The sequence below is a fragment of the Leptonychotes weddellii genome, chromosome 1 (genome assembly GCF_054177405.1).
Source record: "Leptonychotes weddellii isolate Sample4059 chromosome 1, ASM5417740v2, whole genome shotgun sequence".
Taxonomy (NCBI): Eukaryota; Metazoa; Chordata; class Mammalia; order Carnivora; family Phocidae; genus Leptonychotes; species Leptonychotes weddellii.
Window position 1 is genome coordinate 141,338,645 of NC_138369.1, and position 118,054 is coordinate 141,456,698.

A 118,054-nucleotide genomic window follows, 5' to 3' on the forward strand; every position below is an offset into this window, starting at 1 on the left:
GCGCCCAGATATGAGGAATTCTTAATCTCAGGAAACAAACTGAGGGTTGCTGGAGTGGTGGGGGCTGGGAGGGATGGGGTGGCTGGGTGATAGACATTGGGGAGGGTATGTGCTATGGTGAGCGCTGTGAATTGTGCAAGACTGTTGAATCACAGATCTGTACCTCTGAAACAAATAATGCAATATATATTAAAAAAAAAAAAAGAAGAAGACAGCAGGAGGGGAAGAATGAAGGGGGGGAAATTGGAGGGGGAGACGAACCATGAGAGACGATGGACTCTGAAAAACAAATTGAGGGTTCAAGAAGGGAGGGGGATGGGAGGATGGGTTAGCCTGGTGATGGGTATTAAAGAGGGCACGTTCTGCATGGAGCACTGGGTGTTATACACAAACAATGAATCATGGAACATTACATCAAAAACTAATGATGTAATGTATGGTGATTAACATAATAATAAAAAAATGTTAAATACATCAAAAATCATACAGTCTCAGGCACTTATATAAGAAAACAAAATCCAGGAAATCTGGATTAAATACAGCAACTAAGGGCTTAACTCAGAAAACTGCTTTTCTTGGGATAACTTGAAAGCTAACCCAGGAGGAAACCCTGTCAGGTGAAAATGAAAAAGAAGCAAATGCCCAACTGTTCATTGTAATTTCTACCCTCATCCACAGCCTCAGAGCACTAGCTCACACAAAGGAACAAAATATTGTAAAAAGAGAACAGAATCCATTCTCAGGCCTTCCAGGAACATGAGGACAGAATTTAGACATACACTGTTTTGTGGACAGGGAAGAGAATGGCTCAGAAGACAACAGAAAGGAGACAAGAGGTCCCAATGCCTGTGGTCCTTCAGATTTTCATATTTAGATTCTTCTACACCATCTCAATTTGCTTTTGTTCATGTGCTTCATAAGTGTTTACACTTCGTGTGTGCTTTGCTTACCCAACCAGCTTATGAACACGAAGACCTCCAGGAATGTACAAGGGAAATGGCACAAGTGAGAGAAGTGAGTGAAGATCAAAGGAATACCGGGGAAAAGATGTGTCATTGGTGGGGATGTGACAGGGCTTTTGACTGGCAATTGCCTCATCTGAGTTAAGTGTCTACCCCTTCACTCTCTACCAGGCTTACACTTTTGGTCACTCTGTAATGACTTTGTACTCAGTACACAATATCAGAACTATTTCTTTAACATTGAGGCTATTTTTTTTTTTTTTTTCCAATCTGGTCCAGCTGACTGACAGCAAAGAAGACTGGGAAATTTCCAACCACAAAGCGTGTAGACATGGCTTCTGCCTCTACAGAGATTTGCAGTTTTTAGTAGCTACAAATTTGGCTTCTTTGAGTTGCCCTTTATTTTAAGAAATATGCTTTACTTAAAGGCAACACCACTCTCCTTTCAGGGTAACATACTACCGCTTCTCCAGTTCTGTCCTCATGTTGAGCTATCCCATATCCCTTATTTCCTATAGGGTACATCAATCCATGTTGCCAATTCTTGATGGGGTGGGCTTTAGATCCTCAGAGATGCAATAGTACAGTTTATAGATTTAGGCAGAAGGTACAAAATCTTTATCTAAAGCCAAGGTCAATGTGTACTTGTGCTAATGTATGTTCAATGTTCCATTGGGTTCTAAATTAGGCAAATATAAAAAGAGAGGGAGGAGAACCCATTTTAAATAAGAACTGATAAATAGAGTTCACTCATTATCGTTATTACTCTTCTTAATGAAAACTACCCTTTTCCAAACTCTGACTCTCTGGCAGGAACTATGCTAAGTGCTTTACACAAATTATCCCATTTAATCATCAAAATAATGGTACCTGTAAAGTCAGTACTATAATTATCCATATTTGTTATATAAGAAAACAAAGGCTTAGAGACTTGAAATAACTTGACAAAGATGATATATAGTAAACAACAGAGCCAACATTCAAATCCAGGCTACCTGACTCCAAAGTATGTGTAGCGAAGCATTGTTCTACACAGGTCTCCTCATTTCTGTTCGTTCAACCCCACCCCACGCCATCCCCAATTTGAACTCAAGTGTTTCTTTTTTCCTGGAAAACAGCAATGGGAATAGGGCATCGTAAAGTAGTGGTGGAGGAGCTCCTGGTTTCCAGGTGGACTGTTCCAACACCATGGTCTTATCTCTTGATAAGAAATGGAGATGAGGTAATAAATCCATCCCTGTTGCCTGTCCTGGGCAGTTCCGTGCTCAAGCCTCTTTTAGCACAGCCTTCATGAGTTAATTTTTGTTGTTTTTCCTCTTACATTACCAGGCCACTTTGCCCCTGCATTAAAGACATTTCATTTCCAGTGCATTTTCCATTTGTTGGCTTTCATTTTCATTCTTTTCCATTAGTATAAATGGAGATCATTTACTATAGGACCAACTAATTTAGGGTAGGCATTATTATCATCATTTTCCAGATGGGCTCAGAGAATGTACATGACAGGCCCTAGGTAAAATTTATTTCTGGCCAGAAAGGAGCTAGAACTTAAGCCTAGGATTCCTGCCTCCAAATGCAGCTCTCTAAGGCCCATATGTGTGAGTGCTACATGTCCAGCAGCCTCCTTGGTACCTTTGCCTGCCCAATACTAAATACGCCATATAACCAAAGCCACTTGCATATATCCCCCCATAAACCTGCTCTGCTCGCTCTGCCTTCAGTGAGTGGCACCTCCTCCCATGTCACCTTAAATTTTTTTCTCCCCTTCACTCATACTACCATTGTCCTATATCCATTCTATTAGCAAGTCACACCTATGTTATGCCCGAAGCATTCGATTTGTCGTTTCTTTCCATGTCTACCGAAACTACCACTCTGTCTCCTCTGGGCTACTGGAACTGTCTCCTAGCTCGCACCCACCTTTTCCTTCCTGCCCATTTTTGTTCCATTCTCCTACTGAAGCTGGCATGATCTTTTTCTGACACAAGTACAACTGGGCTATAAATGTCGTGCCATCCTTTTGTTGCGAACACTTCAATGTCTTCCTACGGCTCTTAGATAAAAAGCAAACCTTCAAATATGGCTGACAAGATCTGACACAATCTGGTCCTTGCCATGTCTCCCACCTCCTCCCTTCACCTCTGCACCACAGCCTGCTGGCATTGTCCCATGTCCTCAAACACGACTAAGCCCCTCTCACAAGCTCTTCCCTCTCCCTGGATCACTCACAAACCTCCCAGCTCCTAAATGGTGTTATTGTCTACCCCTTCTTCAGACCTCCGCTCAGGTGTTGCCTTCTCAGGGTCAGTTTCCCTGGCCTCTATTACATGCTCTTTCAAGACCATTACCACTTATCCTTACCACTTATCACTGTTGCACTTTTACATTTATTTGTGGAATTATTTGATTAATTTCTGTCTTTCTTTCCAGGCAATACCTCTTTCTGCTCAACCTCTGTGTACTTAGCACCATGTCTAGCACATGGTTGGCTCAAAATACGTATCTGTCAAATGACTGAGAGCTGAATGAAAGGGTGTGCTCCTTTCCCTCTACAGTTATGCTTACCATTTGTCTGAAGGAGTAGGTTGTAGATTTTAGTCCGAACACCCTCCGGATACAGAGTAAAGCCACACTCATACTTCCCAGTGAGTGAGGAGGACACGTTCTTTAAGTGCAGAATCCACGTTGACACATTTCTGGAAGTTTCTGTGAAGGTCACCAGTGACTCACAGGGACCGCCATTAGCACAGTGCAAGCCATACTGCGGATGATAAAGGGCAATCAGATCCAATTTATCAGTGACCTTGGACCATTGCATCTGCACCAAGAAGCCTTTCTTCCATGTTTGACAGGTTAGGTTGACATCAGAGCCAGGGAAAGCATAGATGTCTTCTGTATTGGATGTTTTTTCCCATACTCCTGAAAAGGAAGGACATGAGCCATTAGTTTACATGATTCATGTGGGATGACTCTTACTTAAAAACCTTGGTCACTTTGGTGAGGTGAGGGAGCAACTGAGGAACTTTCTCTCTGGCTGCCTTACGTGTAGGAGGGAGCCTGTGCACAGTCCCAATAGAGAAGCAGAGACTCAGTACAAATGAGGAGGCATTTGCTTAAGGACACTAGAGAGATATTCCTCTCTTTGTCTGTTGGGCTGTCCAAAGGATAACTACCTGTGAATCAAATTAAGCCTATCTAGAAACTGAAGCCCACCAGCAAACTTATTATGACAACTATTTTTACAATGAATATAACTGACTTTTTTTTTGGTTTTATGAACCGACAGCTGCATATAACACACCAGTAATATTTTCTGAAACAGAAAAAATAACTGATATGTGTATAGCTGTTTTTAAAAATCTATGTTCACAAGAGGCTTTTTTATAGACTATTTTATTTAATCCTCCTCACATACCACAGAATGATGTTGTTAACATTCTATCAAAGAGGAAACTGACGCACAGCATGATTAAATGACTAGCTGCAAGTCACACCTCAGTAAAAGAACATGTACTTGGTTGCCTAAAGTCTGTGCTCTTTCTCTAACCTTCATTAACATCCAAACTGCCTCCCAAATTGGTTGAGAAGAGTAAGAAATTTGACATTCACTATGGAGCTCAAAAAGACCTTCGTGTCCATGCAGTTAGGGCTCCTAAGGGGAGGACGGGAGAAAATACCTGAGGTAGACTTTCCACTAAAGAAAAACTATGGTCACCATCGTCTATCATCAACACTTTGAACTATGAGACACAAAAGAAGAAGATTCTCTCCCATCATCTCTCTGACCACATGGTACAAGGCACTTAAAATATGTTAAGCATTGAGCCTTTGACATGCCTTCAATAGTGGAGGCCTCAATTTTCGCTTTAATGGAACACTGTTCCAGGAATGATATATTATTATGACAAGTACCACCGAAGCTCACAAAGGAAAAAGATAAAAAGATGACAAGCAACGGAGAAGAAACAAGGCTCTCTAAGGTACTTGACAAATGGGAATTATTACACTTTTATGGATTCAAAAGTTTGGGTAGGCAGAGGTTAGTACAGTTTAATGTCTCTCCCTGTACGCTTTCCTTCGCCTGGTAATATGCCTCTGATTCTATCCACAGCATTGGGTTCCAAAGTCTCCTTTAATTTAGAAATTCTCCTTAAAACCTTTGTAGCTCTATCTGTAAAGCATAGTTAATTCTTCAGACACTCAGGCTTCCTATAATTCCCCCAGGCTATGGAATGCAGAACTAATCTTTCCTCCCGCTATTTTTAAATAGGCCCTGAAGGCCCCGGTTGTAAGACCCCTACTCTGTCTTCCAGGTCCATACCTACACATGCCTCATTAAAATTCAACATGTGTTCAACTCCCAAAGACATTCATATCTGGAGGAGTAATGCTTGTTATATACAAAAGAAAAAGGATGCTCGAGAGAGAAAAAGTTGAGCAAGGATCCCGCAGCACTGATGGGCTTTGTGATTTTTTTAGTATTCCGGAGTTGTTCTGACGACCATGTGGGGAGCATTTCATTTCCAAGAAGCACAATTTCCCAGTTACTCTAGAGATCCTCTTAGGAATGAAATGGGTGAAAATATCTCAGAGCAGTGGCACAAACCACTCATTCTCTTCTCGTTTTTAGTGTTCGTTAGTAATCATTTCTAGACTCTAACATCTCTCCGATAGCTGCCACTTAAATTTGTAACTGAAAACCTTAGCAACGATCTGCCTTCGGTGATCAATGTCAGCAGTAGTCACTCGCATTTTAAACGAACAGAGGCCCCCCCCGCCCCTAAAGCTGCCGATTTGACAAGAGAAGACAACTGGAAGCCTTACCCCTGATGAAATGTATCTGGATGATGGAACAGACAGCACAGTAGGTCCATTTTTTCTCCATTGTCTCCTGAAGGCCTTACACCAGCATATCCATAATCACGGAAGTCAACTGATGCCTTGAAGCAAACTCCAGCTACCCTATTTGTGCAGAAAAACCCCAAACCTACTGCACGCCTGGGTCTGTTTATCACTTGGCAAGACCCCAGGAAATGAAACGTAGACAGGAAAGTAATGTGGTTCAGAGCTAAGTATAACCTTCACCAGAGCGATGTTGAAATTGTTCTCTGAAATTTTGTATATCACCTTCGTTAAAAAACTTCTCAGGATCCAAAGATTCTCTCCTTCAGGATCTCTGTGTCAGTCATGCTGCTTCTAAAATCCAAACAAAGGGAATCATGCAGAGCGATTCATAATGTGCTTTTTATACATTTCTTTTCAAGAACACGAAGTCATTTAACAAATGTGAGCTTCGTGTCTTTCATAACAGTTTTTCTGTTCACTTCTAAAATACGTTTTCCTTCCAGAATGGCTCCCGGGTGAAAGAACAAAGAATTAACACATTTAATTTTAATAAAATCTGAAAAGTAACGGAGGGTAACATCAGCTATCAAACCGAATTTTATTGTCACCCCTAATGCAGGAAAGCCCACATTTCCTGGGCAGGGGTGGGGGCGGGGTGGTGTTGAGAAGGGAGGGCTCCTTTTTCACCCCCTGTCTGGGCTAGGCTGGAGGTCAGGCAGGGAAATCTCCCACCCTACCAGCCGGAGGATTTTTTTTTTTTCTGACACCAGAAGAACTTGCCTGTGCCCCAGCCAAAAACCAGACAGAGTAAGGCTGAAATAATCTGAATTCCAAAGGCAGAGAACCTCCTACTCCAGCCAGCTACCAGGCCTGTGATATCTGCCCCATTACTTCCATTTACAGAGGACTGAGACTGGGGTTTAGGGAAGCGACTCCTAGTATATGATGACTTCCCTGCCAGGTAAGATGTCACAAAGTGGTTTTCCAGCTTGAGATAAAATAACCTTCCAAACTTAAGAGAACAAGCATTAGGCTGAGGACTACAGCATAGGGTTGATGGACAAAGAATAAAACCAAATAAATAAATGTGTTTACAGGCAACCATATGAACAATTGGTGAAACATCCCATGACCCTAATTTTACTACTACCATCAAGGCAGCAGCCAGCAAGCCTGAAGACAAACAAGAAGGCTGAGCTGTATTCCTGAGGTGGTAGTTCTTTCGGGGTCACCGGGAGATAATTCTGGCCACGTTGTCATCACATATATTGTCATGACATCATGATATCCTGACCTATCATGCAGATACTGATCTGTCCCTGTACGAGGACTTGGGATTGGAATATGGATGATGCATAAGGCATCACCTTTGCCATTTAGAAGACCAGAATTGAGCTGGGGGAACAGAGATTTGCATGTGGTGAAACAGGGGTTCTATCCTGGATGTCCAGGCTACCCTCTACCCTCGACACCAGGCTACCCCCTGTGGCACCACTGTGAACACCTGCCATGACAACTGTCATACCAATTCCTCACTACAAAGCTCATGATGTTTCTTGCAAAGGCCAGAAGATGGAGTTACTTATTTCCTGGCTCAGGGCTCCCCAGACCTTTAGTCCCATCCCCATCCCTACTTCCACACTTAGTTTCAGATCCCTGGGGGTGTTGGGTCAGGTGGTGTTGACAGGGATGCTTTCAGGGAGGCTGGGGAGTGCGAAGACTTAGACTGAAAGGAGACCTCACTGCTCTGACTGCCTTCGTCTCTTCCCCTTTACCCCTGGAAATTCTAGTAAATCACAGTGATGGAGAATAGTGGCAAACGTAGGCTAAGAGATCCTGATCAGCAGGTTGGTGTTCCCATTCCGCTGGGACACATGACAAGCCTGGGAAAGGATTTCAGTCACCTCACTCCACCTGTTCTATTAAGAGGATTTACCTACATGAAATCCATAAAAATCTAAACTTACCGAATTCTCTAAGAACAATACCTCCTCTTGAAGCAGTTAGTGGTCTCCTGTCTCCTAGTGCTTTAAACTAAAACATCTTTTAAAAAAAAAAATCCCTTAAATTCAGAATAAGGGAAAACATCACTTATTTTCCAGAGCTACAGACACTTGGAATCCTTGCCTTCCATTGCGGTCGGGCTGCCCAAGGCACCCACTCAGGGGTTGCTGGGCAAACCTGCCCTCTCGGGGTGTGACTTAGAGCTTGGTTCGTGGGTTTTAGAGCTAGAAACCTCGGTGACCCGGAGTCGTCAGATTTTACTCGTTTTCCTTTGGGTTGCACCCAGGCTCCAAGAAAAGAAAACATTTCAGATGCCCACAGAATATTAATGGAGCGCACCTGGTGTCCTACGGCGCAACAAGCCCCACGCGACAGCCCCTCCATGGCCGCCTGCATGCAGCAGGTGGCAGCAACGCCCTGCGGACCGGCACTGCTCTCCCAGGTGATGGGACCTTCCCCCGCGGCTTTTCACTTCCAGTAACACTTTCTAAAGGCTCTTTGAGCGTGGGGATAGGCATTCTCTGTACTTAAAAATAACTCCTCTGTGGAAGTCTTGAAAATCTCTATTATCCTCCCTGCTCACCAAATCCCAATTGCACAGCATTTCTTCTGCCTCAGATTAGAGTCCGCTGCATATAAAGAAAAAACAGAAGCCGTCAGTTTCACACACAAAAAGAAATCTTGAACTTCTTGAACTTCAGAGGCAAATTCAATTATTTACAAAGAGAAGCAGGGGCACGCATGATTTCTGCTGGAGGCAAGCCGTAATTGTGTGTTTTGAGCAAACGTTTTAAATGCTTCATCTAAACACTGACCCTCAATGAGAAAAGGACATTTTCAGAAGTAGGAAGTTGAGCAAAAGGTAAACTTACTTTTGTGGTTTCCAGAGAGGTTAACTCAGGTACTGATTTGTGTTGGGTTTTATTCTTTAATTATTATATATAAAAATTCAAATGTGGAGTGTTATACCTTTGTACATGTTTCTCTCCCCAAATGCTTAGAAAACATGCTGTTTTAAAGAGGGCACGTACTGAATGGAGCACTGGGTGTTATGCGCAAACAATGAATCATGGAACACTACATCAAAAACTAATGATGTAATGTATGGTGATTAACGTAACATAAAATTAAAAAAAAGAAAAAATGCTGCTTAATGTTTCAATTAATCAAGAGATATTTATTGAGTGCCAACTCTTAAGGGATTACTGAAGAGGCGTAGTTTTAGGTGATTTTACTTATTTATTTTTGAGCAAGGGAGTGGGCATGCATACAAGCAGAGGGAGGGCCAGAGGGAGAGAAGAGAGAATCTCAAGCAGACCAGAGGCCAGTAAAGAGTCCTGTGCAGGGCTCGATCTCAGGACCCTGAGATCATGACCTGAGCTGAAATCAAGAGTCGGACCGACTAAGCCACTCAGGTGCACCAGTTTTAGGTGATTTTAAAATGCAAATGAGAAAACACAACTCTTGTTCTTATGGCACGTATTATTTTGCTCAAGAGAAACATCCATGCACACCATAAAGGAGTCAAGAAACATAAGGCACAGAACTAAATGAGTAGGTAGCCCAGGATTTTAGGAAAGGAGGAGGTGTAGGGATCAAGTCAGTGGGGAACCTAAACTTGGCTTCATATTGTAAAGGCGAGTCTGGTGGAAACCACAAGGTACGTCATTCCAGGCAGAGGAAACAGTAAGAGCCATCAGTTGGAACTGCTGAAGTTCAAGGCCAACTCAGTAAGTCAGTTGTTATCATGGAACAGAGGCTTTATGCAGGTGCTTGGAGCCAGACAAAGCTGTCCAAGGGGTGAGATTAGATTATGGAGGGCTTTGAATTCTGAGCTATAGATATTTTCTTCATGTCAGAGAGTTACAGGTTTTCAACAAAAGAGTAACATATATAAAATAACATCTTAGAAAGACAAATTGGGTGGACTTGTGAATAAAATAAGGTGGAGGAAAGAGAGGAGGAAGACCTGTTTGGGGTCTTATATGTCCTTAAGCAGCAGAGGACAAGAGTCCACTGACTGGTTATGGCTGAGGGTGACGGTGGCATGGACGTTACAAAGAAAGGGGAGGTAAGGCTTGGTGTCCAACTGGACATGGAGTCAAAATCTGCTGGAAAGTTTCATGCATCAGAATGAGGAGAAAAGAAAAACTGTAGTAGATGTAAGGGCTGTAAAACCACGAAGAAGTGTCATGGATTAAGTGTAATGAGTCCCTGCTGGAAGAACCGCCCTACCCAAGGAGCAGTTGGCAAGGGATCACTGGACTTTGGATGGAAAGGGAGGTTTAGCCTGTTAGGGTACAGGTAGAGGCCCTGCCTTCATGAGAATCAAGTTCCCCTTTTCGGTTTTCACTCAGATTTTATGAGATTTAAGAATTACCTTCTAATGGGAGAGAAAGAATTTCATGACACTTTCAGCAGATAGCAATCTATTTTATCACCATCATTTCCACCATGCTCAATGCCATCCATTAAAGACTGATTTTAAGGTAATACATTTTTCCAGTGACAACATCAATATCTGTTCATTACCAGAATGCATTTATAAAAGGTTAACAAAGAAAATAAAAATCAGCTGGAATCCTAACCACCCACAGACAACCAGTACTTCTATTTTGTCTTACGTCTCTTTGGACTTTTACATAAATATGTATGAATGAGGAAAATTGATTTTTACTGTGTTTACCACATGCGCTCCAGCCTGTCCCTTTTGTTTCACTTCATAATATATTGCAGACATATACACGTTATAAAACAAAGATAAACTTCCTTCTTTTGAAGTAGTTGCAAGGTATTTTGTTGTATAGATGTATAAAACATAATTTTTAAGTAAAATAATTATAAAATATCTACCTAATGTTTTACTTTAAGAAATAGGATTTAAAAATTCAATTGAATAATTATAGTTAGTAACCTTTGAACATCTTTCGGTGGCAAGCTAAAATAAGGAAAGAGAAAAAGAGCGACCGACAGGAGAGAGAGCTTGGTTTTGCCAAAGCCCTAGGAAGCTAATGCTAGCTCATTCATAATTAAATAATGTTGATTTTTGCAGGAATATATTTTAAAAACTATTAAGATTACTAGGATTAATATAGAATAAAAGAAATCTTCTAGAGTCTATATTTTACCCAGTTTCAAAACATTGAAATTTATGGGTGCCTGGGTGGCTCAGTTGGTTAAGCGACTGCCTTCGGCTCAGGTCATGATCCTGGAGTCCTGGGATCAAGTCCCACATCGGGCTCCCTGCTCGTCAGGGAGTCTGCTTCTCCCTCTGACCCTCCCCCCTCTCATGTACTCGCTCTCTCTCATTCTCTCTCTCTCAAATAAATAAAATCTTAAAAAAAAAAAACATTGAAATTTATTTAAAACATCTCTTCACATGCAATGGGGGAAAAAAAAGTACCACCTGAAAAACTGAGAAGTGTTCCAATTGATTTTAGAGCTTAAAACAAGATAGTATAGAGCCAAATCACATACTGTGATCCAAATATATTCTTAACCACATTGTGTTTTTACAACTATAGATTCACATACAGATGCTGTGTTTCTACACTTGGTGAAAACAATAGACTAAGTCACGTCAACCAAGGACTGGATCTGACCTTTTGCTAGTAATCCGTCCCACCAATGATTTCCTTTTAAATGGAGTTCTGAGTTTGAGAGGGAGAGCAAGAGCCAGAGCCAGTGAGTGAGAGAGAAAGGCAGACAGAGGATAGAGGCCACTTTGGTATTTGCTATTTTTTTGTAATGGTGTGTTTCAAAACAACCTCAGTTAGGTAATGTTATCAGGAAATAGGAGATTGTGATTAATAGCATTTCCTGGGTAACTGAGAGCTAAATCAAATTCTTTTCTTGGGGCAAGAAGAATTGTCATGGGAAGGTTAAGTGAGAAAGAAAGTCCTCATGCTGAACATCTCTTAAAAATGTATTATTTCACATTTCTGGCTCAATGAAAACCTTGTAATAAACATTACTTCAGCGTATGTGGTGATTGAGGATCTTACAGGGACCACAGACATTCTTTTGAACTTCAGACCCCAGACTGGTCTAAGAATATAGAGGATTGTTGTGAATAAAAACATGCTCCCCTTCTCCAAAAAAAGAGATCTAACTTTTGAAAAATTTGCCTTCTTTATGAAGAGTCAAAAACAGAGGCATGAGCATGCCCCAACACAAAGGTTGTCTGTTTTCTGCCCAAATCTTTAGAATGTTGGAGCTAGAAGGAACTGTACCAATTATCTAGTATAGACAGAGCTCTTCATTTTTCAGATGAAGAAACTGAGGCTCCAGAGGTAAGTGTCTTGCCCAAGATCAAAGAGTTTGTTGTAAAGAACCCTGTACTACTTGTTACACTGAGACACCGAGTCTTCTCTTACACTATTATTCAAAGTTCAGTATGCTCAACAGTTGAAACCAACCATTCTTCAAATTAAGGGGCAAACTGCCTCCAGTATCTTAACAAGTAAGAAACAATCTAGAAATCATTTGGTTTTCTTTATTCCCATTACATTTCTCTCCACTAACCTGCTCTAGTATGTCACAGAGGAAACAACAGTGAGCAATTTATGTCTGAATGTACAGATGTAGACACACACACACACACACACACACACATATTCGTCTGAGAAGTTTCTGTTTGTGTATTTGTTCACTTGCTTGCTTTTCGATTTAATTTCCTGGAGGAATTCTGACCAACTCCCTGGGTGATACCACACAGCCTATTTTTACATCGAAGGTATTGAGTTAACTTCACTTGGTGTTATGTAACTCAGCACTGATTTTATTTTATTGCCACTGTTCTTTCACCATTTATTAAGTATTTTTCTCTTTCATTTTGCTCAGAGAAGGCACAGTAAATCTCTTATTTACTTCTCCAAACACTTTGCTTTCTCTTTGTGGCCTCTCCTCTCTCCTCAATGCACACAGCCGTCCGATGGGGAAGCTGCTCTAATTACCCAACACCCAGCTGGGAAGGCCACATTTCTAGAACTAGATGATGATGCAAGCAAATGAACAACACAAAACACTGTGTGGAGAGTCCTCAGAAGCAAGCAGAAGATCCTCAAAGCTTTCTTTTCTAAAACAAAATCATGCCTTGTCACTTTTGAGAAAGTTAGAAAAGCTTTTCTTTTTTTTTTTCCCCTAAAACCAAATCATGCCTTGTTGCTTTTGAGAATGTTAGAATCTACTTGGAATTACCAGCATTTGTACCAGTTCCACACTCAACCATAGTTATAGAACCCTGGAACTTCAGAATAATCAACCCCTCATTTTATAAATAAGGCATCTGGTGCCCAGTGAAGGGAAACGGTAAACCTGAAGTCACAGAGTTATGTATACTATAAATATTGAACTCAAAGGCCTGGCTTTAACTTGGGCCACTTTTTCATACAGAAACAAAGGCTAATCATATCACAAATATTGCTATTTACAGGACCCTGAGAAAAGGATCACAAAACCAGGCTGGGTTGTCAACTGGACTCATGTCCCAGCAAAGCGATTCACCCCCACATACCAGCCTCACAGGACGTGTGACTCAAATGTGTGCCTTTGGGACATAAAATTGCACAGAACAATGTATCAGAGACCTGGCACCTACTTGTAAGAGGTGCAAACCTCGAATGCCAGCTTTGTAAATGTCTAAGCTCCTCTTTCCATACATCTCTAAGGCATACAGGTGCTTGAGAGGAACTCAACCCCTTATCGTGGCTGGCCAGGCTCTGTACAACCGACCGACCTCTAAGCCCCTGGTTCCGTCTCCTCCCTCCCAGCCTCAGAGACCCTCACTCACCACAGTCCCTCCCCCTTCTCCTTTCCGTCCCTCAGGCTCTCTGTGTTCTTTAAACCCCAGGGTCTCTGTGTGCACCATTTTCTCTGCTTAGTACTCTTCCACAGCCTTGTTACATGACTGGATTCTGTCATTCTGGGGTTATTCATATGCCCCTTCCTCTCCAAGGACTTTTCTGACCCCCATGACTGTATAAGGGAGCACGCCCCCTATCCCCTCTCCATGGGTCTCTTTCACATCAACAGCCGTATTTCCTCCATGGAGCTTATTGACTATGAGAAGTTAAGTTGCTTACTTTCTTGTTGGTGTATTGTCACTTTACTTTCCATTAGGATGTAAACTCTGCAGGGATAGGAATTTTGTGTATTATCACCTCTCACACCTCACCAAACATCCCCTCGACTCACCTTTTCGTTCCAGCTGTTGTGGAAGTAACCAGCCGCTTACATATACAACCTGAAAGCACCTCTCCTCAGCTGCTCTGAATGCCCCCTCACTTTCTGACCTGACTGTCTCTGGAGCAGAGACACAGTGCCTCATCCATTCTGATACATGAACAACCCTGAAAGTGCAAGGTAGTTAACGTCCCATGGGGTGACATGTGGCCAATGAGGAGCAAGAACTAGTGCATAAATCCCTCCTCTTCTGATGTTCAGGTGGCTGATTCTGAGGTGTGTTCTACAGGACTCCTTAGAAGGTGCCCAGAGGGACCTAGACACATCCACCCACAGTGTAAGCTGCTTAATAGTATGCCCTTGGATTGGTTGTTCCTCCTTCCCTGCTTGACTCTTTTTAGTCCCCCATTTCTGTTCCAGAGAATAACACTGTAAAGTAGCTGTAAACAGGCTCTTATCTCACGGTGTGCGTTTGGGGGGAATGCATGCCAAGGCCGTCTCCTTATTTACTGCTCTATCTCCAGCCCCCAGAATGGTTTTGGCCACATAACAGATACTACATGAATTTTCTTTTTTTTTTTTTTGGTAAAACTCTCTTTACTAAGTAGTACCATTTCCTGTCAATGGGAACAATATAGCCTACTCATCTCACAGTGTCTACAAAATTGCAATAAGCTAGTCAGATAGTCTTAAAAATAAGATATATCCTTTATTCTGATGAGTTTCTCAACAAATAGTGGGCTGGCAACTACAGGTCAGGCACTAGGACTATCTACAGAGACAAAGAAAAAGAACCTCTCCACTGACATCATTTTAACATTATCAAGGAGAGGGGTGACCACGGTAAGTATGAGCAGTTCAAGGACCCCCATTGGGTCCCCCACCAATTATGAACTTTAGGTCCATTTTAAAGTATAAAAGACTAAGGAAATCAGCAGCTCATTAAGGAGCAGACAATATATACCTTGACAAAGTCAATAGAAACTTAAAGACATTTCATGGCTGACTTGCCAAATGCTCAAATGAACTATAGAAAATAAAGAAAGTCTTGTCACATGAGCCATGGAATTCAATAGCAGTACTTAAGCTAGAAGTGACAAACCTACCTCTACCAATGACAAGATTCTTTCCTCTGATAGCCGGAAAGCTAAGGAGTATGATGCTGTAACTCTGGAGAAATGAATATGATAAAATGCAGGTCTCTTACATATAGGCAGGTAATATTTTAAAATATCAGAGAAGCCACAGCACAGCTTCTGCTGGCACCAGAGGCTTAGCTCCTACTGAAGTTATTGCTTCCTGGGAGCTGCATTACTCCAGAGTTGGTAAGCCAATCTCATCCCAGGAAAAAACAAAAGGTGTGCCCAAAAGTGATAATTGAGTTGAATTTAATATAGGGCTTATATATAAGGCATGGTAGGGCATAGGGGAAACAAGAAGGGATAGCATAGTCCTCAGGGTTAGCAACACTAGGGAGCCATTTCCTTTCCCAGGACTGAGGGGAGGGTCACCGGAGAGAGTAACTATAGGGAAAGAGTCTCCTGACAGGAACTGTGGCCTTCAGTATAGAAATGCAGGCAAGTCATGGCAACCCTTCGCATAGGGAGCTGGGGACATAAATATATCAACCTCACTTTCCATAGAGGGAGGAAGGAGAGTAAGATTGGAGACTTGCAGAACCAGGGGTCAAGAGAGCTCATTTACAGTCCACACAGCTTAGCCTCCTGGACCAATAAACATGGTAGATCTGGAGGGACAAAAAGGTACTATCCAGCATACCAGCTATGTGGTCCTCAGTTATTTTAACAGAAAAGGCTGTAGTAGACTTTCTTTGCTGGTGCACCTGTACCATGGCAGAACTCACTGTTGAGTGCCCAGCCTCAGAGGAGTCACCTCAGAAGCCACCAGTCAGAGAATTTGCAGCAGGGTGATGGATGAGAGCCAGTTGAGGATCCTTTCCCTTCCAAGAAAGACTTAAAAAGATGACACTTCTTTCAGTCCTGTGCAATAGGAGGTTCAGTCCTATCATAAGAAAGAGCTCCCCAATTGGCAATGCCTGCAAGAGGATCTCAGATCTCATGGAAGAAATAGTTGAAATCAGAAGAATGTGTCATTATGTTCTGCATATAGAATGACTAAGACATTGTTTGAGACTATGACCATTGTAGAGTAGGATTTAGTTCTTGATTTTATTTTTTTAAATTTTTTTTTTAAAGATTTTATTTATTTATTTGAGACAGAGAGAATGAGAGACAGAGAGCATGAGGGAGGAGGGTCAGAGGGAGAAGCAGACTCCCTGCCGAGCAGGGAGCCCGATGCGGGACTCAATCCCGGGACTCCAGGATCATGACCTGAGCCGAAGGCAGTCCCTTAACCAACTGAGCCACCCAGGTGCCCTAGTTCTTGATTTTAAAGATAAACAAATGATCAGCACCTTTCAACTTCAGTCCCATCACCTCTTGTCACCTCCTTGTATGTTAAGAGCATTCCCTGGGGAGACCAAATGTTACCACTTAATAGACCTCCTCTTTTCACTTGGTCTCAACATTCCAGGTAGGACCAAGGTTCCCCTGGAGGAAAAGCGTGTGCACAGGCAACAACTTGAAATCTTTATCTAGGAAAAGTCTTGGATTTTTCCAAGGAATTTTCTACCTCCATAATGTGGAAATGAAGCCTGTTATGCGGCATGAAATATTACAGATCAGGAAAATACCCCCATGACCCATTAGGAGGGGAAATGAATACTTGAGAAGAAGCAAACCAGAAATGGAGAGTTCAAAGTGGGTAGCAGGACCCAGCCACAAACTATGAACTAAGACGCTTTCTCATGAGTATCTGTCAAGACATTCTGCAGCACCATGTGATGTCCATGCAGTCCTGGATCCTGACACATTGTTGTCATGGTTTGCATTAAATCCATTGGACAGAGATATTGGAGATTATGGATTTTGAATAATCTCTTATGTAGGGATTAAATGGTATATTATATTTGTTTTCTTTTTTTTTATTATTATATTTGTTTTCTTAGGGCCACTGTAATAAATTACCGCAAAATTGGTGGCTAAAACAACAGAAATACATTCTCTCACAATTCTAGAAACAAGAAGTCCAGAATCAGGTGTCAGCAGGGTAGCTCTTCCTCTGAAGGCTCTACAGGACAATCTGTTCATTAATTCTTCAGCTTCTGGGACTGTTAGCATCACCCAGTCTGTTTCAGTCTTTACATGGCCTTCTCCCCCTCTCCCCATGTCATCTCCTCTTCTGTTTCTTATAAAGACATTAGTCACTGGATTTAGGGCCCACACTGTTAATCCAGGATGATCTCATCTTGAGATTTTTAACTTAATTACATCTGCGAAGACTCTTTTTTCAAATTAGGTCACATTTATAGGTACCGGAGGTTAGGACTTGCACATTTCTTTGGGGTGGGTCACCTTTCAAACCACTAAAGATATCTTGAAGCAAAATCATCCCAGATAATCAAGCATGCTCTCAGCACTGAGAAAACTGGCATCTTATAGTGGTTCCTGTGGTGTGCTGACAAACTCCCTCTTCCAAGACTGAATCATGCATTTTCCCTGCTGCTGAAAGTGTTGCCTGCTAATGGCTCATAACTGAGTCACTCTCCAAGAATTTTCTTCATCTGAAGAGAGCTGCCTCTGTCAAGTTTATGTTTCCTTCCTGGGAAAAGCCCACATGTAATGAGAAGATAATGAAGGGCAGGTACAAAGGCCTGGTCTTTGCCTCAATTCTGGACAACTCTGAAGGGTCATCCCAGCTCAAGAGCTCCCCTGTAGGACGGGCTGAGTAGTCCTCTGCTTTAACTTCAACTTCTCCTTCTGCCTTGTTTCCTCACTGCCTGATAGGTGTTGTTTCCAAGAGCAGCCCTCATTACACCTCCTGCAGGCAAATCTCACCACATATGTTTCCCAGAGACCCTGACCTAAGACACATCCTGACATGAGATAAACCATAGTTATTCTAAGTAGCTCAGAAGGAGTCTTTTTGGAGAACCATCTGCTCAATGGGCTGGGAGAGCCAATTGGAAGATCAAAGGAGAACTTGGGTGAAAGAAAACCTTATCCTCCATTGTGTGAGCTCGTTGCTCTATTATCATCCCTGTGATTAGAAACATGAAGTAAGAAGTTAAACACACAAAAAGGAAAAGGACAAAACATTTTTAAAAATATAACTAATATTTTTCAAAATTATGAGGCTAAATAGATGATTAGCAGGTACCGAGTATTAGTAAGACAAATCAAACCAAAATCTTGTCACATTAATAAGAATTAGAGGATACATTTTTTAAACAGAGAAGGAAAGCAAAAGGTCCTGGATGTTGAGAAGAGAGAATAAGAAAAAAAAAAAATCTAAGAATGGAAAGAGAAAAAGAATAAATGAGCTAGAAATTAAGAAGCCATTTGAGTTTATAGCAATCTTGGGATAAAACAAGTTTCCAACAGTGTTCAGTCCCCTGTTGTGACAGAGGGGTTCTGAGGGGTAGAGTCTTTCTCTCCAGTGGTTTATATCAAAAACAACCAACCTTTCCAAAGGTGTGGTTTCTTAATAGTGACCACTGTGGGGAAGACTATAAGTAACATCTAGCTTGGCCTCCAGAAACTTAAAGCCTACAATTCCAGTGGATGTATTTGATAGAAATGTAACAGAAATCTTTCCACTGGAGATTGGATTGCCATGTTAGAATCACAAACCACATGTGAAAACCACACCCAAACCTGTACACAAATATAAAGAAAAATATCTGTATTAATTTGGAGCATGTGCTGTATGGTTAGATCTGCTTCAGTTCTTGGTTTTGCCATTTCCTATCACTGCCACCCTAAACAAATGCTTAACCTCTCTGAGCTGCTGTGTCCTATCATTGGGATAATAGGGTTAGGGTGAATATTCATGACATGTAAAGCAGCTGACACCAAAGTAAACCCACTGCAAAATTAGCTATTATTAACACAAAGTGCCTAGTACTATTATATTGTTTTTATAATGACAACAATAACTTTTGCCAAATGTTAGTTTGCATTTATACCTAATTCTTTCCTTGATGAAAACAATTTGAATTTATTTTTCTCAATGTTTGTCAGCTAGTTTTAAAAGAGCTAGAGAAAAGTGATCTGTGCTCTGGTTAGTGCCATCCATCATTAACTAAAATTTCCAGCTATGTTTTAAATCCCTAATGCAGGAGCGAAAGGCTGGGTCAAAGAGAGTGACTGTCAGACAAAGATTTGATTTCAGAGCACGAACAAATTAGAAAATCAGATTTTGCCTTAAGTGAGACATTGGGAAAAAGAGAAAAGCGAGGGACTATTGCAATGTCATTTTTCTAAGCAATGTTATGGATAGGGTATGGTTGGGAATTTAGAGTTTGGATTAAAACCAACTTTAGCTTTAAAATCTGGGATTCCCTAGCTATTAAATGACCTTGGTCAAGTAACAACTTCTTTGAGCCTTAGTTTTCTCACATATGAGGGTAATGACAATACCTAACTTCCAAGGTTGCTGTGAGAAGTCAGTGAGACTGCACATGTGAAAGCACTTGGTACAGAGTTTGGCCAATAGTAAAGCTAATGAAGCCACAATAATGGTAATAAAAATAAGATGCAAAGGAAGGGAGTCAAGGAAGACTCTCTAGCCACAGCTCTTCCTCAATTCAGTGATGTTGGACAGATAGGTCATTTAACTTTTCTGGGCTTGCGTTTCCTCATTAGTAAAATAGTAAACTGCTAAAGATTACAGAAATGAAAATGGCCTTCTAGCTCACTGATTCAAGACGAGTCTAATGGTCATCATTAAATGACTTTTAGAGATTTCAACATTACAGCAGTCTGCTAGGCTTGCTATTAAGTTACAAAACATAAGATATCCATGAAATACACAGAAGATGATAGGCCATGTAAAACATAGAAAATTACAATAAATTATATGGATGAATATCTAAGTTCTGGCAGATGCAGCCTCTAATCCCTTAATGTTTTTTTTTTTCCTCCCTAAGGAGGCTTTTTCTCTAATTCTTAAAAATCAATGCTATAGTAAATTAATCATAGCCTGCTGTAGTGATTGGATTAATGGAAAGATCTTGCGAGGGCTTACATGAAAGCCTAAAGTAAACAGCCACCCAATATACAGATGTACTGGTTAGGGCATAGAGACACTATAAAATCCAGTTAAACTTGAATTAATAAATCTATCTACTTAAAAAGAAACCTTCTAAACTGGAAGAGGCTGGGATCTCAGATTCTTTATCTTTTTGCTTCCTTAGCAATTTTGCTCAAATAAAATTTAAGTTTTATAAAAACCACAGATTCCATGAAAGTCTTAGGCAAGTTAGCCAATGCCCCTGCCCTAATTGCTTCCTGGAGTGGTCTTGGTTCTGGGCCACTCCAGGAAGATGAATCTAGATCAGATGAATGTCTCCATCTCCATCAGATTCATTTGGGAATTTAAATCAGCCCCAGATCATTCGACAACTGAGGGTTTTAAACTAACCCTGAGGAAGTCTTTAAGCTTCCTCAGCAGAGGACGACTGTAACACCATGATAGGAGAAGACAGCTAAGAAGTTCAGTCTCCATGCATCTACATGGTTCAAAATGTTTGGAATAAAAGTTCAGTCAATATGTACTCAGAAGTGGCCATAATGTTCTGATTTATCGTGTTTCACTTTTCCCACAAAGCAGGTGACAAAATGGGAATAAAACAAAATGAATCTATTCTTATTAGATTGGGGCCACAATTTCACACTGGGTTTTGATATTGGATTTCTTGACTGCTTCCTGTGTTGTCAGCTTATTGCTTTCAAGGGAGCCAGCAATGGCCTGGGATAACAGAGTGTCTAGGATACAAGACATCTTAAATGGATGACACAATTTCCCTGGGCTCTGCTGCGGTGGAGTTCCCTAAGCAAGTTAGTGTTTATGTGTCAGTGATGTTTGGGGGCTCAGTGGAAACTAGGCAGGAATGATCCTTGCCTAGAATAATGATACCATAAAAGAAAGTGGGAACACAAAGATGAATACACTTACTGATGATATTTACTCAGGTTCAGTATTGTCTGAGTGAGGAGCTTTGTTTCTTTGGGCTCAGAAAGACTCAAGGGTTCTTTCTGCACTGGTCCCCATTCCTTTCAGGTTGCTTCTGAGTACTCTTGCCTCTGACCCAGCCGTGGCTACTCCTCTCTTTCCCATATCAAATGTGACACATGCCCCTAAATCCATATGTTGTAGAGTTGGTCTTTAATATCTTCTGATATAAGCTTGATCTGTCTGGCTCAAGGCCTCAGTGCGACAAAACAATAAAGCACTCTCTTCTCTTTGAGTTATACAGGAGCCTTGGTCTGGCTTTGCTTCTTAAAAATTAAGTTTTATGATAGGTCCTGAAGTTTGGTGATAGGTTGAAGATCAAGAACATTTTCCATTAATTCAAAGAAAAAAAGACAGCATCTGAGACAGGCACTGAGAAAAGAGCAGACAAACTTAGATGAGAGCAAAACCTGGAAATTTAGAATGCTTTGTTAAAACTGAAGTACCTGGGGCTAGAAGGTGTGGGTGAATGGGTGTGGGGGGGAAGAGGTGAGGGGAGACCACACCACCTAACCAGAAGTTTCCTTCATCCCCTAGTAGCTTCATCCAGGATTTCTGGACCCACTGGCATCAGCAGCAGACTGGTTCCTCTGCCCAGCAGTGTATGGCAGGAGGACCAAGGTCAGCCCTGCACCTGCTGCACTGGGACTCCATGTCCTGTCCCAGCAACTTTCCCATGAACAGGCTGTGTTAAGGGTCCACCTGGCTGGAATGGAACATTGACTCTTTCCTGTCCTGATTCCCCTCGCTTAGAAGGTGGGACTGCTGGGAAACTGTGGGCAAACCCAGGGCAGCACCTGCTGCTCCCATCCCCCACCCCATGCACACTTCTGTGACCAGCCCTTCTCTTTTTTTGCAAGTCATTCAACCTTCCACTCCACAATATGAGCCTTCCCAAAGTTCTGTTTTCTTTCTTCTCTTCTTCTTTGTCTACCCTCCCAGCTCTTTTTCTCACTAGTAGTTCAAGTAGGTGGTAGCAGAGTAATAGCATACTCAGAGGCTGAGCTTCATGTTGGGAGGTAGAAAGAGTAGCGGATTCTTTTGAGAAGAAAGGGAGAGTGTGAGGTAGCAGGAATGGGGGCAGTTAAATACTTTTAGGATAAGATTTTGGGTAGTAGAGTATTGATTTTAGGCTGAGGGGAAGCAGAGAGTGAAGAGGAAGAGATGACTAATGCAAAAAAAAGGGGAAAGTCACAGGAAAGTGTCTGGGAAACAATGAGGAGGGCTGAGATCAGAACACGGAGTGACCACACTGCAAAGGAAAAGGGAAGTGCTTCTGGTCTGATAGGGAGGAGAAGAAAAATTATTGTAGGTTTGGTATGTGAAGAGTAAGAAAGTTGGAGGAGTTCAGATCTGAGCCCACAGCCTTGTATGTAAATAGAAAAGCAGGTGGGTAACTTGCAGAAAATCAGTTAAGGGGGGAGCCCTGAGGAAACTGGAGCAGGGAGTTCTGGACTATGGATCAGAAGGATGGTGACAGGAGGGCAAGAGAAATAAAAGGATTCCTGAGCAGAAATGAGACTGTGGTTGAAGATAATATGTTGACTTTGAACTGAAATCAATAATACTTGAAGTCAGGGAACAGGAGAGGAGAATGCATGATAGGAGGTTCCAGCTCAGCAAGGTGGGGATGTCAGGGGGCTGAGAGGCCCAGGTACAAAGAGAAGACAGAGGACAACTAAATTTGCTGATTATGGGGTATTTAGGGACAAATGGAAACTGGAAAGGTGGCTGAAGAACGGGGAGAATAGAAGTGTTGGAGGGAAAAGGGAGGTAAAGAAGAGGAAGGTCAACTCTCCCTCCATGCTTGCCGATTGTTTCCATTCCTATTGGTTTATAATTTTGACCCAATTTCAATAGTAAACTTTTTTTTAAAAGGACTCATGTGATTAACATCCAATTTAAAATTCAGCTACTTCTGATCTCGACAGCTCATTGTTGTAGCAGCTAACACCAATATATATGGAAAAATGGCCTTTATTATAGGGATACTATATGATATAACCTTTCCAAGTGGGCTGAAGAGAAAAAGGGTAGTGCCTGCAGCCTAAGGTCAGCACATTGGGAACCAAAGACTTTGGACTTGGGGTCAAGAGAGTGAGGGGTGATCCTTAGAGGAAGCAGAATGCCAAAGAATAAGCTTTGCTTCCATTCTGGCTGTGTTGTGTCTCATGCATATCTGGCATTGAGGTAAAGAAATGGTTATGCAATTTTGTCCATCTCTGACCCAGGATCATGCTAGTGCTCAATTAGGGACAAAAAACTGGGATTGTGTGGAGATGTGGGAGGGAAATCACCTGATTAGATCAAGACAGTTCTCCACATCCAAATACAAATGGTGCCAGCCCTCCATTGTCTGACTGTCTTTGGGCAGCTGCCAACTTTCATCCCAGGAGGTCTTTATTTTCTTTCAAGAGACCCAAAATCAATCACTTAATTCTTGGTGAGGTTAAAGTGGAAGATTAGAGTGGATTAGAGTCAATTATAAACACAGTCCCTTCTGCCATGCTTCCTGGGGACCAACAGAAGCTCACCAGACCCCTCATTAAAGCAATTACTCTCACAAGCCAGTGACACTGTATCTACTTTATCTATTGGCCATACCTGAGTTTATATTGAAAACAAACCAGAAAAATTAAGGGAATTAATAGGAAATAAGTAGGAATAAAATAGAAAATAGGAGATAAAATACCTGAAAAACCTCACAGCCTCAGACTGGAAAGACCCTGCTTAGCGTCTAGACAGACAGACAGATAGAAAAAAGACCAATATGTTTCTCTCTCTTTTTTAAAGATTTTATTTATTTATTTGTCAGAATGAGAGAGAGCGAGTGAGAGCGGCAGGCAGAGGGAGAAGCAGGCTCCCCGATGAGCAGGGAGCCTGGTGCGGGACTCGATCCCAACACCCTGGGATCATGACCTGAGCCAAAAGCAGATGCTTAACCGACTGAGCCACCCAGGTGTCCCAAGACATGTTTCTCTTAGGTCAAGACTGGTGAGGACCATTAGCTTCTGGAATTGGCCAATGTAGGTAATATTAGAGTAACATTTTCTGAACTAGAAGAGATTGAAATGATGGTGGTGGTGATGGTAGAAGGAAAACTGAACACTAAGTAAATGATACAATGTTGGGGGCCAAGGAGACAGCTGAGCCCGGAACATACTACTGGTGTTCCTCCAACACCACATGAAAATGCTCAGACTTGATGTTGTGGTAAATGGCATGTCTGCTCAACTGGTTCCTCTGCCAGAGTAGATGCCATATGAAGCATTTCTGTCACGCAAAAGAATAGCTAAGTGGTTCACAGATGTGTTGTTTAAAGGTTTGCTAGCTGTCAACTATGACCTGGGGTTTGACAACCTAAAGTCCCTACTGTGTGACCTCAGAGTCATTTCAAGCTGTTTCCTCATTTTTTAATGAATGTTAATTAATCCAGTAACACCTTCATGTATTTTTTTTAACATTTCAGGTGTTTATAATAATGCCTCATTTTCAAAGAATGTTTCATAAAATGGGGAAGAATTATGGTGAAAATTAATGCAGTCTCAAAATTGGTATTTTAATCCTACAGAAAGGCAGAAAATGCAAAGTTGTGACTCCTTGTTCTACTACAATCCAATGTCCTAACAGTACTTAAAATTTTTCATTAGCTGGAATGGTATTAATTCCTTCTTCTCCTAGTACAATGGGCTCGGCTATGCTTGCCTTGGGATTTTAAACTTGGGATTTTTACTGGCATTTACATGATTAAAAACACAGCATTAATTTTGCCTTAATACTTAACTATGCTTTATTTTTATTTTTCCTTTTAAGGAAGAAAAGTTAGTGAGAGCAGAAAGGAGAGAGAGACTTTCATTTGGTAACTCAGTCAGAGACTAACGTGAGCCTTATGGAGAACCCTGAAGGGAAGCATGAATTGAAGGGCAAATAGCACTGCTCTCACAGGTTGTTGTCCACAGTCATTCTCTACCAAAGTGGACCAGCCAGTTAATTTACAGAGAAGGACCTCTTCCACCCGCAGGATTATAACAGAATTTGAGCTATCAACAGCACCGGGTTTAGAATCACAAAACCTTAACCTGAGCCCTATTCCTACCATTTACTAGCTCTGTGAACTTGGACAAGTTATTTTACCCTCTGAGTCTTCTTTTAGTTTCTGAAATGAGAATTTTCCAGGGTCTTCCAACTAGAATAGGAATTCTCCTGGAATTTTAGAGGGATTAGATGAACTCACAAAAGAAGAAGAACCCAACACAATGCCTGGTGCATGATAGTCATCAGATAAATACTAGGCAATTTTCTTCTTTCCCATTTTAATTAAGAAAGGATGGCTTTTGAAAAATTGTTTCTAGGAGTCATACTTCTAACTAAGAACATTAGCAGAGACAACATCGGTGTAAGTCATTTCGTAGCAATCTTCAAAGGACAATTATACACTACCCCAGTGAAAGGGGGTTTGACTTTGACAATCTTCCAGTCCAATTCCCTCATTTTATAGACAAGGAAATTGACCCAGAGAGCTTAAATGAGACAACCAAGGTCACACATACACATGGTGGCACAATCAGGACTTGAAGCCAGCTCTCTTGCCTTGATTCTAGAGCTCCCAATTACCATGTTGACACTACTGCAGCTGGGCAAAAGAAATGTGAATGGTCAGGGTGTCCATGAAGTCTGAAGGCTTAGGGACACTTGCAAGTTTTCAGTCAGCTTATTGGTCTCAGCAAGGTGCTGAACGGCATATACTCAAATCACAACAGAAGAACAAGCATTCAATCTGACCAACAAATAAGCACTTCCAGAAATTTATGGAAGGGCTAAGACTAACCTTGAAAGTAACCTCGAGCTGGCCTCATACACATATCCCCACAGCCCACAATGGTCTGACTGTGTCCTAAATAGCCCTACCCAATGGTGGCAAATGAGAGTCTAGGCATAATGGATGGGATCAAAAAAGACCTGGGGGACTTACAAGTTTAATATATACCATATTTCCCCCAGGCACCTCTTCTTCAGATTGGGCTTGCAGCCGAATCTTTAAAAGCAGATAACATCACATGGCACACGTCAGGGAATACTCACCCAGCCCCACTGACAAACTGTATGGGATTTTGGTTGAGGCCATTTGGGTAGAACTCTCAGAGCAATGGTTTTCAAAAGACTGTGTGAAAGCCTGTGCCAAGCTGGCTAGCTGTACTACTAGGGAATCCTCTGGAGAGAAAGCTTTAAGAAACAGAGATCCTCTCCTGGAGATCCTCTTTCAGTCAATCTGTGGTGGGGCTTGGGCACCTCCATTTTTCAGAAGTGCCTCAGATGCTTTGATATTCAGCCATCACACTAACTCAGGGTGGGGGGTATTTGGGGGGAGAGAGTAGGAACTTTACAAATGGCAGATGTGATGGCTTCTAAGCCAAGTGCCTCCCCTCATGGCACAGATGTGGTCACGTGCAAGAAATGACTAAGTGTCCTCACCTTGTTTTGCTCTACCATTAGCTCTTCCTCCCTCCATAGTCAAACTTAACTGCCCATCTACCAGAATCCAGGCATATACCTTGAGTACACCTCTACTTAGTATTTCTCTCTGCCTTGTGGGAGTACCTATCTGCTCCCCTAGTAGTCAGTGACCTCCTTGAGATAAGAATGGAGACTATGTATATGCTCCAACGATCTCTGTACCTAGTGCTGGGCCTGGCACATGGTAGGAACACAATAAACATTGGAAACATGAATTAAATACAGCCTCCTTGTTATCAGGATATGGCATCATCTCCGCTTTGGCTTTAGGACAAAAGAATGTTGATATCCTTGGGGAAAACCTTATGTCACTGAGAATTCTGAGATTTATTTTTCCAGGAAACTGATAGACTCAACCTTTGAGCTCCATTACCATGAGACAAATCCTAACCTGATGAGTGATATAAACACCCCCACAGTGTCACCTCAGGAGATGAGCCACGTGGCCCCTGGGCCTTCCACATGGCTTCCATGATTCTCAGAGTGATCCAGCCAATGGCTGTTAAACAAACACAGATGCTGATCTGGGAAGCTGAATGAGGTTAAAAGCTGGTGAGCCCACAAGTCTACAATAAGTCAGCCCTTGAATCAACTGGGATACTTTGGGAAGCATTGTAGTCTTCTGAAGCAGATTCATCTTCAGCTGTTCTGAATTAATTTGGGAATTATAAAATTGGAGTATACAAATGAGAAAACAATGGAAGTGTCAGTTTACACTGGCACCCAAAGAACTCAATTGCATGAGCAAGAGTTACTTCCCATGATCCAAGAGACAATACTGTTTTTTTTATTGAAAGTGAGGAGAGCTGAGCCTAAACTCTTTTGGCTGTGGCTAACGCAAGGCTGGATAACTCTGGCCAACTCAAGAGTAAATCTACAAGAAGTTTATGGAACTAAGAATAATCTGGGTGAGAATTTATCTCAGGGTAGCAGAGAGATGGTCATGCTCCACTTTGTAGTGAAGTGTCAGCCTCAAGAGGCAGCAGGAATTCTGTATACATCTTGGTGTCTCTCTTTCACATTTGTCTCCTGACCTAGTCCTTTTAAACTCATGTCTATGGAAGGGAGAAGAATAGGGAGGGGATAGGGTGGTGTGCAGTACAAAACTATGGAAATAACTGCACAGTGTATATAAAGCTGCACCTAGTCCAGACTGAAATTTAAGACTTCTTTATCTTTCCAGCATCATGTGAATAGAGACTTAGTTCACAGCTACTCTAATGAAAATCTCCTGTCCTCTCTAAATTCTTGAGCATCTCCAGATCCCCGGAAGTTTCTCATTCTTGCATCCTAACAGAATTCTCCCATCTACATAGTCTTGTCCTCCCCATCCTCTGCACAGAGCATTCACAATATGCATCGGACATGGGATATCCCTCTACCGTACGTCCCCCATCCCCTAATTGGATTTGTAGTTCTATTTCCTTGATTTCTTTTCTCAAACAATACACTTATATTTTGTCCTTTCTCTCTTCAGACAGGAGGGAAGCAAAGAAACTATGAGCATCTATATGTTAGGCTTATCTTATCACAGCTGTTTGAATAAAAACCCTGTAGAGTTTGGAACCAAACAGCACCCCCCCCCTTTTCAATACGCCACTAAAAGAAACAACACAGGCTGTAAAGAAGAGATCTTTACAGTTTTCCCCAGAGCCCCATATAGCTTTGGCCAGGGTTCCTTGAGGATTCATATGCAAGAGCAGCCCCCAATGCAGGTGATGGTAGTCCAAGTAAGTGACAGAGTACATTGAGACATTAGTGGCATATTGTAGCAGCAGCACTTTGACAGCACTCTTTGAAAGAAGCAGTACAAGGGACAGGCAGTGGCCATGCCCAGTGGCAACATCAGGGCCCTATGGAGGTGATGGTGATATCCAGGAAAGCAGCTGTACCCTGTAAGAGAGAATTACTGTGGGCTCTGCCAGCGAGGGTTACGGGGTTCACATGGACTGGAGGTCTTGGAAGCAGACATCTCTGAGTGAGTCTGGAGCAGAAGAATAAGAAAAAGGCACATGACTTTTGGTCACTGAAAGAATTATTTGAAGCATAGGTGAGATACCATTTACAAACTAGGGGATTAATACGGGAGCTAGTGATACTATAATAGCAGATTGCAGAAAGAGCCAGTGAAAAGTTTGTTAATATAACTTTAATTCCCATGTTCGATTTGATGCTCTTCTAGAGGGCAACACAAGTACAGGAGTAAGAATGTCTGGCTTGAAGACACACAGATCACTTATGACAAAAAGTGACATCAGTATGTGATTCAGCCTGACATACTGATACCCAGGTTTTCATAGCAAAATCTAAGTAAGAAGTTCCTCTTTTTAATATGAATTATTTTTGGAAGTCCCCAGGAATATTTGATCCGAAGTCTTATATGTATGTCCACTATCTGATTCAGTGTTCTCTTAAATGAAGGATCTGAAATATATGCCCTCCATATAGATATTCAAGACATGCTTTTGGTCTTTAGACTTTGAGTGCCTGAGAATTTGGTGAATTTATTACAGTATTTCTGCTATAAAAAATATAATCAGGAATAGTCTTCTAGTATTAACCTATATTTCTTTGGCTAAGGCTGGGTAGATGGATGAGTGGATGGATAGATAGAACGATGAATGAATGGGGACTAATCTGTTTTAATATTTCATAGGATCTGTAACATAGCGAACAACATCATGGAGTTTAGTTAGCCACTAGAAATATGTTTCCTCACTTTCCATTCTTTAAACATCACTGACATTATAAAACTAGAAAGGAAGAATATTGGACTAGAAATGAATAGATCTATGTCTGCAAATCACCATGAGCCCTCAGACATGTTTCTTCACTTCTCCCCAACTCAATTTTCTCATCCATATAATCAGAGAATTGGACTAAATCATCTCTTAAATCTCTTTTTTGCTCTAAATTTCTATGATTCTGCTTTTCTTCAGTTGTTCTAAATTGGGCAGAGCAATGGTTTTCCAACTTTTTAAAACAGTCGTATCCTTACTTCATACGGTATATAAATAAATCTTAACATTAAAAAAAGGCAGATGTTCTGTGGATGAATTGTAAGTGTGAGATAGATTTTACATTTTCTTGGTATTCTCTTCAACACTCCTCTGGCCCCTCGAATGTTCCAGAGACACCAATTTATAAACTGTTATACTATGGAAATAGGGGATAAAGCACTTGAAACTAACTAGATACATTTGAAATGATGAAGTAGAAGCCAAATCTTGAATATAGCTAGAGATTGGGGTGTCCGTGGTTCTGGTTAGTTCCGGAGTCAGTTAAGAAAACCATAAAAGTGTTTCAGAGAGATAATCCATAAAAGAGGGGACTGATTTTCTTTCCTCTATGACCAATTTTCTTTCCTCAATGACTTCAAGACTAAATTCGTTAAGTTTTGTGTCAACTTCACATTCCTTGAAAAATGAACACACAAAGAGGGGAGTGCCCCTAGAGGAGTTTTGGGCAGACAACCTTAAACGCAAGGAAAGAAAAATGCATTTTAAATTGTATCAAATAAGCATGATGCCATGACACATCAATAACAACTGCCTGTGGCCACATTTTTAAATGATGGCTTGAAATTTATCCCCATTGCCCTCCTCCCTCTCTTTTAAAATAAATCGCAAATAAGGTTGAGTGAGGAATGTCGTCTATGCTTTTCCCATTCTTCTTCCATCCAATTCAGAAATGAAAATGATGTTGATGTTTTATTTTGGTCACCTTTTGTTAGAATTCTCACAGCAATCCATCATGTTCTCTAAAAATATTAGCAATTCCTTTTGACCTAGTAAAAGACGGTGAGTTTCAAATTGACTTGTTGATCGGGGTAAATGATAGACTATGGTACTTTCCAGCTATTTTAGGTAAAGCCTGTTCTTGACATAACTATGATGGATGGTAGTAAAACACACAATGGACAAGAATTAAAAGGGGCAATGAAAAAAAGTGATCATGCTATTTCCCCCACCTTTTTCTCTTATCTACCTCTCCACAAGAGAATGGTATGTCAGACAGACCTTCACTATGAAATTTATAATTGTTCATTTATTTAGCAAAGCTCAAGGCTGTAACTGACTGTATCATCAGGGACTCAGGAGAACTTGAAATAGTCATTGAAAATGAAGGATAAAGAATAAACAAAACTCCTGAGTGATGTCATTTCCTGCAAACAAGAATTACCATTCCTTTATTCCTTATCTACTCTTAATTTATCCCATCTCATCTTCAGCTTTGTTCAAATAGAGTAAAACTGAACTGATTTAGGTTTTAGGCAAAAATTTCTCCTTAGTGAAAAATAAAAATCAAAGATTTCCTTGCATAATTTGCCACAGTATTTTTTTCTTCTATTTACTTATCTAAACATTAAGAATTTATGGGGTTCCTATATGTTAAACACTATTAATTGATGGAAAGAGAAAAAAAAGCAGTAAGCAGGATTCTTCCCCTCAGGAAACTCATGGTTTGATTTTCTGCATTGAAATCATAGCTTGGGTATCGACAGAGAAGTCTCTAAGCAGTCATTTTCTACTATAGCTTAGTTACTTACGATGATATTCTCTCATTCTCTTGTCTTACCAAGTTGGAGGTTCAATGCTGCTGTACCAGGCCAGAGCCTCCCTTCTCATACTAATGACAAACACGGACAACAGCTTGAAGAGAAGCAGCTAACTGGTTCTTTCTTTCTCAACCTAAAGGTGTGTAAGGTCTTAGTATGAAATTTGAAGGGAAAACAAATTCTAAAAAGAAAACAGTGCTTTTAGTCCCTTGCAATTTTTCTCTCTATCCCACTTTTACATAAGATTATGACTCTTGGTTTTAGCTCAGGTCATGATCTCAGGGTCCTGAGATCAAGTCCCGCATTGGGCTCTGCCCTCAGTGAGGAGTCTGCTTAAGATTCTCTCTCCCTCTCCCTCTGCCCCTCCCCTCGGCTCTCTCTCTCTCCTCTCTCTAAACATATATATCTTTAAAAAAAAGATTATGTAGGGGGAATCATTTTTACATCTATCTGATTTAATCCTGTCAATGTTACTGTGAAGGAGACATTATTGAGATTCAAAAATTTGGGTACTTAAAACATTTTTTTAACTCTGAAAAATCCCTTTTTGTTTTGAATAGTGCTTTGAACTTTTATTTTATTATGTCAAGAAAACATAACATGAGATCTACCATCTTCACAATATGATAGAATTGACTATAGGTACAATGTGGTATGGTAGATGTCTAGAAATTATTCATCTTGCTTAATTGAAATTTTCTGTCTGTTGATTAGTAATCCCTTTTCTCCTCTCCCCCTAGCCATAGCAATCACCATTCTACTCTTTGATTCTATGAATTGGATCATTTTGGATACTTCAAGTAAGTGGAATCATGTAGTATTTTCTTTCTGTGACTGGCTTATTTCACCTAGCATAATGTTCTCAAGATTCTTTCATGTTGTGACATATTGCAGAATCTCTACTTTTTTAAGGCTGAATGATATGCCACTGTATGTATAAAATACATTTTTATCCATTCATCCATCAATGGACAGGTTGTTTTCATGCACCGGCTATTATGAATGGTGCTGAAATGAACATGGGAGTACTAATATCACTTTGAGATCTTGATTTCAATTCCTTTGGATAAATATCCAGAAGTGGGATATCTGGATAATATGGTAGTCTATTTTTAATTTTTTGAGTAACCTCCATACTGTTTTCCATAGCAGGTGCACCATTTTGCATCCCCACCAACAGTGCACAAAGATTCTCTTTTTTCCACATCCTCACCCACACTCATTACCTCTTGTATTTTTGATAAAAGCCACCCTAACAGGTGTGAGATGTTATCTCATTGTTGCTTTGATTTACATTTTCCTGATGATTAGTGACATTGAGGGTTTTTCAATTTATGCCTATTGGCCTATTGGCCATTTATATGTCTTCTTTGGAAAAATGTCTATTCAAGTCTTTAACCCATTTTAGTTTTCTTCTTTGGCCCCCTTAACTCATTTCTTTTTCCCCCCACCCCTCTCCTCTGGCAACTACCAATCTGTTCTCTGAATCTATGAACTTGTTGTTGTTGTTGCCGTTTTGTTTTGTTTCAGATTTCACATATAAGAGAGCTCACATGGTATTTCTTTTTCTCTTTCTGACTTGTATCACTTAGCATAATGCCCTCAAGGTCCGGTCCATCCATTCGTTGCAAATGGCAACATTTCATTCTTTTTTATGGTTGAATAATATTCCATTGTGTATATATGCCACAATACATCTCTATACTATTCATCTGTTGATGGTCCATATCTTAACAATTGTAAATAATTCTGCAATGGACATGGAAGTGCATATATCTTTTCAAGTTAATGCTTTCATTTTTCTTCAGATAAATACCCAGAAGTGGAATTGCTGGATCATATGGTAGTTACATTTTTAATTTTTTGAGAAATCTCCATATTGTTTTCCATAGCAGCTGCACCAATTTCAATTCCCACCAACAGTACACAAGGGTTCCCTTTTCTTCACACCCTCACCAACACTTGTTATTTCTTGTCTTTTTGATAATAGTTATTCTAACAGGTGTGAGGTGAAATCTCATCGTGGGTCTGATTTGCATTTCCCTGATGATTAATGATGCTGAGCATCTTTTCATGTACCTGTTGGTCATCTGTACATCTTCTTTGGAAAATGTGTACTCAGATCTTCTGTCCATGTTTTAATTGGGTATGTGGGTTTTTTTTTGTGTGTGTGATTGGGTTGTAGGAGTTCTTTATATATTTTGGATATTAGTTCTTTATCAGATATATGATTTGCAAATATTTTCTTCCATTTAGTAGGTTGCCTTTTCATTTTTTTTTTATTGTTTCCTTTGCTATGAAGAAGCTTTTTATTACAATGTAGTCCCATTTATTCATTTTTGCTTTTGTTGCTTTTGCTTTTGGTGTTAGATTTTAAAAATCATCATCAAGACCTATGTTAAGGCATTTACCACCTGTGTTATCTTCTAGGAGTTTTATGGTTTCAAGTCTTATGTTTAAGTCTTTAATTCATTTTAAGTTAATTTTTGTGTATGGTGTAAGATAGTGGTCTAGTTTCATTCTTTTGCCTGTGGTAATCCAGCTTTTCCAACACCATTTATTGAAGAAACTGTCTTTCCCCCATTGTATACTCTTGGTACCTTTCTCATAAATTAATTGATCATATATACATAGGTTTATTTCTGGGCTCTCTCTTCTATTCCATTGATCTTTGTATCTATTTTTATGCCAATACCATAGTGTTTCAATTACCATAGTTTTATAGTATGGCTTGAAATAAGGAAGTATGATGCTTCCAGCTTTGTTCTTCTTTTTCAAGATTGCTTTGGCTACTCAATGTTTTTTGTGGTTCCATACAAACTTTACGGTTATTTGCTCTATTTCTTTGAAAACTTTGATAGGGATTGCATTGAGCCTGTAGATTTATTTGGGTAGTATGAACATCTTAACATTGACTGTCCAATCCATGAGCATGGAATATCTTTCCATTTATATGTGTCCTCTTCAATATAAAAATTTCTGCAATTTAATCAGGTTATTACTTTTTGTGCTATTGAGTTGTAGGAGTTCTTTTTATATTTTGGAGATTAATTCCGTATGGGATACATGGCTTGAAAATATTTTCTCCCATTCTCTAGGTTGCCTTTTCACTCTTGATTTTTTTTTCATTGCTGAGCAGAATCTTTTTAGTTTGATGTAGTCCCATTTGTTTATTTTTGGTTTCATTGCCTATGCTTTTGGTTGTCATATCCATGAAATCATTGCCACAACCAATAACCAATGTCAAAAAGTTTTTCCCATTTTCTTCTAGGGGTTTTACAGTTTCAAGTCTAATGTCAAAGTATTTAATCCATATGAAGTTGATTTTGTGTATGGTGTAGGGTTTCAATTTCGTTATTTTGCATGCAGATAACCAGTTTTCACAGCACCATTTTTTGAAGAAATCATCCTTTCCCTATTGTGTATCTTGACACACTTATTGAAGGTCAATTTATTGCATATGTGAGGGTTTATTTCTGGGTTTTCTATTCTGTTCTATTGGTTTGTATGCCAATCTTTATGCCAGTACCATACTGTTTTGATTACTGTAACTTTGAAATGTATTTTGAAATCAGAAAGTGTGATGCCTCCAACTTCATTGTTCTTCTCAAGACTTACTTGGCTATTCATGGTTCCACATGAATTTTGGAGTTTTTTTTCTATTTCTGTAAAAAGTGGCATTAGGATTTTTATAGGACTGGAATTAATCTGTAGATAGCTTTGGGTAGTAGGGATACTTTACAATATTAAATCTTCCAATCTGTGAACACTGGAAATCTTTCCATTTGTTTATCTCTTCTTCAATATCCTTCATCATTATTTTTGTAGTTTTCAGTATACAAGTATTTCATCTTAGTTGATTCCCAAGTATTTTATTCCTTTTGATGCTGTTGTAAATGAGACTGTTTTCCTAATTTCGTTTTCAGGTAGTTTATTTTTAGTGTATAGATGTGACTGGTTTTTGTATGTTTAAATGATCATACTTCATCATCAAATGGGATTTATACCTGGGATGCACCTAGGAGTTTTTATCTTATCTTAGTCCATGCTCAATCTCCAGCAATTGGTCAATTACCCTTTAATTGTTTCTAACCAGCTCCAGCAGTGGTTTCTGATCCCACTAAGCTGTGATTTCCTAAATTCTGACTCCAGTTTTCAGGGCAGTGGTTTGCATTGTGAAGTCAATTGTTCAATGAATCTTCTAAGAAGAGTTATTGTTTTTTAGTTTGTTTAGCTTTTTCTTTATTGTAAACATGGGATGACAACTTCCAAACTCTTTACATGTCAGACCAGACATCAGAAGCCTCCAAATTTTCAATTCTATCTATATGGTATATACTTTTGGGGGGTGTGTGTGGCCTCTTTCACATAATTTTGAGATTCACCCATGTTGTTGCATGTATCACCAGTTTGTTATTTTTTTTTTTAAAGATTTTATTTATTTGACAGAGAGAGACACAGTGAGAGAGGGAACACAAGCAGGGGGAGTGGGAGAGGGAGAAGCAGGCTTCCCGTGGAGCAGGGAGCCCGATGCGGGGCTCGATCCCAGGACCCTGGGATCATGACCTGAGCTGAAGGCAGACACTTAACGACTGAGCCACCCAGGCGCCCCCAGTTTGTTATTTTTTATAACAGGGTAGAATTCCATTGTTTAGATATACCACAATTTGTTTATCTACTCGTCTGTTGATCAAAATTTGGGTTTTCAGTTATTGACTATTGTAAATAAAGCTGCTATAAACGTAAGTATGTAAGACTTTGCATGAGCAGATTTTCCTTTTTTCCTTGAGCAAGTTCCTAGGAGAGGAATGGTTAGGTATTTTGCTAGGTGTGTATTTAACTTTTTCCTAAATTGCCAAAACATTTTCCAAAATAGTTTTACTATTTTACACTGTCACCAGCAGTGTATGAGAGTTCTGCTTTCTTCCCATCCTCACCAACTCTTGACCTAGTTAAGGTTTGTTAATTTTCATCATTCTAATGGGTGTGTAGTAGAATCTCATAGTTTTAATTTGCATTTTCATGATGACTAATGATGATCTTTTCATGTCCTTATGTCCTTTTCTGCTTTTGGTATCTGCATTTGTGGTGTCCATTCAAACCTTTTGCCCATTTGGTGGTGGTGAGGGGGTGATGATGAGGGTCTTTTGTCTTTCTGTTAAGTTGTATGCTTTTTAATGTATTCTGGATACAAGTCCTTTGTCTGATATACGTATCTGAATATATCCTCTCATATTATGGCTTGCCTTTTTTTCCTTCTTAATTAATTTTCCATATACAGAGGCTTTTAACTGTGGAGATGTCCCAATTATTTTTTTTATGATTTTGCTGAATTATAAGGAACTTGTCTTGTGTTTTCTTCTAAAGTTTTATAATTTTAATTTTTATGTTTAGGTCTATAATCCAGTTTATTTTTACATATGGCAAGAAGTAAATGTCATGCATCACTTCATAGCTGCTTTCAAAACTGTTTATATGTCTTTATATTCTTTGTTTTTTCAGCAGTTTGATTATGCTATGTCGAGGCATGCTGTTTTTTCCTTTTGTTTTTATATCCTGTTGGGGGTTCAATGAACTTCTTTCCATTGCTTTCAAGTGCATTTTCCATGGCCTCATGGAATATAGTTATAATAGCTGCTTTAAAATCTTTTTCTCATATTTTAAACTCCAAGTCATTTTGTGGTTAGCATTTGTTGGTTGTCTTCTCTCTTGAGAATTGCTCACATTTTCTAGGCAATTTATGATTGTATTTTGTAAATTGTGGAATGTTATGTTGTGTAGACCCTGAAATATGTTATAATCTTTTTGTGAATGTAATGATTTAAGAACCATATATGTTCTTAACCATATAGGTTCAGACCCAAGTACTGTTTAACTTTCCCATGGTTATGGCTCACATGTAAGTTGGGTTCTCAAAGGCACTGCTATGCTGCTTTGGGTTTTTTCCACACATGCACAACTCAGGAGCCAGCCTAAAATCTTCAGGTTTATATGCATAATTAGGGATCCCTTTCTGATATGGGAGTTTCCTTCCTCAAGCTCCAGCGCCCAGGATGGCTTTTCCCTGGTTCCTCTGACCAGAAAGATATATTTTCCTCCACAATCTGCTAGCTGTTGTTTAATTTTAGAGGCTTTTTTTGTTTGTTTGTTTTTCTTTTTCTAGGGTTTTTAGTTGTAATCAGCTGGAAAGGTAGACCATAGTGGACTTATGCCACCATGATAGGCCTGGAACCAATATGCGTATTTCTTTTAAAGGTTATTCTTAAGTGTTTCATTTTTTAATTGTTAATATAAAATATGTTTTCTTTTCCATTATATAATTATATCTTCTAACTGGTTATTGCTATATATCTGAAAGCTATTTATTTGCATATATTAATTTTGTATCTTTCTACATTGTTACTACTTTTATCATTTTTCCTTTGAGTTTCATAGGTATTTTATTGTAGTCTCTCAAAAAAGATGTAGTTTTGCTTCTTCCTTTTCCAATTTTCATGTTGGAAATCATTTTCTCTTGTCTAATTATATTGGCTAATTCCTGGAATATGTTGTTAATGGAAAAAAGAGTGGGCATCTTTAACTTTATTCTGACCCTAGTGGGAATACTTCTAAAGTTTCCCTGTTAGGTAAAAATATGGCTTTAGAAATGAGTTATATATATTTAGTGTTAAAGAAGAAGTAATACTTATTTTATTGAGTGTATATTTTTTTAAATCAGAAATGGATGTTGAATTTTGTCAAAGGCCTTTTTAGTATCTATAAGAAATAATCATTCATTATTTCTCCAGAGTTATTAATGGTAATGAATTATATTAGATTTTCTAATATTAAAACACTTTGGAATAAATCACTTTATCATGGTGTATTTTATTAATATACCATTGGAATCTGTTTGTTGGTGTTTAACTTTGAATTTTGGCATCAATATTTAAAACTGAGACTGGTTCTTAAGTTTTCTTTTTATATTTTATGTGATTTGGACATCAATGTCATTGATTAAAGAAATTTGGAAGTTTCCCTACTTTTTCTATGCTCAGGAGCAAGGATGATGGAATATCTTTGAGAATAATAACTAATCTGATGCTTCTTGTGGGATGATTCTTTCACATCTCAGTTTTTTCCTGTGAAAAATTATTTGCTTAAAGCTTTTATCTCTATTGAGGTCAATTTTGGCATATTGTATTTTTGTGGGAAGCTATCCATTTCATTTTTCAAATAGTGCACAGAGTTGTACGAAATGTTATGACTTTTGTAATTTACTCTTTTTCAAAAGTTATTTCCCCATCATTTCTTATTTTATGTATCTACACTTTATCCTCTTTTTCTGGTTAAGATTAGCTAGTGGTTTGTTTATTTTGTTAATTTTCAACTAGAATCAGTATTTGGATTTATTTAGTCTTACCATTTTTCTACTTCCTATTTTGATTTCTATTTCTTATTTTTAAATATTCTTTTTTCTTTTTCTCCCCTATCTTTCTGAGTTGGGGACTTAATTGGGTTTATTTTCATTTTTAATTTTTTATTTATCTAAGTATCATTAAGTGTGTAGAGCTCTGCATTTTCCTCTCATCACTGCTTTAAATGTATCTCATAAATTTCTTAGGAAGAGTTCATGTGTAGAGTACTGATTTTTTTTTTGTCTGTATCAGACTATTTTTCTATAGGACTGATATTTAAAAGACAGCTTGCCTACAAATAAAATTGTTGGCTCACATTCTCTTCACCTGGGTCCACTTAAAAGTCAGTCAATTTGTTCCCCATTGTCAAATTTTTTTTTTTTTTTTTTACCTGAGACACTGGTGGGGAAATATGAAGTGGGTGGTGTTAAATCGAGGTGGTGCTCTTCTTGCTCCTTTACAGTGAGGGGAGAAGGAGTCATGGTGACCAAGGCATGGAGGATGGCACAGAAGCCAGTTTTGTAGGCCACATCCCAAGGTGGTGCAGAAAACAGGAGGGGAGGGAGGGAGAGACAGAAGAGGCAAAGTGCTGCCAGAAGGCAGAGGAAAAGGGTTCCCATCCTAAACCTCATCAGCTCAGATGAGCAGATGCCATGTTTCAGTCCAGCAACAAGTGGAATTAGGCAGTCCATGTCAGGCTGGAGAAGACAGGGAGGGAATTTCCACAAAACAAAGGGAGTTTCAGCTGCTGCTTGGGAACATTCCTTAAAGTACCTGTCCTGAGGTGGACTAACCGCAGTTGGCTCCAAATATAGCCATTAACCCAGGAAATGAGGGAGAAGCCCCACATCTATGAGGAGGAGGAACAATGAGAGAGAGAGAGTCAAAGTCCCCTTTGCTAGGGATGGCCTGTGTTTCCTCCATCAATCTGGGTTTATTTGAGGAGGTCTATTTAGATAATTATCATCCAGTATATCAGGAGAGAGTTTGCTAGCCCACACGTTTCACCAAACACATTGTGTAAGAGGCCCTTAGGTTGGGGTCCTAGTGTAGAGCAATGAAGGCCTAGGTATGAGCAATGAAGATACCCTAGGTCCATTTACCCTATTTCCCACAGAAGAGATCTAACTGATAGATCCCACTGAGGCCATACAGTGTGTTACAGGAGATCAGTCCTTTCCTAAATTTTACAATCTGAATTGTTTCCAGTGGGTTAAAAGGCACCCCAAGAAAGAGTCCTTGGGAACTGAAGAAGAAGAAGAAGAAGAAGAAGAAGAAGAAGAAGAAGAAGAAGAAGAAGAAGAAGGGGAGGAGGAGAAGTAGAGAAGGTCCATTACCTAGAAAATCTCCCCTGAGGCCCAGGTGGTGTCCCACAGGCAGAATATGTCAGAGGTTCCTGGTGTCAAAGCAACAAAAGGCTTCCCTCAAACAAAAATCGCGATTAACTCCACCACCAATAAAGGCCCTTGTAGGAGGAATGCTAACGTCCTCCCCCCACCCTGACCCCTGCTTCCCCATTGCATCCTAGGCTACAGATGGGTGCCTGGTGTATGGACAAAAATCCCATGACTTGAAGCACCCACCATTTTTAACCCTTGGAGAACACTAGGCTAGAAAGATTTTACAAGGGGAAATTACCGAATTTTGTAATTTAAGTAGTTAGTAGAGGACACTGATAGGCAACAGTAAAGATGGAAATCCATCATGGTCTAAGCAACATTCCAACACATGTGGTCCTTACAGCCAACTTCCCTAGGAAATAGTCCCCAGCTGGGTTTTAGTTCAATTGGGTACTGGTTTCAGCGAGCTCCCGGTGGAGAGCCCGTGGCCAGAAGCAGCTAAACCAGGGATGTGAAGGGGATCACATTAGACCAATGAGGAGGAAACCTCATATGGGAGTCTTAAGATTGGCAGCTGGTGACTTAGGTGGCTTAGGTGGCTGTCCCGTGCCCAAGACAGAAAACTTCATATAAGCACAGGAATAAAGAGAGAGCATCAAGTTTCTGGGTCTTATTACCATCCCGGCTAGGGTACTGACTTGCAGCCAAAAGGCAGGCTTTCTCCTCCCCATAGAGTAGCCACGGGCTAGAGGATAGCAGCCTGAGCAACTGACATGAAAGTGTTCCAATAAGACCATACCTCTTGAAGAGCTCCTGAAATGAGAGTAAAGGAAGAGGAGACAAAGTATTAACCAAGTTTGCACTGGGGCTCAGAGTCCAGATGAGAAAGACTCAAAGCCCCACATTGGGTGCCATATGATGTAGGAAAGATGTTAGGGTTTGAAGCCGATGGCCAAGAAAGAATTCTTCAGACATCTTTGGTGCAAAAAGGTGGTTTTATTAAAGCACAGGGACAGGACCTATGGGCAGAAAGAGCTGCCCAAAGTTTTCTTTTATTTACAGAAAATGTAAATTTTGCTTAAATTTCATCTCCAAAAGTTTAAGGTTCATCTGGTTGTTTTCTTTTGTAAATAACTTTTTTGTTTTCATTTTGTTGCCTGGGGTTTAGGTATCGATGTTACACTCACTTGGTAAGAAGAATTTAGTAGATGTCCTTTTTATTCGATCTCAGTGAACATTTTAAGCAGTTTTGAAGATATCCTCTCCTTGGATTACAGTTTAAATATTAGTTCTCTTGTCCATTGTTCCGTTTCTTTTTTTTAGAAATCTGATTATGTATACAGTTGACCCATGGACCATGTGGGGGTTAAGGGTGCTAACCCTCCATGCAGTTGAAAATCCATGTATAAGTTTTGACACCCCCAATTTAATTACTAATAGCCTACTGCTGACTGAAAGCCTTTATAACATGAACAGTCAACACAAATTTCTATTTTGTATGTATTACATATGATATTCTTACAATAAAGCTAGAGAAAAATGTTAAGAAAATTGAAGAGAAAATACATTTAAAGTACTGAACCATATGTATTGAAAACAATCTGTGTATAAGTGGCTTCCTTCTTTCATCTCCAAGCATCCAAAGAATGCCTCTCCTTTCCAGGTCAGCTCTTCTCCCATAGAAATTATATTTTACCAAGACTGCCAAAATTTCTTCTTCATCCTTTAAGCTATTTCCTTTTGATCCTTCTGTAGTTGTGTTCTGATCCATCTGGCCTCAGACCTGTTCTAAGTATTTTCACATTTGGGATGGGACTCTCTTTTATGGGTGTGATTTTATCTGTGTACTGCCATGCTGGTTTCTCATTGCATACTGGTTTTCCATGCACTTTCTGTTATAGCATGGCTCTAGAGCTGGCTTTGGAATATTTTGGAATATTTATTCCCCATATACACATGTAATTTAATGTATTACATGCTGTCTTCTAGTTTTGCTGCAAGAATGAGTGGTGGGTAGTTTTATTTACTCTCCATGTGGATCTGCGTGCTTTTTTTTTTTTTTTTGACAATGTGTAGAGAGATTTGAATTAGGAAACTGCAACTGACCTACAAGAACCCAAAAATCTATTAACTGTATTCTTGCTGTCCTCTTCAATCCAGTGGTGTAAAACATTTTTTGTCCATTTCCAGTTGATAGGAAGTGTCTCTTTAAATTTTTATTTGTTGCCATATTTATTAAATTCATAGATGAACATTTGGCATCAAACTTACATTTATATCTATATATCTATATATATTTTGTATATAAAATCATATATATGTATGTTTTACACACACACATATATAAAAATTGGTTTCAGTGTTAATGATAATCTTCTTATATAATTATTTTCCCCATTCCTTAATTCTTTATTTCATTTATTTCAGTTGGTTAAAATATCTTGAAATAGATTGTTCAAGCATAATAGATAGATGGTATATTTTCTGAGCCATTGAATATCTAAAAGGTTGTTTTTCTATTGCCTTCACACCTAAGTGACCACATTTGCTGACTCAAATTCTTGGGTCATGACATTTTCCACTGCTTTGTGGTTGCCTGGGGTTCAGTGTCAAAAAAGTTTAAGGTTCATCTGGTTGTTTTCTTTTGTAAATAACTTTTTTGTTTTCATTTTGTTGCCTGGGGTTTAGGTATCGATGTTACACTCACTTGGTAAGAAGAATTTAGTAGATGTCCTTTTTATTCGATCTCAGTGAACATTTTAAGCAGTTTTGAAGATATCCTCTCCTTAGTAGAATTTCATTTAGCAGAATTCCCTTGTGGTACCATCTGGGGACTGGTGCATTTTTTTTTTTTTAAAGATTATCTCTTAACATCTTTCTCTATTTCCTGCATTGTACTTGATCTGCTCATATTTTCTCTTTTTAAGGTCAATGTTGGGTATTTATAATTTCCTAGAAAATCAACCATTTCATCTAAATCCTAAAATATATTCTCTTTAGGCTGATAACATCATCCTTGTAATTACTATAATTAGTTTGTAAGTTTGTACAATCCCCATTTTTCCTAATTTAGTTTTCTATCAATTTATCTCTTTTATTATTTTCATTATTATTAAAGAATCAGCTCTTAGATTTATGCTACCAATTTATGATTTTTAACTCATTAATCACTACTCACTTATTTAGGGTTTATATTACTATTTGCAATTCCTTTTACTGATGTATTGATTAGATTCTTAATTTCTACATTGGCTTATAAACTCTATATTCTACTCTGTAATCATTATCCTCATATTTGCATTAGTTTTAGATTTATAGCTAAATGAAGTAAATGCTCACTGCCAGACCTTTTTCTGCAAGCTCTGCATACATATCTTGGTTGACTAAAGTTTTCTTTTGTGTCTTCAAAACAAGCTCAAGGGATCCTTAGACTTGGCATGTTTCAAACTATTTGTCTGTCAGCCTTAACCCTTAATAACAGATTAGCTAGGTATAAAATACTTGGATCACATTTTCTTCCCTTGAGAATTTTATAACACTTTTAGATTTAAAAGTTGCTGTAGAAAAGTCTGAAATGAATCTTATTTTTTCCCCATAACAGATGACTAGCTTTCACTGGTCAGTCTTATTTTCTTGTCTTTGAAACTGATCATTTTACCAGAATATTATTTCTTAGTGCTGATGATTATGTAAACATTTCTCCCATGGCATGGTGTGCTCTTATAGTCCACAAAAGGGTTATTTTTGGCAACCTCATAAATATCTTTACATATATTCTGCATTATGTCAGATCTCTTTTTTATGGTGGGCACAGAGGGAGATACATATTATACTTGTGCTGCATTTCCCATGTCTGTTTTCCACATAGATAATCTTCTTTCTAGTACTTTTCATTTTACTCATTTTCATTTTATTTTGCTCCTTTTCCTCAAGCCTGTCATTTGCCTCATTTATTTAAAAATGTTTTCAACAGTTTCTGATATTCTGCTTTTGGTGTATCCTTTACTTCTGTTATGGTTTTAAACATTTTTTTGTTTACTACTTACCTGGTGAAAGCTCAAATTTTATCTCCTTCTGTTGCCTTGTCATATCTTCCCTCTTATTTTAGAGACAATTCTTTAAAAGCAATTTAGAGACAAGTAAGCTTCTAATTTTTAATTATTGTTTTTATGGGAGTGCATTTGCCCACAACTGGTGTTTGTTCCATCACAACTTTTTAGAATGAGTATATTTTATCTATAAGTTCTTTTCATATTCCTTTCCTCTGTTTATTTGTAATATCTCTGTAATGATCCTGTGTTAATTATTTTGACTTTCTTACTGTTCATAAAATTCATATTATAACTTCCTAGCTTTTGAAGCTTCCTATGGGTTAAGGACTAATCCAAGCTTGTAGAAATTCTCCTGTGTGTGTGTGTAAGAGAGAGAGAGGGAGACTTCTTTTTGCCTTTACCTTCCTCAACCTACTAGAATTAACTTGGTTGGATAACTCACCATATGCAAAGTCTCTCATCCCCTGCCTTACCAACAAACATCTTCAAGAAGTATGTCTTCTCTGTGTGATCTCTTACTTATCCTTAATTCCCCTGTTGCTTAAGATATTGTGGTAAAATAAGATCAGAGAAGTGATTGCTACCAGACAACATTCCCATCCTCATTATTCCAAACCAGAGCTCATTGCTTAGAGGGTGCCAGTTACTTTGGAGATCTGTGCTTTGACAGCTTTGTGTGGCATTTACAGATATGAGCAAATGTTCTAGGTTTCTTCCATAATGCTATTAGACCTTGACTGTGTTCAGTAATTCGTTCTTAGAAATTTTCGTAAGTTATAGATGTCTCCTGACTTTGTTGAAAATGAAGGTACATACTCTTGTTTCTCATTTTCTTTGAGTTTTGTGTGATATCTAAAAGTGGAAATGAGAAACCACTATCTTTTACTGCCATTTTAAAACTGAAAATACTCTTCTATAACAACATTTTGAGGATTCAGAGCAGAGGCTTCTGAAACTTCCATTGGCTTGTTACAGAAAATCATATTCTTAATATGTTCTCTTTATTGTGACCTTTTTTTATGGGCCCAGTGTGGGTCTTTTTAAGCTTTGCTGTCAGGGGAGACATAAATGAAGTGTTAGGATCTGCTATCAGAAAGGATTGGTGGCATGTTCAAGGTCTCCATCACCATCTCCTGAAGGTCTAGAAAATTATTTCTCCAAAATATAAATGTTAAGTTTTGTCCTATTCAATTTATCATTGTTAGAAGGCAAGAATTCAGTGCAAGTTTCCTGGATCTTTTCTTGCTCTGTCAGATTCTCTCACTAAACTAGACGGTATGATGCAATTTGTATTTTGAACAGTGGAATTACATGAAAGACGATGGCTTCCTGCATGCACTTCTAAAATCCTTCTTATCTCTGCCCAGGTTCAGGTTACAAAACATTTTCTGTTTTATCAAGTTTCTTCTCATTCCTATGTACTTCCTTCTGTTCTGTGTTCTGGGAATTACCATTTTGAAATGATGACAGTAAAAAGAATATAACAGGGATAAATGTGGAGCGGATAAGACCTTGGCTCTATGTGGCTACAAAATTCCTCTGGAGTTGGAGAATGGCCGCCTGTTTTTCTAGTCAGTCCATCTTCACTGTTGCAGAATGAAGCACTTACAGAGAAGGTGAATCAAAGCCTTTTCTAACCTTACTAGGTCCATCTGGCCTGTTCTGGTTCAGAGATTAAAGCATGTGTTGTGCAGTTCAAAAATGTACTTCTTGAATTTATCCCCATGGCTGATGCAATTAGTTGAAATTCCACCCGGATTTGGCATATGGTCTTCTCTTATCTTGAGTTTACAGTGATTTTGCCAGCTTTTTAAAAAAAAACTTTTTTGTATTTTCCATGGACATTTTAATGGTAAGTTGCAGACCAGTCATAAACATTTCAAGCCTGCCACCATATTAATTTCCATATTTATACACTGAAGCCACACCTTAAGTGCCTTGAGAGCAGGGACTCATATGTCATCTGCAGGGCTCTTTATTTAATTAGTGCCCAAGAAACATGTTTGATTTAGAACTAAATAAAATCAAAATTAAGCTGTTTTTGATTCTTACTTTAATATGCTAATTATGAACTTTATATTATCTTAGTTCTGGATACTATGAGTAGATGAAAGTGATAAAACTCACATGTAAAAAATACATCTATACTTCAGCTTTTTGTTCACTTGTGCAAATCTTACTCTAGTTGAAATTCTCTATTATTATTTTAAAGAAAGACCGACTTGTAAATAAATGGGATTTTGAAAAGTCTTAGAAATTGTGCTCTTGTTAACTACAAATATTTATTTCCTTTACTTCACTCTACCAAATTGCTCACAATATATACTGAAACATTCAGCTTGGTCATGTTATTACAGAGTCAGCAAATTACAAAATTTCCATTATTGTCAAGAGACATACAGGAGTTAATGAGCCCTCAAATCACAGATTACTCCAGGGGTTATTTACTTTACCCATCAGTATCTTTGCTTCTTAGAGTCATGAAGACAATTAGTATTTCTTTTAAAAAGGGCTAGAGTACACAGCCTGCTCTATCATCAAAGGTGCCATACCTATTGACCTAGATCGTAAGTCCCCCTTCATGTGTATCATAACTACCTAAGGCAAGGGCTATTTGTTTTTTTCCTTTTACAATGACCTGAAGGCACAGAGAAGGGTTATAAGGCCCAATCTAGAAGCATTCTTTAAAGGACAGATTATGGAATTTAGAGCCAGAGGATCTGAGTTTCTAGCTCTGCCATTTACGATCTGTATGACTTTGGGTAAGCCATTTATTCTCTCTCATGTTCAGAAGGGTGTGTAAAGAAAGAAATAAAGAAGTGTATTTGAATAAGCTTGATAAACCATAAATATGCTATAAAACAATAAGCTGCACTGACTGTGTGTATTGGTCTTTGGAGGGATGACATTCAGCTGTGATCGGGGTCAGGTCAACTGGCAACTGACTGGAGCATTGAAATGTTACATAGAGTGTAAAAAGAGGAAGAAAAGTTTATTTATCAGAACTCCTGGATGGGAAGAAGTGGGGAACAGGTCTGCATGTGTTTGGGAGGAATATTTTGATAAACCACTTAGGGTGAAGTAGACCTTCAAGGGATATGTATCAACAGATGGTACCTAAACTGCTTTCTAAGAAGGATCAAACAAATTAACTCCAGCCTTCTGTTTTGATGAGTGGAGTACAGAATCTGGGCCTGACAATGGGGCCCTCTTCCCCTTTCCTTCCCTCACACACCTGAGCAATACCTATAAGTAAATTCTGAACCATGAGTTAGAAACATATCAGTTTTAAGGATTACCACATTAACAGTCTGTCTGGGACATGACAGGAAGCAACTGAGTCTTCATAATAACATTCAATTATATAGTAACATGGGAGCTGCGATAAACAAGAGCCATGTGTTTTCAGGATTAAGTTCTCTAAATTCTCCAACTCCTGGCATTACCTGTTCTTAGATCTCTGTGGTTCAGCTTCTAACATACTGATCAAACTCTGCTCTTCAGGTTTCTTATGAAGTTATAGCTCTTGAAATGTCCAATGGTGGCTTCCTGCCTTATTCATGATTAATGAGGTTTTTCACAGCCGTTCTGTGCGAGGGCCAAGTGTCTGTCTATGTTTGTTGCCCTAGACATCTCCTAGAAATTAGCCATCTTTCTGCTTGTCAGGGATTGGTTATCTGGGATGCTGATTATTTTGTGTTATGGGTCACCCCTAGTACTTGTAGGGAGAAACAGGCCAAAGTAGATGCCACTGTTTGGGTCTAAGCATGGCTTTTTTATTATTACAATCCAATAATTTATAAAGGCTGACAGTATTATTTTAGTTACCCTGAAAGTTGTTTTGATTCTCTGGGCCTCAGAGCAAGCCCTTTTTAGAACAGAAACTGTTTGTTTATACAGTCAGACTTTGAGGATGATTTATTATATATTCATATGAGAAAACTGCAACTCAGGCAATTCAGGACTTTCAACTTATTTAAAAAAAAAAACCTTCGGGCGCCTGGGTGGCTCAGTTGGTTAAGCGACTGCCTTTGGCTCAGGTCATGATCCTGGAGTCCCTGGATCGAGTCCCGCATCGGGCTCCCTGCTCGGCAGGGAGTCTGCTTCGTCCTCTGACCCTATCCCCTCTCATGTGTTCTCTCTCTCTCATTCTCTCTCTCTCAAATAAATAAATAAAAAAAATCTTTAAAAAAAAAAAAAAAAAAAAAAAAACCTTCAACAGCAATGGGATGTTTCCAGATAAAAGCAATGTCACTTGATGAACAATCTACTTGTTATCTATCTTTCTGCTTTTGGGAGACCATGGTAGGTCATCCAAGGACATCTCCAAAAAGGTACTATTATTAATGGAAATTAAATGGTGTACAACACATAATATGTTTTCTTCAATTATATTCTAAAATGAAATGGAAAATAGTTCAAAACCCTTGAGCTGATATCTGATTTAAAATATTTTTTGCACATAATTTAATTCAATCTTTGTCTTGTATGAAATTTATAAATTATCAAAAAGATATAAAGAGGGATGCTGGAATTCATTTGCATGATGAAAGATGATCCTTTTGGCTTTGCTTATGGTTTCAGAATCCCCTCAGGACTTTGACCTCTTTTTGTCTATGTCTTTAAGTCTGTTGGGAGTATATATATTGTACACAGAAGTGTGAAGCCATAAGATGTAATATAAATACCATAAATGTGATTCCATTATTCTCTTGCTTAAAATCACTTTAAGCCTCACTCAAGTATCCAAGTCTTCAAGATGTAAATTTCTTAATATTGCATAAAGACCCTCCATGATGTGATACTCGACCACTTTCTTAACTTGATCCCTGACCACCACTTCCCAACTTCCCCTCCAAGTGACATGTATATATACACATGTGAGTAGACACAGCTCCCTAACTGGGGTTATAGATTTACTGTCTAATTCTATCTGGATCTATCTGATATTTTCCCTATCTGATATCACGTACACCAAGCCAAAGCAACCCAGCCCATGCTCAGTCCTGCTACTACTAAACTTGCAAAATTAACAAGTAGGAGGCTGTCCCTGTCTTGAAATTTTTAAAGGAAAGACAGTTAATTTACATTGAAAGAACATGTGCTATTGAGTGATATGTGACTGGGGAGTATACAAAGGGTGGTTAATGTATAATCTATTGATAATTAAAGATAGTTTAAATTTGAGTTGTAATTCAAGCATTTATGAGATATGTGATCTTAGCCAATGAAACTTCTCTCAGCTTCAGTTTCTTTGTCTGAAAAATGAGCCCAGTTAGAATACTGGACAGTCAGAAAAGTATTAAGGTTTATTTCCCACCCACTGGATGGGTTAAGGAGAGAGTTACCTGGGTGGGGATGGGAGAATGGGGGGATTTGGCTGGTGGGAAAAAGTGTAAAGAACTGGATGAGTGGCCTCAAGTGTTTAGAGGACTTGGAGTCTGGTTGTGCACCCATAAGCATTTTAAAAAGTTCAAAGAGCAAAGGCAGACCAGAAAATGGGAGTCAGAGTCAAAGATCAGACACAAGTCAGGCCTTAATGGAGGGAACAACAGGATCGGGATCACATGGAAGTGGTGATGACTGGGGACAAAGTGGAGGGGACCCTGACTTGCCACAGATCAGTGCAGACAATAAAAATGCATTAACTCACAGGGTGATTGTGAGCGTAGGCTATTAAAAGTCATGTAATTTGAAGCATTTAAAAAACTGAAAAGCTCTAACAGATACTACTATTTTTATCTTGTGGTATCATAGAGATGAAACAACTGCAAAAAAGCTTGTCAAGATTAACCCCATCAGGCAGCAACCCAACAGCTGTCCTCCCATTTACCCAGGGGAACGTGCACTTGGCATTCACAGAAAACTTGCCTTTGCTTCTCCTCATGTGTCTGACACTCTATCAGGCTCAGGGCATTCACCTTCTGCTTTGATCCCTGGCTGCTTCCAGTGAATCCTCCAATTTCCAACCATAAAGGCTAATGCAATAGCAGGACTTCAGGCATTTTGCATCACGAAATCTCTCAACTCTTGCTACCTAAAATGAAAAAATGTATTTCTGAAGGGCAGAGTTATTTTCTTCCTACTTCCTTATTTGTTGAGTAGTCCTGGTGAGCCGATGTGCTTATATTCCATTACCATAAATTCAATTGTTGGAGAATTTGTTTGTTTTTTTTTCCCCCCCTCTGGATACACAGCTACACTTAGAATAGGTTGTCTCTAGAAAGTTGCTACCTTCCTTTTGTCGAAGAGTTCTCTGAACTTCTCACTGCCTGTTTGATTCTATTATTCCTGTTCAATAGCTTCTCATTTTCTCAAATATTACTGGTCACTTTACTGTCCAGTGAATATTTTTCTACCAACAGATAGACATTTAACTACCAATCACAAAGGCCTGGTATGCTGGAGAACTTTCCCTTATGCATTAATTCAAAAAAAACAATTTCTCATTGTTTTTCTTATTCAGTGATCTATCTTCATTGGTCCTTGTTTCTTTCCCCCCATTCTTCAAAGCCTCACAGATTCCTGAGGAGGCAGATTTTGCTGCCCCTTTCTGATAATATGAATCTGACATTCAGGCTGCTCCATTAATGTGCCTTAGTTCAGAAACACAAAGTGAAATGCTTGTCTCAACCTCATTTTTAAGAGAAGATGCTGCTCTGCGCACTGCATTTACAGAACAGTGTCAAGGCAGGCAGCCAAATGCATCTCTTCTGTATAGAATGTTAAGTTCACAATCTAATGTGGCCACAGCCTACATTTCGAAGACATCCTGGATTAGAAATGAGGCAACTTAAATCATAATTTCTGTTCTGTATCAAAAAGTATTCATTGGTCTTCTTACCACTCTTGTATTTCTTTGATCTTTTATCCTGTAAAATTGTAATTTTGAGCAATTGATCTCTAAGGTTCCTGACAACTTTAGAACCCCATTTTCACAATTTCTTTTCTTCCGCTGCAAAGACAGTCTCCCCACAGTGGAAGAGGAAAAGAGTGATCAAAGAAGTCAAAAGACCGGACGTTTGAGCTGAGCTTGAAAGACAGAGTGCAAACTTCCAGACTGATGAAGGAAGAAAAGTGTTCTAAATAGAAAAGAGAGCAGGTGCAAAGTCACAGAGAGGTAAATTAGCATGGAGTATGTGAACGTCAGGTAAACGGCTAGTTTGGCACTCAAGAGGAGCTCAAGCCTATGATGGCAGCACCAGCCCAGTGAAGTTCGTACTATCACATCACACCACTAACTTTGAATAGAATGGAATTTCTTAATTGAAAAAAAATGACATTAAATCACATATACACAGAGGATAACAAGGGGCCAGTGAGTTTTCCCAGATCTCAGGAAGAAGTTGCTTCATGTGGAGGCTCTAGCTCCAGGGCCAGCAATTATCTTCAAGAGGGCAGATCAGTGAAGGGTTTCTAGAGCTTGAATGGAGTACAGTTTGCGGGGGAGAATGGTCCTTAATCTGTGCATGGTGCAAACAGAATGAAGAGCCAAATGCAGTCCGGGCGCCTGGGTGGCTCAGTTGGTTAAGCGACTGCCTTCGGCTCCGGTCATGATCCTGGAGTCCCGGGATCGAGTTCCGCATCGGGCTCCCTGCTTGGCAGGGAGTCTGCTTCTCCCTCTGACCCTCCTCCCTCTCATGCTCTCTGTCTCTCATTCTCTCTGTCTCAAATAAATAAATAAAATCTTTAAAATAAATGCAGTCCCATTGCTGGACAAAGAGAGAGAATCTAGATATGAAGCTGGAAAGGCAAACTCCTGGATGGAAGGTTGGATAACAGGAAAAATGGTACCTTCTGCATGCTCAGAAATCTATGGTGATTAAATTGACTAAGGCAGTTCAAGAGTTTAACATAGTTCTTGACCCATAACAGACATTCAATACATGTTAGGGGTTTTGTTGTTGTTGCTTAAGGCACTGGAATTTAAACACTGAAGGCCTTATTTGAGGCTTGGTTGGCTTCTAATATAAAGGGATGAGACTAAACAACAAAAACAACAAAGAAACAAAACAAAACAAAACAAAAAGTGGACTGTTCCCTAAGCCCCAGGGGTGTCCCTACTCTTCCCCTGCCTTCACCTCCATGATCTCCCAGGCAGCCTTCCCTAGCACTTTTGCACTCATTCATTATGAGACCCAGATCCTACTCCATCCCCCTGTGTTTCCAGTTATAATACACTGTGTTTTATGTGGTGCTGCCATGACTTTGAACTAGAAGTTCCTCTCTCCTCCCACTTAGAGGATCAAGGGGCAGTTTTATGATCTACAAGTTGGATAGCACCAGGGTGGAAGTCGGATACTGGGCTTTCTTTGAAGCTCTGTCATTACTAAGCTGGGTGTCCTGAGCAAGTAACTCAATCTGCCTCAGCCAGAGTTTCTTATCTGAAAATAGAGATAATTGAATTGGATGCCATGCAAGGACTTCTCCAAACACAGCAGTATGAAGCACTGGCAGCACCTAGGGAAGCTGCACTCATTATTGAAGTTGCCAAAACGTTCTCAGCACATCTTGGGCATCAAACTAGCATCAGCTGCAGAAGGCCAGATAATGAGCTTTGGCTAGAAGGAAAATGACAAACAGGAAGTAATGCCCATAATGCTCTAAAGTAATTCTTTTAGCCAACGAGAAGCTGTTCTCAATAGCCCTGAGTTTGGTTAAAAGACATCCAAGGAGTTAAGTGGCCATTTTTGGATACTCAGTAATTTGGTAACTGTGGGCTACTTAACTCTCCTTGTTATAGGTCAACTTGAGTAACACACCTTCACTGGTGCCTCCCGTGTGTAGGTGAACTTGGCAGGTCTTCACTGTACTAGATGTGTTAATGCTTAACAAACAGCTACTTTCTTTAAAAGATATTCTATAACCTAGCAGAGTCTCTCTAGGGTGAAAAAAATAAAAGTCTCCTTATTTCCATTCTAAATAACATTTGGTTTAATATGTAAACTAATACCTGGATCATTAGTTTACATATTCCTGGTAAGAGAAATTTAACTTATGTAAGGATAGCTTTTCATACAATTGCATTCTATTACTATCCATAGATAAGTTTTTGCCAAGAATTCCCTATGCCAATGTGGTTTCAAGAACTTTGCGATGGTGCTTTTCCCCTGTTGAGTCTTGATTTTCATTGTTCTATGAAGTTAATGGTATCCTGCTGCAGAGCAATAATGAGCAAAGCTATGAAAAATAAAAATTTAGGTGTTTTTGCTACATTTGATTGACAAAAGTCTGTCTAAATGAAGAATCATTCACATTTAACATTTTATTTTTGAGAGAGAGAGAGGCAGAGAGAATCCCAAACAGGCTCCATGACCGTGTGTGAGCCTGATGTAGGGCTCAATCTCACAACCCTGAGATCATGACCTGAGTCAAAATCAAGAGTGAGATGCTTAACCAATTGAGCCACCCAGGTGCCCCACATATTTAACATCTTAAGACAAAGACATTAGTGTAAGAGAGCAGTCTATTGTGAAAAGCAGTGCTTTAGTGAAAAGGGAAAAAGGACGTTCTTGAAAAAAGAAGCTTTAATGAGGTATGAATCAGATTTTTCTTTTTGCCAGTTCTAAAGACAGATTCTCCCAAATCATATCTCCTTAATTTGAAGAATGTTCCATTGAGTTAGGAAGATGCACAAACAAGGATATATGTATTTTGTTTTTATCCTATTTCTCAAGGGAAATGGCATAAAATGCAGCATGAGTGATTCAAGCTAGACCTCAGGAGAAATACCATAATAGTTAACAATGATGAAGTCTGGAAGGGGTTACAGAAGAAAGAGTTCTACTATCTTTTTGTGGAGACTCTAAAAGTAGGAAAAACGATCTGAGTGGGGCTGGACAAGTTCTCAACTTTGTTGCATCATTTGTAAAATGGGGAAATGGCTAAGGCTCCTTCTAACTTTGGAAACTGATACTTCCATCACACTAAGTGTATCTCTGGCTGCAGGTGGTGCTATTGGAATGGGGGAGTTTTGGTGTACTTGGCTACTTCAAAGGATCTCTGTCACCAGAGCCCCCCTCATGTCCTATCTTCAGTATCTATCCTTGGGCTGTTCACCAAATTAACAAAACTGGAAACAATAACAGCAAGTATGACTTTTTATATCTTTATGTTTAGGCCATTCATATTTTTCAGTTCTTCAATGAAGTTGATGCCATCCCACTAATCTGCCCCCCCAAATTGTATTTGTGTACCCTTTATTTTCCAGTGTCTCTGACTCAGTGCATTTTCTGAAGGTGTTCTGGGTCAAGGGAGAGCTATATTCCCTGGAAATCTTCAGGCTGCTTGGGTGTATAATGAAGACCTGGAGATTCATCTATCCTTACTTCGTGCTCTGGTCCTGCCATTAGTAAAAGCACTTGAGAGTTTGAAATGACACCCAAGAAGCTCTGCCTGAATCAGTGTTTGGGTGAAACTGATTAAGAGTATCAAAAAAGATGGCACATAAGACATTCTGTAATAGTGTAAAACCTGGTGATATAATTAACATTATTATGGCGACCAACCTCTCTTTCTTCCTCTCTCTGTTTTGCTTGTTTCCATGGAACTAAAGACATTGTGAATGATGAGGCAGAATGGAAAGTGTGGCCCATTCAGACTATTCAGGAAATCAGATTATCAGAAATTTCTTTCAATAATGTAAAAGCAGGGGTGTTGAAACAAAGGTTTTGATGAATTAGTTTTTTAAGGCCAGACTGGTTCTCCATGTTCAAACGTAAGCATGAATTAGTTCCTTCCCCAACATATTTTTACTGTTATATATGTCTAGTTTTTGTCTCCTAGTAGTATATAGGCCACTAAAATTAAAGAAAAAGACAATAAAACTACTGATTTTTGACCATTACCAAAGCAACTTATCCTTAAAGAGAACATACTGAAGCAGTAAATCAAATAAACATTGCATCATGGAGATTATAAGGTCATAAGGAGATTATAAGGTTATTAAGAAAAAGATTTTTCTCCTAACTTTTCAATATTAGGATATTGTGCTGTGAGATATTTTGATGTGGGAGTTAGCGAAGCAAATTGAACTTATCTAGGAAGGTTACAATAATATTTTTTAAAAATAATTGGATTAAATAATGGAACATTTTAAAAAATGTGAACTCCCCTATAGTCTTTTTCCACATTGACAATCTACTTTCTGTCCTTTCTGTATTCATAAGGCCAGAGAAGTGCCAATAAATTATTCCTCTTCCTGGTTGTGCCTGGATTGTGCATAGTATATTTCAGACACACCTACTTTCTTCCTGATCACAGCAAAGGGTTATAAATCTATCAGCAAAGTGATTCCCAGAACATATGGTTCATGGGGGAAAATAGCTTGCATTTAGCTCTGACCAGCTGTCCAGAGCTCAGCAATGTTGGTAACATATTTCAGGACATATAAACTAGGAAATATATTTAGAAAGTGCAAGCTAAGAAATGTACACTAATCTCTACTAGATTCAAAAACACAAATTGCCATTGCACTATTTCTTAGAGCAGAATTTAATTAAATCATTCCTGGTCACCAAAGATCTGACTAAACAGGAATAATACCTTTTCAGACCTCGCATAAATGGCATTCATCTGGTTAAAACCATAACAATAAGCTTTCTGATAACTGGCAAGTTCTTCAATTGCATGTCAGATATGATTTCTGACACTGTAAAAGTTAAATGATCAAGGGAAGATCCATATGCATAAGATGGACAATCTGCATATTTGCATCAGCTTTCAGACACCTAAGTGAAAATAAACCTTATTGTAAGTTTCTGAGCTCATGAATAAAAAATAAGTTCGTTAACAGGGTTCCTTGGAGATGTGGCTAAATTCTTGGGCTGGGGCAGGAAAAGAAAGGTGAACCTGGAGTATCTTGTAATGCCAGAAAGAAAGAAAAAGAAAAGAAAGAGAAAAGAACAAAAGAAAAAGGAAAAGAGATGACTTATATCAAAAGGACACAGGAACCAACCCAAGAGAGTTCCCAATGGCCAAAACTGGAACAATCTGAGCAACAAAATAAAGAACTATAGCACTGGATTAAAACTTGCAGAATTAAACAAATATCCATGTGTCCATGCTGATGTAAATAAAAAAACTGAATGAGAAATAAATGGGGGAGAAGAGACAAATCTTCCACAGACAAGAATTCGAAGAAATATATGTAGATACTACCCTTTCCAGGAAGCAGAGCTTAATTCCCCTCCCCTTGCATGTTGGTTGAACTTAGTGACTCACTTCCAAAGAATAGAGTATGAAAGGAAAAATAATAACTTTAGAAGGAGAGCCTTGGCAGATACCACCTTACTCAAGTGATCAATGGCAGCATCACCAGTGATAAATCATGTTGATAATATGTACTCAATATGGTATGATGCAATGAAAAGGTCCCTGACCTCCTTAGTATTTCTTCTCCAAATCCATTAGGGTCTAATCATAAGGAAACGTCAGACAAACTGAAGCCAAGGGACATTCTACAAAATATCTGACCACTGCTCTTCAAAATTCCCAATAAATAAAGAACAAGGAAAGACTGAGAAACTATCACAGACTAGAGAGTACGGTGACTATATGGCAACATGTAATATGGTATCCTGGATCAAATCCTTCAACAGAATAAGAACATAAGTGGAAAAAACAGGTGAAATACAAATAAAGTCTGTATTTCAATTAATAGTATTGTAACAAGATTAATTTTTTAGCTTTGACAAATGCATTAGAGTTATGTAAGATGCTAACATTAAGGGAAACTGGATGAAGGTAGCATCAAGTTTGGATTTTTAGGAATAACATATTTAAACTCAGTTTTTAACTTTACACATTTAAAATAAAGCTAAACCCCCATTTAAGGCGTTAAGTCCAACTTCACTTTTTAAGGAGAGCATTGGTTCTTTCTACAAGTGTTTTTGCTGACAATCTCTGAGAGAGATGGGATGGTCATCTATTCATGAATCTGTCCCTGTTAAAACCTTAAATTTTTACAAAATTCTTCTACTACTTTAATGTTCTTGAAGAAAACACGTCTATGTATTAACTAATCTCATCAGATGATTGCATTCTCGAGGCTTACCAGGAAAGATAATGACAAATTTATTATTGCTTATTTAAAAGTTTGAATGAAAGAAACAATATTTATGTACAGTTGCTTAAAGGATATGCAGTATATCCATTCCTGTAGATACTCTAAAATATAGGTCTGGAATGAGCCAAGTCATTAGTTCTGTCTAATATATTGCGGGCATCATGCCCACCTCCTAGACAATTGCTTTATACCAAATTATTCTTTGGTAAAATGTCATTAGTTTGAATTGAGAGCTACACAGACAACTCATCACTGTGGTTTCTAGAATACTGTTTGAGTTATTACTTATCACATTACACAGTGTAATCCAGGTATGAGATATTTCTTAAGTATCAACAACAGGATTATGTATTCCTCTCTTGAGAAATAGATGATTTTTAAACTCATGCACCTTCTGGATTATGGAATTGGCTGTTTTCCTTTTTGCGTTGGATACTAGAAAACTCATAGTTAAATTTGTGGCTGGTATCAAACAATCATATTTAAATCAGAGCATGCATTCCAAGCACTAATCTCACCTTTAACTTCATTTTAAATTATCGCTCCTGTATTTTAACATTTTTACATATATTATTTTTGTCATATTGTTAATATGTGTTCACTGATGAGAAATTTAGAGAAGACAGATAGACAATATTTAAGAAAATTAAAGATTTTCCCATCACTCAATCGTTAACATATTGCAGTATAGCATATGAACGTCTAGACTTATTTTATCGTGCTATATTTTATTACCTTTATTAGGTTGCTTTGAGTTTTGTGGGATTTTTTTGCAGGGGAGGGTGGATATGACATAAGATATAAATAAATTAATCAAAACAAAATTAAAGGAACACATTTAAGTCCTTGATCTTGTTTTGATTGGGTTTGAACTTATCACTTTTAGATGGACTAAATTCTATATCTGTGTCTTCATAAATACAATCTTTACATTTAGGTACACCGAGGAAAATACCTATAGTCACCAATTTATCTTTAAGTAACACTGATGTTTTTAAAAAAAGCATATTTGCCTAAAGTCACCATTGGTTCCTTAATAAACATTCCAGTGCAAGACCATCACAAGCTCTTAATTAGAACTTGGAACCAATTCACCTTTTTCCTGTTAATTAAAGAATGGCAACATTCATTGGCTGACTCTTGAAGTAAAAGCTTAACTTGGGGGCCTCTTTAGAGTTCTGCTAGTCTCTCTAGCAGGAACTTAGCTACATGAGATATTGGAAGATAAATAAATTTCATTTATAGAGCATTGTAGCAGCATCAATGCCATAATCATGATAATGGTAATAAAAATGATGTCTTTATTTTTCAAAAATAGTGAAAAGATACCCTAGTAAGAGGGAACCAAGGAAGAGAAAAAGGAAATAGATTGTATAAATAATTTTATTAGAGAAATTATGGTCTTAACCTTTCTTAGCACATGTTGAAGGAGGAGGAGGGGGAGGAGAGGGAAGGAAGAGGAGGTGAAGATTTTTAAATAAAGAGGAAAATGATTGCAGACATGCTGGACAATTTTCATGAAGAGTTAATGAGGAAGAAAAGGATCTCATTCAAAAAGAATGTTAAAAGCATTCTAAGGCCACAGAAAATGCTCATTGGTTTATGGTTATGAACTGTTAGAACCAGGAGGACATCTTTAAACACACCTACTTTAATCTCTCTCTCTCCCTTTCTGTCTCAGTCCTTCTCATTCTGCCTTCTCCCCCATCCTGCTCTCTCTCCCCATCCCCTCCATTTAACAGATGAAGAAATAAAGATCCAAAATGATGATACAGTCTACCCCAAATTACACAGCTGTGTGGCAGAGATAATGGTAAAAATCTACACTTATTGATTACTAGCTCAATTTTCTTTTTACTTCACTGGGCAGGGACAAAAAATATATAGCAATGTCATGATATAGTCAACTCAAAGATAAACATGGTTAACAAAACTCCTACTGCTGAGATTAGGTAGCTCAAGGGCCAGCCTTACTGATGTGTGTCTAGAGTGGGACTATGCAGTTAAAGATTTTATGCCTATTTTTCTCCTGTTAACTTGTATATAATGAAGGCTGACTACTTATCATCTATAATAATCTACTAGATTATGGTTGAATTTCTACTGCAGCTTGAAGCTTTGGTCAGCCCTTTGATGGTAGAGAAACTATAACTCCTTATCCCTTTGCCTCGTTGGACTTCCTTCCCATTCCTCATGCCAGTCCTCAACCCTAGATCACCCCCTGCCCTAGAAAACAGCTAGAGAAGGTCACACACACTGAGTAAACTTTATCTTCTAGCCCATTAGCCCTTGATAGATTCAGACAGTTGCTCCTAATTAATGCTCAGAAATTCTTTTTCCCCTAATTAATACTCTGGAAAATTCCACATTGTGGTTGTTGTCTTGCTTTTCTTCTATCCTGTGTCTAGTTCCATCTTCAGAGCAGATAACCCCATCTATTATGCCACTGTGAAGCTTGAGGCCATTTTTCTTTTTCTCTCCCAGAAAATATCTATGTACGTATTTGGGGCACATTCCTATGTACTTTTACACACTCACCCTTTCCTAAATTAACTCTTACATCTGCTTCCTGGTCCTATTTCCCCTTCTTCATTTCCAAACCTCCTACTTGCCTATCTCTGCAGATTTTTTTTCTGTCAATAATTCCTTAAATATCTGGTTTGCTCAAAATTTTTCTCTGTTGGCTCCCTATCATCAAAAATGCTCAGGTCTCCACCCTCTTGAGGAAAGCATCCTTCAGCTTATTCTCATTTAGCTGGCCCTGGCCCTTGGCAAGTGTATTAACTCTCAATATTTGAGGTACTGCTGTTGTTCAAATCCTTTGCAGACCTTTTCCTCCAACCTGTACCTTTCTCATAAGCCACAGCTAATGTCTATTGAATTCTATTCAAGATCATTCCAGTTTAGTTCAGTCAGTTTAAGAAAAGTCGATTTCACATTTCTTACCACCTTTCATTTTTCTTTTCCTGACTTGTTATATCTTGATTTCATTTTTTTTTCTCGCTGCCCTTATTTATTCAAAACTGCAGTACTCCTATAATCCTTTCCTCACGTACTAATGTGGCTCAAATCAGCATTTCCATATAACAAATACCATTCTTCTATTTCTTTTTTTTTTTTGAAGTGAATATTTTTAAATTTAATTTAATTTTATTATGTTAGTCACCATACATCATTAGTTTTTGATGTAGTGATCCATGATTCATTGTTTTCATATAACACCCAGTGCTCCATGCAGTACATGCCCTCCTTAATACCCACCACTGGGCCAAACCATCCCCTCAACCCCCTCCCCTCCAAAACCCTCAGTCTGTTTCTCAGAGTCCATAGTCTCTCATGGTTCGTCTCCCGCCTCCAATTTCACCCCCTTCATTTTTCCCTTCCCTCTCCCAATGACCTCCATGCTATTCCTTACGTTCCACAAGTAAGTGAAACCATATGATAATTGACTTTCTCTGCTTGACTTATTTCACTTAGCATAATCTCCTCCAGTCCCATCCATGTTGATGTAAAAGTTGGGTATTCATCCTTTCTGATGGCTGAGTAATATTCCATTGTATATATGGACCACATCTTCTTTATCCATTCATCTGTTGAAGGGCATCTTGGCTCTTTCCATAGTTTGGCTATTGCAGACATTGCTGCTATGAACGTTGGGGTGCATATGGCCCTTCTTTTCACTACATCTGTGGCTTTGTGGTAAATACCCAGGAGTGCAAGTGCTGGGTCATAGGGTAGCTCTATTTTTAATTTTTTGAGGCAACTCCACACTGTTTTCCAAAGTGGCTGTACCAACTTGCATTCCCATCAACAGTGTAGGAGGGTTCCCCTTTCTCCACAACCTCTCCAATATTTGTTGTTTCTTGCCTTGTCAATTTTTGCCATTCTAACTGGTGTAAGGTGCTATCTCAATGTGGTTTTGATTTGAATTTCCCTGATGGCTAATGATAATGAACAACACCCATTTTTTTCATGTGTCTATTAGTGATTTTTATGTCTTCTTTTGAGAAGTGTCTGTTCATGTCTTCTGCCCATTTTTTGACTTGATTATTTGTTTTTTGGGTGTTGAATTTTGGCACCACATACCAGGTATGTAACCCTCCATGCCCATGGAATTAATGAACTTGTTTCCTACTCAGACTCTTCTCCAGATTGGGTCAGGCCCTTATTACCTTACATCCCAATGATTACAATGGCCTTCACACAAGATTATCAGCTAATGGGTTCTGAACAAAGATGGAAGATTAAGCTTCCAAAAAACAAACAAACAAACAAAAAAGCAAACACAAACAAAACCCTGCTTGTTCATATCATCCTTCTCTCCAAAATTCTTCACTGTCTTCCCACGATGTACTCTACAGAGTGAAGCCAAGTTCCTCAGCCTAGAATTCAATATTCTCCACTCAGGTCTGTATCTCTAATCTCTTTGCATCTTTCATCAACATGAATCTACCTCTTCAACCAAATTTGTCTGCTCAGATGTGTCTTGTGCATTTCCACTGCAGCACATTTGCTTATGCCATTCTTCCTATTTTAAGCAAACAGCTCTATCCTATCTACGTCTTATGCAACCAATGCCAAAAAATCTTGGATAAAATTCAACATCCACTACTGCTTAAAACTCTTAGTTACCTAGGACCAGGGGGATGCTTCCCTAACTTGAAGGAATATAATCTTAAACCAATAGTCAATATTACATTTAACTGTGAAGTTTAAAATATTAAAAATAAAGTATTTCTATTAAAATTCAGAATAAGAGGAGGATGTTGGCTGTTACCAATATTACCCAATGCTGTGATGGAATTTGAGAGATATGTATTTTGGAAAAGAGGAGCCAAATATATCTTAATTTGAAGACGATATAATTGTTGCCTACTCAGGCAACTTAAGGGAATCAAATAAAAAAGCAGTAGAACTAATAAGAGAACTCACCAAGGTTGCGGATTATAAATAAATATCCCAAAATCAATAAATTGCCTATACACCAGCCATGACCAGTTAGAGAAAACAAAATGAAAAAATTATGCTATCACAATAACTCAAAAATACATAGTATAATGTCAAAAAATTTAACAAGAAACGTGGAGGATTTATATGAATGAATCTGAAAAACTTTAGTAAGGACTGTATGTCATATCCACCATTCAATAATCAGCTCAATTCTGTCACCTCCAAGAAACTTTCCAAAACAAAGGTCAAAGTATTCTCTCTCATCTGAACTCCCATTATATTTCTTGTGGATAATAGTCAACCAATTCCCAATAACACAGCTCTTTAAATTTAGACTGTGAGATTCTAGAGAAAAAGAATTGTGTTGTTTGTATAGTAGTTATGATGTAACTGTGGTCACTTTTATCTCTTTAGCCTCTGCTTTCTCATCTGCAAAATGGGCATGCATATCACCAGGTTACTATGCAGATTACATGAATAACTTATAATATTAACTCTATTTATAGTTATAATTTATAATAGATAATAACATTAATATCTTAATTATTAAAACTACACCAAATAATTGAAATTATCATGATATTACTAATTTAAATTTGTAATTCCCTAGGATACAACTTGACACATAATAAGCCCTCAATAAATGGTAGCCATTAGTTATAACTCTTGGTACAAGGTTGGCTAAAGTGTTGACAAGAGTCAAACATGAATGATCCCTTTAATTCTACGGATGGCAGGATGGGAAGAAACACAGACAAAACAGAGGAACTGCAACTCAGATTTAAAGGGAGTCAGAAACTATAAGTAAAACATAGTATGGGTCTGGGAATCAGGAGAATATTTAAATAAGAGAAGTCTGCAGGTGCGTTAGAGTGCAGTTGCTGGGAAAGGATGGAGCCAGTGGGTTCTCCAGGGACCAGAAACTATGCAAAGTCATAGAAACTGCCCACCCCCCCGACATGGTCTTAAAAAATCACTGCACTTACCCTGATAGGAAGATGAATGTAGTAAGAGAGGTGATGGGCTGAATTTGCTGACATTCTAAGTATTAATCCTGCAGAAAGACTAAAGATAACTTTCAGTCAATGGGAAGGAGCGTGGTGGCGGCAGCCAAACCATATGCCATTAAAACCTCATAGTTATGCCTATAGTAGATGCACGATAAATATGCTTTGAATAAATGCCATGTACTTTCACAATAATCGAGATCACCTGGAGTGATAGATTTAAAGTATTATGAAACAGTTGCTTGTTATCAACTGGTTTAAAAGCCAAGTTCCAATTAGAGAATATTTATTCCACATGAACTACAAAAAGCCAAAGGATATTGTGAATCAGGCTTATGTTAGTCAGTTTGACTTCAAGAGAAATTAATTTTTTTAATTATTATTTACCCATTTTACTTCAAAAAGCATTTAAGGCAGCAGAAATCTATATTTTCATTCTAATCCTGGTGTTACCAAACCCCACTGCAAGAACATATGAGAACCCTCATATAATTTATGTCATATAACATTTTTTATATTACCGTGTCACAATCATTAGTAAGTTTTCAGACACATTTGTACTATTATTTTAGCAACAATCTTTTTAATGCTACCATAGTCTCTACAATGGTGTTCTTCTAGACATGGTTAAGTTAGGATTCAAGAGAACCTTTACAATGTTTAGCTCTCATCTGCCCATCTATTTCCTCCTTCTGCCTCTCTATTGCATAGGGCTCAAGAGAGCATATACAACTTGCTCTCATATTGCATAAGGGCTTCTTCTGTTGGACTAGCCTAATATTTGAAAAACAAGTCCAAAGGAAATAAAAGAAGACCACCATCTTTATCACATTATTAAGTTCACCTAAGAATTTGGTTATACAACTCCATTAAAAACATGAACTTTCAGCCTAAGTTTCAATCTTTTTCACAGATAATCATAACTACCATCCAAGAAGTCCTAGACTTTGATGGACCACAGAGAAGTGCTGTGATGAGCTATAGTGAGGGAAGTGTTGGGAATGAAAAATCCCAACTGGCTCAAAGGGCTAGCTAGGACTTTCCAGTGTTGTAGCAATAATTTTGCATAAGAGATCTGTGAATACTCAGTACAGAGAAATAAGATGGAAAGATTTTAAAAGTCAAGTAAAAACATAAATGCCAGTACCAAGCAACACTAACTAAAGTGACGGCATCATAGTACTGAGAAAGGACAGTGGACTTTTCTGAAGAACTGGGTTAAAATTCCAAACGTGCCACTTACTGGCTCCGTTAGTCAAGTGAATTATTGACCTCCAAAACCTTATTTTACTCATTTATACATTGTCTGACAGTAATCTCTGCCTCCTGAATTGAGGATTAAATGAGATAGATTTTGTAGAAAACTTTAATAAATTTTACTAATCAACACTATAAAAACATATATATCGTTAAAAAAAGAAAAAAAACAAGCCCCAAATAGAGTCATTTGCCCCTCACAACAGCAAACCAAGACTTAATAACAGTTTCAAACTATCCACTTGCTATTCATGAACTGCTTAATAAAGCCAATTCCATGTTCAAATTTACTCAGTTGAAATTTTGTTTTTTAACACTATAAAAGGTGTGTGTATATGTGTGTGTATTTCAATGCCATGAGGCACAAGCTTATTAAGTGAATAGAGCTGTGAGTTTTATGAAGGTGAAAACCATATCTGTGTTTTTAGCTCAGGGGCTCTATAGGTATTTGTTGAGTGAAAAAAAATTAAAAAACAAATGAATTGCTACCAAGAACTGTAAATAGGAATTCAAGAAGAAGAGAGTTTTCAGAAGGAAAGTTTAGGAGGAGACTGGGTTATGCAGTCGGCCTTGTTGCCTTATGTTTTTTAACAAGGACAATAAAAAGTCAAAGAATGCAGAGACAAGACACTAACATCTGTAGAGCATAAAGCAAAAGCACTGTCACTCGGCTGATGAATGTTTAGAATGAAGAGTAAACAAGATGCCATGGATCGTAGCCTGGTGTATTTCCACTCAGAGAAACTCTTCAAGTCATCTGTGTTGCTTAGTAATTCATTGCTCTCAGGGATAGTCATGTAAATCAGTCCACACTTATCAGGAAGATACAAAAGTGGACTGATAAACCACATGCCCAATGAAGATCTAATCACACATCTCGAAAGACTGATGAGATTCCTCCAAAGGAGAGGGCTTGTCCGCAGGAATCAGTAGGACAAAACAAATGTGGCCAGTGGTATGATTCAGGTCATAAATGCACCTCCCTTTACCCCCTTGTATAGCAGAAGATCTTAGAAGTCACTCAGAGCCCCTGCTGTGTGGACCACTTTGAAGTGTACCCTGTAGGAAAGTGAAAGGAAACAAAAAAGTAAGTCTTCAAGGTACTTAGTATCTAATGAAGACAAAAGTGAATGAGAAATATTTTTTTTTTTTTTTTTTTTTTACAAAAACTAAAGACAATGTGGTATAGAGGTTAAACGCACACGTTTCAGAATCAGATTGATCAGGGCTGGATTCCTGGCTCCCCCACTTCCTGACAAAGTGACCACATTAAAGTAACGCAAGAGGCACCTGGATGGCTCAGCTGGTTAAGCATGTGCCTTTGGCTCAAGTCCTGATCTCAGGGTCCTGGGATAGAGCCCTGCTTTGGGCTCCCTGCTTGGCAGGGAGTCTGCTTCTCCCTCTCCCTTTCTGCCCTGCTGGTGCTCTTTCTCGCTCCCTCAAATAAATAAAAAATCTTCAAAAATAAAGTAACTCAAAATGTCTATGCCTCAGCTCCATCGGGGTGACCATGTCTCCTGGGGTCTCTTGGGGTGACCTGCATGTCACATGCAACAACACATGTCATCCTCTTGGTGAAAGCATTCAATACTGATAGATACTATATTTATGTCGAGGGAAATAGTCTCAGTCTTGGAAATATAAGCACTCTTTCCCCCCTTCAAGATCAATTAATTTGATTTTTCGATTAATTTGATTTTTCGATTAATTTGATTTTTCAAATGCCTAATCATTTCGAGTTGAATTGTTGCTAGGTAAGAGAATAGATGAATCAGAGAAATAAGAGGCACAGGGGGCCGCTGCCGGGTTAGGAAGAGCTCTGTTCTTCATTTCCTGATTAAGCCTTGACGGAAAGGCATTGAGTGGCTTGGGGTCCACGAAGGTTCAGTGTGGACTTGTCACACTGCCAGACACCGTGTCACCCTGCCACTCACTAGCTTTGTTACCCTGCCAAGCTCTTTACCTGTGGACCTCAGTGTCCACCCATGCAAAAGGAGAATGTCAATACTACCTAAGACAGAGAGTTGTTGGTGTCCACAGAAAATCAGTGTGTGAAATGCTTAACCTAATACCTAGCCATCGAAGCAGTCAACAGAATTCAGATGATAATAATAGTTAAGTAGGTCACCTTGCAGTTTGAATCTGAAAGTCTAATGTTACTACAGAATTCCTTATAAGGAGTTAAAACGGTGAATTCAAGCTGAAATGATGTATTATTGGCACTACATGTTTTATAACTAGGGTAAAAATTGCTACTAATCTGGGCGAAGGTTTTTACAAACCTGGGAGTGACAATAAGCTCCTACTTGATGTCTGATTCCCCCAAACTTCTCCATTATATTCCTCAAACCTTACTTGCTCTTGGTTAATTTTTTTCCTCCTGATCTTCTATGATGAGACATTTGTCAAATATTTTATACTCAACTAAATGCTATCACATTAAATATCTTTTACCTCCAAATAACTTCAAATTCCAATCTGAAACTAAACATGAAACCCCAGGGAAGTCTGGAATGTCTAGTGATGTTACATCAAGCACCAAGAACACTTTGGCAGCACAAGCCTTAAGCTGCAATTAAAAGGAAGCTACCACTCATGGAGCACCTTCTAACACCAGGTACTATGCTAGGCTCTTTACATATTTAATTGAACCGCATAACAACCCTGAAAGGTGAATGTTCTTATGCTTGCACTTGAAAAGCAGACCTTGAGACATGAGACAGTGTGCTTAAGATCAAAGAGTTAAGAAGTGGCAGACTCAGAGCTAGCTTCTGAGTCTGTCTGACTTCAAAGCCTTTCCTCTTTCTTAAGCCTTACTGCCTCTCCCCAGGAAACTGGGCACCCACTCAAGCCTGTCAGTAGGGGCCACAGCAACCTGCTGGTGACAGTAGGACCCAGGCACCATTGCAGGCAGCCCCATGGAATCCCATGCACACCAGAGGGTGGCACTGAGGCAGCCGAGCAGCTCCCTGCTCCAGAGAGGGTTGGCAATGGCACCAGCAGGTGTGCAGGTGAGGTGCAGAGAAAATCTAGCTCTAGCAAGCTGGAAAGACAAAGGCAGAGGGGCAGCTGGAGCCTGACACAGAGAGCTTTACCATGAACTTACTTGGTCCAGAGACTTTCAAGTTGTTACTGCTCACAGTGGTGTTTTATTTTGTTTCCTGTTAACAGTAGCACTCTTCAGATGAACTCTTGTATGTTACCCCTTTATAAATGACTATATACATAAAAGCTCAGATGTTCTGATGTGGGATCAAGGTACAAAGAACTAGGGTCTTTAGATTCTTTGCTGGCTTCTGGTAGGTGGCTCCAGAGATACCTCTGTGGATCCATAAGACTCTCAGGAGCAGTTTGAAGATTACTACAGTATGGAAGTACAGTAAGGAAAGAAGGAGGAAGAGAGAGAGAGAGAGAGAGGGAGAGAGAGAGAGAGAAAGAAAGAAGAAAGAAAGAAAGAAAAAAGAAAAAGTAGAAAGAGAGAAAGAGAACTGAACATTGCAGAACCATTTCACCCAAAGACCTTTTTCTAGAGTGTTTCTGAAAGTGTGCACAAGGATCAAATAAATCATTGGCAAAAATGCAGATTCCAGTCCCCCAGTCCTAACCTGCTCTTTGGGGGAATTCTTAGCCAAAGACTCCCATTCTTGCCATACCCCAAGTAATTCACAGGTGCTCTTTGTAAAACTGTGGCTTGAAAGTTTCAGAATCTAAAGAGTTATATTACTCAGAAAGGTTTTGTTTTTGTTTTTGTTTTTTAATCCAATAAAGCCCACAACTTAGTAATAACCTGTCCCTGCTGAGGTGACCTGCTTCTTGCGCTTGATCCAAGATGATTGACAATGATGCCATCCAATGACAACTTTTCCCTGCTTATGTGAGTGACAGGCTTCCTCCAGGATTAATAAAAATGTGAAAAAGTATAAGCATTAAAAATTGTCATAATATAAAGTAAAAAGATTTTGAAAAACCCAACATATATTTTTTGTTCCCTTAATTATAACTTTCATAGAAATAAAAAAAAAAATCTCAGGCTTTGCATTTCCAGGCTCTCCTAGAGTTTCTTAGACTCTCGGGGGCGGGGGGAGGGATTCAGGAATCTGCATTTTTGTTAGTTCCCCAAGCAAGTCTTAGGCACACTAAAACTTGAGAACTAGCCGTCTAAGACTTTGCTGCTTGAAGTACGGCCTGCAGAGATGCGGCATGGACATCATCAGGAAACTTGACAGAAAGGCAGAATCTCAGGCCCCAGTGCAGACTTGCTGAATCAGGATCTGTACTTCAACGAGATCGCGAGGTGATTCCAATGTGGCGCAAAGTCTGGAAACGACGGGTCCACACATTTGCTACTCGAGGTGTGGTTTGGGGCACTTGTTAGAAATGCAGAGTCTTAGGCTCTACCCCAGACCTGCTGAATCAGAAGCTGTAGTTTCACAACATCCTCAGGTGGTCTATAAACGTATTAAAGTTCAGGAAGCATGGGTCTAGGAGAAGCCAGGCAGACCCCTCCACCTGCATTTGGAAAGGAGGGGAGGGGGCACCTGGAAGCACATTCTCAGCAGCATACCTGGCACAGGCACACTCAGGTATAGGACCGCAGCAGACGCTGTCTTCCCACGAAGAAACTTGCCATTTTCACTGCTTCTTACTTGCCTGGTGTCTCAGCCCACTATGGCCTTGTAAGGGGACGAGCACAGAACAATTCTTTCTTTGGCTGTTTGGGCAAGAATGGTGCCATTCGCTGTTGCTTAAAAACCATACTTTACTTGTCTGTGCATTTCAGGCTGGGGAACGAAGACACTGTTCCTGTCCTCCAGACCTTACCCATTCCCACCTCAATAGGCCTGGCCTGCTCCCTTACCAGCCTCGGCCTCCTACTCCTGCTCCCAGAGCCCATTTTGAATGTGGATTATGAGCCTAAATGTGGCCAGTTGGGGGAAGCCGTTCCTCATTGGCTGGAGCTTGGATGTGCCACATCTTGCAGTGCCCTCAAGGATGGGTCACCAGTTGATCTTCTACATCTCTCTTCACCTGGCACTAGACTCGCTCAAGGCAGATTCCTGTGTGTGACCTGCGGCGGCTCCCTTGGTGAAGGAGGAGGAGGACCTGACCCAGGGCTGCTCCCTGACCGTTCATGCCCATGACCCCCACGACAGACCTCCTGAACCATTCTGACGCCTGCATCCTTTGGAAGACTGCTTCTGGCCTCTGCACTGCCCAGGGGTTAAAAGGGAAGGTGGGCCGGGCCCCCCACCCCCCGATCCTCCGTGGATTTTCAACAATCCTGATCAGAAAGGGTCTCCGTTCCTCCCCACATTTGCAATGTTATGGTGCTGTCAGCCAGTCTTGACACTGCTCTCCTCCCTTCGGGAAGTGTTCTTTCGATTTAGGATTCAGTCAGGCAGAGAAGCATACGTCTCCCTCTTGTTACATGTGTCCTTTCATGGCGGCGGCGGGGGCTGGGGGGTGGGGTTGGTGTGTAAAGGTGTCTGGGCAGCACTGAGCTCATTGTCACAGCCATCTTGTGCGTCTCCAACATTGCTGGCGATCTCCTCCAGAGAGCTTTCCATCATCACAGTGTTGAAACCACCACATTCAGCCATGCTCTGCATTACACACATAAGAACTTCCTCTGCTGGTGCAATGAAAGTTGGGGTTTCTGTGTTTTGTGGTGGTGCTGCTGTTGCTGGTTCAGGAGAGAATTTGAACCACCCTATGTGACTCTTACACCCCTATACCTTTTTCCACGCTAACCCCCATACCTTGTCTTAGTGCCACATCACAGCTGTGGGAAATTTCCCCAGCGTGGACAGACATGGTGATTCATTCCATTCCTATCTGTCATTTCCAAAGAAGTCTCAAAAAGTTCGGGTGTCCATCTTTAGGCTAACAGGGAACTGCCTAATTGTACTCTAAGAAGAGTCTAAACCGGTTTCTGAAACAGCTTAAACCATTTCCTGTAGATAACCATGACTTTGAACTTCAAAAAAGTCACCAAACCCCTATGGATGCCACATCTATAAATGCAAACATAGGCTGGAGGCTATACAAGGTAGTCTTCTCAAGTCCTTTCTAGCACCAAGACCTATGCATTTGTGAACTTTTTCTCTCCTTTTGTCTCACCTCACCCCCTTTTCAGCAAGCCCTTCATGAAGACTCCCCAATCTCAGAGCAGTATGGGGACTGTAGCCTTTACTGCAGTTTTACTGTGAGGTAGCTGTCACTCAGGTTGAAAGAGTAGATACAAGGGGTCCTGTGGGTAGAATGTGTACTCTTTCTCAGTGAAAGAGATTTCTGTATCTCACTGCATATGTATTCTGCTTCCTATCCTTCCCACCTTTTACCAAATGGATCTTCAGTCCATCTCCTAAAATGTGACTTTATACCCTTTTTGTTCTTTTAATCATTTATGCATCCTTTCTTTCAACAAGTGTTCACAGAATGCCTTCATGTGCTGGGCACTGTGATAAGCGCTATGGATTCAAAGATGACTTAGTCTCATGGAGCTAATGGTGCAGACAGGTAGGTAAGCTTTCATCAAAAAACACACAATGCATAACCAAAGACTGCAGTAAGAGCCCTGAAGTAAAGGAGCACCATTCCAGATGAGTCTGTAACTACAGCACATGACTGCACCAGTGTGAGTGATGCTAAACAATATGAGAAAAGTTGAGCTCTATGAGATTCATAGGCACAACTGGACAAGCCAGACAAAACTCCTCATCAAAATCTTGTCTGAAGACCCTTGTGATCTGTCACATTGTGGCGCACTCTCCAAACAGAATAATTAATTAGTGCTTGGTGAAGACAGGTGAACTCATGTGCTAGGAAGAAGCCAGCATCTTCTTCCCAGTCTCTTTGCAGGCATTTTAATTGATTGTATTGTCACTGTATCAAGTCTTGCCTGACAGCTGTCAAGATTCAGTGAACTACAGGAACAAAGTAAGGTGACAGCTTCGAAGCACTACAGAAGAAAGCCCTAAGACAGAATGAATGATCTCATACAAATGCAATTCCTGCACCACTCCCATTTCAGGTGGTCTGGGCAGATCCCAAACTGACTCAACCAGTGGTAGCTCAGGTACAGAGCAGATTACAAAGAGAAACTTTTCCAAACTAAATTCCCCATTAGCATCTTAGTAAAGATGCTAAAGGCAAGGCAGCATGTTAGAGGGAAATGTCATAAAAGACAAGGACAGAAGAGATGAGAAGAGCAAGGACTGTACGAGAAGGGTGGTGCTGCCTCTTCCTTCCCACTGATGCATTTGTTCAGGCAGATCTGTGTATATTTACTATGTGGCTTTCAGTTGTAAGTACTGAAGCCCAATTCAATTTGTTATTTCAAAATGGTAATTTACTGGCTCATGTAGTAGAAAAGTTCAGGAGTAGGTCTAGTTCCAGTCAAAGACTGAAATGATGTAAGCTAGACCTAGTGTCTAATTTTCTTCTCTCCTTCCTTATCTCTACCCTCCTCTGTGTTGGCCTCACTTCACCAACAGACTTTATCCACATAGTGGCACCCGGCAGATGCAAACTGAGATCTTCTGAGGTTAAAGAGAGTTTCTCCCCCTCAATAATTCCAGAAAATCCTGGGGAAGGGTTCTCATTGACTCAGTTGGTCACATTCCCGACCCTAAACAAATCCAGGTGAACAAAGTTTTAACCAGTTTTGCTCAAGGTCTCTGCTGGAGCCTATGATAGTGCCAGATCCACTATATGCCATGGTGGGAGTGATGTGGGAAGAGTCTCAAAAGGATAACCAGAGAGCTATTAACAGACTAGGGAATGGAGCTGGCTACTCTACTATGTGCTAATATTAGTGCTTACAATAGAATGGAGGGTTTTCCAAATAAGAACAAGAGGGTTTTCCAAATGGGTAAAAAAAGAATCGGCTGCTCATCTGGAAAAACAAAGTTCTTTGGCAAAATTTGTGACTTAGAATAAGATAGTCAAAATCACATCACAGAAAAGATCCTAGAAGAAATACTGGAGAAGACAAATAACATTATTCTTAAATGGAGGACAAATGTGATGAACTCATTAGATTTTTCCAATTCTCATTTCATGATGACTTACACTCAGAAGACACTCAATAAATATTTTTATTTGATTTCTGTGATTTGATCCTCAGAGTGAAAATTAATCTCAATGCAATTATAAGAGAACTAATTAAGGCAACAGAGTTATTGCTAAGATACCTAATCAATAAAACCTACAGGTGTCCTTTCAATTAGATTAGGAAGTTAATGAATACACATTTTTCCCTCAATTTTCTGTGCCAACATAAAATTTCTTCCCAAGCTTTAAATGATTTCATCATGGAAAGGAAAAGATTACAGACACTTCAAGGTGTTACCAGGATTAATCTCATGTTTCTAAGTAGGCTCATATCTAAAACCATCCCAGAAGCATGCTTCCAACCAGGACTGGATGACATGAGCAAATTCTCCACAGGCAAGTCCCCCCCCACTCCCCCAATTAACCATACACACAAAATCATCTAGCTGGCTCAGTCACACTGGATCCTATCACATTTCCTAGCATCTAGTGGTAGGTATAAATAAACATTTACTGAATTAAGAGATGAAATGATAATGGATAAAAATGCCAAACTGACCATTCCAAGGCCAAGGACTAGTCAGTTCTTTGAAGATGGGCTCCTGAGCGGCATCATGGTTGAAGAATGAAAATGCTAAGGTCTTTGGGGCTAAGGAGTTTTGGATTAAAATCTCATCACCTCTATCACTTTGGGTAAATCAGCCTCTCTGAGCTTCAAATTTCTCGAATGTAAAAGATAACAAAACCAACAATAGCTTGTAGAGTTTTTACAAGAGATACTGTATACAAAGTGGCTAGGAATACAACCTCAAAAATGGTTGCCATATTTATATTTTTCAAGGTCTTCATAAAGTCTAGTATTGATAAACATTTGCAATGTCTCCAAAATTACCCCTGAATCAAGATATTACATCTATAATTCACTAGGTCACAAATGTTTTGAGTATTTCTCTGCATATAGAAAATAAGAACTTGATTGAATGAAATCTCATTGTCAGGTAGAATTATGTTAGTCATTGATAACGTCTAGCCATTTTTTTAAAGAATACATTATTTTTGTATACATGCACATGCACACACACATAAATACGTATGTATGTGTGTATATGAAGTCCTATCACTTTAGTAGTATTGAATGCAGATTTATTTCACTTACTCTTATCTGTTTGTAATGAGAAGGGAAAAAAAGAAATTGAAATACACATACAACTGGGACTTTATGAATCAGGATTAGGCTCTATTTAAAGATGGAGCCAGTTTTTTTTGTTAAGCAGAACTAAATTGTGCAAAAGTATTAGTGGGTTTTTTAACATTGTTTTATCAAGTCATTGTTAAGTAGAAGAAAGCCATGATAACTAGTATAACCTAAATATACCAGAGGAGAGATTTAACTCACTGTTCAAGAGAAGTTACCTTACAAAAAAAAGTTAAAGTGTTTTTTTTGTATCTATATCTGTAGTGACAACCTGGAAGCTACATACTTCTCTAAAGATTTCATTGACCAGCATATCAAATCAGCATATAAACATAAATTCTTGCAAATATTTAAAATTGTGTAGGAACATCTGAACATGAGTATTGTTTGTGGTACTTATTTAAGAAACTGAGTTGGATTATCATTATGTGATGTTGGAGATTACAATGTAACTTTATGCCAATAAAATGTAATTTAACTGCCCCAGATATTGTTGAATACTCAACAAGAAAAGCTTTCATCTGACTCAAGTTTTATGCTTTGATTTTTTTTCTTTTTGTTTGTTTCCCAAGTACTAATTTTAATTTTTATTTAAGAAGGAGCAGTGTTAACTCTTACTTGTATTCATTCAGTAGTGTATCTCATATAGATACAGACAAGGCAAAAAAGATAAGTTATTTAAATAGCATTTAATATTAATGGGGGGAAAAAGAAAAATGTATCAAAGATGTGATACTACATATATTTTGTATATCATAAATCTTTGAAATCAAATAAATTTATTCTTGTTTTTAAAAAAATACAGAAAAAAATTACATTTGCTCTGGAAAGGGGGAGAATAACTCTTCATCAGCCCCAGCCTAGCATCTTCATCTAAAATTCAGTATAGACAAGTGAAAGAAGCAGTGAATCTGTTCTTGGGCACACCACCTAAGAATTTAATATGGAATTTATAGATTCATTAAGGAAAATCTGTGATTTCAAAGTTTCTGGTTGTTCTCTGTGGTCCCAAAGGGAAGCTATTCTGTTAAGGAAAACAACATTAGTAGAAATTTTGGTATTAAAGACAAGACACAGTACTTTGCCTAGAGTGGAGACTCTAAAATAAAGCAATAAATAACAGGAAGTTGTCACTTTTCCTTCGATGCTCTGATTTTGGGACTTGGGGAGCTTCCCTGGACTCAGAGAGAAGAGAGGATAATGGAAAAGTACAGGGAAAGTGGGATCTGGCCACATGGCCTCAGCTATGTACAAGGAGAGAGATAGCCAGTCAAAGCCTCCTGTGGTGGACACTGTAATGCTCCATCAGATCCCTTTTTAGGAATCAAAGACTTCTAGCTGGCAGGAGGACTGCTGACAGAAAGCACTCAGCTGTCAGCTATCTTTGAAAACAGGCTAGACTGAAGAGCATTACCTCACCCAGTGGCATCCTTCGGAAGCAACTCAGCTCCAATGACAAAGCAGTATAAAGGCCTCTCCTTTTTGCCCCAACTTGAGATAACTTTGAAGGGCCATCCCAGGTTCAGAGTTCTCCATGGAGTCATCTGGAGCCTTCACTGAGATGCATCACAGCCCAACCTCTCTGCCTAATGCTGCTTCTTTACCTCCCCTTCCACAGCTTTCCATCCCAAGAGCCCTCCCATCGTGCACACTAAACTTTGTCTTAGACTCTGCTTCCTAAAAAACTCCATCTGCAACAAATCTCTGTGGTGGGGCTGGAAGAAAGATTTAAAGAATGGTGATACTAACACTTGATTTTAAATGATTTCTTTACTGTAATTTCAACCCATTATTCCTAATTCTTCAGTAAAAGCACTATACACAGGAGATCTGTGATTGTCTCATGCCTTGAGGAATAAGGAACAGGGGGTATCTCTCTCCCTACTTGGGTCACAAAGATGTAACGATTAATACACCAGTGGTAACCTGGAACTTGAGTTGGGAGGGGGAGTTCAGAGAAAAAGCTGACAGACCATTGACCACTGGTAGAAGATAAGGACCATCTCACATTGCCCTTGTGGGGGAAATCACGACTTTCCTGCTTAGGTGGGATGGAGGACTAAATCCCTCTTTGTAGATATTGAAGAAAATGGTGGCCAGGAGAGTGAAGAGATGCTATCCTTTGTAAATGAAGGTGATCATTGCTCCTTATAGATGGGCCTATACCAAATTGATTTCTCAGCCATTCTTACAAGTTTGTATTGTCATTCCCACCTTGCTCAGGGACACAGCCTGGGGGCATTGTATGAGAGTCTTCCATGGTAACCACACCAACAGCTGGGGTTCCATTAACACAAACTGCTAACCAAGCTGAGTAATACTATTCTGCATATTTCTAAACCACTGAAAAAATAATGTCCTAAAATGCAGGTTTAGTGAAATAAAGTCTTCCTGTGTTGTTTTTCCCTCCTCTTCTCCCTTCACCTCACAAAAGGTGCTTGTGGACTCCAGACATTTGGAAAACTAGCTCCAGAGAAGTCTCAGGCCTGATAATGTTTTTGTCAGCCTTCTCTCTCTCTCTCTCTCTCTTTTTTTAAAGATTTTATTTATTTGACAGAGAGAGAGAGAGCACAAGCAGGGGGAGCTGCAGGCAGAGGGAGAGGGAGAAGCAGGCTCCCCACTGAGCAGAGAGCCTGATCCCAGGACCCTGGGATCATGACCTGAGCCGAAGAAAGATGCTTAGCCAACTGAGCCACCCAGGCACCTCAGCCTTCTCTCCTTTTGATAGAAACTAGATTGGGGGTGCCTGGGTGGCTCAGTCAGTTAAGTGGCCGACCCTGGGTTTCGTCTCAGGTCCTGGTCTCAGGGTCATGAGATTGAACACCACGTGGGGCTCTGCACTCAGTGCAGGGTCTGCCTGGGATTCTATCTCTGCCTCTCCTTCTGCCTCTCTCTCTCTCTAAATGAATAAATAAAATCTAAAAAAAAAATATTGTAGATTGGTTTACCTCAAATTATGTCTACCATTATTCACATCTTAGAGCCCTAAAATGATTGGAAAAATGGTACTGATACTGGGAATTTCAATAAATGTATCTGGTGATGTATTATAAGCTCTATTTATAAGATTAATTCATAATCAAATTGTTCCTTTTGGTTTCCTTGGAGTTGGCAAAAGGTAAATTCTCATAGGTACATGCAATTTCTGCCTTTGTAACTGACAAATCTTGGGCTCTCACAGTCAAAGCTGACTTCACCTGCATCAGAGAATAAAGAGTTTTCTGTAAATTTCTTGTAAGGACTAGTTCAGGAGTTTTACACAGTGTACTACACAGAAAGGTTCCCAGAATTGAATTTTAAGTTACATAATCCCAGCTACTGCTAAAATTTCCTTCCATTCTCTATTACCCATGCGTTTTTTTTTTTTTTAAGATTTTATTTACTTGAGAGAGAGAGAGAGACAGAGAGAGTGCACAAGCAGGTAGAGGGGCAGAGGGAGAAGCAGAGTACCTGCTAAGCAGGGAGCCTGATATGGGGCTCGATCCCAGAACTCCGGGATCATGACCTGAGCCAAATGCAGACGCTTAACCAACTGAGCCACCCAGGCGCCCCTATTAGCCATGCTTTTATCTGTTTTCTACTCATCCTTCCATGTCTGTCCCTGAGTTAATGGGCTGAGGGTATGACTTCTCCAGTTGGGGCACCCATGTGAACACCACATCCAGTTGTCAGGGAAACCTCCCCTTCTTTGGCCTTCTCTCTTCTCCTACAACCTCATGGCCCATTATTCATTTAACCCCTTTGTTTCCTTGCCCTCGTTGGCATCCTGCCTGCCCTTGCACCCAGCCTGCACCCAGCCTGTAAGTGAGGGACAGTGGGAAGGACTGAGAAAAGGCCTTGCTATGGTCTCACCTAACCTCAGGGTAGAATAGCTAGTATGAGCCCTGCCCCACTGCCCAGATCGGCCTTTCCTGTGGACTAACCCAAGTTCTTCTTTTTTTTTTTTTTTAAAGATTTTTTTTATTAATTTATTTGAGAGAGAGAATGAGATAGAGAGAGAGAGAGCATGAGACGGGGGAGGGTCAGAGAGAGAAGCAGACTCCCCACTGAGCAGGGAGCCCGATGTGGGACTCGATCCCGGGACTCCAGGATCATGACCTGAGCTGAAGGCAGCCGCTTAACCAACTGAGCCACCCAGGCGCCCCTAACCCAAGTTCTTCTATTAAATAGTGTCTCCATCCCTGGCTTGAGTTCCCTTACCAAAGGCCTATTTCAGTTAACCTAGCTAAATATATGCCAGACTGAGGAGAAGGAAAAAAGATCCATCTCACCACATGAAGAGAACACATTTTAAAGAGTTTTTAGGTCACAGATTTATGAAGTCTGCTACACAATTTATAATATAGTTTCAAAGGGAAAAATGCAACCACACTATGAAACAATTGATTTACACACAGACTTTTGAAATTTAAGCCTGTTAAGTGCCTGTGGCTCTAATGGAATCTTTGTAGTTGCTTGGGAAAACTACACCAGTGACTGTGCTGTGTTGATAAAGGAAGTTAAGACATTTAGGCAGGGGGAGGTGCAGAGTCCTATCAATGAAACGAAGGGAGGGGCTGTAGCAAATAATAAGAAAAACTTCACAAAACCGTAAGTTTGGTTGAGGGATATAGATTGCATAATGCTAGAGACCCATTCCATGAATCAAATCAGAAATTTGAACTGGTTCTTTCAGTGCAAATCCATCACGGGTTGATGGGTTGATAGTCACTACTCTAAGATCCTTATTTTTTAAATACCATGTAAATAGCAGAAAAATGCTATTCTAGTTTGGGTTTTATGCATTTTTGTGTATTCTTGATCTAGATAGCCAGACAGATGGACAAATATCTTGGTACTGGTATACAGGGACTGATACATCCGGGCTTCCTAAGGCAGCCTGTTGTTTTACTCTTCTGCCCCAAGGCTGCTCTCAGCCTTTGGTCTAACATGACTCCCTAGCTCCTTCTTCCCCAAATCTACAAATCCAATCAGTGAACTCAAAGTCAAAAGTAGACTTCACCAAAGCTTTTGCAGGAAGTAGAAGGGAAGGTTTCTTTTTCTGTTGTTCCTCCCTCCCACTCTGGCTGCTCTCTCCCAGTCTCCTCTGACTCCACGCAGCACTGCCCGTTCCACGGCGGCCTTCACTCCTGGAGGCCCCCATGCACCACCACTACTACTGCCAACGCTGCATTTCGACCCAATATGAGAAATGTACACTCTTCGGCTTCTTTCAGTTGCATTCTTCCATGCTACCTTGTTTGGCAAAATAAGGGCCATCCTCAGGTAGAATCTATCTGCCACAGAAGGCACACGGGTTGTAAATAACCGTTCTTGTTAAAATCCAAGTAAAACCCCCATGGAAGGACTAATGCTAAGAAGTAAGGTGACCCTCGTATCTGTTCACCTCTCCAGGCAGGGTATTTTTAGACAGACACAATTTAAGACAGGAAGCTCCTTCTGCTGGAGCACCAAAGGTGTTAGAAGGGGCCTTCCTGCACTGTCCTCCAAATGCACCAGGGACAGATAATCACTAGAACCCTTTTAAAGTCTTAAGGAGTGTGTACAGCCTCATTTCTCAAATTCTAAAGACAAATATTAACACTGTAAAGCAGATACAAATAAGGGTTACTTAAGGCCTATTGTGATTTTTTAAAACAAAATAATCCAAGCAAGGGATAACCATCTATTTTGATCTCCTGGTTACATTAAGCATGTAAACATGTTTTCCTTATTAGCCTGCATAAATATCATGGCTGAATGATAATCATCACAACATTCATCTAAGTTTAAGAAATCATTTCATTATTTGAGCAGTTCTTTAGGTTATCTGGCCTGCTCTTCCACACATATGTCTACTCATGTTTTCCCTTTACCCATGATATTCCCAGTGCCTGAACGGGTTTGTGCCTGAGATAAATAGGTAGGTAGGTCAGTCGACTGATACAGATAAATTTCCCAGAAATTAAAAGCAGCTTTTATTTATAGAATTATTTCCCTCTTGTGGGTTTCAGAAGAGATTTAGCATGCTTTGGACAAGAGAGCAAGGACAGGCAGCTCTTCAGCTCTGACTGGTGCTCCAATGTCTTTGGGCGAGGCTGGAAGTGACTTTTCTCCTGACCGGCACAGAGCTTCACAGCTCAACAGCCAGAGCGGGGGGTGGGGGGGTGGGGGTGGGGTGGGGGGGAAGGGGAGAAATGAAGAAAAATACAACTGAACAGGAATAGAAAAGTGAATTCTGGTTCTCCCTCCTTTCAACACAGCCAGAGGCTAACAAAGTATTCTGCTTAGTGTTAAGAAATGCTCCCCAAGGAAAGTGTTTGGCCTCCAACTGTGAAACTGATTGATGTTCTTAAAACCCTGGGGTAATTTCTTCTGGTCCTCAACTTGCTGTTAAAGAGGGGGGGCGGGGAGGGGGAGGGAAGGTATCCAGAAAGGGAAATTTTCAAAGGAAACATTTTTCTTGATTTTCTTTTCAAAGTGCCCGTGAGTCAGAACATGTAAGGACAGAAACATAAGTAAACTTGCTAACTGCACATTCCACTTAGAAATAGTGTGTATATGTGATGGCGGAGGCATCCAATTCTTCAAAAGGATCTGTGGACAATCTAAAAAATGTTGATCCAAATCTATTTCATGCCCCAAGTCACAGCATTCACTGTTAGAGCTGGATTCAGCAGATCCAGTGGATGACTCCGCTCCCCACTCCCTCTTTCCCCAAGGTCTCAAACTGTAGGAAAAGACAGTCCATTCAGGAGCCTGGACAAATATTGAGTACTTCATAAAAGTGAATACAGAGGATTAAAATGCCAACTCACAAATGCTTTTCTGTGAAGATGGGCAGCCATGCTAATATAGTGCATCTAGATAGTTCTGGTGGTTTTCCATGGTACAAAGATGATGAAACAAAAACATTACTGAGATGTAGGGGCTCATAATTTTCCCTCAACCTCCCTACCACTCCCACCCCATTCCTGCCATTTCCCCACACACATTCCCCAAACAAAATTATCTGGCATGCTTACTTAGCCTGCATCTCCCTCTTCTATACCCAAGTGGACAAAAAACAATATCCATAAACAATCCAGAAAAAAAGATGAGCCACCTCCATGGGGCTCTCCATGGTAGGGAGATGTGATGTGCCAGTGGCATTTTTTTTGGAAGGATACAGTGATAAGAGAGGGAGTGTGTAGGATAAGATGCTATCAAAAAGATATTCTGGCTCAGGGGAGAGGAAGGCTTCTGCAAAGTAGGAATGCTAGAGAAGGGATAGGACAAAAGAGGTTAAGAAGAGGTGTCATAGAGAGTATATATGAAACCGCTTTAAATGGTTTCAAGAGAAGTGAATAAAGATTGGGGCTTTGGGGGGGACTGCTGCGCTTCTTTAAAAGTATAAGCTCCAGGAGCACCTAGGTGGCTCAGTCATAAAGCGTCTGCCTTCGGCTCAGGTCATGATCCCAGGGTTGGGCTCCCTGCTCCACGGGAAGCCTGCTTTTCCCTCTCCCACTCCCCCTGCTTGTGTTCCCTCTTTCACTGTGTCTCTCTCTGTCAAATAAATAAATAAAATCTTAAAAAAAAAAAAAGTATAAGCTCCAGTCTAGTCAGGGGGATGTTGGCTTTATAAGCATAACACAAATATAAATTGAGGATACTCTGTACATAAGTTTCTTTTTCTCTTACATTGCCAGAAATTCACTGCTGTGTTTTTTGGTGCCATGGTTTAAACTGCTTAGTGCTAGCACAGAATAATTCACATTTACCCAGTAGTTTAGAGCCTTTTATTTTCTGGCATGGTTTAGAATGGTAAATTGCTCTTTTCCATTCAGACTTCCATTAATTTATACTTTTCTTCATTAGTGGAAAATTTGGTAGGAAAACAAGTATACATGACCATGTAAATGGATAGAAACGGACTTATAGAAAGATCCATGTAAAGGGAGACATGCAAATGTGTTAGTATGCTTCAATCTGCCAAGCACAGGGGTCTGAAAGATAGGGATCAATAAATAAAACTCCCCTTTTTCCACACAAGTTCAAAAACACTGAGAGATGAAAACAGGGGTTAGGTATGTGGATTTAAAAAAAATCCCCTTTATTACTTATAAGTTATTGGGATGATATAGCTTAGTGAAAGGACACACTGGACTTTATAAGGACTTTTTCTTTCCCCACTCTCAGTCCAGTCCTGGCATTCAAGGGGAAAGTGAATCCATAGGCTAATCACACCTACCCAAATTCCTGCTTCATACTTAGAATAGGGGAGGAGGGGAGACTAACCCCCTTTACATATGGATTTTAATATATTATCTTCCTCCAACTGAGACACATAACCCCATGTCACCTGTTAAACAGATACCTCAGGGGCACCTGGGTGGCTCAGTCGTTAAGCGTCTGCCTTCGGCTCAGGTCATGATCCTAGGGTCCTGGGATCGAGCCCCACATCGGGCTCCCTGCTCAGCGGGAAGCCTGCTTCTCCCTCTCCCACTCCCCATGCTTGTGTTCCTGCTCTCTGTGTGTCTTTCTCTGTCAAATAAATAAATAAAATCTTAAAAAAAAAAAAAAACCAGATACCTCACTCTGCCTTCTTAGGAAGGAGTGACTTAGGAATTAGGGTAAGAGGCAGAAGTATTTCTCTAGCAGGGGCTTATTACATAGAACCCAGAAATGTGGGGGAAATGCATTTTGCCATAGCATCAAGCATTAAAAAAGGAATATTTAACCTTTCTTATTTTTTTTTTTTACCTGAGCATCTACTGGCCTATTCCTTTAATTCTGTATAATAAAATGAAGTGCCAGGTATTTTAAATTCAATAGACCAGTGGATGGGGAGTGTGTAAGGTGAGGGAAAGGAGAAGAAAGAAGGCTTTTTACTAATTAAAATATCAAAGCTTCAGTGCTAGCACCTGTTTTGTATTTGTTTGGGCTTTTTTTTTTTTTTTTTAAAGAAACCATTTGAGTTGCAAATAAAGGTAATATAAATCAGTGGGGAAAGTTTGGGAAACCAAATCTATTGCAGTCTTCCTATAGTCCACCTTTATCAGAATCACTTGAAATGTGTACTAAAAATGCAAGTTTGGGGCCTCACCTCAATCCTGTGGGAATCAAAATCTCTTGAGACAGGAACAGAAATCTGCACTTAACAACTTCCTTGAGTAATCCAAATGCACACTGAAGACAAGAGAGCTGGCCATAAGACAGCACGCACTAGGTACTACCCGGGTAGTTGAGCCACGGTCACAGCACAAAATTAGCCTTAGTTCTGCTGAGGAGCCAAACTCTCCTCTTTTCTATCAGGTAGCAAGTCTTAGTTATAAAGAAAAACTGGAAAATATAAAGCACGAATCAAGATATAGTACAAACTGTATACTTGTAGAGTAAAGCAAGAGAAAGTAAGCATATGGCAACAGGAGTTTGGGTTAGACCGCAAAGCTGGCCTGGCGGCAGCTCACACCTCAACAATTCTTCCCATTCACATCCAGAAAATGTGTATAAATCCACAAGTCTCTGGTTATGCACATATGATTTCGATTAAGTTTCAGTGCCACTTAGCTACATAGTCATCAGTTTGTACAGATTGGCTGAAATGCTGCATATCCCACTTGGAAATCCTTTAACCAGATTAGAAGCCCCTGGGTCTGCACAATGAAAATGATTTTCCAGAAAGGATCTACAGTAATTAGTGATTAGTGGGGTTTCTGGAACAACAGTTTCACAGTCTAAGATGGCTAATCCATAAATGCATTAATTGTATTAGACTGTGTAGGTAAGAAATAAAAAGTCTACTAAGTGGGAAAATTACTGAACTATTCTAGTTCATTGGGGAAAATGGCACCAGTGTTTAACTGTCTCCAACACATAATACAGATAAATTAGTTCCTATATTTGAGTCAATGAATTATTGTTAAATAGTATCGATGGTGAATTTCCCCAAAACAGGTATATGGATCTTTTTGATATATTTAAAATAGTTTGAGATTTAGAATTATTTTGAAAATAAATTTGTAAAATATAAAAATGCAAAAAGACCTACAACCATTTTCCATGGATTAGATTGTCTATCAGATCCAAGAGACCTACAGAACTCTTCCTGATTTTAGTTGGCAATGCAAAGTGCCACATCATGTACCCCCTGCATTTCTGTGCTTTTTAAAGGGCTCTAAGAAATGTTCTTAATGCAATGTGTTCTAATATTCTAACACCAATTACACATTATCCCAACTGACATACTTTTCAGATACTTTTAGTAATAGAACTTTAGATATTATCACTATATATTCTATACTATTTAGGGATATGAAACCAGATTTACCAATATTTGTCCTCTCACAGAACTACACATGATTCCATATATACTCAAGTTGCTCAACAGATGTTCCTAGAACTGAGTCATCTACTCTAGAGTGTCAGTTGGAAGAATGGCACATCTAGCTAAAGACCCATTTCCAAGGTACACAACTCCCTTTATGTCATCCCCTGGAGGGAATGGATATCCACCTCCTCCCTACCTATTGAGAATCACTCCCAGAGAGAATCTCTCTAATTTTACTCAGATCTGCTGAGGAAGATAAAGAGTTCAGCATCACCGATCTGGTCCAACCACATCATTCATAAGGAAACAAAACCATTCAGGCTAGGAATATTAGGTAATTTATTAAAGTTGTAAAACTGATAGGAGCCTCAAAATCATGGCACAGATACATACTAAAATGTGTTAAGATGTCTTGGAATAAGTCATGGGATGTAACATCTAACATGGTTATTATAGTTAATAATACTGGATTGCATATTTGAAAGCTGTTTAGAGAATAATTCTTAAAAGTGCTTATCACAAGAAAAAACTTATAACTATGTATGATGACAGGTGTTAACTAGACTTATTGTAGTGAACATTTTACTAAATATACAAATATTTAATCATTATGTCATACACCTAAAACTAATACAATGTTGTATGTCAATTATACCTCAATAAAAAAAAAAATCTTGGAAGTGATACCTAGAAGTAGAATGAACATTGAGACCTCCACTTCTAAGCAAAGTGGAGTAATGAGGGCTGGACTTACCCCTTACCCAAAACAATTTAAAAAATCTAGACAAATTCATAAAGTATCAGTTGTCAGACATTAGACATCAGATGTGACACAACAGTGATGACTGAGAAAGGGGAGGAGAAACAGATAAACCATGTAAGTTCCCTAGCTTAATTCCTGGGGAGAGTTTCTGGACCGAATTACAAGGAGGGTAAAGCCAAGAAGACCTTAGTAAATTCACTGAGTGAATGAGATGGAGGTTGAATCTGGGAAAGTCAATGTGGCTAGAGCTAACAGAGCAAAATACCAGAGAAGAGAGATATGGATAGAGAAAAAGCTCTGAAGATATGCAAAATGTCCTGAGTACTGAGCAGCAAATATATATGAGGAAACTATGCAAAGATGGGGAAAAATTCAACTAAAAGGATGAACATAACTAATTTCTGGAGCTCACATAAGGCTGAGAATAATTCATGTTTCTATCAGCCAGAGTAGAAAAACTCTTAATTCATGGGGAACTGAGGCAAAGGTATTATCTCAGTGGTGCGGTAAAGTTAGCCCTAGACTAAATGTTTCCTATGTCCCACCTAACAAAGCTTAAAAGGAAGCCTTAAAAAAATCAACCTGCCTCCAACAAATTTAATGAAGTTCCAGAAATAGAGGCTATTTATAGGAATACTAAAATATCCAGCACCTCAAATTCACAATGTCTGGTATCTCATCAAAAATTACCAGGTTTGCAAAGAAGCAGAAGAATAACAACCAATAGTGAAGGAAAAAAATCAATCAATAGAAACAGATCAAGAAAGGATATAGATGATAAAATTAAAAAGTAAGGGAATTAAAACCATTATTAACATTATATTCCATATGTTCAAGAACATAAAAATTGAGCATGTTACATAGAGACATGAAAGATGCAAAACAGACCTAAATTGAAAATCTAGAGATGAAAACATAATGTCTAAAATACAAAATACAGTTGATGGGATTGACAACAGATAAAGCACCGATGAAAAAAAATATAGTGAACTTGAAAACATACTAAATACATAAGAATGAGGATAGGAATGACAGCAGCAATGGCACAAGCTAGAAAAAATGGGGCAACAACTTTAAAGTACTATAAGGAAAAAAAAAACTTAGAAATCTATAACCAGTGAGTATTACCCTTCAGAAACAAAGGTAAAATAAATATCTTTTTGGACATACTAAAGTTGAAATAGTTCAGCAAAACTGTAATACAAAGAAATGTTAAAATAAGTTCTTCAGGCAGGAGAACATTACCAGAAGAAAATCTAAATACACACAAAGGAATGAAGAACACTAGAAATGGTAAATAAATGTGTTAATATAAAGGGATTTTACCCTTATTTTTAAATCTCTCTAAAAGATAATTTATTGTTTAAAACAAAACTTAAAACCATATATCGTGAAGTTTAAAATATATATAGAATTTAAATGTATAACAACAAAAATACAAAGGCTAGGAACAGAAAATAGAAGGTTATTGTTTTAAGCTTCTTGTACTATACATGAAGCGGGATCATATCACTTGAAGGCAGACCACTTATTGTAGTTAAGCAGTACAAACTCTAAAGCAGCCACTACAATAACACAACCAAAAGTCATAGATGATAATCCAACAAAAGAGATAAAATGGAACCATAAAGCAAATGCTCAATTTCAAAAGAAGGCAGAAACGGACAACAAAGGAAGTAAACGACCAATGGTAACAAAAGAAAACAGCATTAAAATGGTAGACTGAATCCTAACCATATCAATAATCACATTAAATGTAGATCATATAGCTATGTGGAGAAAAGGCAAAGGTAGTGATATTGGAGGAAAAGCAAGACCCAACTATATCCTGCATACAAAAATACCTACCTTAAACATGAAGACATAAATAGATTAAATGTAAAGGAATAGAAAGAGATATGCCATCTAAATACTAACCAAAGAATGCTAGAATGGCTATATTAATAGTAACAAAATATTTTCAGTGCAAAGAATTTTGCCAGGGCCAATTTACAAGAGGAAATAAAAACCCTATCAATCAACTGGACCTAGCTGACATTTAAAGAACTCAGTAACAGCAGAATACAAAATTTTTCAAGAGCCCATGAAACATTTACCAATAGAGACTATATTCTGAGCCATAAAAAAGACTCAATAAACTAAAAAATTATTCAAATCATAGTGTATTATCACAATGAAATTAAATTAGAAACTGATAACAAAAAGATATTTGAAAAATTGATAAAGCAAGTAAGGTTGTAGAAGACTTGAGCACTACCAGCCAACCAGACCTACTTGACATTATTACTTGTTTTACCAGTTACTGAGAGAAGAGTATTGACTACTACTGTGAATTTTTCTATTTTTCCTTAAAATTCTATCAGTTTGGGTTTTGAAGCTCTGTTATTAGGTGCATAAACATTTAGGAGGGAGAACATTATGCCAATAAATTTAAAAGCTTAGATGAAATGGACAAATTCCTTTGAAGACACAAGCTGCCAAAGCTCATTTAAGAAGAAAATAGATAACCTGAGTATCCCTGTATAGATCAAAGCAATTGAATTTGCAGTTAAAAAATACTATTACCCAAAAAACTGAACTCTGAGCTCAGATAACTTACTGATGAATTCTACCAAATGCTTAAGGGAAAAATAATACCAATTCCATACATATTCTTCCAGAAAATCAAAGAGGAAGGAATAATCCCCAACTTAATTTGAGGCCAGTATATCCAAAACCAGACATATTACAAAAAAAGAAAACTGCATTCCTTATGCACATAGACAGTAAAATTCTTAATGTAATTTTAACAAACTGAATCCACCAATATATAAAAGTATAATACATTACAAACAAATGGGATTTATTCTAGGAATGCAAAAATCAATTAAAAATTTAATGATTGTAGGGGCGCCTGGGTGGCTCAGTTGGTTAAGGATCTGACTTTTGGTCTTGGCTCAGTTCATGATTTCAGGGTCATGAGATCGAGCCCCACATCAGGCTCCATGCTTGGCTTGGAGTCTGCTTCATATTCTCTGTCTTTCCCTCTGCCCCTACCCCAACTCACATGTGGGCTCTCTCTCTCTCTTAAATAAATAAAATCTTCAAAAAATTAATAATAATATACCATGTTAATAGACTCAAAAAGAAAAAATCTGTATTATACTCTTGATAGACACAGAAAAAGCATTTGACAAAGTAATACTCTATTCCTGATTAAAAAAACAAAAACAAAAACAAAAACTCTTAACAAACCAGCAAGAGAAGGGAACTTAACCTGATAAAGGGCACGTAAGAGAACACTACAGTTAACATCATACCTAGTAAGTGGAACACTGAATGTTTTCCCTTCAAGATTATCAAACCATGACAGATATCTTACCACTTCCATCCAACATTGTATTGAAGGCCCTATTCAGTAAAATTCAAGAATAGTAAATAAAAGGCATCCAGATTGGACAAGACAGGGGAAAACCGTCCTTATTTACAGACAGTATGATTATCTATCTAGAAAATCCTAAAACTGTCCCCTATTCCTGAAAAGCTCATGACCTATTTTAATCTATGAATATTCTACCCTTCCTTCTAGACCTATCTCAAATGTTAATGTATGTCCATTTAGGCTTATTTCTTCCTTTCTTGAACTCCCTTAGTACTTGGTAATACTAAGTCCTCTACTGAATAGAGAAAAAAACCACATCATAACTTGATCCCAAGGTTAGGTGTATATATGTCTCACCTTTTCTGTTGGACCATTAACTTCTTAAGAGTAGGGAATGCATTTTGGTCATCTTTTTCCCTGTCTCAGAAACCAGTTCCAGTGCCTGACAGTAGAAGGCCTCAGGAAACACTCACTGCTATATCAAGGTAGTTCATCATACAGCTCAAGCGCTCTTAAATGCAGAGTTCTTCACATTTCTCCTCTCATACTCATGGATCTTTCTTGTTTTACATATATGGAACATGCAAACTTCCATTTCAGCTAACTTGCCCTGTTCTCCACTACCTGTAAAAAGCACTTGAGTTCATTTCTATTGCCACAATATAAAAGATCTTTTTAACGATTATAATTACAATTTTCTATTGAAGAGATTTTACATTCCAAGATATATCTTATAGTCTCCAGAGAAAGGAGAAAAGAAACTGAAAACTCCTCTATATATTTTGTCTGTAAGAAGCAGCCACGAAATATTTCTGAACCACTCAGGCAACCTCAGCCACTTTGACAGCACCGGCCAAGAAGCAGCACAAGCTTTTCACTTCCTGTTGAAAATGATAAATATGAACTAGTGGTTTGTGCTCAGCTTTGCTCGTCTCGGGTTCTCATGCATCGAGCTGCTGTGTGGGCAGTGGTATGTCTGACTCTGTCTGCAGGCAAGGTCCATCTTCATGTATAGCTCTCATTCAGGGAGACCACACACTATTTTCTGAGTGATACAATGCTCACCCCTTCTGGCAGCTCAGTCATCATAGCAAAGTTCCCTCAGCCTTGGGTGTAATAATAAACTGCAATGTTCTGTTTTTGGACTTTGGGGAACTAAGTTTCAGTCCCTTGACTATAAATCAAGGGATGGCTGTAGCATTAATGTCAATCATCTAGTTCTATTTAATGTGACTTAAATGTTTATTAAACAATGTATCCTGTTTTTGCTATGATTATCTGCCATGAGGATCATAGGCCTGGAATCAGGTACACCTGGGTCCAAATCCCAGTTCTCCCACTATATAGCTGCGTGTCTTTGGGTAGTATCCTTTCATGGTTTCCCTCTTCAGTAGGACTTTAAGATCACGACGATCTTAAAGTAAAAAGATCCCAGTGCTGGGTTTGAGATGGAATCTGACTGGGTCATACAGAAGGGACACAATTATGTAGTGGAAAGAAAGTTTGACTGGAGGTGAGATTCCACTCTGGCCTTGGGCTTTGGTTGATCCTTTTATAACTGAAGATCCTTATCCTCGGGCCATCTTCCTGTATTTGTGCGCACAACACTAATGGTCAAATATGCAATCTCAGGTCCTGCAAAGGTGTGAGTAATGGATACCACACAGACTGTTTGGGTTCAGCTCCAACTCCCCCCTCACTAACTGACATCACATAAATTGCTTAACCTTTCCAGAACTTGCCTGTACAATGAGGGAGCCTGGTTATGCGGTCTCAAAGACCCTTCTCATCCCCCACTTAAAAGATACAATTGTAATACTGCAGAGGTTAAATAAATGAGGGCTTTAGAGCCACCTTGCCTAGAGTTACATCTGTTACACATGCTTTCTCATCCGTAAAATGGGAATTATAATAGTTTCTACCCCATAGGATTTTTAATGAAAATTAAAAAGCTAGTACATGTAAAATGCCTGCAACACTGCCTAGCACATAATAAGGCTCCAATAGATCTTAGTCTTTTATTATTACAATGTTCCATATTCAGGGAGAAGTAGCAGGACCTCAAGCATAGAGTCTAAAGGTAGGAGCAGAATCAAAGCACTCTAGACTTCTTTTTAGAAAACTGTGATGTCATCCACCACCATTAAGAGGGATATTTTGTATTCAAGATCCATCTCCATTATCTTCCTCCCCCTCCTCCCCATTCTAAGCCTTCCAGTGTCCTCAGCTCACCCCAAAGGTGCTCAGTTCCCTTTCAATCTGCCATCAGATTGTTTTCTCCCTAACGTGATTCCTTGTTCTAGAATGTTCCACTTCAGTATGCTGCAATAATGATCATAATAATGATGATGATCATATTCAGGCATGGTAAGATGATGGATGGGAGTATTCTGACATTAAGCACCTCCCCTCCCCCAAGAATTTCACTCAGGAATTACTTTTAATACACAGACTACAAAAGATTTTCAATCCCAGAAGTTAAACATACATTTTTACCACTTTTTATTTTCAGTTGTTTTGTCCTTTAATTTTAAGGTTTACACTATTAAATGTTTCCTTTATGAAGTAGTATTACACAAAGGGAAAAAATCATGGGAGATTTGGAAAATAGCTGTTTTCAAAAAAAATGGATGGCTATTATATTACAAATAAAAATGTTCAAGGATTCATTCTTCTACTCGAGAGGCCTTTGTTGAACACTATTTGCTAGTCACTCAAACAGATAAAACATAAAGATAGGCAAGACATGGTCTTCACAGGGAAATGGGATATATTTTTTAAAAAGAATTGATGTGTTCTGGAAAAACTCAGAACTTAAAAAAATTTCCTTGAATCTATTTTAGGATTTAGTCATATCTTATTTGTATTATACATAGGGGAGGCTGCATAATTGTTTTGGTGGTTGGGCCTCAAGAGTCTTAATTGAGCCCTGCCTGGTGGGGGTATCCAAGAAAAAGGGTGGGGGGCAACTAAGGTTGAGATGAAGAAAGTTCTTAGGGAGGAAGAGGCATTTCAGGTGTCTTCAAAGACAAATCAAAGTTTGTCCGCCTACTGATGGGAAAAGAGATGGGGAGGGTCTTCTAAGCAGTGAATGCAGATGATGCTGTTCTAGAAGTCTGAAAGAGCATGTTAGCCTATACAGTAACTGCAGTAGGTTAGTGTTGCTGGAGCACATGATCCCTGGGGAGGTGGTGAGTAGGCCTTGGCCAGGTCACCAAGGGCCTCTTGAGTTCTGCTAAGATCTAGGTTGTTCTTTTTTTTTTTTTAAAGATTTTATTTATTTATTTGACAGAGAGAGAGACAGCGAGAGAGGGAACACAAGCAAGGGGAGTGATGGGAGAGGGAGAAGCAGGCTTCCTGCTGAGCAGGAGCCTGATGCAGGGCTCGATCCCAGGACCCTGAGATCATGACCTGAGCCGAAGGCAGATGCTTAACAACTGAGCCACCCATGCGCCCCCAGGTTGTTCTTTAAAAAGAATGCTCTATCTATGGTTGAGTAGAGACCAGCTTTAACTCCCAAAATGTTCCAAGGAGATTTGGAGATTCTGGCTCAACTTGAAGGCTCAGGACCAAGGGCTCCTCTGCATCATCTCACCTTCCCACGCAATACGCCTAGTCATTTGAAGGAGGGTATTATTAGGGCAAACAGCTGAGATCATAACTGGCCAAGGTGATTCACAAAGGACATTATTTTTTATCCATTGTTCTGAACTCATCTTCCCACACAGAGAAAGTCAGATTTGTTCAGAATCAAATTGGAAGCCAGTCTTTTCTGCCAAAGGGCAATCCCCCAAACATCCACACTTATTTTCAGATTCTTTTTTCTGTGAAATGCTTTTTACCTATCTCGAGTGTCTCTCCTATTCCAAAACTACAATTAATAATAGCTAGAACATTTCTTGAGGCATTTCTTTCTCATGATCCCAACTGTTAGCTATTTAAGACATTTTTAATTTGCTTCTCACTGAAATGTATTAGCAATTGTACTCCTTATTGTTTCACATCTTAGTGTTTTGGTGAGCACAATCATTGAGTCATGGCCTTACTGTAGATAACCACATCACGAATTTCACCACAGCTCTTATTCTAAAGTGTTTGGGTAAAAGGCCAAGGTTAAATCTTGTTCAACTAAACTACATTTTTCAAAGAAAAAAGGAGGAGACATTTGAATTTTAGAGAATCAGCCAGAAATTGAGTTGTGAAATATGAATCACTTCCTGGCCTTTATCCCACAGGCTATAGAAAATACTTGCATTGACTAAATCCCTAGGAATAAGGACATAATTATTGTTACTCTTGTTTTATAAGGGGGACACTGAAGAATAAAGTGCCAGTAATTCTGGTAAGCCCATTAAATCATACATAACAACTAGTACATGTCAATTTTAGAGAGATGGTTACAAATGTGCGTTTTTCTTCTTAATCTATCATTCATGTTATATGTCTTTTTCCTTCCTCTGCCTTTATTGCCTCAAATTTCCCATCATTTCTTTATATTTTTCTGTTCCCTTTTGGGTGTGGGGCTTTGTTTGTTTTTGGTGAGCCCTTTAGCATGTTCTCCTATTTCATCCTCACCACCTCATCCTAGCTCTCCTCTGTCCCAACTTTGACCTACCCAGTTTCCATGTCCACCTTTTGCCTACCTCATTTTCTCCCCATCACATTAGTCTCTAATTCATAGATTGTCTTTTATCTAAAGTAATTCATTTCTTCTTGTTATAGTTATAATTTCTCCATTCCTGCAGTGGGTAAATTTATTCACTCAAATATTTATTAGGTATCTATTCTGGATAGATCCTCTGCTGGATACTGAAGAAATACAGGAACAAATAAGCCAGAGATATTATAATCCACTGAGAGAGAGAAAGCTGTTGTTATTGTTTGTTTGTTAAAAATAAACTAGGAGAGTATGACCTATTAGGAGGGTCTTATAAATAACTAATTGCCAAAATGGAATAACAGGGATGGGATTTATTCTCCTGCTTGTAACAGCTAAAAATCTGGACAAAATTGTTTTTGAAATGGTCTCCAAGACATTAGACAATAGGCAATGAAGGAGAGTAGTCACTAAGAGGCAAAAAACAAATGAGCTGAGCTATAACTGCTGCCTTACTGCCTGGAGAGAGTTTGGGGGTCATAGTGCAGGGAGAGAAACACATGTGGAGACCAGCAGACCCATCAGCTGAGGAGATGGAGCTAGAAGTCCAGGAAAGCCAAGGCAGCAGAAGTTACTAAAGCAAAGTACCAGAGAGTAGAGAGCTGCATGGAGACAGAACTGCAGAGATGTGCAGAGCATCTCCTCATGTCTTCTGATCAGTGCATTTGTGTAAGGAAACTTTAATAAAGGCAAGAGGAAGAAAAACCAATCAATCAAAACTGACATAAAAACAATAAAGATGATAGAATTAGCAGACAACGATATAAAAATAGTTTCCATAACTGTATTTCATATGTTCTAGAAGCTAGAGGAAGTCATAAGCATGTTAAGCAAAAGTGTGGAAGATATTAAAAAAAAGACCAAAATTGAAATTATGGAGATGAAAAACACATTTGAAATGACAACCTCACTGAATAAAGTTAGTGACAAATTAGATATTGCAGGGGCAAAAAAGACTAGTGAACTTGAAGACATAGCAAAAGAAATTATCCCAAATGAAAAGAGAACGAAAAAAAGACTGAAAAAGAAGAAAACAGTATCATTGAACTATGGGATAACTTCAAGCTGCTTAATATACATGTATTTGGAATCATGAAAGAAGAGGAGGGTCAGGAGACAGAAAAAATGATTGAAACAATTATGGCCAAAGTTTTTTCAAATTTTCCTAAAACTAGTTATATAGAGAAAATCTTAAAAGCAGCCAGAGTACATGTGATTTGCAGAGCGAGAAAGATAAGGACACCAGGTTTCTCCTTGAAAACAATGTAAGCCAGAAGACAGTGAAGGAGCATCTTTAAAGTAAGGGAATAAGGGTGTGTGTGTGGGGGGCCGTTTAACTGTCTTCTAGAATTCTATATGCACTAAAAAATATCTTTCAAAATCAAAGGTGAGAGAAAGATTTTTTTCAGACATACAAAAGCTGAAAGAATTCAGCAGACCTACACTAACAGAGATATTAAAGGAAACTCTTCAAGCAAAAGAAAATGATAAGGAAAATAATCCAAGAGTAATTCTGGATATAACAAAAAATTAGTAACTATGCAAGTATAAAATACATTCTTCTAATTATCTCAGACCTTTCAAAAATTACTACTTAAAATAAAAGTAATAACAATGTATTGTGGAGTTTGTAACATATATAAAACAAATGACAATACCATAAAGGCCATGAGAGGAAAAACAAAAGTACTACTGAGGTTCTGTAATTTAGGGAGAGTAGTATAGCATCACTCAAAGGTAGAATGTGATATATTAAAGGTGGACATTATAAACCCTACAGCAACCACTAAAATAACATAAAAAGATCTATAGCTAATAAAATAACAAAGAAAATAAAATGAAATTATAAGACATGATCACTTAATCAAAAAGCCAAGGAAGGAAAAGGGGGGGAAATAAAAGATGGGACAAACAGAAAACAAGAGGATGGTAGATTTGAACCCAAACATATCAGTAATTATATTATATGTCACTGATTGGATATAAAGGCAAGAACCAACTACGTACTGTTTATGAGAAACACACTTTAAATATGATGACATAAATAGGTTAAAAGTGAAAAAATAAAAAAGATATACCATGCTACTAAGATTCAAAAGAAAGATGCAATGGAATGTTTTTATTAATATTGAACAAAGTATTTATCAGAGCAAAGAATATTACTGAGATAAAGATGATTACTTCCTAATGATATATAGTTATTTCATGAAGATGACATAATGATCCTGAACTTTTATGCACCTAATAACAGAAGTCAGAATACATAAAACCAAAATAGAGAGTGCAAAGAAAATAAATAACAATTATAGTAAAAAATTCAATACCTCTCTCTTAATTAGTCATAGAGTATCAGTAGGAATATAGAAAACTTGAAGAGTGCTATCTATCAACATGAACTAATTGCCATTTACTGAGCATGACACACAAAAACAGCAAGCATTCACATTCTTTTCAAGTACACACAGAACATTTATCACCCTAGATCATATTTTGAGATATAAAATAGATCTCAATAAATTTGAAAAGATTTAATTTATACAATGTATGTTCTCTGACCACATAGAATTAAACTAGAAATCAACAACTGGCAGATATCTGGAAAATCCGCCTAATTATTTGGAAATTAAGTGGCATACTTCTAAATAACTCATGAGACAAAGATGATATGAAAAGGGAAATCAGAAAATACTTTTAACTAAAAGGAAATGAAAACAACATAGAAATTTGTGGGATGCAACTAAAGCAGTACTGAGAGGGAACTTATAGCACAAAATAAGTGAAAACAAAAGCTGCTTTTTTTTTTAATTTCAATAAAGTTAACCAACCTTTAATCAGAATGACCAAGAAAAAAAAGCAATGACACAAATTACCAGTATCAGTAATGTGGAGTGACATCAATAGTCTAGATATTAAAAATAATAAAAGAATTTAATAATAAACTTTAAGTCAATATATTTAACAACTTAAATGCATAAATTTCTTAAAATACACAAGCTACCCATGCTTATTCAGAAGAAATAGATAACCTGAATAGACTTTTATCTATTAAAACAACTAATTTTACAGTGAAAAATCTTACTACAAAGAAAACTCCAGGCTCAGAGAAATTTGAATTCTACTATGGATTTAAGAGAAGTGATATTAATTTTACACAAACTCTTACAGAATACTGAAGAGGAGGGTATATTTCCCAATTTATTATATGAAGCCAGAATTATTGTGATACCAGAATTAGACAAAGCCACAAGAAAAATAATATCCCTTATTAGTATAGATGCAAATTTCTAAAACTTTTTTAACCTATGTAACACTGTAATATAAAAAAGGAGAATACAACATGACTGAGTGAGGTTTATCCCTGAAATGCAAGGTATATCCAAAAGTATAACATTTGAATATAAATCAATGTAGTTCATCATATTAACAGGCTAAAAAAGAAAAATCTAATCATGTCAATAGACATAGGAAAAATATTTGACAAAATTCAAAGTCCATTCCTGATTTAAAAAAATTTAAAAATTCTCAGCAAACAGGAATAGATGGAACATTCCTCTACAACTAACATTATACTTAATGGTAAAGGACTGAATGATTCTCTCCTAAGATTGGAAACATGCTGCTCATGCAGTTTGTTTGAATCATAACTAAGGAACTCTGAGCTTAGAGAACTTGAATCTTTCGTACTGGAAAGTAAGCATCACAACCCAGGAGAGACTGTCTCTATTTCCCAAGGCTATTCACTACCCAAGCATCCTTAAATAGATAGTTCAGAATAAAAGGGCAGTCAATGCCTCTGTTTGTAAAATGTTCAGAAACATGAGGGATAACTGTCCTCCCAAAATAAAAAATTGAGGTACTGTATTGGCTGAATTATGCCCCCCCCATAATTCATATGTTGACACCCTAACCCCCGGTACCACAGGATATGACTTTATTTGAAGATAGGGCCTTTAAAAATGATTAAATTGAGTTGTTAGGGTAAGCCCTAATCCCATCTGACTGGTGTCTTCATAAGAAGAGGAGATTAGGACACACAGAGAGACACAAAGGGGTGTATGTGCACAGAGGGACAACCATATGAAACAGCAGCAAGAAGGTGTCCATCTCCGAGTCAATGAGAGAGGCTTAAGAAGACCCCAAGCCTGCTGATATCTTCATCTTGAATGTCTAGCCTCCAGAAGTATGAGAAAATAAATTTCTGTTGTTCAAACCACCCAGGCTATGGTATTTTCTTATGACAGCCTTAGTAAACTCACATAGGTACCATTACAAACCTACATGAATGGCTAAAATTAAGGAATGGAGGGATGCCTGGGTGGCTCAGTCGGTTAAGTGTCTGCCTTCGGCTCAGGTCATGACCCCAGGGTCCTGGGATCGAGTTCCACATCGGCCTCCCTGCTCAGTGGGGAGTCTGCTTCTCCCTCTACCCTTCCCCCCTGCTCGTGATCTCTCTCACTCTTTCTCTCAAATAAATAAATAAAATCTTTTAAAAAATAAAATTAAGGAATGCAGTTTGGAGTAGATTGGCTGCTTATGAAGAGCAGGAGATCAGAAGAGCTGTAGGACTGAAGACTGAAGTAAGGAGCCAGCCAGCAAAGAAAGAATGAAAGAACTGTCAGGAAACTTTTAGAACTCTACTGACGTAAAAATAATTTGGGGGTCATCAGTATGGTCAATAGATTTTTTTGTTAGAAGATAAAGTTCTGGGGGCACCTAGGTGGCTCAGTCAGTTAAGCATCTGCCTTCTGCTCGGGTCATGATCACAGAGTCCTGGGTTCGAGCCCCACATCAGGCTCCCTGCTTAGCGGGGAGCCTGCTTCTCCCTCTCCCTCTGCCTGCCACTCCCCCTGCTTATACTCTCTGTCAAATGAATATTTTTAAATCTTTAAAACAAAGATAAAGTTCCACTATGAAATACTTGATAGACTATAAAACTCCATCTTTCCTGTGCCTCCTACATCTGTTTCTAGTCTAACTGGATGTCAGCTGTGTCATACTGACAAATGATTCAAGAAGGGAATGGTAGTTTGCTTCAGCCAAGGTGTGTCAAGGCTTACCCACAATAAAAGGGGTTGTTATGATACAACATTCTCTGATATCACCACTAAAAATCAGTGTGAGGTACTATCATGTGATTTGAGTCATCAATACTAAATAACCCAGAGTAAACAGATGTTTGAATTTATCTAGGGCAAAGGATTATCAAAGCATGGAAGAAATTTGAGGGACACAATCTTGAAAGCTAGTGAGTGCAGAGTTGAAGTGTGAACCAGAGAGTCCAGGACAGATTGAAAGAACAACACTAAGCTAGAAATGACTACGAGACAAAGGAAAACATCAGGGAGCTCTGAGCTTTTGTGGAGAAGATGCAAGGGAAGGGAAGAAGGGTCTGGAAAAGCAGGGGAAAGTTCCTATTTATTGTATGCTTATTCTGACCTGGGTAACATTATTACTGTCTCACAGTGGAGAAAACAGAGGTGTGGAGAGGTTGGGTAATTTGTGCACAATCACAGAAGTATGGGGCTGGCATTCAAACTTGGGTCTAATAGTATAACCCATGCCCTTTCCCCTACTCCCCATTGGCTGGTAAGTCAAAGAGGAATAGGAGGGAGAAAAGAGGAGAAACAGAAATCCATTAAAAAGACAAATCTTCAAGTCTAAGATACTGGACTTGACACGCTTGGGCCTGAAGAGAAGTTTCAAGGTATGGCTGCCCATGCATTTGCCAGAGTGGAATTTGGGTGAGCTACCTGGAGAAGAGGTGACAAAGACCCACAGCTCTGTGCATGTGACACAGAATAAGCCACTCATGTGGAGATTTCAGGTCAGAGTCAAGGAATGGGTGTGGGGGGAGAGCAAGCGAGTGAGAGAGAAAGGAAGGGGGGGAGAGGGAGGGAGAGAGAGAGAGAAATTGCAAAAGATTTCTTTTCTAAATGAATTCAGAACGCATAAGGCAAATGTTTCTTTGCAGTTTGTATGAGAAGGTGATAAGACTAAATAATGCAAAGAAGGTATATTCCCAGTCCATTTTATATTTTGATTTATCACAAGTCATTTGTTATTGGATTCTGACTTCTGATACTGACCACAGTCATGATTTTAACTCTGCAGTGAGAAATACTGACTATGAAGTATCAATTAAGTTGAAGTACCTTTGCCTGGTATCAAGGAAGGAACAGTTACCAGCCCATCCAACAAGCCTGCTGTTCCGCATATCATGCAGAATGGGGAAATATGTCTCATCTCCATGAAACTCTGTGGGTGGAAAGGGTGTACCTCAGGGCACATCTGCGTATCTGAGGTAAAAACACTCTGTGCAATACATGTTTTCAGATCTCCTGGATCCTTTTACAAGGGCCCCATTGTTACCAGGTTCCTGAAATATGGCTGTCATAGAACTCAAGACATTTGAGAAAAAATGAAAATACTATGACTCACACTGTCTGTGCTGCTTGAGTTACTTAAACTTCAGTCTATTTATGCTAATAAAAAATCCCTGAAAATCCATTTGCATAGCATGCACCCACAAGTCTTTAAAATAGAGAAAAACCGTCTAATAGTTGCTATACATAGATACCCTATTGTTTAATTATTTAGACGACTGCTATCTAATTGCAATTCAAATGGATCATCTTCCAAAAGTTCAATTTATAAGATAGAAAGGGACTTTTAGTTTAATGAGGTCCAAAAATAAAATTTATTCAATTATCCTGATAAGTGTCTTATCTAATTAGTTGAGTATCTGGAGCTGACACATGAAGAATATTAGCTATTGTTGTATGCTTTGATTTTTTTTATAATATTTAGGTGCTCACTTGTGTGCCAGGTAATTTATATATGTTATCTCTTTTTATTCTTACTTTATGGAGTAGGTATTATCACCACTTAAAAGAAGAGGAAGCTAAAGTTCAGGGGGTTTGTTCATAGGTTCAGTAAGTGGTAGAGCTAGGACTTATGTCTGTAACTGAAAACAGACTAAATTCAAATTCAAACATAAATTGGGCATATTTCCTGCTTTGCATAATAACAATATTTATATTAATTAACATTAAATGCTTGTCATGTTTCAAGAATTTATTATTAACTAATTTAATCTCTACCACAGGTTTATGACATGGATGCCACATTTGACAAATGAGGAAACAGAGGCAGAGGAGTCTCATTGGTGGCCAGTGACGGACATGGATCTGAACCCACATCTGATTCATTTCTCTTAACCACTATTGTACCTCTTTAGTTCCAGCTTGCCTACTATTGAACCCATCCATGTAAATGTGGCTTCCCTGGGCCTTAATTAGAATAAACCAGAGATGGAGTTATTTGAAAAGTTCCTCTAGTTGGTTTTTATCGGATTTGGGCTCCACATAGCCAGGGGAGCAGGCTGAATCCAGCTTGTTAGTATACTCTACTCCCTACCCTGTCTCGTTTCTCCCCCGTAACCATGATCTTAACCAAAATCTCACAATATATTCTTATGTAGCCTACCTAGACCAGCTGTACAAATCAGTGGTTAAGACCACAGGTTCTGAAACCTCTCTTGTACTTGGGTACAAATGATTTAATATACATAAAGTGTTTAAATCAAGGTCTGAAATATAGTAAGTGCACAATAAACATTAGATATTATTTCATAGTATTCCCAAAGGGGAGAGATGTCAGAGAGAACAGAAATCTGGACGGGGCACTGAGACAGCGTCAGGACCCTGCCCATAACTCAATGATATGTTCCATGATCTGAGGCATGGGGTTAGCACACAATCTATTTCTATAGGTAAGTGTGTGGGGGGTGGGTATTTAATCACTGAGTGTTGCCTTGGACTTCTTTCAGTCTAAATGACTTTGCTTTCAAATCTCACATTCTTACCTCACCCAATCTGCCTCCCTCTTTCTCTTTTATCATTTCAGTTTATTTTTCATTACAACCCAAACCTCAATATAGATTACTAAAATAGAAAAAGACATTGATGAATACCAAACAGTAATCAAAATCCTATTTCTCAGCAATGTTGCTTGCCATTCCATGTTAATATAGAAACCTTAATTCTGGTAGCTTCTCCGGTGGAGAGCAGGTATGTATGACTCTGTCCTTCATCCCTATTTTACTTTATGTTTTTTAAAGATGGGCAGAACTTTAATAGGTAGAAATAAAGCTAGAGAGGGGTAGGCCAGACACCCTACCTGCCCCCTTTCCTGGTAGGTACACTGGGTCTCAGTAGGGCCAGGTTTTAAGAATGAAATTTTCATTTCTCTGGGATAAATGCCTAGGGTGAAATTGATCATGGGTTTTATGAGAAGTATATGTTTAGCTTTTAAGAAATTTCCAAACTGTTTTCCAGAGTGGCTATACCATTTTACATTCTCAACATCCACATTTTGGTCAGCATTTTGTGTTGTTACTTTTTTTTTTTTCTTTTTAATTTTAGTCATTCTGATAGGTGCATTGTAGTGACATTTCATCATTGTTTTAATTTATATTTCCCTGATGGCTAATGATGTTGAACACCTATTTACTTGTTTTCCATCAGTATATTTTCTTCAATGAAATGTGTGTTCAGGTCTCTTGCCCATTTTCTAATTAAATTGTTCGCTTTCTTTAACTTCCTGCCTATTTTAACCCTCTGAAACATCATGTTCAAGGTTAATGTGTGGAGCCAGCTTAAGGAAAGATGTCCACAACGCATTAATATGTTGTATAATTTCTTTTAGCAGAGTCTAAGACAGACCCGTATCTGATCTTTAGCAAACATAGAATCAGATGTCCCACACATGACGACGTTTCTCTGTGATGTTTATAAAATTTCACTTTAAAAGAGAAGTTTCCTTCTGGAGGAAGGACAGATGGGTCTTCCTTCCTTCCTACCTTCTTTCTTTCCCCTGATTTTCTGATGGATCCTAGTCTATACTTGATGATGAAGAAACCACAAGGCAAATCATACTCTTCACAGCCATTCTGTTCATTCTCATTTTGTTTTCAGTTAAGGTTTTGTATATCATTCCATCATTAATTCTCACAGGATCTATAGATTGCTTACTTATAGACTGTGTTTCCAGGATCCACTGAATCAAATATTTTGCACAAAAAAGATTGAACCTACTAATTATAATGCATCTCAAACTTCGATGTGTATATAAATTACAATTTTGTGAAAATGCAGATTCTGATTCTAGGGAGATGTGAAACTGGGTTCATATTCTGCATTTCTAACAAACTCCCAGATGATGCTGATACTGATGGTCTGAAGACCACACCTGGAGCAGTAAGGTACTGCTGGTCTTCTTCAGGATTCCCCAAGGAATAAGGGTGAGGGTTAAGGGTGGGGAAGTTGAATACAAATTGACGAAATCAGTGCTTAGTGTTCAGAGAAGCTGGGAAACACAAAGAAGTGACTTAAAGTCAATGACTCTTCAGTCGGCAGTGGCCAAGGGCTTACGGAGTCCCAGGAGGTCAATGGCATCATGCTGTCCTAGTTTAGGTGTTGTCCAATCCCTTTGGGAAATGGTGGTGTCTAGAAGCCTACTTTCCTGGGACACTTTGGGTAGTATATTTGCTTTGAGATGATGGACTCTCTACTGTGGCGGAAGCAGTGACAGAGGACAAGTATTAGGCATGCCTTTTCTGGCAAGTGTTCTGTTCCATTCCCATCTCAGTTATGCTGTTCTTCCTTTCCCGATGGCCTAGCCAAATACATGGCTGGAGGTAGTCTGCATCCTTTTATCAGAGTGCCTATCTAGAGCTCAAGGAAGAAGAAAAGTTCTCCCATCCATGAAAAATCAGTGACCCATCTCACGTTGCAAAAGACAACTTGAACTCAGAGTGGTGAAAAGTAACTTTGATGACAGTCTTTTCTTGTTCCTAAAAATACCAGTTTCTGCCATGTCAGCCAACTCTCCACATTCTGTTTAAACATGTCAGAAAGATCCCAGTGTCCAGCTCCTATCAACCTAAATAAAAGAGCAACCAAAGAATAAAGACAAGTTTCACAAAACGATAAAATGAAGGCTCAGGCTTGGAAACTGGACACAACCCAAGTGGTTTTAGTGGAGCCAAGCTGAGGTCTAAGCCAGAGCACAGAAATTCTGATCCCAGCCGTTAGCCCTCTGAGTGTTAGTAGCCATTACTCTCAGAAACTAAATGTTTGGCCACTCCCAGAAAATTTCCAGTTACAAAGTCTGATACTATGCACTAGGAATCTTTGTGGTCCCAGCCACCGTGGAGACTATTTGAAAGAACAATCTATACACTCTACATGTCAGTTTATAGCATGCTTCATCTTCTACTATCTCCAAAAATGACAGCTTGATTATAATGTAATTATCTTTTGTCGTGAAGCTAGTGCATAATTTTATTTCCAGATGGGTTTATGTTGCCTATATTTAAACTCATTACTGGAAAAGCGGTCATGGAGCAAAATATAAATAAATAACCTAAAGGCAGACCATCATAAATTCCTCTAAAAAGGAGAGTCTTACAAGGTGAGGCCTACAGGGAAGCAGTTCTGTCCGTCTTATGTCACACATAGCTCACTGTTTGAAAGATAAATATCTCTGTCTTAAGAGGACAGAGGCGGTTCTGAGTCAGTGAAGATGTTTCTATGGAAATGAAAAAAATATGCAAATGCTGCCATAAAGAGCATGAGAGCCTCCCTGCAGCAGATAATTTGACCTGGGGGGAGACCACATTACACAGAGAGGAAACACGGAGAAGCCAGCATCAAGGCCCATTGGAAAGCATGCGGCTAAGACATGGCGTTATGTAGATGAATGGAAAAAATAATCATAGTCATTCCACGAACAATATTCTTCCTGCTTATGAAAGAATATCTTTTTTCTTATTCTGCTCCTACAAAGTCTTTGGTAGAGTCATTCCTGTTGATTCCCACTTTTGCTGAAAGTGATAGTGTCTGTTTAAAATTTAAGCTTGGATGTATTCTATAATTTGATTCATCATGTGACAATGTTAAGTGATTCTAAAGTAAGGTGCCTCCCCCACCACCCGTCCAATCACATGGCCTTCAAAGAGTACTTGATAAGCTTGACTCGTTCATTTACCACACAAATCTCAAGCCATGTGTAGACACCATAATAAAAACAATTAAGCAATCAAGGTTATTGGAAAGATGCATGCAGGATCCAATGAGAGCCCTGTTGGAAAAACATTTTAACTTTGGAAAATGCCTCATGGTAGGGTCATATTTGACTGGAATCTTAAAAGCAATTAGCCATGTGGATGCTGCCGGCTCTGGAAGGAAGAGGAAGGGCATACCAAGAAAGACGATACTGTGTATGTGTATGTAAATACTTGCCAATTTTGAAATGGCTTCTCTCTCTGATTAGACTTAATTTTTGTTTTGTTTTGTTTTTCTAAATAGGCATTCTTCTAAATGCTGTAAGGCAGACATTTAAAGTTACCAACAGAATGAGAGCCTAGTCCAGTGTTATTCTATTCCCTTTTGTCTTAACATTAAAAAATATTACTTTACATTCAGGTATCAGCACTTTGATTCCAGCCTTCTACTCAGTATATATCTCCCTCTTTTATATATTAGAGTAGATGTGGCTCTCCAAACTTTTCTCAAAACTATACATGTGTTTCAAGGAGAGAAAATACATTGGCCCTTGGTATAACTTCTCTAAGGCAGGTACAATTGGCAGTGAAACATCCATACTAAGTCCATCATCTCATTTTATTTTATTTTATTTTTTTAAAGATTTTATTTATTTATTTGACAGAGAGACAGCGAGAGAGGGAACACAAGCAGGGGGAGTGGGAGAGGGAGAAGCAGGCTTCCCGCAGAGCAGGGAGCCCAATGCGGGGCTCCATCCCAGGACCCTGGGACCATGACCCGAGCTGAAGGCAGACGCTTAACGACTGAGCCACCCAGGTGCCCCCATCGTTTCATTTTAGATAGGAGGAATAGTCAGATATCTCTCTTTCTCTCAACCCTCTAATAAAACATTAAATCACAAATTTTCATTTTTAAATAAACAATTATCACAGGAACTTAAATATTACATGCTCTATTAGCTGCAATTCTCTGAAATGCCTATTTTTGAGAAAGGTTCACAGATACCTTGATAAGGCTTACTTAAGTCATAGTTTATTACTCCAACCTACCAAAAACTGGTTAAATAGTTACATGTATGGTATTAATGGGGCATTCTAGCCTATAAAAAAAATTTGACCCAGAGTCTCTTGGAATAGGTACACATCTCCTATGCCACAGTGTAATGTGTACGGAGACCAGCCAGGGCGCTCTGATTTATAAAATTACAAAATTATACACTTGAAGAGTATCTATGAGGCTAGGCTATGTGAGAACATATCCAACTACAGAAAAGATCAAACTGTCCTATTATAGTAATCAAAGAATGCGATCAATACATTAAAACAAATGCTAAAAATAGTTTGTGTGTACATCTCCTAAACCAGCCTAGAACATTGTTGTATAGACATAATTTGTCCACATTAGATATAGATTGTATTGTATAGACAAAGTATAATGGAGCACCTCCAGCAAAATAGAGTATAAAATAAATCTTTAAATAGTATTCAGGCAGTCTTTTCATTTCACTGTCACCCTGGGTAATACAGGTCTCAAAGAAACTCCTTCTCATACTTCAAGTTCAGAACAACGAATCTAATATAATTGGAGGACTCTGTGGACTAGGGTATGGCCCTCTGAGCCTTTCTAGCAGAAGGACTTTGAAAATATAAAGTGAGAAGATGGACTGCATTAAGCTTCTGCTTAAATCTTGACTTTTGGGTGGTTAGAGCAAAGTACTCCGAGACCATACAATATTTAATTATATTTCTGAAGCCAGGGCACAAAGTGCACAAGAATGAGCCACTGAAGGAAACAGACTTCCACTGTTCTGCAACTGCTCAAAAAGCTCAAGTTGAAGATTGAGTAGAAATTATTGTTAAAATTTTAAAATGTGCTTAGGAAAGTAGAATACAGGCTAATGAGTTATGATATATAATGTCTGAGTCTATATAGGAAGAATTGCTACTGGAGAGGTAGTAAGAGACAGATTATATCTGTGCATTTAAACAGAAGAAGATGGAGAAATAGGACCTAGGCATCAGGCCCATCTCAGCACCAGGCCAGGGCCTGGCATGAAAAAGAACACACAAACCATCAAAACAGAAGAGAGAGCGCAGACATAAACTCATGCATATATGTCAACTAATCTTTGATAAAAGTGCCAAGAATACAAAATGGGGAAAAAGTATTCTCTTCAATAAACATCACTGTGAGAATCAGGTATCCACATGCAAAAGAATGGAATTGGACCTTTATCTTATATCATACACAAGTATCAGTTCAACTTAAACGTAAGACCTGAAACTGTAAAATTCCTAGAAAAAGACATAGAAGAAAAGCTTCGTGTCATTCGTCTTGGCAATGATTTCTTGGATCTGGCACCAAAAGCACAAACCAAAAAAGTAAAAATAAATAAGTGGGATTACATCAAACTAAAAAGCTTCTGCACAGCAATAGAAACAATCAAGAAAATAAAAAGGCAATCTATGGAGTGGGAGAAAATATTTGCAAACCATTTATGTGATAAAGGGTTAATACCCAAAATATAGAAATAACTCCTACAACTCAAAAAATAACCTGATTAAAAAGCAGGCAAAGGATATGAACAGACATTTCTCTGAAGAATTAATAGTAAAATGGCCAAAGTATGCTCAACATGACTTATCATCAGGGAAATACAAATCCAAACCACAATGAGATCTCACTTTGCACCTGTCAGGATGACTATTATAAAAAAAAATACATAAGAAGTGTTGACAAATATGTGAAGAAAAGGGAACCCAGTTATACTGTTGGTGGGAATGAAAATTGGTACAGTCACTATGGAAAACAGTATGGAACTTCCTCAAAAGGTTAAAAATGGAATTATTATTGTGATCCAGCGGTACCACTTATGGGTATTTATCCAAAGGAAATAAAAGTAGGATCTTGACAAGATACCTGTAATCTCCTGTTCACTTCAACATTATTCACAATAGCCAAGATATGGAAACAATCTAATTGTCAATCAATCCATGAATAAATGGATTAAAAAATGTGGTATATACATGCAATGGAATATTATTCAGCCTTAAAAAGAAAGAAATCCTGCCATTTGCAACAACATGGATGGATGTGGAGGCCATTACGTTAAGTGAAATAAGCCAAACACAGAAAGGCAAATACTATATCATCTCACTTGCATGTGGAACCTAAAATAGTCAAACTCATAAAAGCAGACAGTGGAATGGTGATTGCCAAGGAGTGTAGAGAGGAGGTAAATGAGAAAGTGATAGTCACAAGGCACAAAGTTTCCATTATGCAAAGTAAGTTCTGGGGATATACTGCTATAAAGCATAGTGCCAATTGCTCACAATACTGTACTGTATACTTAAAATTTTCTAAAAGAGCAGATACTATGTTAAGTGTTCTTACCACCAAAAAATTAATTAATTAGTAATAAAGGGGCAGGAGCAAACTTTGGAAGGTGGTGGATATGTCTACGGCTTTGATAATGATGAAGGTTTCGTGGATATATATTTATGCCCAAGCTCATCATTATATAATGATGAAGAAAGTAGTAATGTATATACATTAAATAGGTACAGCTTTTTATATGTCAATCATATCTCAATTAAGTGGTTTTATTTTTTATTTTTTAAAAAGATTTTATTTATTCATTTGTCAGACAGAGAGAGAGAGAGCACAAGCAGGGCGAGCTGCAGGCAGAGGGAGAAGCAGGCTCCCCACTGAGCAGGGAACCAGACGTGGGACTCAATCCCAGGACCCTGGGATCATGACCCGAGCTGAAGGCAGACACTTAACTGACTGAGCCACCCAGGTGTCCCTCAATTAAGTGGTTTTAAAAATAAAATGATGAAGTAAAATAAAATTATAAATAGAAAACATTTTGCGTTCAACTGCATGGAATAATTTTATTTATAGAGTCTAAATTGTGTTAAGAACTGAGACTGGAAGTTATTCAATACCATGTCAGAAGTGTCAGTTCATTTGTGTTCTACAATCAATTGTATTACCCTCATAACTGTCCCATTTCTAGCTACCACTACACCAAGGGTATTCTTTTTTTCTGGCTCAACTCTGGTGTTTTATTTATTACAGGTTCTTAAAAATGTTCTCTGACGCTTGAAAAAAAGCTTAGACAAATCTAATGTTGGTTGATAAATTACAAGTGTCAGTTTAGCTTAAACCAACTAATGTTACTGTTAGTACTCACATGAGGGCTCTGGCCTCCAAGCCAAGCCAAGCCAAGAAAATATTCCGTTCAGGAGTATTTGGGTTAAAACTCACAAAGGCCAGAATTACCATTCTTAGATCATCCAATGAGCTGAGATGGATTGGAGTAGTTATTTTGATACAGATCACACTGAAAGGAAGTAATCTTATCTGACACTATACAGAAAAAACTAATATAAGATGAAGATGAATTATCTTCAGAAATTAAGCAAATCCATCAATAAAGATAATATATCAATTAGCCTTTGTATGGTAGGCTGCCTAGAAGTTACGGACACTCGTATATGTCACACTGAATATCATCATTTTATCAATCCCAGGCTGTTCCAGGTCAGATAAATGCCAGCCCTCTTCTTTCATTTTGTTGCTTGGACAATGGCCTAATACAAGATTTTACGATGCCTTAAGGGGTATTATACCCATTGTTCCCCAAGAACTAGGATGAATTGGAAGGTAGAATGTTTAAGAGATCCCTGAAATATCCTGTATTGTGGCTTCTTGCTATTTGTCAAGTGATAATCTTTCCTTCACATGGTATATCAGTTTCCTAGGGCTGCCAAAACAAAGTGCCACAAACTGAGTGGCTGACAAAAACACAAATTTACTTTCTCACAGTCTGGCAGACAGAAGTCCCAAATCAAGATATCAACAGGGCCGTGCTCCCTCCTGAGACTCTGCCTTGCCTCTTCCTCGTTTCTGGTGGGTGGCCATTGATTCCTGGCGTTCCTTAGCCTACTGTCACACCACTCCAACCTCTCCCTCTGTTATCAATGGTATTCCCCTATGTGCGTCTGTCTTCACATGGTATTTCCCTCTTCTTATAAGGACACGAGTCATATTGTATTAGTATTCACTCTAATTACTTCATCTTAACTTGATTACATCTGCAAGGACCCTATGTCCAAATAAGGTCACATACACATGTGCCGGGAGTTAGGGCTTCAATATACCTTTTGTGGGGACACAATTCAACCTATAATACCTGGGAAATAGATAAACCAGGAGAAGTTGGGTTTTTCCATCCTCAAGATAGTTACGGTATGAGACAGCAAAATAGGAGATGCCCTGCGATTTTTATTTTGAATATTACAGTGAACATTTTTGCAGGGTTGCTACTTTGTAATATTTCTGACAAGGACTAGATAAAGCCCACTTCCCCATGCCCCAAGTGAGAAAGAAAAAGTTATAATTCAATATTATCACTGTTAACCATTTTGAGCATAAAAGGAAGTCACCCACCTCAGGCCTGTTATAAGCAGGTGGGTTCCAAAGGGCTGGATCATGGGAGATCTTTTTACTCTTATAATAGGGAAAGTCTTTACTATTCAGATTATTGAAGCAAAAGATGCCTCAATAGCAATAGGGCCAAGAAACTAGTATAGATAGTGCCTACTTTTTTTTTTTTTTTTTTACTTAATGGTGCATTGTATAGAAAATAAATAGGAATTTATTAAATACTTTCTACTGGCTATTCTTGACATACTGACTTCTTTACTCACTCCCATATATAATCTAATATATATATATATGTTTTTAGCCAGGATTTCCCTAAACTGAACAAAAAGGCATAGAATACATTATGTGAGAGGACATATTCAAGCAACTACCACATATTTCTCTCTGACTACAGCTTAAGGGACACATAGGGAAGCAGTAGCCAACAGTAGTTCCTAAGCTTTTGCAAAGTAGGAATGAAGGAAATCAGCCAATTGCAATGCTCACAGAACTATTGATAATTTTGAATCTCAAGTATTTTAGGGTTAAAAGAAAATGACAGTGAACACCACCACAAGCAGGAGATGTCACAAAGTGTCATCATGTGAAGCAACTTCACTCTCTCCATCTAACCCATGGGTAGTTTTAAAGGGACCAATGTCAGTTCTTTTATTTCAGACTTGTGACTTCACATGCCATTTGATGTTAGCTTTTGTTTTTTTTATTTTTTACAGTTTATTTATTTTTATTATGTTGTGTTAGTCACCATACAGTACTTCATTAGTTTTTGATGTAGTGTTCCATGATTCATTATTTGCATGTAACACCCAGTGCTCATTGCAATATGTGCCCTCCTTAATACCCATCACCGATGCTAGCTTTTACATTTCAGTCCGCACATTTTTTTTATTAGATATTTTTATTATATGCCACAGTGGTGAAGGATCCCTAGACATACCTAGCCTAAGAAAGGGCTTTTAAATTCACCCAAACTGTCCTTCAAAGGGCATGACTGCTTCAGAGACAAGGATGCATCATGTCTCCTGCTGCTATGCTTCATGGTATCCTGGAGTATCATACATTAGAAGAAGGACTACTAGGCCAAAGGATATTAAGGGCAGGATTTATTGGCAACATGGTAGCTGCCATGCTGGGAGAGTAAATTAAAAAAAAAAAAAAAGATCCAATCGAAGCTAAGCTGAGAGGGGCTTACAACATATAATGAACTCCAAAATTTACAATGACTTAAGTCTTTTCTCAGAAATCCCATCTCATTTTCCAGTCCATTATCGTAATTACCCTAATCCCTATGGCTACAGTGCAGAGGGGGTAGAAGGAATCTAATAAAGAGTGGAGAGCACTTTCAACCTTTCCCTTCATCCTGATGGATCAATCTTACCTCTAATGTTTACCTATTCTAGAATTCAAATCCTTAGCATCCTATGTCACTATAGCTTATAATACTAGATAAAAACATCTTTATACTGACATTTATTCAGGGGGGACTAAAATAGGGGCCAAGATCTGGACACTTATGGATCTAATCCAGTTGACATAACTTCATAGCTGGATATGAGGACAAAAGAAAGTCAGCATGCAGATATAGGACCATTCAAGACCATCCTGCCTTGAAGAGTTTTGGCCAGGATTTGTGGATGGATAGATTTGAAGTTTTCTGTTTAAGTTCATTTCCAATTCTACTTACTGAGATTAGTCAGCAATGGTAGCTTATTACAAATGCACCTAGACCCACTGAGCCTTGTTTGTGAATCTCACCAGAATATGGAGAGAGTTCATTAGCAGAAGATGGACTTGCTCTTTTCTTCTTTTAGCTCATTTTCTTGCAGCCCATATCAGAGCACCCCCATCTTCCCCCAGTAAAAGCTAAATGCTAAAACTGCAAAACCCATGTTATGAGTAACAGCTTTTTTAATACCATTTTTAGAAAATACTCAGATATATTGTGTGAATAAACCTCTTCCAGCCAGGTCTCAACAAACCTGCTTGAGGCTGAACTTCTTATTATAAACCATCCTTCTACCAAGAGACCCATGCATTCATCTTCATGGTGAAAAGAGGGGCCACACTGGCCTTCTCGTAACAGAGTTAGGATGAAAATTTCTCTCCCAACAGAAGGTATTTAACTATGCCCCATACTGCTGCTTTTTGTACTTTAATTCCTTTTTGAAAGGAAGCAGGAAATCAATCAACCATTCATTTCATTTCAACTATTTGATATCTGCTTTGGGACAACAAAAGAAAAAATCAGTGAGAAGGGAAAATGAATACAAATCCACATTTCTTTTTAATTTATACCTCCTCTTCTGAGTGCCAGACCCACATCCCAAAATCCCGGGGATATGTCCACTATAGGCATTCCAAATTTAATATTCCTAAATCTAAATTCATTACATTTAATCTACAAAGAGCTCCTCCCCCCAATATAGTGTCTATCTCACCAAATTGCATAACCACATAGCCAGTCGCTAAGCCATTAATCTATAGGTACAATTCTTGTCTTCCCTTTTTCCCTTCATCCTCGCAGTCAGTTGGTCACCAAGTTCTATAAGTTCTAGTTCTTAATTAGTTCTCAAATATGTCTTCTCTCTCCCCCTCCACAGCTACTTCCTCAGTATTTCTTACTTGGATTATCACAATACTTTCTAACTACCTCCAGTCTGTCTTTTACCTATTCTGTACACCACAGCGGGGGGTTTTATCTCAAATGCAAATCTGACCTAGTTGAGATGCCTCAGTGGTTCTTCTCAACTAAGATACGAGTCCATTCATTCATCTATTTAACCAGTATTTGATGAGTGTGTACATGAAGCCAAACATCATTCTACGAAATGGTGAGTAAAATCAAATACTGTCCACTTTCCTAGGTTTACAGTCTCTCGTGAGGGATGTATGATGGAGACGTTAATCATCACAGGTTTTGTACAAAAGTACAAACTGGGGTGTTATGATGAAAGAGATTCAGTGTTGTGAAAGCAGATAGCAGAAGAGCCTGATCTAGTCTGAAGAATAAGAGAGTAAGGTGAGGAAAGAAGAGGAACCACAGACTGAGCCTTGGAGAGGCTCAACATTTAAGGGTTGGGTGGAGGAGTAGGGACTCATAAGGAAGCCTGAGGAGGAGCAGCCACAGGTGTCACATGGTATCACAGACGTGAGAAGGAAGAGAACATTTCAAGAGGGAGAATGGTCTTCAGGTCACACTCTTCATAAAAGCTCAAATAGGATGAGGTCTGGAAAACATCCCTTAGATGTAGTGGCATGGAGGTCATCAGTGGAAGAGATGGTGAGATGAACTAATAATGGAAGGAGAGCACAGACTGAAATGAGTTAAGAGAGAGTGTGATCTGAGGAAAAGGAGACAGTGGGAAGGGAGGCTTTCAAGGGTCTCTGTGACCTCTGGCTCCTGACCTCCTTTCTAGTTTCTTCTCACATCACCACCCTACCTACCGTACCCTCTCTTCACACCAAATGCAATACTTACTGCCACAACAAGTGCCTCACAATTTGCTCAAGGCTCCATGGTTTCCATTTCCCCAGGGCCTAAGAGTGTGCTATTCTCTCTACCTGGAAGGCTTGAAGACCTTCTCCTACCTAGACAATTCCTATACCTCCTTCAAGGTTCAACTCAATGTCACTGCCTCTGGAAGACTTTTCTGTTATCCACCCCAGCTTAATACCAGTAGCATTACCACCATAAGCACATGCCTAAAATTACCTTTATGAAAGACTTAACTTTGAATCTGCTTATCTGTTTTCTCCCCACAGAACTGTCAGTTGCAAGATGATAGGGACTCTATGTCATCTTTCTGTACTCAAAATATGTTTGAAGAAGGAATGGAGGATCATTTTGATTTGCTCTCTTAGACATCAGGAGCTTTGTCCCTAGCATGACAGGGTTTTAATGGAACAGCTACCTCTGGAATCAGCAGTGGTTTCCCCCTGGAATATTAACACCTGAGGGACACATCTTCCCTGTACAGGTTCAGAGAAGCAGTTTTGGGGTCAGACAGATATGGGGTTAATCCCAGCTCTTCTCTGAGCCTCAGTTTCCTCATCTGTAAAATGAGAATAATTTTAATACCTACCTTACCTTGATTTGTGAGTATAAAATTATAAAAGACTCATGTGGAATATTTAGCACAGTTCTTGACTATAAGGAAAGAAAACAGCAAGTAAGTAAAACAGCAAATGGTCAACACACGATACCACCTGTGTTAGTTTCCTATGGCTGCCATAACAAATTACCATAAACTTGGTGCCTAAAAACAACATGGACTTATTCTCATATAGTTCTGGAGGCCAGCAGTTTCACTGGGCTGAACTCAAGGTGTTGATAGGGCCACACAGTCTCTGGATGCTCTAGTGGAGAATCTATTTCCTTATCTTTTCTACCTTCCATTGACGGGCTGTGTTTCTAAGTTCATTGCTCCATCCTCCATCTTCAAAGCCAGAGGTGTGACATCCCTCTCTGCTTCTGCTTCTCTGCTTCCTTCACATGGCCTCCTCTACTGTGTCAAGTCTCCCTCTGCCTGCTCCTTATAACGACACTGGTGAGTACATTTAGGGTCCACCTGGTGTACCCAAGATAATCTCCCAATCTCGAGACCCCTAATTTAATCCCATCTGCAAAGTCTCTTTTGCCATATAAGGTAACATTCATAATTCCAGAGATGGGGACTTGGATAATTTGGGGAGCCATTATTCAGCCTACCATAGCACTGCTATTATTATTGGAATTGATAAAATTGATGGAGTGCTATGGATGATTCTACACAAACTAAACACCCAAAGTATATGGTAACTGTACAAAACGGATAGTAAAGTTCTATTGAAGATCAAAAAATCCTTATGTCTTAAGTTTCTACTAAAGTTACACATTTGATGAAAAAAGGACTACAGGGTCCTAGCTTCTTCTCACTCAACTCATAAGACAAAGAATCTGTTATGCTTTCCTGGAAACAACTTGAATCAGACATATTTTCTGAAGATCGGTAGAAGTGCAAGAAGGTCAGGAGATGGTAGCTCACTTCACAGAAGTTAGCTGTTATTGATTTTCTAATAGTCAAACAGGGTTGCATCCCCTTTCCCACCTTGCAAAATCACAGCAAGATCTATCTGTGCCTGAAGTCGCCATTGAAGAAAAGATAGTAAAGATTAGGTTTCTTCAGACATAGGTGTCTCTCCTTAACCTGTCAACGTGCTCTACTGAAACAGAGAAGTCTTGCTGTCATATTAGGGATTGCTGCCAGGTGTCTGTATGGCATTTGTTTGCAAATTTAACAACTTGTTCATCAGCCAACATGTTTCCTTGATACAGGTATAGCTGGACTGGCAAAGAATTCTTAAGCTTAACAAAAATAATAAAAGAAATTGTAATTGCAAAAATTCTCCAAAATTAATTTCTTCTAAGCATAAGTCATTAGAGAGGATTTTACATAAAGGTTCTTATATTCCAATATTTCTTATACCTCAATGTCAAAAAATCAAATAAACAAAATAAGGACAGAAACTGTATAGTTATGAATGTCAAATCAAATCTGGACAGCTTATCTCCTCATGGTGTGTAGATTATCACTTGTCCAAATTATAAGCTCCAAAATCCAGGATATTAACATGAAAGATAATAGGAATAAGTAGTGAAGTCAGTGGTGTGTGTGGCAGGGAGCGGGGGTGGTAGGGAGAAACAGAGAGACAAGAAAAGGGAGATAGAAGGGAAAGAATTATAGCAAATGCTTTTTAAAACCTGTTTTTCCCCACCTGATTTAGTAGATGCCGAAATTGTGATTAAAGTAGAAAACAAAGTAGGAAATCAGAATTAGCTTCCAAAGTGTTTTGCTTCCAATCTAGGCAACACTGACAGAGCTGACTATAAATACAACTTAACACCAAACAATGCTCTTTTATGAGAATCTCAAATATCTTCACAAACAAGTGTGGCTGTCTTCATTATATGGGAAGGATAACACTGAGTGAATAATTTAGCACGTGGTTCATGTGCAGCTGAAGTAGGATGGGGAGCCCATGTTGGGTTTTGAAACAGATCAATCCAGAGCAGCATCTGGCATTTGTTACGGTCTCTCCTCCCAGGGAGGTGGAGAGGGCGAGTTCTGTGCACGCTTGCAGGGGTGGGAGGGAGAATTCACCCAATTTGGTGTAGCCAGGGGAGGGGAGGAAAAAGGATGCTTCACCTCACCATGTGAAACTGTTACATTTACTTCTGCAGATTATCTTGCTTTGCTGCTTCTGATTTCAGAGAAAAAAGAACCTGGGGGAAGGAGCTTTTCAGGCTTATCAAAAAGTATCGTGAGCTACAATGAACAAGGAACAGTATTCTGTTCTTCCTGTGTAGCATCCACGTAATTCCAAGGCTTGGGGGCAGCACTTCAGGAAGGTATTACAGTTATGTAGGCCCAGGCTCCTAAACAATTGGGTGTCCCCTGAGTTATGGAAGGCCCATTCCACCTCTCCAGATTGGGCAGTTTGGGTCATAGCTGTCCAGAAGAAGGAAAGTTCAAGCACCTCTTAAAACGTCACCAAACAGGAGAAACACGACTGGTCCTTTCACTTGTCCAGGAGCTTGCAGGTTCCACAGAAGTGCCCCTGCATAATGACCAAGTTGTCATCTCCTAGTGTGTTATTAAATTATTAAACTTGACTACAATTACTACAGCTAATAAAGCACTGGTGCAGAGCACAATAGCAGCAGTAATTGTGTGGCAGAATGATTAACCAGCAGGCTGCAATAATTATTCCAATCCATTTTCTGAGATGCAGTCAAAGCTCTAACAATCAAATCAATCAATTAGTGAAGAAGAGCACTGAAGGGAAAAAAAATCAATGAAAAACAAGTTTTCACAACAAAGCAATAAATCAATCCCAAATAATTGCGCCGCTTCATTGTACAAAAAAAAAAAAAAAAAAGGACTGATACCAGTTATTGCAATTAAATACCAAAGCAATGGTTTCCTTATCCATTACTCCAGCTCAAGCTAGAGGGGGATCTAACTTTTGTCAGACTCTGTGGCATCTAAGTAAATACCCAGGACTCAATTTATATTTTTTTATTTTATATATATTTTTATTTATTTATTTATTTATTTATTTATTTTAAAGATTTTATTTATTTATTCATGAGAGACACAGAGAGAGAGGCAGAGGGAGAAGCAGGCTCCCAAGAAGCAGGGAGCCTGATGTGGGACTTGATCCCAGGACCCTGGGATCATGACCTGAGCCGAAGGCAGACGCTTAACCATCTGAGCCACCCAGGCGCCCTATATTTTTATATTTTAAGACTAACATCATAGCATGATATCTCCTTTGGCAATAAGTCCCAGGCTCCTGTCACTTTCCTCTGCCAAATACTCAAACAACCATGGATGATGGTTTTTACGGCCACCCTAGAAAAATCCCAGAGCAGGCCCCAAGTGATCCTCTGTATAGTACTTTACAATTTCCAAAGCACTTTTACCAACATTTTCTGAAGTCTTCTTTCTCAACAAGTGTCAAGCGAGGTGACAGAGAGTTGATATTTTTAATTAATCTATTTTATAGTGAGGTATACTGAAGTTCAGAGAAGTGCCTTTTCCAGGGCAGGTGGGGTGAAACAAACAGAGAGAGGACCATGTGTCTTTCTACCTTGATCACTTTATACTTCCTGGGTCATGGCACTACTGAAGCTCAGGGAAAGGATTTAAGGAAACCTCAAAAGTCCCCCTTGTCCCTGCAAGTAGTCACAAGAGACAGAGATCATGCAGGAGAGACTGGGAGTGGGCACAAGGAGCACTTGGTTGGAGGTCTGTGAGGTGGGAGCTCACCCCCAGGTAGGTAAGAATGGTTTTAAAATGACACTTCAGAAGAATGAAACTAGACCATTCTCTCACACCATATACAAAGATACACTCAAAATGGATGAAAAACCTAAATGTGAGACAGGAATCCATCAAAATCCTAGAGGAGAACATAGGCAGCAACCTCTTCAACATTGGCCACAGTGACTTCTTTCAAGACACATCTGCAAAGGCAAGGGAAACAAAAGCAAAAATGGACTTTTGGGACTTAAGATAAAAAGCTTTTGCACAGCAAAGGAAACAGTCACAAAACTAAGAAGCAACCCACAGAATGGGAGAAGATATTTGCAAATGACACTACAGACAAAAGGCTGATATCCAAGATCTGTAAAGAACTTCTCAAACTCAACACCCAAAAAACAAATAATCCAGTCAATAAATGGGCAGAAGACATGAACAGACACTTCTCCAAAGAAGACATACAAATGGTTAACAGACATATGAAAAAATGTTTAACATCATTAGCCATCAGGGAAATACAAATCAAAACTACAATGAGATACCACCTTATATCAGTTAGAATGGCAAAAATTAATAAGACAGGAAACAACAAGTGTTGGCAAGGATGTGGAGAAAGGGGAACCCTCTTACGCTATTGGTGGGAATGCGAGCTGGTACAGCCACTCCGGAAAACAGTATGGAGGTTCCTCAAGACATTAAAAACAGAGCTACCCTTTGACCCAGCAATTGCACTACTAGGTATTTACCCCAAAGATACAGACATAGTGAAAAGAAGGGGCACATGCGCCCCAATGTTCACAGCAGCAGTGTCCACCATAGCCAAACTGTGGAAGTAGCCGAGATGCCCTTCAACAGACGAATGGATAAAGAAGATGTGGTATATATATACGATGGAATATTACTCAGCCATCAGAAAGGATGAATACCCACCATTTGCATCGACATGGATGGAACTGGAGGGAATTATGCTAAGTGAAATGAGTCAAGCAGAGAAAGTCAATTATCATATGGTTTCACTCATATGTGGAACATAAGGAATAGCATGGAGGACCACAGGGGAAGGGAGGGAAAACTGAATGGGAAGAAATCAGAAAGGGAGACAAACTATGAGAGATTCTGGACTCCGGGAACCAAACTGAGGGTTACAGAAGGGAGGGGGGTGGGGGATGGGGTAACTGGGTGA

At 38.9% G+C, this 118,054-nt stretch overlaps 1 protein-coding gene and 1 long non-coding RNA gene across 2 annotated transcripts in view; one reads left to right on the forward strand and one right to left on the reverse strand.

Moving 5' to 3' along the window:
* CD96 (CD96 molecule) overlaps positions 1–5,977 on the reverse strand; it is a 69,482-nt gene extending 63,505 nt beyond the window's left edge. Inside the window, exons 1-2 of the mRNA XM_081815728.1 lie at positions 5,787–5,977; positions 3,478–3,881 (exon numbers count right to left, since the gene is read on the reverse strand). Of these exons, the coding sequence (XP_081671854.1) occupies positions 3,478–3,881; positions 5,787–5,847 (465 nt within the window). The 5' untranslated portion in view covers positions 5,848–5,977. The remainder of the gene's footprint in view (positions 1–3,477; positions 3,882–5,786) is intronic.
* Positions 5,978–31,183: 25,206 nt separating this feature from the next.
* Positions 31,184–99,858, forward strand: LOC145717260 (uncharacterized). The gene is made up of 3 exons (XR_014140341.1): positions 31,184–31,300; positions 31,902–31,961; positions 99,655–99,858. It is a non-coding gene; the product is annotated as an uncharacterized LOC145717260 (long non-coding RNA).
* Positions 99,859–118,054: the final 18,196 nt, after the last annotated feature.